The 137334-nt window shown below is 35.8% G+C and overlaps 9 protein-coding genes and 1 pseudogene across 10 annotated transcripts; 1 reads left to right on the plus strand and 9 right to left on the minus strand.

Moving 5' to 3' along the window:
* Positions 1 to 12234: 12234 nt before the first annotated feature.
* Positions 12235 to 13179, minus strand: LOC311606806 (olfactory receptor 5D16; the record flags this gene model as incomplete). The annotated part of the gene is made up of 1 exon (XM_084798217.1): positions 12235 to 13179. The coding sequence occupies one exon, from the start codon at positions 13177 to 13179 to the stop codon at positions 12235 to 12237; it is 945 nt and encodes a 314-aa protein (XP_084654343.1).
* Positions 13180 to 18566: 5387 nt separating this feature from the next.
* On the minus strand, positions 18567 to 19557 carry LOC311606789 (olfactory receptor 5L2-like; the record flags this gene model as incomplete). The annotated part of the gene is made up of 1 exon (XM_084798201.1): positions 18567 to 19557. The coding sequence occupies one exon, from the start codon at positions 19555 to 19557 to the stop codon at positions 18595 to 18597; it is 963 nt and encodes a 320-aa protein (XP_084654327.1). The 3' UTR covers positions 18567 to 18594.
* Positions 19558 to 28635: 9078 nt separating this feature from the next.
* LOC311607375 (olfactory receptor 5L1-like) lies at positions 28636 to 29583 on the minus strand (the record flags this gene model as incomplete). Its single annotated transcript, XM_084799027.1, has 1 exon — positions 28636 to 29583. The coding sequence occupies one exon, from the start codon at positions 29581 to 29583 to the stop codon at positions 28636 to 28638; it is 948 nt and encodes a 315-aa protein (XP_084655153.1).
* A 7402-nt stretch (positions 29584 to 36985) lies between these two features.
* LOC311607376 (olfactory receptor 5D18-like) lies at positions 36986 to 37930 on the minus strand (the record flags this gene model as incomplete). The annotated part of the gene is made up of 1 exon (XM_084799028.1): positions 36986 to 37930. One exon carries the CDS (start codon positions 37928 to 37930, stop codon positions 36986 to 36988), a length of 945 nt encoding a protein of 314 aa, XP_084655154.1.
* Positions 37931 to 43898: 5968 nt separating this feature from the next.
* Positions 43899 to 44811, plus strand: LOC311607377 (olfactory receptor 5D18-like; annotated as a pseudogene). Its single transcript has one exon. The product of its transcript is annotated as an olfactory receptor 5D18-like (transcript).
* A 7433-nt stretch (positions 44812 to 52244) lies between these two features.
* Positions 52245 to 53186, minus strand: LOC311606822 (olfactory receptor 5D18; the record flags this gene model as incomplete). Its single annotated transcript, XM_084798231.1, has 1 exon — positions 52245 to 53186. The coding sequence occupies one exon, from the start codon at positions 53184 to 53186 to the stop codon at positions 52245 to 52247; it is 942 nt and encodes a 313-aa protein (XP_084654357.1).
* Positions 53187 to 60362: 7176 nt separating this feature from the next.
* LOC311607378 (uncharacterized protein) lies at positions 60363 to 105954 on the minus strand (the record flags this gene model as incomplete). Its single annotated transcript, XM_084799029.1, has 2 exons — positions 60363 to 61344; positions 105008 to 105954. 2 exons carry the CDS (start codon positions 105952 to 105954, stop codon positions 60363 to 60365), a joined length of 1929 nt encoding a protein of 642 aa, XP_084655155.1.
* On the minus strand, positions 76011 to 76991 carry LOC311606784 (olfactory receptor 1165-like; the record flags this gene model as incomplete). The annotated part of the gene is made up of 1 exon (XM_084798197.1): positions 76011 to 76991. One exon carries the CDS (start codon positions 76989 to 76991, stop codon positions 76011 to 76013), a length of 981 nt encoding a protein of 326 aa, XP_084654323.1.
* Positions 88142 to 89092, minus strand: LOC311606796 (olfactory receptor 1165; the record flags this gene model as incomplete). Its single annotated transcript, XM_084798208.1, has 1 exon — positions 88142 to 89092. One exon carries the CDS (start codon positions 89090 to 89092, stop codon positions 88142 to 88144), a length of 951 nt encoding a protein of 316 aa, XP_084654334.1.
* A 22356-nt stretch (positions 105955 to 128310) lies between the features above and the next one.
* On the minus strand, positions 128311 to 129261 carry LOC311607379 (olfactory receptor 1165-like; the record flags this gene model as incomplete). The annotated part of the gene is made up of 1 exon (XM_084799030.1): positions 128311 to 129261. The coding sequence occupies one exon, from the start codon at positions 129259 to 129261 to the stop codon at positions 128311 to 128313; it is 951 nt and encodes a 316-aa protein (XP_084655156.1).
* Positions 129262 to 137334: the final 8073 nt, after the last annotated feature.

Here is a 137334-nt window from a genome sequence, read left to right on the forward strand (position 1 = left end):
CAAATTATGAACTATATAGAAAACTTAATAATACTTGCTAGCCCACTGATTCATGTAACCCCAATTTTTCAGGACATTTGTTGAAGGAAAACAAACTATGAATGTAATAAATTGAATTTCTAGCCACCCAAAGCTACAAGTCTTCATTCAGTAAATCCATGTACTTTGAAATATTTTGCTTCAGTTTCATTTATGGTTAGAAGATAGAGAATAGGAGAATAATTTTATTTGGAAATTCAGTTATTTATCAAATATACAATAGTGACAGATGGAAAAACAGAATCAGGTCATAAAAAGTGTAGTGGTAGAGAAAGTAAAATACTATGTGAATTAGTTGTACCTGATTTAGTCAGTTTGCACATACTCTTTTATTAATCTTTCTTATCAGTAGCAAATGATTAAAAATGTTGTTAGAAATATGAAAGTTCAAATAAATTTTAGAGTTCTCAAAGAAATGATAATAAACCAAAACATACAAATAAGAAAGTCATCTTAGTTTACTATGATTCATGGTGTGTATGTCATGAGATTACTTCAGTGTGCCAATTTGTCTCTTTAATCATATCTAGTAAATGTGAACTAAAGGGAGGGAAATTTTTACAAAAGCATTATGGGTGCTAATAGGTTATAGTCTGCTAAGAAAATCATCAAATTCAAGCCAGGTTAAGAGTATGAAAAAGGTAGATTTACTTGGAAATCAGTGCTTATTGTTAAGTTCAGCAGTCTCAGGGGATGAGGCCAGAGGAATTAACACTAAGATTATGGCAAACAGGGTTTTTAAGAATTATAGGTGAAGCAAAATCATGTGTCTGTTACATGCTGGACCTGGGGAGGTAGTGGCTCTAGATGAGGGGCCTGGGGCAGTCCTCAAGAATGCCAGGAAGACTTTCCTGGAGAGGCTGGATTGAAGAGGGAGAGTGGGATTTACTGGCTCCAGGCAAGGTCATAATGTCCTGCCACACAGGGCATCTTGCTCTGTCTTTATCTAGCTTTAGTCTAACTGTTGACTCACAGCAAGGTCACTCCATCTCTATCTGTCTTTAGTCTAACTGCTGACTCACAACAGGGTCAGCTAGTTTCTGGTAAAAGGGAAGCTTTGGGAAAGACAGAGACTTAAAGGTGCAGACTTGGACAAGATGGCTGAATATTGACCATATGGCCTATTGTCTCCAGCAGGTACTAGCCAAGGACAATACATGCAGTTTACATTGAACCTCTACCCAGATCTAGCCAGTAGACAGGACATTCTCCACAGCTGAGTGGTGAGTGGTGACTGACTAAAAGAATGGATGTGATTAGTGGACCCATCATTCTCCTGCATACAAGAAACACACCTCAGGAACTAAGATAGACAGTATCTCAGAATAAAAGGATAGAAAAAGATTTTCCAAACAAATGGACTTAAGAATCCAGCTGGATAGCCATTCTAATATCTAATGAAATAGACATTATGCCAAAATTAATTAAAAGATATTGGGGGGCAATACATACTCATCAAATGAAAAATAAACAAAAACAACACCTTAATTCTGAATTTATGCCCCAAACATACATTCATAAATGAAACCACATATGCAAACCTACACATAAATAAGGGGAAACTTCAATCCCCCTCCCCTTTTCACCAATGGACAGGTCATCCAGAAAGAAACTAAAAAGAATAATGATGAAACTAATAGACATTATAAATCAAATGGACATAACAGATATCTACATAAATTTCACCCAAACAAAAAATAATATACCTCATAGAACCTTCTTCAAATCTGACCATATACTTGGTCACAAAGCAAACCTCAGAAGATACAAGAAGATTGAAATAACCCCTTATTTATTATCAGCCCACCACAGAGTAAAGATAGAACTCAACAACAGAAACAACAGAAAGCCCACTAACTCATGGAAACTGATCAACTCCTTACTCAGTTACCACTAGATATGGATGAAATAAAGAAAGTAAAGACTATCTAGAATTCAGTGAAATTAAGTGAGAATGGATACAAAAACAGGACCTATCATTCTGCTGCCTATGAGAAACACACCTCATCAATAAAGATAGGCATTACCTGAGTTAAAAATTGAGAAAATGTGTTCCAAGCAAACAGACCCAAGAAGCAAGCTGGAAAAGTCATCATCATACTCATCAAAGGAAAAACACACCAAGATGACATCTCAATCCTGAACACCTATGCTCCGAATACAGGAGCACCCACATTCTTAAAAGAAATGTTACTGAAGCTTAAATCACACATGGAATGCCACTCATTAGTAGTCGGAGTCTTCAATTCCCCACTAGCACCAATAGACTGACCAGGAAGACAGAATCTAAATGGAGAAACAATGAAAGTAATAGACCTCATGAATCAAATGTTATCTACAGAACATTTCACTCAAACACAAAAAAAATATACATTCTTGTCAGTAACTCATGGAACCCTCTCAAAATTTACCACGTACTTGGCCACAAAGCAAACCTCAACAGTTAAAAGAAGATCAAAATAACCCCTTGCACCTCATCATACCACCATGGATTAATGCTGGAACTCAACAACAACAAAAACAGCAGAAAGCCTACACACTCATGAAAACTGAAAAACTCTCTACTTAATGAAGTGTGGGTCAGAGACAAAATAATAGATATTAAAGACTTCATATAATTCAATGTAAATGAAGACACAACACATCCAAATTCATGGGAAAGTTCTAAGAGGAAAGGTCATAGCATTAAGGACCGTTGTAAAGGAATTGGACATATCCTATATTAGCAACTTAAGAGCATACCTGAAATCTCTAGAACAAAAAGAAACAGACACATTTGAGATGAGTGAACAGCTGAAAATAATCAATCACAGAGCTGAAATCAATAAATTAGAAACAAAAAGAACCTCAAAAAATTAATGGATTCAATAGCTGGTTCCTTGAAAAAATCAGCAAGATGACAAACCGTTAGCCAAAATAACTAAATTGCAGATGGAGAGTACTCAAATCAACAAAATCAGAAATGAAAAGGGAGAGATAACAACAGACACCAAGAAAATGTAAAGTAGCATTAGGTGTTACTTCAAAAGCCTATATGCCACAAAATTTGAAGACCTAAATGAAATGGACATTCTCTTGATAGCTACTAATTACCAAAATTGAATAATGATCAGGTAAGCAAATTATATAGTCATATATTCCTGCAGAAATAGAAATAGTCATCAAAAGTCTCCTAACCAAAAAGGGCCCATAGCTAGATAGATTCAGTACAGAATTCTACCAGATATTTAAAGAAGATTTAATACCAATTCACTTCAAAATATTCCACAAAATAGAATCAGAAGGAACATTACCAAACTTATTCTATGAGACCACAGTCACCTTGATATCTAGCCCACAAAAAGACCCAACAAAGAAAGAGAATTTCTGATTAATTTCTCTTATGAACATTGATGCAAAAATACTCAATAAAATACTCACAAGCCAAATCCAAGAACACATCAAAAATATCATTTATCAAGACCAAGTAGGCTTTATTCCAGATGTGCAAGTATTCATCAATATATAGAAATCCATCAATATAATCCATCATATAAACAAACTGAAAGAAAAAAACTACATGATAATCTCCTTAGATACTGAAAAAGTGTTTGACAAAATCCAACCCCAACTCGTGTTAAAAAGTCTTGGTGAGATCAGGAATAAGAAGCATATACATAAACATAGTAAAGGTAGTATACAGCAAGCTTATAGCCAACATCAAGCTAAATGGAGAAAAACTTAAATCAATTCTACTGAAATCAGGGGCAATATGAGGCTATCCACTCTCTCTGTGTCTTCAATATAGTACTTGAAGTCCTAGCTAGAGCAAGATGAAAACTAAGGGAGATCAATGGAATACAAATTGGAAAGGAAGAAGTCAAAGTATCATTATTCCAGGATATATGATAGTATACATGTGACTCCAAATATTCTACCAAGGAACTCTTACAACTGATAAACACTTTCAGTAACATGGTTGGATATAGTCAACTAAAAACAGTCAATAGCCCTCTGTATAAAAATGAAAAACAGGCTGAGAAAGAAATTAGGAAAACTGCACCTTTCACAATAGCCACCAAAAAATGGTTTAATTCTAACCAAGCAAGTGAAGGAGTTAAATGACAAAGACTTCATTTCTCTGAAGAAATAAATTGAAGAAGATATCATAAGATGGAAAGATTTCCCATGCTCCTAGGTCAGGAAGATCAACATAATAAAAATAGCCATCTTAACAAAAACAATCTACAGAGTCAACACAATCCCTATCAAAATCCTCCACAATCCCTTACAGACCTTGAAAATCAATTCTCAATTACATATGGAAAAACAAAAAACCCAAAATATCTAAAACAATCTTGTACAATAAAAGATCTTTTTGGTAGAATCTCCAGCCCTGATAATAAGCAGTACTATAGGGCAACAGTGATTGTAACTGAGTGGTAAATATGATGCTTGACCAATGGAATCAAATTGAAGAATAAGAAATATCTCCTCACAACTATAAACAGTTGATTTTTTATGAAGAAGCTAAGACCATACAATGAAAATGATATTGTATTTTCAACAAACGCTGCTGGACGAACCGGATGTCTACATGGAGAAAAATGCAAATAGATCCATATTTATCACCCTTCATGAAACTCAAGTCTAAGTGGATTAAAGACCTAAACATAAAACTAGAGACACCAAACATGTTAGAAGAAAAAGTGGGGAAGATCCTTGAACTCATTGGTGCAGGAGACAACTTCCTGAACAGAACACAAACAGCCCAGGCTCTAAGGTCAACAGTTAATAAATGGGATCTCATGAGACTGAGAAGCTTTTATAGGGCAATGAACACTGTCAAAAGAACAAATCAACAGCCTACAGAGTGAGAAAGGGTTATTATTCAAAATATAAAGAAACTAAAAAATTAAATACCACCAAACCAAATAACTCAATTAAAAATGGGGTACAAAGCTAAACAGAGAATTCTCAACAGATGAATACTGAATGACTGTGAAGCCTTTAAAGAAATTATTAATGTCCTTAGTCATCAGGAAATGAAAATCAAATGACTTTGTGATTCTATCTTACACCTGTCAGAATGGCTAAACTAAAAACTCAAGTAACAGCACATTCTGGCAAGGAGAAAGGGGAACATTCTTCTATTGCTGAAAGGATTGCACACTTGAACAACCACTTTGGAAATCAATCTGGTGCTTTCTTAGAAAATTTGGAATATGCTACCCCAAGGCTCAGCTATACCACTCTTGGGTATATACCAGAAAGATGTTCCACCATACAACAAGGACATTTGCTCAACTTTGCTTATAACAGCCTTATTCATAGTAGCTGGAATCTGGAAACAGACATCCCTCAAGAGAAGAACGGATAAAGAAACTGTGGTACACTTACACAATGGAATACTGCTCAGCTATCAAAAACAAGGAAATCTTGAATGTCGCGTCCTCCCGCCGGCAGGAACGACACAGACACCAGGATTCTTCTCAATCGTGCTTTATTGGGAGCATCCTTTGAAGCTGAAGCGAAAGACCCCCAATGCCTGCGAGCACGCTACTTAAATACTGTCTGGATGTGGCGTGTCAATGTCTCATTGGTTACATTCGGATGCCTCATTAGCATGTCCCATTAGCATGCCCGCATTAGCACGCCCGCAGATGAGAGGCTGTGTTGGAGTACTTCATTTGCATACCCCTGTCAGGAGGGGTGCGTTGAGAGGGCTTATGTCTGCGCATGTGCGGGAACTGTAGCAACTGTAACAGTTTGTAACAGTTGCCACCAAGTAACGGTCACTGCCATTATCGGGTGTGGCCGCGCCTTACACTTGAAACTTGCAGGCAAATGGATAGAACAAGAAAAGAATATTCTGAGTGAGGTAACCCAGACTCAGAAAGACATCCATCATATATCCTCATTCATAAGTAGGTATTAACCCAATATCGATGTCCCTTAAGAGACTCTGCTGTCGATGCCACCCCCGTCCAGTAGGAAAGACGCCAACACAGGGAACTCTTCTTGCCACAGTTTATTCAGGATCCTGGACTACCGGAGTGACCCCGGGAAAAGCTCCCACAGAACCTTTATAGTGTGCCTGGTCCTATCAGAAACTTCCACATTGTCGCTCTTGGTTGGTGCGTTTGGATCACGCCACCTCACACTATGTCTTGTTCAAATCACGCCACCTCACGCTATGCCTTCAGGCATGCGCATAAGGGGCTTGCTCACTGTGCATGCGCAAAAAGGGACGCATTGCGCTGGGGAAGCAGCAGGGGGCACTGCTATCTGTGGCTCTCCACACTCTGCCCAGCAGGGGATCCGGCCAGAAACTAGAACTTGAAGCTGCACTCTGGGTGAAGCATTGAGAGTTGTATGGAAGAGTTGGTGGGGCTTTTTGAAAGACCTGAAGGGGTCTAGAGTTCCATAGGGAGACCACCAAGGCCAGTGGATATGGACCCAGGGGGGCTCATACAAACTGATGCATCAGCCAAGGAAATGCATGCAGAGTACCTAGACCCCTTGTTCACATGTAGCTGATGAACAGCTCATTCTCCATGTGCTTTGTGAGGGTGAGAGAGGATACAGCCTGTGACATGAACTCTGGAGCCTGAGATCTGATCACTGTCCCTTGGTGGAGCAGCCTTGGAGGCACACAGAAGAATGAGATGCCGACTACCCTGATGAGACCTGATACACTGCGAACAGATGGTTAGGACGGAGCCTTCCCCTCCATCAGAGGTCTAGGAGAGAAGAAGAAGGAGGGAGAGTGAGAACTGGAAAAAAGTGAAGTAATAACAATCAGGATATTATATGAATAAATTATAATAAATGAATAAAATTTTAAAACAGGGCACAGAATTAAACAGAATTCTCAACAACTGAATCCCAAATGGCTAAGAAGTGCTTGAAGAAATGCTCAACATTTTTAGTCATCCAGAAAATACAAATCAAAAGAACTCTCTCACTGCTTAGAATGGCTGAGATTTAAAAAAAAAAAAAAACAACTTGAGGGACAGCACATGCTGTCAAGGGTGTGTACTCTTCCATTGCTAGTGGGAGTGCAAACTCTTGTACAACCACTTTGGTGCTTTCTCAGAAAATTGGGAATAACTCTATCTCAAGACCAAATTATAACACTACTAGGTATATACACAAAAGTTGGTCTACCATGCATAAAGAATACTTGCTCAAGCATATTCTTAACACCTTTATTTGGAATAGCCAGAATCTTGAAATAACCTAAATCTCCCTTAACCAAAGGAAGAATGGATAAAGAAACTTGTACATTTACACAGTGGAATACTACTTAGTTATTAAGAACAAAGAACCCATGTAATTTACAGGCAAATGGATGGAATTAGAAAAGATTATCCTTAATGAAGCAACTCAGACCTAGAAGAAACATGTGGTATGTACTCACTTATAAGTAGATTTCAGCCATATACTACAGAATAAATGTTACAATGCACAGACCCAAAGAAGAAATGTAACAAGGAAGATCCAAGGGAAGATACTCCAATCTCACCCAGAAATGGAAATAGAAAAGATAGTGTTAGTGGCTGAAGAGAGGGAACAATGAAGGAGAAGGAATGCAGAGAAATAAGAGGGTGAAGATCAGGTTTGGGGATGATGGGGGTAGAAAGACAGAAGGCTTGCAGAGAAAAGAGAAACTGTGAGCAGGAGCATCTCTGTGACAAGCTGGAGACCTAAATCAGGGTAGGCTTCCGGGAGGCTATGAGGGGCAGTCTAGCAGAGACTCCTAGTAGCAGGGACCACAGTGACTAAAGAACATACCCTCTAACCGGACAAGATTCCTTGTAGAGGGAGGGGAACATAACCTACCAACAAAAACTTCAACAAAAATTCATCTGTCTACAAGATGTGCAGGGACAAAGACAGAGTAGATAGAACAGAGATTAAGACAATGCCCAACCAATACTGGGGCCATTCCAAGACCCACCCAATGGGAGAGAGCCAACCCCTGACACTATAAAGCATTGGGCTATGTGTAGAGAGTCTTGTTTAAAATTGCAGGAAAGGAGAAAAGGACCTAAAGGTGACACTAGCTCCACAAGAAAACCAACAAAGCCAACTAACCATGGGCCATAGGAGCTTGCTGTGACTGAAGTGCCAAGCGAGGACCATGCATCGACTGAACTTAGGCACCATACACAGATTTAGCCAATGGTCAGCTCAGTCTTCATGTGGGTCCTCTAGGAAGGGGAGTCAGTGCTGTCTTTGGCATGGACTCTGTTGCCAGCTTTTTGATCTCTTTCCCTTGATAGGACTGCCTTGACAGAGCAGAGGAGAAAAGGATGTGCTCAGTCTTGATATGACTTGCTGAGCTGAGATGAATGGGAAGGGGACGGCTCCCATTTTCTGAGCAACAGGAGAGGGCAGAAGGGGAGAGGAAGAGAGATTAGGACTGAGAAGAGAGTACAGATGAAGCTACCATCAGGTTGTAAATAATTAATTATCTAAATAAACAATTAAAAATATTATAATCACAAAAAATAGGCAAATGGAAGTGAAAGGCCCTATTATTGGAGCAAGCTCCGAGTTACATTATATGTGCCCCCAAATGGACAAAACCAAATTGATTAACCGCAGTTTCATATTTTTGAAATTATTCACCTAAATCTTAGAATTTTACTCCCTAAAAATGTTGTTTAGACTATCAAGACAGATGTGATTTACAAGATATGCTGAACTGACCTTTCCATCACAGAATTCTGAAAGAAACCAAAGTAGACACAAATACCAGAACTTTGTGACTCCTGCCTGTTCACTTCAATAGTTAACTTTCTTTTTCACTCTTAAATTTTATATGTAGTATTTTCCCCACACTTACAGGAGAGGGATCAATAGAATTCTAGCAATAAGATGTCATCAGTGACTCTGTATTATAAATTAAGATATTAAGCATATTTCTAGGTTTCAGTTACTTTCATTCTGGTGTATCTTTGAAGACTTAAGCATAGTACTATATAGGGAATGGTAGATTTGAAGTTTTTAAAAATATTTTATTAATTTATTCATATTATATCTCAATTGTTATCTCGTCCCTTGTATTCTCCCATTCCTCCCTCTGTCCCGCTTCACCCCTATTCCCATCCCCTATGTCTGTGACTGAAGGGGACCTCCTCCCCCTGTATATGCTCATAGGGTATCAAGTCTCTTCTTGGTGACCTGTTATCCTTCCTCTGAGTACCACCAGGCCTCCCCATCCAGGGGACGTGGTCAAAAATGGGGCACCAGAGTTTGTATAAAAGTCAGACCTCCCTCTCCACTCAACAGTGGAGAGTGTCCTGTCCATCGGCTAGATCTGGGTAGGGGTTCGAAGTTTACTGCCTATATTTTCCTTGGCTGGTGCCATAGTTTGAGCAAGACTCCAGGACCCAGATCTGCCCATCATAATGTTCTTCTTGTAGATTTCCAGGACCTTCTGGATCCTTCTATTTCCCCATTCTCCCATGCTTCTCTCACCAAAAGTCCCAATAGGATATCCTCCCATATGACTCATTTTCCTGGTAAGTAAAGTCGTTCATGGGACCTGCTCCTTGGGCTAGTGTCTCGATATAAGTGTGTATATACCACGTGACTCTTTTTGCTTCTGAGTGAAATCATTCATTATGATAATTTCTAGTTCAATCCATTTGTCCACAAATTTCGGGAATTCCTTGTTTTTAATAGTTGAATAGTATTCCATTGTGTAAATATACCACAGTTTCTTTATCCATTCTTGTAGTGAGGGATACTTTGGCTGTTTCCATGATCTGGCTATTACGAATAAGGCAGCTATGAACATGGTTGAGCATATGTCCCTGTTGTATGGTAGAGCATCTTCTGAGTATATTCCAAGGAGTGGAATAGCTGGGTCTTCAGGAAGCCCTATTCCCATTTTTCTGAGAAAGCACCAGATAGCTTTCCAAAGTGGTTGTACTAGTTTGCATTCCCACCAGCAATGAAGAAGTATTCCTCTCTCTCCACATCCTCACCAGTATGTGGTGTCACTTGAATTTTTTATCAGAAATAATTTATAACCAATTTCTTTAACTTTCCTGATGTTTTGTCTATGCTGTGTATTAATTGTTTCAATTACTCACTAGCTTTGGTTTTAGTAGTTTTTTGCTATATTATATCACAGAATTTTAGGATTAATTAGTAAATATTTCTGAAAAGTAATTTTCTTGACATTTGACAAAAATTTTGTTGAATCAACAGATAAATTCAAAGATATTTACTATTATAATTATATTGAGTTTTCAATTCATGAACATAATAGAGTGTTTCCAATTTTGATGCAATGCAAATATGAGTCCTTTCTCAGGGCTCTTAATCTCATAAATAAAAGAATTTAACAATAAACTTAAACAGAATCTCATGAACAAATGTCCAGGGCAGAAAGAGACAGAGAGACAGAGAGACAGAGAGACAGAGAGACAGAGAGAAGAAGAAAAAGAAGGAGGAGGAGGAGAAAGAGGAAGAGGAGGAGAAGAAGAAAGAGGGGGAAGTGGGGTGGGGGGAGAAATCTGACAGGTAAGCTGTAATTCCCTGGACAAGGAAAATGTCTTTCAAGTCAGCATCTACATCAGGTGCTCACCCAGAAAGAAACTACAGACAGAGGGAGCTCTAGAAAAAAGGTAAGGAAGCCTAACAACCTACCTAAGTTTTGATGAGCATCAGAAGAAAAAAAAAAGCAGAGAGAAGGGAGGGTCTATGATCTGAATGTAAGTGAACCAAAAATAAGTAAGTAAATTAAGAAAGAAAGAAAGAGAGAAAGAAAGAAAGACAGAAAGACTCATATGACAGCACATACTGGTGAGGATATGGAGCAAGGGGAGCACTCCTCCATTGTTGGTTAGAGCGCAAACAGAAGCCTAACACAGCTTCTCTGAGAGGTTTCAACAAGTAGCTGATGGAAACAGAAGCAGAGCCACACAGAAAAACACTAGACAGAGCTTGGAGAATCCTATGGAAGAGATGGGGGAATGATTGGGGGAGCTGGAGGGGGCAAGCACTTCACAAGAAGACCAACAGAAGCAACTAACCTGGGCTCAAGGGATCACACAGAGACTGAAGCACCATTCAAAGAGGATGGACGGACTGGTATGAGGCCCCCTGCACATATGTAGCAGATATGCAGCCTCATCTTCATGTGTCCACTACTGGAGCAGGGGCCCTCTCTTACTCTGGTGGCTACCTAGACCGGCCTCAGTGGGAGAAGGTTCACATAGTCTTGCAGTGACTTAATGTGTCAGGGTGGTTTGGTAGTCATGGAAACCCTCCCCCTTCTCTGAGTAGAAGCAAAGGGGATAATGGGGGAAAAGTGTGTGTGAGGAGGGAACTGGAAGAAAAGAAGGGAAAGTTGTGATTAGACAAATAAATAAATAATGGAGAAAATGAATATGTTTAATCAGCTATACTGAGACCCTTTTCAGAAGTAATTGATATAAAAAGAGCATCTTATTATCATGTACATTTCTTGGAACAAAATATAATATGTCTTTTATTATGATCCAGAGAAATATCTCAAATAAATTATTGAATTATTGATGTAATAACACATAATTACTTCCTGAATATCGCTGGAATGCCTGAATGAAATGTCACTATTTCACACGCTGTGACAGGCTACTATTTTGTTTGTCTTTAAATGCTTGTTATTCTTTAAAGTAGAGGGTAAAACAATGTGAAAGTATGAAGCAATTATTCCTAATTTCCCATATGTATTTGGAAGAAACTCTCATGAGAAACATTACTATGATATTATTCAATACCACTGGATTTGGAGGGCCTGAGAAGTTGAAACCATCTTCCCTGACTTTCATTTATTTAACTATATCCACAGTGTGTAAATGTAAGTCATTTAGCACTCCTGTCTTACTTGTATAAAGGATAAATGTTTGGCAGTGTAGCCTGGTGCCACATGTATATAACAGATCACATATGTCTTACACATTTTTATTTATTACACAGACTCATTCTGTATACTAAACCACACTACACATTAAATATAAACATTGAAGTTAAGGTCAAAAAAATTTTTACAGTATATCCTGGCCAAATACAGTATCATCTCCTGGTAGTAAAATGGTTATTTCACTGGAAAACTCTGCTTGAAATTTTTTAAATGAATTTTATCACAGTCCATTCATTCCCAACCAAACACATTTTTCAATAGCACAGTTAACTGTATGCTGAGGCTTAGAGTCACTGAGAAAAATATCTTACACTCAATATTTTACTGACTGTGTCTTTGACATCTTTATTTCTGAGACTGTAGATCAAGGGGTTCAGCATGGGGATCACCACTGTGTAAAACAAGGAGGCCACTTTGACAGTGTGCCTGGAGTTCTTGGAGTTGGGCACACAGTACAGGAATAGTATGGTCCCATGGAAGATGGTGATGGCTGTCATGTGAGAAGCACAGGTGGAGAAGACTTTGCGATGCCCACTAGATGAACTCATCTTCAGGGCAGTGATAATAATAAACAAATATGACGTGAGAATGATGAGCAGTGTGCTGATCTCGTTGAAAGTGGCAACAATAAAAAGAAGTAGCTGGCTGAGATGAGAATCAGAGCAAGAGAGGGCTATCAGGGATGACAGTTCACAGAAGAAGTGATTGATTGTGTTGAACCCCTGGAAAGATAACTTTAAAGCAGAACAGGTGAGTGTCAAGGAGCACAGCACTCCCCACGCATATGACCCAAACACCAGCAGGGCACAGAGCCTCTGGGACATGACAACTGTGTAAAGCAGGGGGTTGCAGACAGCCACAAAGCGGTCATAAGCCATCACAGCAAACAGAATTAGTTCAGTCACTACAAATGTACAAAACAAAAAGAATTGCATTATACATCCTGAAAATGAAATGGTCCTGTCTTCTACAACAAGGTTCACCAGCATCTTGGGAGCAATGATGGAAGAATAGCAGAAATCCGCAAAGGAGAGGTGGCTGAGGAAGAAGTACATGGGGGTGTGCAGTTTGGGGTTAATCTTGATGATCATCATCATGCCCAGATTACCTACCACACTGAAGCTGTATATTGCCAGAAACAACAAGAAGAGGGGAACCTGCAGTTCAGGGTAATCTGAGAAGCCCAAGAGGGTAAATGTGACCTCAGAAGTTAGATTTATGTCTGCCAGAAACATGATTCCTTCTGGTGAGATCTGAAAATAGATCTTGGAAATAGATTAAATAAAATGGGGAAAATGGTTCACACACATAAAGCATTCCTCACGAACTGCTAGCAAGTTTAAGGACTACACCAAATACATAACTTTTGTGATTTTGAGATATTGAAATATCAAGACAAATTAACAAGAGATTCAGAAATTAAATTACTAGTATGTGATGAATGATTACATGACTCAAATAATGTTCTTAAAATGATTTAAAATCATTAGTTAACAAATATAATTAACTGAAGAAACCAATAAAAGCATGATCAAACATGAAGCATTGAAATCTTACTGAAATCTCAATCTCTCCTAAAAATTAACTAAAATTTATTTTAATGGTTCTGAACTTTCCAATGGAATATGGAAATATCACTTTTAACAACTTTGTAATAATATTTGTGCATGCTTTGCTATCACAAAGCAATCTGTGTCATTTGCAATCACATTGCTATTAATATTGTTTGTACTAAGTATCTTATCTATCAAATTCAATGATTACCTTCCCTTTTTTTAAAAACTATTATCCTTCTTTATTCTTCGATTATCTTTCCTTTTAATGTAAAATAAGTTATCCTTTGTGCTGCTTTTTTTCTGTTACTGAGCAAAGTGAAGCTTGACAAAACTTGTTCAACAGGAAAAAACAAAAAAGCAAACAAACAAAAAACAACAGATTACTGTTTTCCCCTTTCAGTTAAATGGTCATTTACATTACAGAATGAGATTTCTGCATGTGAAATGATAAAATGCAGTTTTTACAAAGAATTATTTTAATTGTTTTGATTTTCTTTTAGACCACCTCTAATTATTATATGTAATATAATCTTTACATTGTAATCTATGGAATTTAGTCAACTTAATATGCTGATGTCTTTTAAGATAATCTGAATATCTACACTGACCTAAATACACAGAGGGAAACAGGAAATATTCCTTTCTAGGAATACTAGCTCACAAACAGTAAGAATGGTTTGTCATTTTTATGCATTTCTTTCTCTCTGTAAATCACCTAGATTATTCATTCAATCCCTTTCTTCATTTAAAGAAAATGAGTCTCTTAAAGTCTTTCTTCTTTTTGTTTTCCCAGAATATGTACTTTACTTATTTTGACTCAACAATGTAAATGTCTATCTGAACTACAAACTCTTCTAAACTTTCACTTACATAAGGAGATGTACACTCTTGAAAACACTCATGTCCTCTCTTTCTCCAAATAAACGCATGCAACCAAACAAGGTCCTTTCAACCAAACTTTCAACAAAGACTACCTTCTGGTTTCTGGATATTCAGATGCAAATGCCCGTAGTATTCAAATGTTCTCCTAAATTACTTTTCTAATGAAATACCAATTTTTTTTTAAAGCCATGGTATGATCTACATAACTCACATGAAAAATATTACCAATATTTCCTCAGACCTGTGGCTAAACCTGCTGGTGGTAAGTGCAGTTCCCCGTTACCTCTGTAAAGAGAATTTATTTGACAAAGATACTATCATTATGCCAACTGCCATCCCCTGACATTATAGTCTAGAAATAATTGCTTGTCTTATTCTCTTGGGACTTTAGAACAAGCAATTAAAGTTAAATACTATTTTCTGATGTAATTTCTGTTTCATGGAAATCTTGAAGCATCTTTGAAAGTATTTCTTGTGATTGTAGGTTTGTAAATGTCATATGCAACTTTATTTTCAATTCCATAGTCCTCAATCACTAATCTTATACATTTTTGATTAGTGAAAATTTATGACATGGACATGAATTTTAGATACTGCAAACCTATTCTTGAATTTCCACATCTGTGGTCTTTACAGTGTTAAACTGTTTCCTTACTAAAATAGAGAATGGTTTTATTTTACCTCAAATCTACTGGCGAATTAGCTATATATGTGCCAAAGGTATTAGAAAAAGTATTTCTTCATAATTATTGAAAAGATAAATAAAAGAGCATACATGCATCAGTCAATCTTTTCTCCCAGTCCTCCAAAGAAGATAAATGTAACTAAAAATCTATATATTAGGACAAGATTTCCAGCAAAAACAAAAACAAACAACACAAAAACACTGCTATTCAAGTTAGATCCAGCTATATTCTTCTGATTTATGTTTCCTAGGTATACAGTGTGTTTAGCACAAAAAACTTATGTTCTTACATCTGAGAGGCAAATAAAGGCAAAAACAAAACAAAACAAAACAATATTGTCTTGATATGAGAGCCAATTGAACGACTCTGACCAAGAACTCAGATCAAGACTGCATATACCTGTTTTGTTTGTTTGCTTGTTTGTTTGTTTATTTAGTTAGATAGGTTTTAGTGGAAAGCATTGTCAGCCCAAGTGACACAACACATACATATACATAGATATTATATGGTAGTTTTAGGTAAACATAAAATAATATGATTTCTTTGTGCTTTATAAAGTATCCTTAAAGTTATTTGTCCCTCATTCCTCCCTCTACTTTTGAATTGGCCTCCTATGGTCCTCAGTTAGAGGCTCTTCCTTTTTTTCTATTCCTGCTTCCTATTGCCTGTGTTTGACTTTTTCTCTACCCACTCCTCTCTCATAGCCTTTTCTTAGAAATATTGGTTTATATAATCACTCCAGATTTTATAGTCACATATGAAAATTTGGAGCTTGGGCTACAGTTGTGAAAGAATGGAAAGATATCCTAAAGGTGCAATAGTGACACTCCTTATCCTAAAGGTGTGATAGTGACACTCCTTATCCTAAAGGTGTGATAGTGACACTCCTTATCCTAAAGGTGTGATAGTGCCACTCCTTATCCTAAAGGTGTGATAGTGCCACTCCTTATCCTAAAGGTGTGATAGTGACACTCCTTATCCTAAAGGTGTGATAGTGACACACTCCTTGTCCTAAAGGTGTGATAGTGACATTCCTTATCCTAAAGGTACAATAGTGACACTCCTTGTCCTAAAGGTGTAATAGTGACACTCCTTATTCTAAAGGTGTAATAGTGACACTCCTTATCCTAAAGGTGTAATAGTGACACTCCTTATCCTAAAGGTTTAATAGTGACACTCCTATCATGGTGTTAAACAGGACAACTGAACTTAATTTCTGTCACACCAGAGGGAAATTATGATTGGTAATGGATGACTGGCCAACTACCTGGGATAATTGATTTGAACAGGAGTTAGAGGCATAGAAAGTGCTGAATGTAGGAAAAGGAAGGGGAAAGATGATGTAGTTGTATTGCAAATAAGGTAAAGATTATATACTTATATGTATAATACATTTAAGTAAACATAAAATAATATTCTTCTCTACTTTTTAAAATATTATTAGTTATATAATGGTCCTTCCTTTTCATAACTTATTACCCAAGAGCACTGAGCTAACAAGACTCTTTACATTCCATATCACATCTCTGCTAAATTTAAATTTTTTCATACTTATTATATATACCTTAGTTGATGTATAAACTAAGGTACAATAAATAAGTGAATACTATAGTAATCAAAGTATTCAATTTGAAAATCTAAGTAATTTTATATTGCATATATAATCATGTTCTTAAAAATAGCCCATAAAGATTTTTCTATCACTCATTTCCAACTTTACACCTTTCTATCCTTCAAGTTTTCATTAACTATATATTTATAGAACATGTCATAAGAATATGTACTTTACTATTTTCTTATTCAAATACCAAAAATTTGTTTGTATTGACTTTCTTTGAAATATTTCTAACTCCAAACCAAGTTTATTCTTATTTATTCTTTGTAATTTCTATGAATTGGTCATTATTTAGTTTGAGATTTTATCTGTGAATATGATTTCATGGCTTTCTTTCCAAGTAATGTGAGTTCATTACAATTATGAAGAACTTCTCCTATCAGTAGTATTAGCATAACACTTGTTTTAATTTGTGTTCATGAAATATATATTGTTATCTTCAATATGAGTATATTCCTTTTAGCATATTAGAATATTATTAATAAAAATTTACTCAGAGTGATAGTTGACCTAAAACCTGTGTTAGGCAATATATCAAGTCATATTTCATATCTTTCCTGGCTTGGTTTGCACTGCATGAAAGACAAAACCTATGCTTTCCTAAGAATGGGAAAGTCTTGTTTTAGTAATAAAAATAAAGGGCAAAATATATGAAAATATCAAAGCAAGTATTGTTTTCCTTCCTGATTTTTTGAAATAAGCATTGGCATTTAAATCTCATATTTAATCTATCCTGACATATTTTATCAATTATAGCAACCAGTATGTATATGTGTACATGTATACAATAACATATATTTGTATATGTAATATTGCTATATAATAAATTAGCTCTAAAACTTTCTATGCCATTCTTTAATGAGTAAATTTTTATTTTTGTGTCTAGGTACAAATCTGTGCATATTCATTATCAAAATCAAATGAAGAGCCATGAGGATTACAGAAATTACCAATATTAACAGAGGACACTGACTGAAATTTATTAACTTATAGAGTTAAAATCAGTACCAAAACAACAAGTTTCACTTTCTTAAATTTAATCCAACTGCTTTTCTAACATGAGATGCCAAAATAAACATTTTACTCGAACAAGTAAACATAAAGTGGAAATTGATATAAATCATAAGATTGTAAGAGTGAAACATGAATCAAGATAAAGAAAGGATGAGGTAGCTATAAAGAGTGATGAATGAATGTTTTATAAAGGTCAAATGCACATGCAAAAATACTAACAGAGACTGGAAATGCATTTAGAGTTGAAAGGCACGTTTCATTCTCACTGCATTAAGGAAATATTATGAATAACTGAGTAGTAGTAAGTCATAAATGTAGACACCAATAAGACAAGACATTTATAGTAAGCTCAATACAGAGAAATACAAAGGCAAAATAACACAAAATCTTGTAAATAAAAATGGATTCAAAGCATTTTGAGTATAACATGTAATTAATATTTTCTGGATTCTTTTGAATAAGTGTTTTTCCTGCTTTCATTTTTTCAAACTAGATACTAAATGAAGTTCTGAAAACAATATAGAGATTCAAATACCAAAAAGTAAAGGAATCACCAAAAACTACTTGACAATGTGTTGTTATTTGTTGTAAAATTTCAGGACGTCAACTTTTAAGTGGATCATGAATTTCACAAATTATACTACAATAAAAGTTTACAATAATAAAAAGTTTCTTGTTCCATATTATAGCTCATACCACCTTAAAATACTACAAAAATGAAGAACAACACATAAGAACAATCTTTGAAAACCCTCAACCCTACTTTTGCAAATCGAGAACACACAGAGATAAGGGAATACTAAGATTCACTAATAAATTTCCATGTGTAATAGCTATTCTTTTCTATGGTCCATTCTGCTCATCTATTTGTCAATACATGGGAATCAATATGAATCCCTAAGTTTTGCTTTTTAAAAAATCTAGTAAGGAATTCTTTTTGGAACCTAAAACTTTTCTAAGAGCCTCCTTCACGTCCTTATTCCTCAGACTGTAGATCAGGGGGTTCAGCATGGGAATCACCACAGTGTAGAAAACTGTAGTCACTTTATCAACATCTAGACTACTGCCAGAGTTGGGCTGACAATAAATAAAAAGGATCGTCCCGTGGAACACAAGGATGACTGTGAGATGGGAGGCACAAGTGGAAAAGGCTTTGCGTCTCCCCTCTGCGGAGCGCATCTTCAAGATGATGACGAGGATAAACAAGTAGGAGGTGAAGATGATTACAATAGTGAGAATCTCATTGAAATTGACAATGATGAACAAGAATAACTCATTCTTGGTAACGTCAGAGCAAGCAAGACTTAAGAGAGGAGGCAGATCACAGAAGAAGTGATTCATCACATTTGAATTAAATGATGAGATCTCAAGGGCTAAGCACAAGTGAATCAGAGAGCACACTGAGGCATAGAGGTAGCAGCAAGACACCAGTGCTACACGGAGCTTTGGGGACATGATGGTCATGTATAGTAGTGGGTTACAAATGGCCACAAAGCGGTCATAGGCCATTACAGCTAATAGGAAAACCTCAGTGACAGCAAAAGCACAAAACAAATAAAATTGTACCATGCATCCCAGGTAAGAAATAACATTTTCCTTGTTAATGATATCAATGAACACTTTTGGCACAATGACAGAGAAGTAACAGAAATCTACAAAAGACAGGTGGCTGAGGAAAAAGTACATAGGAGTGTGAAGTTGGGAGCTGACCTTAATCAATACAGTCATGCCCAAGTTTGCTATGACTGTCACTCCGTAAATGAGAAGAAACACTAGGAAGAGAAAGAATGCCAGCTCAGGGACATCAGAAAAGCCAAGAAGAACAAACTCTGCCACAGAGGTGCAGTTTTCCTCACCCATGACTGCTACTTGGCAGTTTCGAAAACAGCCCTGTGCTGTAAAGGGGGAAAAATAAGAGATTTATGTTAACTGCAGAACAATATAGCATTGATATCAAAAACATATGGAGAAGAAGAAAAACACAATTATAAAAATTTCAAAATATTGGGTAGTTTAGATTCATACTAAAACAAGTGTCAATACACACCTCTCATACATGCTAATATAAGCCATGAGCATATAAATTACAGTTAAGCAAATCTCTGAGGTAGTTGGTGTGATTTGTCTGAAATGTGTCCAAAGTTGTAATTTGATGTATCATGGGATTTAATCTAATCATTGAAAACTTTATTAAAAATAAGACCTGGAGGTATATTTTGGTTATGTCATATATACAATTGTACTACTTTAACTGAATCAAATAGTATGAAACTAGGAGTGCATTACCTACAATTGCATCTTGAGGCACTATAAAAATTTCATTTGAAACCAATATCTTGGAAAGATCCTAAAATTTAATATATTAAAATTGGAAGTAAAATTCAGAAGGATAAATATAGTCGAGTTCTAAAATGAGTTAGATATATGATCCATTTTTTGGGAAAAATGTATTCAAAATCTTATTGTGAAAAAGTTAAAACTTAAATGCTAAATTACTCTAAATAAAGGTTTTAAGTTCAGTATTTCATCAAGTCTAACCATATTAAAATTATAGAAAAAATTACAAAATTATATTGGAGTATTTCTTGGAATATTATTACAAACTGTCAAACAGACATTAAATTATGATTCATTGTTACATATAAGTTGGAAATTTAACATTTTTTCTAACTAGAACTTAGACATGATTAATTCTATAAAAGTTAGAATGTGCAAGAAAATAAATATAGTTTTACATAATAACGCATATAAAATATATTTTGTATATAATACATAATATATACCATATGTATTAAATTATAATTTCTTAAATTAAGAAAAAAGTAAGTGAAACCTTCTCCAGATTTCCTAAGTATTGTGTTGGAGAAGATGACTGACCTAAGATATCATGATAGAGAAAACACAATCTCCTAATGAAGTTATTTTATTCTCTTACTTTCTGAAACAAAATAAAATGGAAACAATGGATAATTTTTTCATTACTGCAAAGAAATCTGAGGTAAACTATACAAAAAGCAAAAAAGGCCTAGCAATATTTTCATCTTGAACTAATTTTAAAGAAATAGAAAGCAATTCAGGTCATGTAGTATTAATTTTTTCATCAACTGATAAAAAAAGAAAGAAAAATTAGAGGCAGAGACAGAAACAGAGACAAAGAGGAAGGAAGAAAGGAATGGGTGAGAAGGAAGGAAGGAAGGAAGGAAGGGAAGAAGGAAGGAAGGGAAGAAGGAAGGAAGGAAGGAAGGAAGGAAGGAAGGAAGGAAGGAAGAAAGGAATGAGTGAGAAGGAAGGAAGGAAGGAAGGAAGAAAGGAATGAGTGAGAAGGAAGGAAGGAAGGAAGGAAGGAAGGAATGAGTGAGAAGGAAGGAAGGAAGGAATAGAGGAAAGGACAACAATATACTAAATTGAACAGGAAAACAGCCTAAAAGACCTCAACCATACACCATGAACTATAAACAACTGAGTAAAACTGAAAGTGCAAAAGATTCTCTTCACCAGAGAAAAGCTCAAAAATTGGCTATATGATGGCAAATGGTCAGCCCTGAAAAATACATGTATAATACTGTGTTGACTGAACGGGTTACATTTAAAAATATATATGCATATATATAAACATATATGTATGTAATAACAGTAAAAAAAATAGGCCATGGAAGTAGAGTTGGTAGAGGTATAGGAGAGGATGTAAAGGAAGTAAAAGAAGGGAGAAATGTTGCAATTAAATTATAACCCCTCAAACAAAACTAGAAAAATATGTTAAAACTTACATTATAAAGTTTTCTTAATCATGCAAAAAGAAGAGTGAGTAAAGAAAAGAAATGGCAATGAAAAAAAAATATTAAGAAAATTTTGTTGTAATGTAGGCAAATCTTGCAAGTCAGGTTTACATCTCCTAATCTGATAACATAGAAGCCAATTTATGATAAATCCAAAGTAAACTGAATGCAAATGCTTATCTCTGTTCACAACCAAGAACTGACCATATGACTAGTGCGTAAATTCAATCCTTTTGTATCTCAAAATGAAGCTCATAAGCGCATAGTCTGTCATAAGTTAGAGATTTCATGAAGTTGGTAGAAGAGAGGAGAGAAAGAGACCAAGAGTAACACACACACACACACACACACACACACACAATCACACAAGAACAGACAGACAGACAGACAGACAGACAGACAAAAAGGGAACGAGAACAGGATATCTTACATCTTTAGTCTCAAATTTTCATGTTCAAAATGTTTGATATTAGAAGGAATTATTCTCATTTGTCATCACCCGTGTCAGAAAACACCAAGCAACATTTTCATGGCAATTCTAAAGTTTAAGGGTTTTCATATGCCATCTCCATTAGAAGACAGAAACATTAAATGTATTTTAAAAATAACTTTACTTGAAAAAAATATGGTCATCTCCAATTTTAAGTAGTTAGAGCCTTCTGCTTCTGAACTAATCTGAGATGTTTATCATCAGCAGAGAGTTTATCCTGCAAATTGAGCTCTAGGGAAAAGGATCCCTTATGTAAAACACAGACTAATTTCTATGCCATAAGAATGTTAATAAACTTGAACTATATATGTATTTCCTCTCTGTGGAACATCATCAGAAATTTGTTTATAAACCACCAAGATTTACATAGCTGTTGCACAATAATAATAATAGTAGTAGTAGTAGTAGTAATAGTAATAGTAACGCTAAATAATGTAAAGTGCATGTGAAAATACATCATTTGTACTGATTTTTGCTCTTATAAATACTAAATAGCATTCCTTTAATGAAAGATAATCTCAAATAAAGGGTTAAAATAATAATGAGCTGCTCTTATGTCTACACCTATTAAACCTTCAAATAAGTCCCTTACTTGTTTCCTCGATGAAAATTTGCTTGACAATTTCTGAAAATCTCATCAACAAAACTGAACTTTTTTATAGTGAAAAAAAATCTCTAATTTTCTGAAGAATCCAAGTGACCTAAAGATTTACCTTATAAACAGGGTACCTATTTAATGAGTGTCATGCCTGATGATGTGATGAAATCTAAGTTTCCATAGGAAAGGGTTTAGATGCAATTTCAGAGGCCTCCTAAACCCTTATAAAGACATTTTTGACTGATAAACTCTTGAGAAACACTAACAGTTAGGTATGTTTTTTTATTTGCCTAAGTACCTCTTTCTGCCAAGCTCCTTAATTCTGTGTTGAAACTTTTACTAGATAAATCTAACCCTGCTTCATACTGACACATTATACAGTTCTTTTCTGCAGGGAAGTCAAGGCTCCCAGCATTACCAGAGAGTAGGTCTCTGAGAGCTATCTTAGGCAGCTAGAGAGAACGATGTGACACTGGGGCTCCTGCCACATTGCTGTAGCGAAGAACCAAACAAGCTCCATGTTCTCATTATAAGAAGAACGTCGTTGTGCATGCTGGACAGGTAGGTGTATAGCTCAAAGATGCTAACTGAAAATAGAATGTATGCAATCAAAACATCAGAATTCTCCCCTATATATGTATAACTATTATGTGTATATCAAAAATACTCAGTTCCCACATAATAGAATAAACTGTCCCAAGTGATCAGCCCTCAACACATATGTACATTGCAATCAACATTAAGTTGGCCCAGAAAGTAACATATACATGCATATGTGCATGCACACGTACACATACACACATACACACACACACACACACACACACACACACACACACACACACACACAAAATTAGATAGAAAACTATTTAAAAACCAAAACATACTATGTTTCATACTTGCATGGTTAGGGATGCTGACATTCTTGTATCAAGTGTGTGAGCCATAATGCAGATTTCACTGGTGTTTTTTATAAAAATTTTTGTCATGGTTTTATGAAATATTTTAGCTCACAACAGGACCACTCTAAAATGAGATAAACTGGCTAATATTAATAGATATTTAGCTTCTTCTAAAATTTATATGAACATTATTTCACTTAAATTTCATCACAGCCAACCAAAATATATAACTTTTTTTTTTTTTTGGTTGTTTGGAGACAGGGTTTCTCTGTGTAGCCTTGGCTATTTTAGGCTCACTTTGTAGACCAGGCTGGCCTCGAACTCACAGCAATCTGCCTGCCTCTGCCTTCTGAGTGCTGGCATTAAAGGCGTGCGCCACCACGCCTGGCTATATTATTGTCTTTATGCTAGTCCTTAAGAGAAAAATGGAAGCAAATCAGTGGAAAAAAACAAAATAAGTTGCTAGAAAAGGCAAGATGTTGGCTTGTGATCTTCCTGTCTGCTTAACTCTGTGGATAAAGACACAAGCTCAGAAAGATGTCAGCACCGTGTTCCCCCTTCTATAGAGCTATAAGGCCTCAGATAGCACCATGCCAAGCATCTGCTTTCTTTGACCGCTCTGCCTCTAGAATACCAATCTAGGCCTCTATGTTCTATTTTCTGTGTACTGCTAGATAGTTGTAGTGTCTTCTCAAGATATCCATGCACAAAAAGCCAGGTCAAGCAAAGTAACTTTTAATATAAAAGCATTTTTAAAACACATCTATGGGGGACATTGAGAAGTTTACCAAGTTGTTGTAAAGTGAATTGTGTCCAGGTATAAAATATTGTTAGGGATAATAAGGCAGGTCTTAAAATGTCAGCATTGTTCTCAGGAATGTTTTAAACTTTTAATAAAATAAATAAAACCATAGATACTACTATTTAATTTGGAAATGTTCATTTGATGATCATCTTGTAAACATCAATTTAAAATATATAAGAAAGCCAGAAACACAAACGATAATTTGAATTGTTAATTTAAAAATGTTACAAATTTGAGAAGAAACTTGAATGAAGCAGTATATATTGTTTCTGTATTTCTCTAAGTTTTCAAAAATTTTAAAGTATTTATATAATATGTATTTCAAAGCATGGATAAAATTCATATATAAAATTGAATGATATTACCAAATTATGTCATTTCTTCTTCTTGGTCATAGGGTGAATTATTTTTAATCATATTGCTAATCCTTATTAAAAACCATTAACATTCTGTGGAAATAGAATCATTGTGCTTGTGTAGACCTTTTAAAAATTGTAGAAAATATCCCTGCAGGTTAAATTTTGCATTTTATTTTTTAAAACTGTGAAAAAACTTCTCTAAGTCTCTAAATTTATGATTTTGTAGGAGTAATTATCTCATATAAGTCAATTAAGTTGATTGTATAAGTTGGAATGGTTTATAGACAAAATATTTCTTTATTATTTTTTGGCCAATTACATTCTTTGAAAGCATTATTTTAAGCCAACACAAAAATATAAATATAAACATAAATGTCAAATCTGAAACCTTACTGTTGAGTGTTTTATGCCTTCCTTCCATCTCCTTCAAGGCTTTATTCATTACCCAGTGCACCAGGATCATTTGCCTTATGGAGATTCATCTTGTTTACTACAACTCAGGAAGATATAAGGCTAGTTAATATTTGGACTTACAGAGAAAGCAGTATTTATATGAAAATTTCTTCATCTGGATTATAAAGGCTGCCCTACTCTTTTCCTCACACATGCTTTATGACTGTAACCAAACATCAGATGAACTTAGAGAAATAGAGAAATAAACTTTATGCTGTTTGCTCAGACATTAAGGGAACAACAGCACACTCTTACTGAGGTGAAAACAGGTACAATGTCTCTCCTGCATTCCTGTACTAAAATCCAGTAAGAAGCTGACTGAGTTTCCTTTGGCTCTCTTAGAGAGTCTTCAATTCATCGGGCTGTGATGGTTTATGCAAAGGCCTGCCAGGAGCATCCTCCATGGGCTTTCTTCCAGACCAGGGAAAATTAAATCAGAGAGAGATTTTTAAAAATCTCTCCCTTTGCACTGGAGAGATGGCTCAGAGGTTAAGAGCACTGGCTGCCCCATACAAAGGTCCTGAGTTCAATTTCCAGCAACCACATGATGGCTCACAACCACCTAGTATGAGATCTGGTATGCTCGTCTTCTGGACTGTAGGTGTTATGTGCAGGCAAAATATTGTATACATAATAAATAATCCTTTTAAAAAATATCTCCCTTTTAAAATTGAAAACACATTCATTTCTTGTGTAGTAGATCCTGATCTCAGTTTCCCCTTGCTCTGTTCCTCCCAGATCCCTCAAATCCCCACCTTCCCCAGATACACTCCCCTTCATTTCCTCTCCAGGAAAGAGCAGGCCTCCGAGAGACCACAGCCAAACAGGACAAAATAATGAGATAGGACAAGACACCAATAGGGGAAAAAGAATTTCAAGAGCAAATAGAACAAGCAGAGCTTGGTGGAATGGTCAGCCAGTGACTGGCCCAAGTTAAGACCCACCAAATGTGAAAGAGCAAACCCCTGGCACTATTAGTGAAGCTCTGGTATGCTTACAGACGGGAGCTTAGCATAACTGTCTTCTGAGAGGCTCATCCAGCAGCTAATGGAATCAGATGAAGAGACCACCAGGCAAACAGTAGAGGCTCGGGAAGTTTTATGAAGAGTGGGTGGAACGAAGAGGGAGACAGAGGGGTCAGAGACACCACAGGAATTCCTACAGAGTAAACAAACCTGGTCCCATAGGGAATCAGAGACAGAACCACCAACCAAAGACCATGCATTGGCTTGACCTAGGCCCTCTACACACATACAGAAGATGTACAGCTTGGTCTTCATGTGGCTGCCCTAACAGGTGGAGCTGGAACTGTCTCTGACTCTGTTGCCTGTCTTTGGATCCCTTTCTCCTAACTGAGAGACTTTGTGTAACCTCAGTAGGAGAAGATGTGCTTAGTCCTTCTGTGCCAGGGTTGGGTAGTACCCATGGGGGCCTCCCCTCTCCTCAGAGAAAGGGAAGGGGAGTGGGGGAATTCTGGTGGAAGGTAGGACTGGAAGTGGAGGAGGGGATCTGCAATCAATATGTAAAGTGAATAAATAATTAGTGGATAAAATTAATACATCCTAGAAGAGAATGGCATAGAAAGATGAGGAATGCAGGCTATTCTATAACAGAATTTGAAAACCAGGTCTGGGTCTGCACCAAGTCCTCTATGCATACATTATGTCTGTTAGCTTGGTACTTTGTGGGACTCTTAAAAGTGAGACGTGGTTTTTCTCTGACTCAATGACAGTTTTAAAGTATATATTATTATACAACAATTCACAATATGTATAATATGGAAAAAATTTAGGTGTCTGACATCAAAGGAACAAATAAATATGATTTGTTATATACAGTGAAATTCATGTAAAAGTTAGTCCATTTGTAAGAAAACTCACATAATCATATTAAGATAATTAATTGAGTCTCAAAGAGACATATATTGTATATTTGTGTGTTATGTGGTTCCTAGAGTTTATAGGTACATGTGAAAAACTTAAAAAGTTAAGAAATAAAAAAATGGTAACAAAGGAAAATCAGATTCAAGCCTTCCTGAAATCAAGTTCCTTTTTTTCTAACATTGTAGATATAAGGAGAGAGGCTTCTATTAGCATCTGATGCACTTTACAAACTGAAGCAGATCATAAGGGCATAATTCATCAAAAAGTTGATGGCACAAATAAAACAAAAAACGATTGTTAAGAAACACAAAAATTTTGCAAATGAAGTATATTACATCCTGATAAAAAATGTGTGAGCTCCACTATGGGCTATGGATACACTTTGAAGGGTAAAACACTGTCTCCAGTTTGAAGCCCACTGATGAGTCATATGCTCCCGTAGATAGTCTAAAATCCATGATCACACAGATAGCCCCGACTGAACTTCATGTGTCACAAACAAAACAAAACAAAAATAAACAAAATGAATTTTAAAAAATCATTAACATGGCAAAGAGACATGCAGGTAAAAGGAAGCATAATGGATGAGAGACTCAAGGCATGGGTTGACAGTAATGAGATAGTGGTGTGTACATAAATGTAATCATCATAGTACAATTTTAATAAAATGGAAAGTATATATGTGTATATAAACAAGGAGCATGATTAAAGGTGACTATAAGTATTTCATCAGTAGCAAAAGTAGTATAAGAATAGAATTAAATATAAAGCGAGAAAGAGAGAGTTCTTCAGTCCCCAATGACTGTTCTTAATATACAGAAAAAAGAAACTAAAACGGTCTATTTTCTAGGAATTCAAAGTTTCTTATGCATGTTTTATGCTTTTTAATGGGGAGGTTGAGCTGGACCCATATCTATGATGGGTTTCTGGTCTTCCTGAGGACTTAAGTTCAATTATAAGGCCTCCCATCAAATGGCTTATACGAGACTGAAACTCCAGCTCCAGAAAACTCAACACTCATTGATCTTCTGTGGATACTGCATTAACATGCAAAGATCACACATTGACACACTCACATCATATAACTAGCAATATAATTTCCATAATTCAATATTACTAAAGTGTTTTCTTAAACAATTACATATGATCCAATATTTTTAAGGCAATGACTACTGTGGCAGCATTACAACAGTAAAACTAAAATACGTAAGTAGCCTGGAATAGCAAAATAAATAAATAAAATCCTGAGCAAATATTCATGGTATTCTCCCTGTGTACATACATGTTAATGTCATGATTTCCATTGTGAATTATAAACATTCTGTTTTGAAATAAATAATAATCTCCATTATGGTTACAGAAATGATTTAGAAACTTTGCAAAATCCTACTTTTTAGATTTGGGAAGACCTTATACAAAACACAATATATTTGGCTGGGTAGGTCATGAATCATAATTTTAAAATGTAAATCAAATGATGAAATCACCTTTTAATTTTGAAATATTTTAAATGCTATGGTTTCACATTTAGGAATCACAATACTGAAAAACAGAAAAAGATGTCACTCAGAACTGCCATGATCCTTACTTCTTTTTCCTGCCAAATATTGACCCGTCTATTACCCTCTCTGCCAGCATATACATTTGATTCTGGATTCCAACAAAGCAATATTCATTGGGAATATATCTTAGAGCTCACAACTTTCCTCAGAGCACCTTTTACGTCCTTGTTTCTGAGGCTGTAGATCAAAGGATTCAGCATGGGAATAACTACAGTGTAGAACACTGTAGCCACTTTGTCAGCATCCCCATTGTTGTCCGAAGTGGAAGAACAATAAATGGAAAGGATTGTCCCGTGGAAGACAATGATGGTTGTGAGATGAGAGGCACAAGTAGAAAAGGCTTTGCGTCTCCCTTCCACAGAGCGCATCCTCAGGATGGTTACGAGGATAAACAAGTAGGAGGTCACGATGGTCACAATGCTAAAGCTCTCATTAAAGGTGGCTACAACAAAGAGCAGCACTTTATTAACAGTGACATCAGAGCAAGCAAGACTTAAGAGAGGAGGCAGATCACAGAAGAAGTGGTTGATCACATTTGATTTAAATGATGAGATCTGAAGAGCTAAGCACAAGTGAATCAGGGAGCACACTGATGCACAGAGGTAGCAGCCAGACACCAGTACCATACAGAGCTCTGGAGACATTATAGCCAAATACAGTAGTGGGTTACAAATGGCTACAAAGCGGTCATAGGCCATCACAGCCAGGAGGAAGACTTCAGTGACCACACATGTGCAAAACAAGTAGAATTGGACCATGCATTCCAGGAATGATATGGCTTTGTTCTTTTCGAAGATGTTAGCCAGCATTTTAGGCACAATAGTGGAGGAGTAGCAGAAATCCACAAATGACAGGTGGCTGAGGAAAAAGTACATGGGCGTGTGAAGCTGAGAGCTGACCTGAATCAGCACAGTCATGCCTAGGTTGGCTAAGACAGTGACTCCATAAATGAGAAGAAACACCAAGGACAGAAAAACACTCAACTCAGGGACATCGGAAAATCCCAGGAGGATGAATCGTGCCACAGTGGTGCAGTTTCCCTCAACTACCTGCTCCATTTAAGTATTGGTTGAGAAGAAGATAACTACATATTCTTTATTTTGTGGTGTAAAATGTTGTTTGAATTCTCCTAAAAAAAGATTCTGGATGCAGTGGTGTGGTGAATATCTGTAAAGATATAATAAAATGTTCATGTGAAATTTAGAATTGACTAAAGACTTGACAATCAAAGTACCTTTTTTCTTTTTTTTTTTCTTTTTACAAGATATATTCCTTTTTATTATGAGTAAGAAGCCCGTGGTTCAATTCAAAACTCACAACAAAATTAAATTCTGCTCATAGTACCTGGTTGTTTCAATAGGTTTTTATCATACTTGCAAGCCTGGCCTTCCATTACACAGAAACAGCATAAAGTGTTTTTCATTTAGTTACATAATTGAGCTCTCAAATTCAACTTCCATTCACCAAGAATTCTCATCAGTCAAGATTCTAAATATTAGGACCCTAGGAAATGACATCTAAGTCCCAGAGGAATTTACATGACTGATGGAAGGAGTTATATACCCCTCTGAAGTGTTTTAAAGGAAAGAAAAGGAATAGTTTCTGTCTTTTCATTTACCTCTATGCAATACTCACACTGGTTTGGTTAATTTTACTGTTTCATTCCAGCCATTGTTCAGAGAAAAAGTACTCTTGAGTGGTACCTCCAATTGCCTATGCAGAGCTTTTCAGCTTTTTAAAAACAAATATATTGCTTTGAATTGGTTGGGGAAACTAATCAAGGATGTTGACAAACTATCATTCAGACAATTGGCTACTGATAATTGTGAATGTTTTAAAGTGTTAAAATTTACTTGTGGACAAATGGATTGAGCTAGAAATGATCATAATGAGTGAGTTAAGAAGCAGAAAGACTCAAATGGTATATACTCACTTATATCTGCACATTAGCCCAAGAGGCATGTCCCACGAAAGCCTTCACTTACCAGGAAACTGAGACAGAGGGGAGGACATTCTAGTGGGACTCTAGATGAGAGAAGCATGGGAGAAAGGCAAAGTAGAAGGATCCAGAGGGTCCTAGAAGCCTACAAGTAGAACATTATGATAAGCAGATTTGGGCACAGGGGTCCCGCTCAAACTAAGGCACCAGCCAAGGACAATACAGGCGGTAAACCTTAAACCCCTACCCAGATCTAGCCAATGGACAGAACACTCTCCACAGTAGAGTGGAGAGTGGGATATGACTTTCTCACATACTCTGGTGCCTCACCTTTGACCATGTCCCCTGGAGGGGGAGACCTGGTGGCACTCAGAGGAAGGACAGCAGGTTACCAAGAAGAGACTTGATACCCTATGAACATATACAGGGGGAGGTAATCCCCCTCAGGAACAGTCATAGGGGAGGGGAATAAGGGGAAAATGGGAGGGAGGGAAGAATGGGAGGATACAAGGGATGGGATAATCATTGAGATGTAACAAGAATAAATTAATAAAGTAAAAAAAAATTAAAAAAATTTACAAATCAAGTGGTAAATTAAGGGTGATTAAAAAATCATAAGAAGACTACTTCACTTAAATTTATAAATTTGTATAATTTAATGACACAAAATATGAGAGTAAATGGAAGTGAAAATGAATATAGAGTGACTATTATACACATAAACAGCATGCTTTGCTCATTAAATCATATGATGTAATAAGAATTTATAACAACCAGATTCTAAAGCAAGTTTACATGTGGCAGTTGTGAAGAAATTTTGGATAATTTAAAATTCTAGAGAGCCCCTTATTTACCCACTTTCCATGACTCTTGATAGAAACAACCATGAGGCACGAAGCAGAGGCACCAAGCAGGTATTTGTGGGGTGAAGAATACATAGAACATCACAAATATGCTTTCCTCAATTTATCAACTGATTTCAAAGACTTGAAGATATATTCATTAATATGTACCATTTTCAACAAATGTCACTGTTCAAATCTGAAGATGTTCATTCCCAAATGTACAAGAAAAGTGAGTAATTTGTCTCTCACTGAGTTCAAAAGAAAACATAAATTTGAAAATGGTTGACCATTACCAGAATTAAAGATGAAAACCTATCTTGCTCATTGCTTCCCAAGCACTGCTTCTTTATGAGAGAGCCATAAGATACAGGAGGATAATTGTCAGTTCCCGAAGATACTTTCCTCTATCAAAATAGAGACGGAGTCTGGTGATACCTCATGGGAAGGCTGCTGATCTCCCCACTGTACTGACATTTAACACTAAGTACATTACACAAACAAAATATGACCTAGATTACACTGTGCCTGTTACCACATCTGAGAAACTTATATAAGAGGGACATATCAGACTTCTTATATCAAAACTGAAGTAAATCCTCTCTGCCTTTTCAAACATGGTTTCTTTGTCCATGTTCTTACATAGACAGTACTAAGGTTGTTTACTGGCACTCCCAGAGTTGGGGCAACTGTGAGGAAAATCTCCACACAGCCTCTACCACATGTGTGGATGAAGTCAGCATGAGCAAGAACAAAATTAAGCTAGCACCAAGCATCAACGGCTGTTCAGTTCACATCATTTCCTTCTTAGATCACTAACTGTACTATGTCCTTCTGCAGACTAAATTGATAACACATCCTGCCCAGATTGTCCCTTAACAAATAAAGAATATATTCTCCTACATGAACTCTCTTGTCATGTTATGTACTAGCCCATACTCTAGAAGAAAGGCATAAAACACACGGTAGCAAAAGTTTACAAACCCTTTATGAGTGCAGTAATATTATTTCATAGGGAAAATAATTCAAATTTTCAGCTCTCAGAAACTATTATTTTGATGTATTCCACAAAAAAGAAATGTAGTTATACATATCCAACTAATGCACCTTTGAGACAAACATTGCATGCCTCCCCTGCTCGTTCAGATGTCACTATAGAAAATGCCACAGTCTTTATGTGGGAGTGCGTATCCCTGACACTTATGATTCTAAGCTTCTGAAAGCAGGCACCAATCTCTGCGGGACATCAATGTAATAGCAGAAAAAATAATCCCCCTTGAGATTCAATTATTAGTATAATGATATACAAAATGGAAAAATAAATAGATGTGTTTCATTGTATCTTAAGGTAACATAATTAAAGTTTCTTGATGAACAATGTATGCTAAAACTAAACAATACTTCCATGTAGTATGTGAATAGATCACATAAGACGTGTTTTTCTTGCTTTAACAGTCCACTAGAGACACCGTAAAGAGTCAGAAGCCAACACAGAGTTCCCTCAAATGACAAAAAGAAGTGATAGTGAATATACTAAATCCTTTCTGCACCCCAATCATAAACTAAGAATGGCTCTGGTCATAGTGCAACATTATAAAACCAAAGGAGGTCAGCATTACTATGTCACCTTTACAAATGAGGGGACTGAAACTAAACTAAGCTAAATCTAAACTAGAAACTTGATTTCTGTCAGAAGCAGTTGTATTCATCTTTTTGTTTCTAAATACATATAACAATGGAAACAGGGTAGCTGCTAAAGGAATACTGAGAGAGCAGACTCCAAGTGCATTGATGGAAACCATGACACTGGCACACCTCATGACTTCTTCTAACATCTGGTCTTTTCCTAAATATGCAATGTTAACTTCAAATATGTATGTTCGAAGCAAGCGTCTGTATTTATAGATGCACTAAAGTGTTCAAATTTTGTATTAGTGTAATTAGACTCAAATAATGTTTCCAATTCTTAATAGTCTGTAATTTCCTAAAATTAATGAAAATTTTTAAGTTTTAAGAAGTTTTTCAAGGTGCTCTCTTATAGTCTGTATTGTGATACATCTTTTTGCTTATTCTCTAGGCACACAGGGTTCTCTTTATGTACATCTCCTATGCCAACCACTCCAATGAGAAAAACAAGAGCAAATATGAAAACCTAAAGCATGAGGACCACTTGAGTTTTTCCCATGATACCTGACTTTTTTTCTCTTTAATCAAGACAATTCAAATTGTTAATTCATTTTATATAAAAATAAACATATATTATTCATAACTTAGTCTGTGGAAGATTGTATTGAAATCAGAATTAATGTAGTGGAGAGACATGAATTACCCTCCCATTTGTTTTTAGTTGATATTAGAAATATTATCACATTATCCATGCTTTTTGAAGAACAGAGTCCCACAACAGCAAATGGAAGAGCACCTATGGAGGCTAGACATAGACACTATGGTGTACAACATCCTAGCATGTGTCTAACATAAAAGTTTTTTGGGTCTCCACTTATCTTAGACCTAAAGATATGAAAAGTATTTTAGGTCTTTATTTTTTTTAATGCTTGGTATTTAATTTGTAACAGTTACATATAAGCTCACTATGAACATGTCACTTTATTATATTTTTATATGGGTTTTCTTTTTTATAGTGTTTATTTTTTGGACCAGTGTGGATTTAATGAATAATGAGAATTAATATTTCAGACATGTTATACCTACCTCTTCCTTATTTCTTCATTACTAACCCTTAGGTATGTTATTGTATACATTTCTTACAAGTACTGAACCAATTTTGATTCATTGTTAGGTATACTTCAGAGTGTACTTGTGTATTCATATACCTTGGGAATTAACTCATTCTTTTTTTAAAATCTTGGATTTACTCCAAGATGCTACACTAGATTTACTTTTATGTCTTTTTGTTGTCTCTTGGGCATAGCAACTGCATAGGCTGTGTTTATGTTTTATATTAGTATGTGTAATTATCATACAAAGTAGTTTTTGTTGTGTTATTATATATAGATATGTTACTATTACTGATTTCATTCCTTTAACCTTTTTGTGTACAATGGTCTACAACATTTGTTCCCTTCTTCCCTGCAATACCCCTCTTTTGATAATTATGTAGTATATATTTTAGTATATCCATTTGATTCTGTTTCTGCCTACTTAAGATTTCTTTATCTTATCACATTTTCCCTTTATAGGTTTATTCACAAATATAAATTTTGCAATCCAGGGCTCCCAGGTGAGAGAAAACATCCAATGTTTGTATTTCTGACTTATTAACATGATCCTCAATTCTATTTACCTTCCTACAAAGAACATAATTCCATTCTTTATGTTGAATGAAATTTCATTCTCCATATGTGTCACATGGCACATATATATATATATATATATATATATATATATATAGTGTATATATATACACTAATCTGTTGGTAGACATCTATGATGATTCGTGAACCTGTTGTTGAGAGCAGTGCATCAATAAACATGCAAATACAAGCATGTCTATTGTAGGATAGAGTCATTTGGGTATTTGCCTAGATGTGGGTGAAGTCAAAAAGAGTGGAATGAGGGAAACTCTGTTTAGAATGTATTGTATTAGAGAAGAATCTACATTTCAATTTTTTAAAATGTGAGTTGAATCGTTGGCATTTAAGAATACTAACAGGGAGCCAGGTGTGGTGGCACATGCCTGTAATTCCAACAGTCAGGGAGTTAATAGAAGGCAAATCACTGTGAATATAAGGGTACCCTGATCTACAACATGAGTCCAGGACAGCTAAGGCTACACAGAGAAACCTTGTCTCAAAAAAGAAAAAACAAACAAACAAACAAAAAGAGCACCAAAATGGGGGGTTTTATTTCCACTTTTTATTATTTTCTGTTCTGATTGGATTTTTGTTTGTTTATATTTTCTTTCTTTATATTACATCATTGAGTTTCTGGATTATTTGTTTGATTGGTGAAATAATTGAAACAAGATGTTCAGATCCCATGACGTAGAGAAGGCTGGTCGCTACTTATAATGATTAGCCAAATATCTTCAAGGCAAATAAGAACATAGAATAATTATAAACAAGTAAGGAAAAGATACTGTGATGCTCATTTTTTGGCTGTTTACTGAATTATAGCAATTAAAAGGCAGGAAGCATGAAGACACATTCACAGACACTTCTGTATAAAATGTGATCTTTACTCCAAGTATAATAAAAATGAACTTAAACTGTTTTCTTTTACTTATGTGAAAACTGAGTAAACATGTGTTCATATAAGAGAAGACACTAACAGCAGACAAAAGAGATATTCACTCAAGTGAAGCATGATAAATTTATTGTTGTTACTTAGTTAACCATAGTTGAGGAATGAACTCAAAGCAAGCCATGTCACTGAAAAGCTCTCCTGTGCATGAAGAAATATCACTGGAATTTCTCTAGATACAGGGGCCTGAACATGGAGATCACAATTGTGTAAAACTCAAAGCCCATGTTGTGCATCTGAAATTCTTAGAGTTACACACGTGAAAGAGGGAAAAAATGGCGCAGTGGAAGATGGTAATCTAGACATTGGCTGTCTGCATTGGCTGAATTGAGGTGGCTTGACCACTCAGGGAGTCCCTTCTTTGAATCAATTAATTGTTGTTGTTGACAACCCTGGGGAGGCATCTTCTGATTACAGTTTTCTGTGTCTTGTATAAATATTTGTATAAAGCAAAAGGTAGGCAGGACCACAGAACACCTGATATGGAATTTTGAATTTGTTTTTATGTAATATAGCAGGTTGTAAATTTTGATTGAGTCTATCATAGACTTTCTCGCAACTTCAGATGATATTAAGTAAAACACACTGAGAATATGTTATTTAAATGACTGTTATTGCCAAGTACATACACATACATATGTAATTATATAACAATAAGATCATATTAGCTCTCAAAACATTTTTGTATTACTGATACAATATCAATACTTTTATATGCCTTATTTTATGTATCTCTTTTGTCTTGAGTAAAATCTGTTTCTCAATGAGTGTTGTATACCAAACGTACATATTCTCTTTACAAGACCAATTTGTAATTATACATATTTTTGTGAAAGCATCCTCTCTCATAGTTTAATCAATTACAACATTGCCTGCTGCAAAAATCTTTATAGAAGAAGTTATTTTCTGCATCATGCAATATTCAGGATCATCTTTGCCATATTATTGAGTATCTGCATCTTTGAAGGCTGGCATTAGAGCATTAGTTCTCACATTAACGATGATTTCCATTTTATGTGAGAATGAAAACATTCTAATGTTTTTAAAGATATCCCTGTGTCCTAAATATCTGACAAGAGTAGAAGATAGAATATTTATTGGATTATACAAGTATTTTCAGATGAAAAATATTTAATCATGTAATAATTTTTCAAACTATTTAATATGACCCAAGTTGGGGTGAAATGTAAAAGTAAATGAAATTATTGAATTTTTTCACAAGCTAAAAGAACTAAATTTTGATTTTCCAAACTGAACCCATTAATTTATCCATGCATATTAACTCAACTAATTTAAAAGTATGTTTAAGATTATACATGACAGCAGTTAATGAATACATAAAATACCACAAAATAATGTAATGTCCAATGTGAAAATTATTTGACTCTAAATATCTGACAATTTTAATTATGTCTCTTACTTAATAACACATGGGATCATAGTCATTATTTTTCTGACTGTGTCTTGGACATCCTTATTTCTCAGACTATAGATCAGGGGGTTCAGCATGGGTATCACCACTGTGTAAAACACAGAGCCCACTTTCACTGTGAGTCTGGAGTTCTTAGAGTTTGGCACACAAAAAAGGAACAAAATGGTACCATGAAAGATGGTGATGGCTGCCAGGTGGGATGCACAAGTGGAGAAAGCCTTCTGACATGCACTGGCTGAGCGCATCTTGAGGACAGTAACAACAATGAACAGGTAAGACAATAGGATGATGAACAGTGTGCTGACAGAATTAAATGTGGCAAAAACAAACAACAGGAGTTGGATGATAAGAGTATCAGAGGAAGAGAGAGCTATCAGTGAAGAGAATTCACAGAAGAAGTGATCAATTCTATTGACGCCATAAAAAGATAATTGTACAAGAGAACATGTCAGTGTCAAAGAGCAAGTGAGTCCCCATGCATATGATCCCAAGACAAGTGTGACACAGAGTTTCTGGGACATGACTACTGAATACAGCAGAGGGTTGCAGATGGCCACAAACCGGTCATAAGCCATAACCACTAATAGAAAGGCCTCAGTTACCACAAAGATACAAAATAACAAGTATTGTATTATACATTCTATAAATGAAATACTTCTGTCTTTAACAACAAGGTTCACCAGCATCTTGGGAGCAATGATGGAGGAATAGCAGAAATCCACAAAGGAGAGGTGGCTGAGGAAGAAGTACATGGGGGTGTGCAGTTTGGGGTTCACTCTGATTATGAGGATCATGCCAATATTCCCTACCACAGTGATGCTGTAGATGGTGAGAAACACCAAGAAGAGAGGGACTTTCAGTTCTGGGTAATCTGAGAAGCCCAAGAGGGTGAATATTGTTCCATTATTGTTTCTTTCTGAAAGCAGCATCATTTGTTTATAAGAGTATGATGATTAGTCCTGAAAATGAGAAAAATTAATAGAAAGATGTTACCTAGGAATCACTTATTCACTTATGAAGCCTAGAGGATGAGGCAAAGTCTGTCTCTCCTCATCTGTGTAATTGTTTCATTAGATAAAGGACAGGGAATTTATAAGAAGGATCAGGGCACAAACTCATGAAATTACCATATTTAAAATTTCTTCTTAAAAATATACTGAACTAAAAGGCAAGTTATTGACTTTTTATACTTCTTATTATAGGATGGTTTTATACTTATACTAAATTAGTTAATTTTTTCCTTACATACTATAAGTTTCTAAAGGATAGCACTGATGTTAACAAAATGACTGGTTATCTTAAACTGATATTCAATAATTCAAACTGTAAACTTCAGAACTGTTTTTGTCATTCTAAATGACTTGTGTTGTACTTCTTTTCTTAGATTTTGTGCTACTTGATTCTTTGCTCTGTGACTCAGTGCATTTTAAAATTAGTTGCATGCTAAATATTTTTCTGTTAATATGCTTTTTCCTTCAGATAGTTATAATTATTAATCATTCCACATAGAAAAATTATATGGAGCAGAGAGAGCTGTTGTATTTTACTTCTTTATATTAGTTGTAAGATTCAAGGCAGAAAAATTTGACTTTATCACTAACATATAGATAGAGACTCACCTACATATTTATATATATACCTTTGATCTTCATAAAAAATTCTTGGAAGAGAAATTTGGTTTCTCACTAGCATACAAATGGGGACCCACCTATGTATTCACATGAAAACTTCAATACCTCTGATCCTCATACATGTAGCCATATATGCAGTTCCTCGTATCTGACAGATTCAAGGTCTAGGCCAAAGACAATGATCCTCCTATTGACTCCTCATTAATGATCATCTTAGTGAGTTTTAGAAAGTATTCTTGAACAATTGAGTTGTAATCTGAATAAATTAATAAAATTTTTTAAAAGAAAGTATTCTTGGGGTAAAACTGTGGTAAACAGAGTGTTTATGCTGGGAAACCTGTTTCTCTATTTAGACCATTGTCATGCTCCCTCCAAAACACTCAATATTGTCATTCTGTCCCTCAATTATTTGAGAAAAAGAAAAACAAAAAAATACAAATTAATATTGCATTATATGGGAATTACTATAACATAGATTAGTAATTGATAATAATAACATAAAAGTTGTTCATTATATTATTTCCCTACAAGTCAAACCTCAGGTACTTCTACACTCAGAAAATGTATCTCTGTACTTTCTGATAATAGTCTTTTATTACATGAAACAGGATATAATTTCACAGAACCCATTAAGAAAGATGTCAAAATGCATACAAAAGTAAGTCATTCATCTATCCTTTACCTCTTATGTTCATGAATCACTTGGGCTACTTGTCTTGTTTCTTTGATATCTGGTCATTTTGCTCTGTAAACATATAAACTTTTAAATACATTTTTACATTAACACATATATGGAATGTTCAGTGTGCATGATTCAGCTAAAGATGATTCCCTGCTCTTTGTTTGAGCAGGTGAAAGATATCTGTATTTCTTTATGAGTAAGTTTGGACTGTATTAAAAAACTATAATATAAATTTTTATCCATGCCATGTGAAAACATGGCATAATAACTCCTGAGAATTCTATAGCCAACAATATTTTTTTCATGTCTCAGAGCTGTTTCCATGTAGAGGATTCAGCAATTTATGTTACCTGTTTTGTTATTTTTCTTAGTTTCTTTATGTCTGAAGTCAAGATTTTCAGGTGGTCTCCCCTGGTCAAAACTAATCTTTATTAATTTTGATTTAATCTATAGCTCTTATTCTTCTGATGAAGCAAAGGCAAAACCTCTCCTCCAACACAACTGGCTGTTCTTTGTTTTCAAGACAGACTTACTTTCTTTTTGAATAGTTACAGCCTTGGTGACGTACAAGCCTTTGGGGCAACCTAATCTCATTCTCTTGAGATCGTGAAATAGTCAATGGAAATTAATCACCTCATTTGATGTAACATTTTAAGTCATAAATTGGAATGCTTGATGTCACAATTATGTTAACTTTTGGGAACAAATAGCTTTAAGGCTTAGTCTTTTGGGGCTGAAGAGATGGCTCAGAGGTTAAAAGCACTGTCTGCTCTTTCAGAGGTCCTGAGTTCAATTCCCAGAAACCATATGGTGTCTCATAACCACCTATAATGAGATCTGGTGCCCTCTTCTGGTAGGCAGGCACACATGCAAACAGATAAATAAATCTTTTTTTTTTTTAAGACAGTCTTTTGTTTTAAAGTTTATATCACAATTTGTACTCTGGTTTTTATAATTTCTCCTAATTTATTAACATTAAATTATATTTTATTAGTAGTAATTTATATTTATTTTTATTTATATATATGCTTTATCTTCATTCATGTCAATGCATCAAATCTCTACAATTCACAAAAAGCCAGAAAAGGATGTTATACTCTCTGGTGAAATGGTAACAGATGGTTGTTACCCACTATGTGGCTTAAGGGAACTATTCCTAGTTGCACAACTATGTTTAATAAAATGGGACAGTTATAAAATGAAAAATAAATCATGAAAGCAGTGTACCAGGGGATGTAGTTGAGGGGGTATATATGCTTTAATATATTTCATGAAATTCTCAAATAATTAATAATTATTAAATAATTTTTACTGTTATATTTGTCATGAATCTATTTTGATTTCTCCGAATTTACTTACTTTTTAAAGATTTATTTATGTATAGAGTATTCTGCCTGTATTTGTGCCTGCACACCAGAAGAGGGCACCAGACTTCATTAAAAATGGTTGTGAGCCACCATGTGCTTTCTGGGAATTGAACTCAGGACATTTGGAAGACAAGCCAATGCTCTTAACCTCTGAGCCATCTCTCCTGCCCATGAATTTACTTATTTTATCCCCTCTGTATTATGCTTTGAAAAGTCTTGTGTTATTTACAGTTTTTTTTCATTAAAGTGTTTATCTTACCCATATCTTGGTTATTTACACATTGATGTTCCTTTCTACTCATTTTGAGTTTTTTCTTTTATATTTTAGTTCCCTGAGTCACATCATCAAAAAGTTTGAAATGTGCTTATTGATGTAGAAATTTCCCTTTTTATTGATGTTTTCTCTGTTCTATATGCTGGTATTTTTAATTTTATATCCATGTGTTTCATGGGACTGTTTAATTTTTTATTTAAATGCAGATAATTTATGAGATTTTGTTCATATCCATATATTTTGTAAAATTTCTGAAACTATCTTACTGATTTCTTTATCATTTTGGCCATAAGAGACCTATATTATGATTTTGTAATTATAGTGGATTTATATTTTCTTGCTAGCTACTATTTTGTCTGTTCAGTGTACCTGTGAAAATAAAGAACACTCCCCTATATTCAAATAAAATTTAAACATCTGAAAACATAGTTTAGTTTGTAGTATTTTTCACCTCAGAAAGAAGTTATAAATTTAAATTCAAACTTCACAAAGTGACCTGGCACTAAGAACAACCACTCTAAATTCCAGAATCAGTGAAGAGTTAATAATAACTCTATTCTTTTGTTGTGTGAAAATAACAATACTATTAAAACATGTGTGGCACGATTTAAAAAAGAAGTATTCATATACAGATATGATAGAAAATATGGAGAATTCTCTATAGACAAGTAATTAAGAAGAAAATATACAATGTAAAAGTCTCATTATAGCTATATATATAGCAAAACTATAATTAGTGTTTGAAAAAATCTGATTTTACCTACGTATTGCATATGCTCATGATTTGTCAAACTTAGACCCCATGATGAATAGATTTTAAAACATGTTTATACATACAACTGACTATTATTTGTTTGTAAAATGTGACAATCTTTTGTTTTCAGTTATGTGGATAGAATGGAGACATTATGATGAAACCATCTGGGCACTGAAGGAAAAGGCTGCATGTAACTTGAGCTTGCGCAGGCTGAAGGAAGACAAGGTTTAGAGAAAGGGTATTCGATAAATACAGGTAGGGAGATACTTGGGAGAATTTACTATTAGTGCTGACTAGCAAAGCAGGAAAGTTATTGGCAGCATCAGTTAATAACTATACTTAATCACTTGCGCAGACTGTCTTGTATTGTTTTCAGTTTTAGAAATATGTTTGCATTTAGTATAACTATCACTTACCTTGCTTCTCACTGTATCTGTATATGAGTACTGAATGCCACACAATGTCTCATAAAACATGTAAGTTAAGACTCAACTAAAATATCTGTGATCTTAAAAATATTACATCATCTTAAAGTTACTAATTGTAATTGTTTATGTTAATGTCTCAAAAGATTAGCAAAATTTAGTCTCCAGGGCTTGTGTCTCCAAGGCTGGAGGCATAAATTCAAGAATGTGTATATCACTTCCACTTACAGAGATTCAACCTTGGCCTACAAAACTTTTGCCTCAAGGCTGCAAAAGGAAGGTAGATATTAGTTTTGATCAGAAAAATAAGTTGGGATGAAAATCCTAACTCATTTTGATATATGGTGTCATTGAGCAAGATGTAATATTCCCATATTTTATTACAATATTCCTGAATGTGAGAGTTCTCATCATCTTAACTCAATGTTTTATCTTGATGCTTTAGTCCAATATATCTGTGTTATACTATTCTCATAATATTTGATAGTTTAAGGTCTCTATGGTGTTTCATAAATGAAGGTATGATCATTTAAAATAATTATGCTAATATCTTGACAAAAGAAACTAATAAGAATATGATGCTTGTGAAATTAATGAGGAGCTTTGAATCTAAGTATCAGGACACCAGACATAGGTATATAAATTTATCTATATCTCACCATCAATGGAATGATTCTTGTATTAAAAATACACATTTTGTGTTTGTATATGTGTATTTGTGAATGTATGCATATGTGGAGGGGCATGTTTTGAGTGTCCCTGTGTCTGTGTTTCAATATTTCTGTCTCTCTATTTTTCAGTCTCTTTGTGTCTCTGTCTCACTATTTCTGCCTCTGTCTCTCTTACTCTGTGTGTGTGTGTGTGTGTGTGTGTGTGTGTACTCACATGTGTATAGAGACCACAGGTTAGTTTCAGAAATGTTGTTTAGAACCATCCTCCATGGTTTGAAGATCAGAAGGCTACAGTGGTTAGCCAGCAAGTCACATAGATCAACCTACGTCCGTCTCGCCACTGCAGTGGATGCAAGTTCATCTTATCATGTGCAGCTATTTTAACCTGAGTTATTGGAATCCAGGATCATTAGGAAAGTACTCTTTAGACTGATTCTGTCTTCCCTGATCTATGAAATATAATATTTTTATATTCTATTCTATGGTTTTATTCCTTAGGCCATATAAAAAAATAATGAATATATTCCCCATAAAAAATTATTAAGACTGTTTTTATTGTTTTCCCAGTGTCATGTTTGCAATTTTTGTGGATTTATATACATATGTGTGTGTGTGTGTGTGTGTGTACATATAAAATATAAATCATGATTATATGTCATAAATTATTTTTAACATTTGAAATTGTTGTTTTAAATATAGGGTAAGGAAAGATTTATTATATAGGCTACTAATATATATATAAATATACAATGAAAATGAGAGGATAATGTATTAGCTATGAAATTATAAAATGAACTTGAGATGAGATAATACAATTCCATGTTCTAAAACAACAAGCATTAAACTTACACTATAGCTTGCAATTCAACACAGTAACTTTACTGTCCTTAAGAAACTGTAAAATGGTTTAGGATTTCTAAATGTGTGATCTGTAGTTTCTCTGGACTGCCAAAACCCAGATTATAATTCAAAGAGTAATTTGCTTTTATAACATTGTGAGGTTATATGGGCAAAAAGCGGGGTCTCAGATCCCTCATTTACAGTTTTATTAATTTTTAGAATAAATTCTGTATACTGGAGAAGAGAAGCCATGGTGCTGACATATGGAAATACCAGCGGAGCCATCTTCACCCTCTTGGGCTTCTCAGATTACCCAGAACTGAAAGTCCCTCTCTTCTTGGTGTTTCTCACCATCTACAGCATCACTGTGGTAGGGAATATTGGCATGATCCTCATAATCAGAGTGAACCCCAAACTGCACACCCCCATGTACTTCTTCCTCAGCCACCTCTCCTTTGTGGATTTCTGCTATTCCTCCACCATTGCTCCCAAGTTGCTTGTAAACCTTGTTGAAAAAGACAGAACCATTTCATATGTAGAATGTATAACACAATACATTTTCTTTGCTATCTTTGTGGTAACTGAATCAATTTTATTAGTGGTTATGGCCTATGACCAGTTTGTGGCCATCTGCAGACCCCTCCTCTACACAGTAATCATGTCCCATAAACTCTGCATCAATCTAGTGGTGGGATCATATACATGGGGACTCACATGCTCTTTGACAATGACATGTTCTGTTGTCCAGTTATCTTTTTCTGGGTTCAACACAATTGATCATTTCTTCTGTGAGTTCTCCTCACTTCTAGCCCTCTCATGCTCTGATACTCTGGTTGACCAAATACTTCTGTTCTCACTTTCCACTGTGAATGCTGTTCATCATACTCCTGTCGTATGTGTTCATCCTTGTCTCCATACTCAAGATTAAATCAGCCAAGGGGCGCCACAAGGCTTTCTCTACATGTGCTTCACACCTGACTACCATCACCATCTTCTATGGCACGATCCTGTTTCTGTACTCTCTGCCTAACTCAGAGAACTCCCAGCTCACACTCAAAGTGGCCTCTTTGTTTTATACACTGGTGATACCCATGCTCAACCCTCTGATTTACAGTCTGAGGAATAAAGATGTGAAGGATACAGTCAGAAAAATAATGTGTTAAATGTATAACTTTCCCCCATTTATCTTTTTGAGAACTTTGACCCTGGCACAAGTAAAGGAGTTTTAGAGAGTTTAAATATAAGATCACATTAAAATTAATTATTTTCTTTAAGTAAACAGAAATGGACTTGTTTTTAAAGAGAGTTCCCAGTTCTCTGTATTAAAATTTCCATGCCCAGAATTGAAATAATTTATAATTTACCATCACGTGGTAAATATTAAAAATATCTATCATGAAGGATACTTTATATGATATAATAGTTATCGCCACTATCCCCTTCTATAGAATACATCATATATCTGAGATTCTCAAAAAACATATGCTTATTTGATGTAAATTTAAACTGAATAATGAACAGATTTTCATTGAATAGTAATCAGTAAAGTAATACAAAAGCATTTTTGGATTTGTTGTTGGAAGGAATCTCTTTGATATTTTATGTACAAGTTCCAGAGAGACAAAATCCCAGCATTGTAGAAGGAAGGCAGAAACATAAGTCTACCATTAACCACATAACTAACTAATTAGCATTGGATAGCTTCTATGGAATGGATGGTGGTTGTTGGTGGTGCTGCTGTCTTTATTTGTTTTGTTTTTAATAATGTGGTTCCCTGTTATTCTTACCACACAGCAGAGCTACCCCACACCAATACCACCTGGGCAACACAATCTGGACATTATGGAGAAAACCAAATTCAAACTTGGGGGGAAGGTATGAGAAAGGTTGAGATAACTGATGGCTAAAAGAAAAGACAAGAGAAATTTCATAATATCCTGAGGCCAATGAGTTTTTGAAATATAGTCATTTGTGCTTTAAGTAAACAAGTATCTTCTATGAACAGAGGTTAATAGTATATGAGTGAAGTAACTGCCTGCTGTGAAATAATGAATAAAATTAATACTTTCAAGAAGATTGACAAATTAGACTTCAGAAGCATATTTAAGTTAAAAGTATTTTTTATTTATTTAATTATTTTGTTCATATTCCAGCTCAATTGTTATCCCATCATTTCTATCTTCCTGTTCCTCCATCCTTCACACTTTCATCCTATTCCCCTCCCCTAGGTCCAGGACTGAGAGAGACCTCTTCCCTCACTTTATGGTCATAGAGTATCAAGTCTCATATTGTTATCCTGCTTATTCTTTCTCTGAGTGCCACCAGGCTTCCCCACCAAGAGGAGCTCATCAAATATGTGGCAAAAGAATTCATATCAGATTTAGTTTCCTCTCTCCACATAATTGTGGAGAATGACCTGACTATTGGTGAGATCAGAGTAAGGGTTCGATGTTTACTGCTTGTATTGTCCTTGGTTAGTGCAATAGTTTGAGCAGACTCCCCTGGGCCCTGATCCACCCATTATGATGTTCTTCTTGTACATTTCTAAGGCATTCTGGATCCTTCTATTTCCCCATCTCCTATAATTCTCTTATCTAGAGTCCCATTTGGGTGTCCTCACATCTATCCCAATCTCCTGGTAAGTGAAGACTTTCATCGGACATGCCCTTTGGGCTAGTATCCAATTATAAGTGAATATATACCATGTGAGTCTTTCTGCTTCTGGGTTAACTCACTCAGATTGATCGTTTTTAGTCTATCCATTTGTCCACAAATTTTGGGATTTCCTTGTTTTTAATAGCTTAGTATTATTCCATAGTGTAAATGTACCACAGTTTCTTTACCCATTCTTCAACTGAGGGACATTTAGGCTGTTTCCAGGATCTGCCTAATACAAAATCAGTTAGAAGAAAAAGTGGGGAAGAGCCTGGAACACATTGGCACAGGAGACAACTTCCTAGAGAACACCAACAGTCCAGGCCTTAAGGTCAACGATTAATAAATGGGACCTCAAGAGGCTGAGAAGTTTCTATATGTCAGAATACATTGTCAACAGAACAAAGCAACAGCCTACAGACTGGGGAAGATCTTCACCAATCCTACATCTGACAAAGGTCTAATATCCAAAATATATAAAGGACTCAAGAAATTAAACACCAGCAAACCAAATAACCAAATTGAGAAATGGAGCTCAAAATTAAACAGAGAATTCTCAACAGAGGAATATTGAATGGCTGAGAAACACTTAAAAAGAAATGCTCAACATCTTTAGTCATCAGAGAAATGCAAATCAAAATGACTTTGAGATTCCATCTTACACCCATCAGAATGGCTAAGATGAAAAATTCAGTTGATACCACATGCTGGTGAGGTTGTGGGGAAAGAGGACCACTTCTTCATTGCTGATGGGAATACAAACTTCTACAATCACTTTGAAAATCTATCTGGTGCTTTCTCAGAAAACTGGGACTACGGCTTCCTCAAGACCCAGCTATGCCACTCCTTAGAATATACCCAGAAAATGCTCCACCACACAACAAGAACGTATGCTCAACTGTGTTCATAGCAGCCTTATTCCTAAAATTATTTTCATTCTTTCAAAATCAGTAATGAAAAACATAGTTGATGTATTTTTGAATTTTTTTTAAATTTGAGATTATACAATTCCCCCATCAAAATAACAAAAATCTTCTCTTGGCAACAAGGGAGGTAATTGCAGAAACCACAAGCAATTAAATTGCAGAGTTTTGAAAGCTCAGTACCAATAGATATATCTACAAAACAGTCTTAAATGTAAGATTTAGGTAACACTGAAGAAGAGAGATAGAAAAGCAGGGGGAAGGAGAAAAGGACCAACAGAGCCAACTAACCAGGCACCAGAGGGGCTTGCTGAGAATGAAGCTCCACTCAAGGATCATGCATTGACTGGACCTAGGCCCCCTACACAGATGTAACCAATGAGCATTTCAGGCTTCATGTGGGTCCTCTAACAAAGAGAGCAAAGGCTGTCTCTGACATGGACTCTGCTCTCAGATTTTTGATCACTTCCCTCTGGTGAGACTGCCTTACCAAGACACAGGGGAAGAGGTCACACTCAGTCTTGATGGGGCTTGTTGAGCTGGGGTAGGTGGGAATGGTGCCTCCCCTTTTCTGAGGAACAGTAGAGGGGGATGGGAAGAGAGAGAGAGGGTGGGACTGGAAAGAGATATGGGATGGGACTACAACTAGGATGTAAAGTGAAAAAAATAAATTAATTAATATTTAAAAAGAGGTGCAGAAAGATTACAAGAGACAGGGGATCAGGCAGTTGCTATAAGATAGTGTCTCCTATGAACTTCAGAAGCCATGCCCATTATGTCTCACCAACACAATTTCCCATATATGAAGACTGAGTTTTAGAGATCCATTTCAGGAAAAAAAAGTTATATTCAGAAGATAAAAGTCATAAATGAAATCATGAGGTAAGAATGCAGTACTGGGTTCAAAATCTAATAGATATTTACTGAGCAGAGTTGTTAGGACTTTCAGATGTTTTTGTTCCTCTGTTGTGTGTATGAGCTTTGTGATTCATGAATGTGGATGACCTGAGTAGAAACTTGTGTTAGATGATTTCATTATCATAAATATACTTTGAGTAGTTGTTACAACCAATGGTAGACACTAAAGTTCTCTAAAGGATTGCCTGTACTTTCATATATGCCTACCTAGCCTGTATTAAAGTATACCAGTCTATTTATATGATGTCAGAAATATTATAACCACCAGAATAATGTCTTCTTGAATTTTTTGTAAATATGAGTCTTTGTGCAAATAATTTTAAGTTATCTTAAATGAAAAATAAGTTTACTGCAATCTTAAATATTGTAAACATATTACCTACAGAATGTTAATCAAAAAAGGAAAAGAAAACAGAATAGCCATCTTTTCCTGTTTTCCATGGGTTATAACAATACCAGATTTTACCTCTTTGGGTCACTTGGTTGATCTCTTTCAACTAGAAAAGTGCACCCACTATGAATGTGTATGATTTTAATGGTGATTGGTCTGAATGAGCAAATACATTTCCATATGTTTTGAAAAATGGAAAATGAACAAGTATAAAACCTAGAATATGACTTTACAAAAGCTCAATAAAGCTTTTATTTGATCAAGTTATTTTGTACACATGCTAGTTATTAAAATGTATATTTGATATACACTTTAAATAAATGATAAGCAGATTCTCATTGTGTATTCGTTGGTAAAGTAACATGAAACCATTTTTGCAATTGGTTGTCTGAGGGAATCCCTTTTCTATTGTATGTATTTCTGTTTTACCGTTTTTAATTTTCTCCTTTACAATGTTTCATTTGGAAAAAATTTAACTTTTAAGGACAAGACTAGCTTTTAGCTTTAACACACAATCTGTGTTTACTTCTGTTCTTCTTGGAGAATTGTGGTGATATTTTGACATAGACAACAAAACTAAATGTGCAAGAGAATAGCTTTTACTCTGACACCCAAGAAATGACCATTTTGCTCTCAAATTCTAAGAGATCAGTGACTTATAGCAAACCTGTCAGTGAGCTGGTAGAGCATTTGTTCTTCTGAGTGTGGATAACTATAGTTTATAGGATGCTCTCCAGTTCAGTCTGTCTCATAAATTGCACATTTTGTTTATTCTTATGGATGTCAAGTGTTCTACTGTGGATCTCTTGATGTGTCCTGGGATCATTGACCCAGAATATGATAACTCTGATGACAGATATGATGGCTTCATTAGGAGCATGTGCTCTACATTAGGTTCTGGATAATATAATACACTTTTTTAATTTCACCACTTTTGTTTTGTTTTGTTTTTGGACTTATTTTGAGATGGAATTTCATTATGTAGCTCAACATGGTCTCAAATTAAAAAACCTCCTGCTCCAACCTTCCAAGTTCTGGTACTAAGAACACATGTCAATAACCTTTAACTTTATTTTTATTCTTGTTTTGGAGAAACTTGCTCATCTTTTCCCATAATAGTTGTACAATTATTTCCTTAATAATTGTGCAAACCTTTCTATTTACCCACGATTCTCAACATTCCCTGTTTTTTTTTTTTTGTTCTTTGTTTGTTTTTCCTTTTTGACAACCATTCTAATTGTAGTGAGGTGATCTCTCTCCCACAATGAATCAATTTCCATTTCTATGGTGATGAATTTTGATGTTTTTTTTTAAATTGTCCCTAGTATGTGACTTGCCTCTTGTGTGGCACGTCTATGGTTTTTCTGGCCATGTGAAGGTATTTTTGTTTTGTCTTGTTTTCAATTAGTTTAGTTTTGTTGCTGAGATTTTGAAGTTCACTGTATATAGTGGATTTAAAGCTTGTCTTCTTAGCTTAGTTTACAAATGATCTCTCTGTTCTGTAACAGACATTTCTGGGGAAACAATGCATACCTAGGTTACTCAGCCCAGGAAGGAAACCCAGTATAGAGCAAAGGCATAGAATGCTCCAATGTAAACTAGGAGTGTGAATATAATCTTACTTGTTGAATCACTAAACAGAGTTGGGTATAGTAACAGGGATGATTAGGAAGTATCTTCATCACTGAGAGGCCCAAGCCAGTGCAGATGAAGATTCATGAAAATTGCTACACCAGCTAGTAGCTCACTCTGCAGTTTCCAGAACCCAGACATGGTATATACTCACTTATAAGTGGATATTAGCCAAATAATACAGGATAACTGCACTACAGTACACAGACATAAAGAAACTAAACAACAAGGAGGACCCTAGGGAGAATGCTTAATTCTCATTCAGAAGGACAAATAGAATAGACATCTGAAGCAGTTGAAGAGAAGAAACGAGAAGGGAGCCTACAATATGTGTCCTCTGAAAGACTCCACTCAGCAGGAGATCCAAGCAGATATTGAGGTACACAGCCAAACTTCGGGTGGAGCATAAGGAGTCTTATGGAAGAGATGACTAATAGAGGGACCTGGAGTGGTCAGCGGCTCCACAAGGAGACCAATGGAACCAACCTATCTGAGCTGAGGACAGGGTGCTACAGAAACTGAAACATCAACCAAGGACCATGTTGTGGACCTAAATCCACTGCTCTGATGTAGTAGATAGGCACCCCAGTCTCTCTGTGGGTCCTATACTCTGTAGGGAGTAGAAACTACTTCTGACATGGACTATGGCCCCCACATGGTGATCATGTCCACCTGGCAGGGCAGCCTTGTCAGTCCACAGAGGAAAAGGATACAGGCAGTCTACATAGGCAGAGATCAGATTTTAGGAGAGGAGGGCTTCCTCTTCTGAGGACTAGGGAAGGGAGGGAGGGCATATGAGGGAGGAAAGGTGAGGTGGTGAGGCTACAAGGGAGGGGATTACAATCAGGTTGTAAAGTGAACAAATTAAAATTTAAAAAAAGAATATACTTAGGATTTTTCAGTCTTCTATCCAAACAACTGTTTACATTTCTCTACAAAGTTTGAAAAGTTCTTCTAGAATCTTAAAAGACACTGATTTCACTGGTATATAATATTTTATTTACTATTTGCATCTCATGAATTACTGCCTCCATTTTGAAAGGGATATTTCAAATCAGAAGAAACCATGTACAACATTATCCTAATCTAGAAGCTGTCGTTTTGAGTATGTCCTTTAATATACAGAGGCAGTGTTGTGTGAGCTACTCCAAATATGAAAAGGACATTCAGCTCTTGCACTCACAGCAGGGTTAGTTATTGGCATAAGACCCATACAAGATTAAAATAATTAACAATAAGCATGGATGTAGTAAAGGCACATGAAATCTCCTAAGTGGCAAGCTATTAGAGGTTAATGTCTCCTGGGAAAGGAAGAGTAATTCTTCTTCAAGAATATGGTTCCTGGTCCATTGGTCATGCTGAAGTTGGATAGCACTCATCCATGAAAGAATAAGAATACTAATTTAGCTCATTGGTCTTTTAAAAGGAAGGAGGAAGCCTGAAGTTGTGAAAGTGATATTTTGGGGTATGCTAGGATGAGTTACAGGTGGGCTTTGGACTGAATATTGTCAAAATAGACTGATATTTTATAGGAAATTTTCTATTAATAACTAACAAATATTTTAATGAGTAGTGTTTTGACATAACATATGAAATTAATTTATTCAGCTTTTTAAATATTATTTTTTACTCTTTATCCCTACATCTGTAGAGATTTTAACATATTATCTGTTGATTCGTGTGTGGGTGTGTGATAAATTGTATGTATCACCTAAAACTTCTGCTATTATTTCAGAGTGAGTGAATTAAAAACCCTACAAGGTTGTTTTAAGACCAGAAATATTTTATTAGTAATTGTGTTCACATACTAAGTGAGGTAACAAGTAATCAAGAAATCAAAAAGCCTAATAAAGTATGTTATTAAATAACAAACGTCAACCTATGGCAGTAAAAGAACAGAACTTGAATTTTTCACAATAAAAAGACAAAAGATAACTTTATTGTATTGGAAATAAACTCAATTTACAATCCATTGTGCACTGTGAATGATATTAATTTTAATTAATTTTAATAGAATCCATTAAATCATCCTTTATAGACTTTACACAATAGGCAATCACAATTGACAAAAATTTATTTAAGAAGAAAAGACTTTACTATCTATTATTTTCTTTACTGTGTCCTTAACATCCTTATTTCTCAGACTATAGATTAAGGGATTCAGCATTGGAATCACGACTGTGTAAAACACGGAGGCCACTTTGACAGTGTGCCTGGAGTTCTTGGAGTTGGGCACACAGTACAGGAATAGTATGGTCCCATGGAAGATGGTGATGGCTGTCAGATGGGAAGCACAGGTGGAGAAGGCTTTGCGACGTCCACTGGCTGAACGCATCTTCAGAATGGTAACAACAATGAGGACGTAAGACAAAAGAATGATAAGGAGTGTGCTGACCTCATTAAATGTGGCAAAGATGAAAAGCAACAGTTGGCTGACAGAAGTGTCAGAGCAGGAAAGTGAAAGAAGAGAGGAGAACTCACAGAAAAAGTGGTTGATTGTGTTGAAAGGAAGAAAAGACAAATTCAAAGCAGAGCAGGTCAGTATCAAGGAGCATACTACACCCCAAGCATAGGATCCCAACACCAGCATGGCACAAAGTCTTTGGGACACGGCTACTGTGTAAAGTAGAGGGTTGCAGATGGCTACAAACCTGTCATAAGCCATCACTCCTAATAAAAAAGATTCAGTTACCACAAAAGTACAGAAAAAAAAGAATTGCACCAAGCATCCTACAAATGATATGGTTCTGTCTATTATAACTAAATTTACCAGCATCTTGGGAGCAATGATGGAGGAATAGCAGAAATCCACAAAGGAGAGGTGGCTGAGGAAGAAGTACATGGGGGTGTGCAGTTTGGGGTTCACTCTGATTATGAGGATCATGCCAATATTCCCTACCACAGTGATGCTGTAGATGGTGAGAAACACCAAGAAGAGAGGGACTTTCAGTTCTGGGTAATCTGAGAAGCCCAAGAGGGTGAAGATGGCTCCGCTGTTATTTCCATCTGACAGAGACATGGCTTCCGTTGGCAAGAATCTAGAAGACCTATAAGCAAAAATAGACTGAGAAGGGACACCCAGTTTGTTTCATGCTCTTCACAAAGCTTGCAGGAAAACATAATAGCTACACATACTATAATGTACCTAAAATAAAATATAGACATTGTTCACAATATAAATATATAACTACTATAAAGATTTTAAAGTTAATGGATTATTGAACAGTATTGTAGCCTCTCAAATAAAAGATCATTATGATAACTAAATTAAATTGAATGATATGAATAGACTTGGGGCAATTTGAAATCAAATACTTACGTATAACTTTCAGTTGTATTGGATTATTTTAAGTTCATTTTAGATAAGCCTAAGACTTTAAATAAGACTAAGACTGACTATATCAGACTTTTTATCAATAATAAAAAACAGAAATATATAAAGAAATTAAGTTATGCATTTTGAGTTATAATATTTGAAACTCCTACAGTTCTGACCTTGAACTATGATCATTTTATTATTTTATTTTCTTAGTATTTTAGCATACTTTCTCTCACTCAAATAAACAAATTCTTATTTTTTTAGAAAGTACATCATTATTTACGTTATTATTTCTAGTTAATAATATCACATTTTAGCTTAGGAATAGTAAACCTATTACATATAGGATGATTCTAGTTCCCTCATGAACCAAATCTCAGCTTTCTGATGACACACTGATAAAGAGTAAGTTATACCTCTGTCTGGAGCTCTTAGTCTCATTGTCCTACCTATGTACTCATGACGAAAACACCAGGCTATAACGATTCCTTCAGAACTGCAGGTTAGCATTTTTCTTGATTAAAACTCATATATTAGACTGTTGAATAAATTAGAGATTCTAATACCATGTAATGAAGCCCAGGGAGATTATTTTGTTGCAGTAAAATATTGGAAGACAGCTTTTAGATTAAACCCAGGTGAGAGATCCAGGACGCATTTACCATAAATAGCTATGGTCTAGCAGACTCTCTATGAAGTCTATAGCTCTCACCCCACTCTCTTTTTGTACGCATTTATCTCACCCTCTACTTTCTTGCGTGCTTATGTCTGTGCCACCATGTTATTTAATGTGTCCCCCAGTCTGCTCATGTTCTCTTTGTGTTACCTGTGATGTCGATGGATTATCACTTTTACTTAGTAGTACAATATAAAGATATTTGATGATAAAGAAAATAAGCACTGTATACAGGACAATCACTATATTTCACTTCTTGATGCAAAACGTAGCTCTTATGCTACTGTGCAGAAATTGATTTCTCTTTTACCCTTAGTAAATGTTATTTTTGGTCACATGATAGTTTGTAGATATCCCTTTAAGAAAGATGTAGAAATATAGGCAAGTATAAGACATTCAGTGGCCTTGCTTCAAAATGCATAATTTTTGTCATTGGAGACAATGTATTTCAATAATAAAACTGGACTCAATATGTTGTTGTTGTTGATTTTAATGAATAATTTCTTTCTTTAGTGTTTTTACCATAATTTTATTTGATTGGTTAGAAGTATCACAAGTTATTTTTATATTATTTGAAGTTATTGTGAAAGGTGTTGTTTCCCTGATTTCTTTTTCAGCGCATTCGCTATTTGTATACAGGAGGGCTACTGATTGTTGTAAGTTAATATTGTATCTAACTATATGCTGAAAGTGTGTATCATCTGTAAGTTTCCCAGTGGAATTTTTGGGGTCCCTTAATACATTATCTTATCCAGTTCAAATAAAGATCATTTAACTTCTTCCTCTTTTATTTTTATTCCCTTGGTCTTTTTCAGTTGTCTTATTGCTCTAACTAAGACCTCATGTACTATATTTAATAGGTATGACAACAGTGGGAAAATTGTCGTGTTCTTAATTTTAGTTGAATTGCTTTGAGCTTCTCTTCATTTAAATAAATGTTGGCTATGGATTAAATATAAGCTTCCTTTATTATGTTACGGTATGCCCTTTGTATCCCTAATCTCTTCAGGGCCTTTATTACTAAGAGGCATTAAATTTGTCAAAGGCCTTTTCTGTATCCAACTCTATTCTTAACATCTGTTCTTAATATCTTACTTATTTGTTCAAAGGAATTCACATTTCTGTGAATTATTCACATAATGGCTCTTGTATCTCTATTATTATCTGATTTTTATAAAAATCTGGTGAAGACATCTCTCTTTTATAAATTATCCCTTGTTATATTAATTTTATGCTTTATAATCAATGGTACCATTCTCTTTGTGTTTATTACTTACAATATTTATTTTATCTTACACACATGTCTGAGCTATCTTCTTTAATTATCCTTTTGAATACTATAATAATGAGAACCTTAAATTCTGAGATATCCTTTTTCCCACCTGATGCATCAACTTTCATTTCATTCTCAAGGTACTTACCTGAGCCAGAACCCCCTAAAGCAGAGCTTCACAGAAAGAGTGTACTCGGCGATATGGGCTCAGTCACACAATCTTTAAAGACTGTTCTGCTCATGAAGGTTGAGTCTCCATTGGTATTAATGTATACAGTTATAAAATCGACTTGCTAAGGACAAAGGCAGGGCTTCTCCTATGGGGAGTGGCAGGTGGATTCTTGTATTTATTGTTACACTCTTGGAGACCGGAACCTTAGAGACTATTTATTGCTATATTCTCTAGAGATCAAAAAATAAAAAATTAAAATTAATTATTTCAAACTGATGCAATTATAGAAGAAAATTAGAACATCATTGGGGAAAGTTCATAAATATGGTATAATATGAATATATAATAGCTCATATTATTCCACAACCAAAGAATGACTTTATTACATTTCTTCTAGTATGACATATTAATATATTGTAGAAATCAACATTATTATACAGTAGTTTAATCTTTTTGCAAGGCATGATTTTCTCTTTCCAGAGTACACTGACTTTTTCTGGGGTATATGAATGTTCTGAGCTCAAATCATCATGGTTCATTAAAGATTAAAAAAAAAAAAAACTTTATCTGCTCCCTTTTGTTCCAGAGCTTTCAGGTGAGCAGTTAAGTTGCTAGTATGGGATCTCTCCAGTTTCTTTATAAAGGCACTTAATGCTATGAACTTTCCTCTTAGCACTGCTTTCATTGTGTCCCATAAGTTTGGGTATGTTGTGCCTTCAGTTTCATTGAATTCTAGGAAGTTTTTATTTCTCTTTTTATTTTGTCCCTTACCCAGATTTCATTGAACAGGGAGTTGTTCAGTTTCCATGAGTCTGTAGTCTTTTGGTTGTTTCTTTTGTTGTTATGTTCCACCTTTAACCCATGGTTGTCTGATAAGATACAAAGAATTATTTCGATTTTCTTGTACCTGTTAAGGTTTGTTTTATGACCAAGTACATGGTCAATTTTGGAAAAGGTTCCTTGAGGTGATGAAAAGAAGGTGTATTCTTTTGTGTTTGGGTGAAATATTCTGTAGATATATGTTAGGTCCAATTGATTAATGATGTCTACTACTTTCCTCGAATCCATATGTAAAAAGTAATTCTTGAGGTACACATGGATCATATTCTGAGAAAGCTGGTGAGTGACAAAATCATAGGTCCTAGTGGTGGGTGTACTGGTTGCCGTAAATGGTCAAAATTGTCAAACTGCCTTAAAATTTATGTTTATACATATAATTATGTTTTTGTTCTACACCATGCTGAGAGAATTGGCAGTTACAGCAGCTAAATCAAAGAGAACCACTTTTCTATGGCAATTTGGCCAATTGTAGGTGTCTCATTCCCTGGTGGATGAGGCTATGCCCCTTATGTTTCCTGTGTTAATACTAATTTATCTCAATGACCTGTTAACAATAATTTTTAAAGATAAAAACTTCTGATGGAGAAATTTTGTTAAGGCCTGTAGGAATGAAAAGGAGGTAATAGGAAACATAATATCAAAACACATTGTGTACATGTACAAAATTTTTAGAGGCTAAATAAAATATTATGTTAAAAAAGAATGCCTGTCATACAGGCTAGCAACTTTGCATTATGTGGGTATACTATGTACTTCCTAATAGTTTGCAAGACTGTTACAAGCATAATCCTAGATGACATTAGTTATGGAAATAATAATTATGAAACTACACCTGGGCATACAGAATTTTTCAAAGCTATCTTTATGGTAGTAGTAAGTTTGTATTAGTATAATAAAACTGCTGAACAATAATTTAAAATTTTATTTTTTAGTTCAGTTTGTTCCTTATCAATTTTATACTTTTACACATTGAATTTTTATCATTTCCTCTCCATTTCACTCTGTCTCATTTCACCTTCTTTTCTACTGAAAATTTTCTCCTTACTGAACTTTCTTAAGAAACTGTAGATAGTGGCTTCAGTTTTCTGATCCAACAATTCTGTGATAGTCCTGGGAAACAAGTATGTCAAATATTCACTCTGCTTGGGAAACTCAGGGCACTCAGAAGGACAACTTCTGGACTTCTGATCCCATTAATTGGGGTTGCTTAAAACACGACTGTGCTTCTTTATTTTCTTTTTTCTGTCAATCCATTTGTTCATATTGCTACCATAGACAGTTCATGAAAATGTAACCTTTTTTTTTTCAAGACAACTGGACATCTCCTTGACTAATGACTCAATGGTAAAGATCATGTGTTGGTTTTTCCTTAGCACCTGGATTAAGGTTCCACAACTTACACAATGGCCCATAACCTGTACTTTCTATCAACTTCCTCATTCATCAGGAATGCACACAGTACACATGTAAGCAAAGCATTCATACATACAAAATGAAATAATAAAGGAAGCATTTGACTTTTCCTTCCACAGTTGAGTGGAGAGTGGGGTCTGACTTTCACATGTACTCTGGTGTCTCATATTTGACCAAGTCCCCTGAATGGGGAGACCTGGTAGCACTCAGAGGAAGGATAGCAGGCTACCAAGAAGAGACTTGATACCCTATGAGCATATAAAGGGTGAGGAAGTCCCCCTCAGGCACAGTCATAGGGGAGGGGAGTAAGGGGAAAGTGGGAGGAAAGGAGGAATGGGAGGATACAAGGGAGGGGATAACCATTGAGATGTAATATGAATAAATTAATAAAATTTAAAAAAAGAAATTACAAAAAATAAAGGAAGCATTTGAATACATATACCAATATTTAAACATTTAAACATTTTCCTGTTTCATTACTACTCGACAGCAACAGAAATTTTATTCAATTATCTTCTTATTGAATTTCGTTTACTTTGTTGTTTTTATAATGTCTCTGTAAGTTTGTTACTTTGGCTTTGTGATTAATTACTAGGATTGTGACTCTTGAATATAAGAGAGGCATTATGAATTTAATGTTGCTAGTCATTCAAAGAGTCTCTGTAATTAGTAGATATTGCTATCTTACTGCTAAAATGTATTCAAATGTCTTTTTCCACATTATTGTACCTAAAGGTATTGTCTAGTTATTATTCTATTGCCATGACAAAAGACTATGGCCAAGATAACTTATAAAAGAAAGTGTTTACTGGGGGCAACCAATTTTAGAAGGTTAGAGCTCATAAACACCATGGCAGAGAGACAGGCCTGGTATAAGAGAAGTAGCTGAAAGTTGACATTTAATATGTAAGCAGAGGGCAGAGGGGGAGAGAGAGAGAGACAGAGTGAGAGACAGAGACAGAGACAGACAGACAGAGACAGACAGAGACAGAGACAGAGAGACAGTCAGACAGAGAGAGACTTGAGGTGGTCTAAGCTTTTGAAACCTCAAGCCCACAGTGTCACACCTCCTTCAGCAAGCCACACCTCCTAATCCTTCCCAAACTGTTCTACTTACTGGGGGCTAAGGATTCAAACACACGGGCCTATGAGGGCTCTTTGTGTTCAAGCTGCCACAGCTGTGTCATTAAAATATGGGTTTCCAACCATTCTTACACATAAATGGTAATACAGATATATTTTATTCAATTTATATTAGAAGAAACACCTTATTTTAGTTTTCCTATAACCTAAATATATCTTATATCAATTATTATGTAAATAACATTTACAGAGTTTATTCTGTTATTCACTCTTTCCATGAAGTATAAAGTTTAAACTTTAGCACTCAGTCTTTGAGAAATAAATATTATACAAGATATTTTCCTCATATGACTATTTCTTCCAAAGTGATGATATTTAAAATAGAAACTTTATAATTTATATTAATTTTGTAGCTATGCCTTAATTTTCAATTTTATTTTAATTCATGGAAACTTTACTACCAGATATTTAGGTTATTCACTCAGTCATATGAGCAATGAAATATAAATATTGAAATATGGTCTGCAATGTTTCTGGGTAATTTTTAGTGTTATTTGTATGAATTACTATGCATAATGCTTCTAGATATTTTGATAACCAATTATTCTGGGAATGAAATTTTTGCCCAATAACATCCAGGTGCTAACTACAAATCATAAAATGATTCGAACATTTTCCTTTCTGAAACATGAATTTGTCTATGCTCATTAACACTCAGTGTCTAATAACTGCCTTATATAAGAGGAAGTAGATACTTAAATCAAAGTTAATTTTTATTTGAAGTCATGTCAGCCAATCCTTGATCATTTTCTAAGGTGTTTGCGTCATTTTTCTACCAAGGATATATATGTATCAATTTGATGCTAGACTCTCAACACAAGATGACTATCCAGTTCAATGTTCTCTAAACATACCAGTTGTGAGAAGCAAGGGATGATTATACGATGTAAAGATACTCCCTTGTGTTTGAATAACGTGGTTTATTGGCTAGCCTATATTAGCAATGACATTAGAGCCAGAAGCTCACTGTGGTGTATACAACAAAACCAGACAAGTTTTTTGAATTAATTACTGCCATTATTTCAGAAACTATGTTCTCCATACAATATAGCCTGCTATGCTTTGTAACATTTTATAATAATAATTCTATAATATATAATAGTCATTATCCTCATCATTACTATTATTATAGGTTTCAAATAAATATTATGTATCCAAAATATTTTGCGCTTTCTCCAGATACTAAACATGCATGGTTTCATCTACTGAGCTGAGTTTATCAGTCTAGGCATCATAAGAATCTATAGAATGCATGCAAATGTGTGCCAAAGTATAGAATTCATGCAAATGTGTGCCAAAGAAGCTAGACGCAGCCATTGTTCTCCTTGCACACTTGTGTGGAAGACACTTTAAGATGGTTCAGTGAAGTGGAACCTTTGTGCCCACTAATTTCTGAAAAGCCTCCTTCACATCTTTGTTTCTCAGGCTGTAGATCAGAGGGTTCAACATGGGGTTGACAACTGTGTAAAAGACAGAAGCCACTTTGACCACCTGCCTAGAGTTTTTGGAGTTAGGAACACAGTACAGGGAAAGTATGGTGCCATGAAATATGGTGATGGCAGTCAGGTGGGAGGCACAGGTAGAGAAGGCTTTGTGACGTCCGCTAGCAGATTTGATCTTCAGTACCGTCACAAAAATGAACACGTAAGAAGTGAGAATGATCAGTAGTGTACTCACTTCATTAAAGGTTGCAAAACAAAAGAGTAGCAGGCTGGGGATGTGTATATCAGAACTAGAGACAGCAATGAGGGCAGTATATTCGCAGAAAAAGTGGTTGATCACATTAAATCCTGAGAACTTCAGCTGGAGAGCAAAGCAGAGGAGAATGAAGGTGGCAAATGTGCCCCACATATATGATCCCATCACAAGCAGGATGCACAGCCTCTGTGACATGGCCACAGTATACAGCAAGGGATTACAGATGGCCACAAAGCGATCATAGGCCATCACTGCTAGCAAGTAAGACTCAGTCACCACTGCCACGCAGGACAGGAAGTACTGCAACATGCAGCTGAAGTAGAGAATAGTTTTATCAGCCAGGACCAAATTCTCAAGCAGCTTGGGTGTGATGATGGTTGAGTAGCAGAAGTCAACAAAGGAAAGGTGGCTAAGGAAGTAGTACATGGGAGTGTGGAACTTGGGGTCGATTTTGATGAGCACAATCATCCCAAGGTTTCCCACTACAGTGATGATATACATGAAAAGAAAGATCAGGAAAAGTGGTATCTGAAGCTCAGGGTAGTCCGTGAAGCCCAAAAGGGCAAAGATAATCTCCACACTCACATTTCCTTCTGTTGGCACCATAACTCCTGTCAGTGGACAATTGATGCTCAAGAGTCTCCTGTTTAATACAAAAATTATACAAGAAATACAAAATATTTCTCAAATAACAATATGAAATGACATTCTAGTTTGATTATTTGCACAAATACAATAAATGAGATTTTATTTTATTCCAAGAAATAAAATTAGAGAAATCTAAGAGAAAAGATGTAACAGTACCATTTGGCTACGTTTTATATTACAATATCACCGAGGCCTAGGCAGACTCAGAAGGTTAGTGCTTTCTTTGTTAGTTGGTTGCCGAAGGCTGAGACAAAACAAAAACAAACAAACAAACAAAAATATCTATATGTATTCACTTCTCTCCTGAATATTGTTGTGTCTGTATTAATGATTTAACATAGAAAGAAAAATCAAAGAGATCTTAGTTACAATGCCAGCAAAACAACATTTTCACAGTAGCAAAAGAAAGCTGAAACTTACTTGCTACAAAAAGAGTCACCGTGCTCCTGGTGCTCTGTGCACAGAAAAGAGCAGGAGAGAAGATCTTTTATGTTTACTTGACATCCCTAGGGACTCAAACTCTAGAGAAAATCCAAGACAGGCCTCAGAGCAGCTAATTAAGATGAATACCAGATATCATCTTGAGGAATCTTTAATAATGAGACTTTCCTTGAAATGACAAAGACGATGCAGTGCCATGATGTTGACTCTCAGGCACTATTAGCACATAATGAAGACATCCTCTATCACTGGCATTATCATAACACCCAAATGCTGGCTCATCTACTGATAAGCTCAGTGGACCTCTTTAGATTTTAGAAAAATTATAAAGAAATTTAAGGCAATAATTTAATCTTGGTTTTGGAAAGCAATCCAACAAGTTGTGAGTTATGTGTAGGACACAAAGCAAAAGAAAATTCTCTGACATTTCCAGTGTACCAAGCATGCCATAGTTTTATTTTATCCTTATAACATAGCATTCATAACATTTTCTAAGGAACATTTGGTAGGATAAAGGTTGTTTGAATCTTGCGTAGACCACACAACTGTTTATTGAAAAGATCTTCAGAACTTTCAAGGAATACAACAAAATTCTTTGAAGATAACTTCTTTTTTCTTCTTCTTCTTTGGTTTTTTGAAACAGCAGGGTTTCTCTGTATAGCCCTGGCTGTCCTTGACTTGCTTTGTAGACTTCACTGGCCACCTCGAGCTCATAGAGATCCGCCAGCCTATGCCTCCCAAGTGATGGGAATAAAGGCATGCACCACCATGCTGGGCAATTTTTAATTTTTTTCAGTCAAGCTTCTTTCCTTTTTATTAAAATAGCTTTCCCCCTCACACAATGTACCCTAACTATGGCTTTATTTTCATCTACTATTCCCAGTTCCTCTTCATCTCCCCTTCCATCTGTATCTGCCCCCTCTCTTTCTTTCATTAGAAATCAAACACATTTATAAAGGATAAAATTAAAATATAAGATAAAACAGTGAAATAGCATAACCCGAATAAAGGAAAAGGACTCAAGAAAAGACACAAGAAATAGATAAAGATACAGAGTTCCACTCATTCACACACTCAGGAATCCTACAACAACAAACCATAATATATATGCAAAGAGCTTGTAAGTTTTCTAAAAAGAGAAAGATAATGTAAAATTTAAAAAAAAGTTTTAAAAAGTGTTCACATGACAATTTGAGATAAGGAACTTCCAAGGATGTCCTTAAATGCATTTTCTGTTAAGCATCTACTACTGGGCACATGGCCTTCATTCAAAAGTACTTTGCTTCACTAGTGAGTCTCCATTGGAGAAAATGAAATTTTATTTTACAAGTGGTTATCAATTTCAGATAGCTTCTATGTTTGGGATGAGGGCATTTCCCCCTTCTCTTTCCTCCCTCCAGACCTTCCTATATGCCCTTTTGCTGTCTATCAAATTCAAAGCCACTTTTTCTTTTTCTTTTTTCCACTTTTTTATTATTTATTAATTTATTTATATTACATCACAATTGTTATCCTATCTCTTGTATGCTCCCATTCCTCCCTCCCTTCCGCTTTCACCCCATTCTCCTCCCCTATGACTGTGACTGAGGGAGACCTATTTCCACTCTATATAATTATAGGATATCAAGTCCCTTCTTGGTAGCCTGCTATCCTTTCCCTGAGTGCCACCAGACTTCCCCATCAAGGGGACGTGGTCAAATATGGGGCTCCAGAGTTCCTGTGAAAGTCAGTCCCCAGTCTTCACTCAACTGTGGAGAATGTCCTGTCCACTGGCTAGATCTGGGTAGGGATTTGAAGTTTGCTGCAAGTATTGTGCTTGGTTGGTGCCATAGATTGAGCAGAACCCCTGGGCCCAGATCTGCCCATCATAATATTCTTCTTGTAGGTTTCTGGAACCATCTGGATCCTTCTATTTCCCCATTCTCCCATACTTCTCTCACCTAACCCTGTGGTACATTTGCACTATATAATACTACTCAGCTATTAAAACAAGTAATTTCCCAAATTTGTGGAAAAAAAATGGATTGAACTAGAAATGATCATAATGACTGAGTTAACCCAGAAGCAGAAAGACTCAAATGGTATATACTCACTTATAACAGGACACTAGTGCAAGGGGCATGTCCCATGAAAGTCTTCACCTACCAGGCAAGTGAGGTAGATGTGAGGACATCCTGTTGGATCTCAAAGCCTCTTTTTCCTTACTCGATGTTTATGCCTATTTGTATAAGTTCAAGCCTGAGTTCATAAACACTACCTGCTCAAGTAACTACCTGTTACTTGTATGTATGAGGGTTGCAAGTTAAGCTGCTACTTAGTATCAATTACTCAGTTTTAGAAGTGTGTAGTAAAATGTCAGAGACTGCATAGACACTTGATATTGAAGAACACAGCACTTAACCAGCGTACTCTCTGCCACCTTAGCATCATCTTTCTCTGACAAGGGAAATGTGATGATTCAGAAGAGGAGGTACCTAGGTAACCTAGAGCCATTATTCTCCTTCTTCAAACACTAATCAAAAAATATAAAAGCCATTGAGATTCAAAGGTCGGGGTGTGTGTGTATGTGTGTGTGTGTTTCTTGAGAAGACATTGTGTCAGCTAATTCATCCTGCAAGATGAGCATCAATGGGAGCTTTGGCTCTGGTTGTCAACATATTTGTTGCAGACAGTAAGAGAGCCTACGTGAAAACAGCAAGCTAGCAAAGAATACACAGATTGGGAAAGAGTTTTAGGTACTTTCTTATCAAATAGTTAAAATAGATATGTTCAAATTAAATTATGAAAAATCTCTTTATGGAATGAATTGCAATGTGCATAATTAATGTAAAGTCAGACCCATATACTTTGAGATGAGTTTGTGGCTACAGATGTAAACACTTGAAGTGAGCAGCATATGCATATTTATGTGTGTATAGACATACATAGATCCAATACATAATCATGGAAACCACTTGGCATTACTAAATTATAGGTAACTAAGATACGGTGTTTCAAAATTCAGATAAAAAATGTCTTTTCTCGCTTTAATTTGGTATGTTAATCTAAATATACAAATATATATTTGCTGTGCTGTAAGTATAGGATTATGGTTAATATGCTTCAACATTTTAATGACATATAGGTCTGGTAATAGAAATCATGAATAAAATGTAGTCAGTTCTACAATATATTATTTTTTTACCCATTAAATAGTATCAGTTAGCATGTAAAGCAATTGTTACATATTGTAGCCATGTACAATTAACAGGCCACTATTTTAATTTTTTATTATATGGTATGGGCTTGTTCCTAAATAAACCAGTGCTTTTATTATTCAAGTATTTTTACAACAAAATTAGGCATAAATTCAGGGAGCACATAACAATACTCTTTTTTTTTATTTAGTTTTTAATCACAATCTTAAACTTAACACTGCAATCCATCTGGACTTGGAGGAGAATGAGGAAAATATGGAACCCAAAGAACTTCAGTGAGAGTAGAGATTACAAGATACTACAAGATGGGGTGGGAGTGCTCTCCTGAGCTACAGAGGGAGTGGTCTGGTGCATAAGATGCCTTCATGTTGAAAAAAATGAGAGTTGTCCACAGTTGGAAATGGTAAGCTTCTTGCTGGTCTTGCCATTCCTGGACCCAAAGTGCTTCATGGCTTCCATGATGCTCATGGCTTCTTTCACCTTCCCAAAGACCACATGCCTGCTACACAGCCATTCAGTCTTGGGCAATGCAGACAAAAACTGGGAACCATTTGTGTTTGGTCCAGTGTTTGCCATGAACAAGATGCCAGGACCTGTATGCTTCAGGATAAAGTTCTCATCCTCAAATATCGCCCCCTAGATGGACCTGCCATCAGTGCCATTATGGCATGTGAAGTCACCACCCTGGCATAAGAATCCTAGAATAATTCAGTGAAAGGATGACCCCTAATATCCAAATCCTTTCTTTCCAGTGCTCAGAGTACAAAAGGTTCCAGCTGTCTTTGGAACATTGTCTCCAAACAGCTTGAAGGAGATGCAACCCAAAGGTTCACCATCTGCCAAGATGTCAAAGAACATGGTGGGGTTGACCATGGCTGCATCAAGCAGCGGCAGGGGACAGAGGCATCTACAAAGCTAACAGTGCTCTTTTATCTATTTTCTTATTAAGTATAATGCTGTTTTCATGAGCTACAATAACCTGATCATTCAAAAGAAGAGAAGTAAAGTTTCAGTGATTGCAAAAATACTTAAAGTAGCACTTAGTAAAGTTATCTTAGAAGAATGAGGTTGTTGAATACAACTTTGGTGAGCCCATGATGATCTTACCCATCACTGATAAGCTAAATCCACTTACTTTGAAAATTCTCATGTGAAATTTTAGTTTAGACTATAAAATAACTAAAATAATAGCCAAATATGGCAATGGATTGTTCAAGATTTTGATACTTTCAGTCAAATCTTTCTCTGATTCATCACTTTGTCACAAATTAGATGGTACTGTTTGGATTAAAGGAGTGTACTAAAGGCATATCTATATTCCATACAAGGCATATCTATATTCCATAAAAGGCATATCTGTATTCCATACAAGGCATATCTATATTCCATACAAGGCATATCTGTATACCTTACAAGGCATATCTGTATTCCGTACAAGGCATATCTGTATTCCGTACAAGGCATATCTGTATTCTGTACAAGGCATATCTGTATTCCATACAAGGCATATCTGTATTCCGTACAAGGCATATCTGTATTCCGTACAAGGCATATCTATATTCCGTACAAGGCATATCTGTATTCCATACAAGGCATATCTATATTCCGTACGAGGGGTTAAAGGTGTGTTGTGTGGGCACATTTCAGCAAGATCATACGCCTAGAAGTTCTTTGACTAATGTCAGAGCATTCATGTTCTTAAATAAAAATTTCTCTATACCTCAAACTCATCGTTTCTAAGCTGCACATTCTTTCTCTACAATACTCTCATAGTAACAGTCAAAAACCTAAGTGAAACAACCTTCCACTTAGTCCAAGAACTTCACTCTATAAGTATCCTAAATCTTAAAGATGCTTCATCCTCAATAAAGCTGGATGTCCACCCCCAAAATCTTGCCTACACATATATGGATCCTATATTTCCTCTGCCCAATAATTGTTGAACATCCACTGACAACTGTGTCTCATAAATTTATTAACTTTTCAAACATCCTCAAACAAAAACCACCTAAAAGATTTCTACACATTTCTATCACACACACACACACACACACACACACACACACACACACACACACACAAAATTTTCATAACCATGGTCTTATTTGGGTCAAGGTCATCCAACAAACTCTATCCTTACCTTCACTGTTACCTCCCTCAATGTCTCTCACTTTCTTTGTGCCTCTCTTCAACACCCTCCATTAGCCACCATCTCCCTCTGTGTTGATACCACAGTTGCCAGTGCCCCTCCGCCACTACTGAGCACTCATCCTCTTGAGAATCTAAGCCTCACTTTGAGAAACAAAGCCAGGCTTTCTTGGCATTTCTACGCCAACCACACTAATCAGTTACAAACCATTCCTCTCACCATTTTCCAAGAGCCTCCATGACCCTCCATGTTTCTAAAACATCTCAATTTCACAACCCACCTGAGCATCCCAGGAAAGACTATTTGGATGCAACCAAAGTCTCTCAAATTGTATTCTCCCCAACAGAGTCAAACCCTGCTTTCAAATAGCATTTGTTCTCCAATTGACGTTATACAAGCAATTCACATTTTCCTGACTCCTCTCAAGAACTATCAAATAGATTTCATGTAAGTTTGCCTAAGTTTTCCTGCCTCTTGTCTATTCCTAAGGATGCGATCTCTCTTCCTTTCTCCAGGCTCTCCAGATTGCCATGATCTTGGGACTGTTCTTCCAAACTATCATGAAAATGAACCTAAAAGTTTAAAGTGTTCATCTAACATAAAAATTTTCTAAACTCTTTAACTTTACCCATGTCACTGTTTTTTTTTTTCTTTTTATGACCTTGGAATCTGCTTGGATGAATACAGAATTTCTTTAGACTATTTTCAGTTGTTGTGTGGTGTCTAAATAGTGATGTATTTGTGTACTCAGACACACATAATATTTTGTACCAATACAAATATTTCACAAACTAACAATACTTACAGAATCTAATTTTTTAGGTACCAGGTTGGTATGTCTAGGAGCCAAAATTTGTACACTATCCTTCTCCTATAAAGAGAAGGAAAGATATCTGTAGTCATAAGAATTTTCTTTTTTTTTTCATTTTGTGTGTGTGTGTGTGTGTGTGTGTGTGTGTGTGTGTGTGTGTGTAGTAATATGTGGAAATATAATTTGAGGTTAGGAATCATCCGCAGTTGCTCTTAGACTTCATTTATTGATTACAGAGGGTTTTACAGCCAAAACCTGAGCTCAAAAACATGGCAATTTTACTGAGCAGCTTGTTCTGTTTGAGCGTCCCTTGAACAGACTGGAGTTACAGGTCAGCTATGATGAATCACCAGCACTTCACTGGACTCTTGAGATTAAAATTGGTCCTCATGATTCTGAGGCAAACACTTAAAACAATGAATGTCCCTACCCCACTGAACACACACACACACACACACACACACACACACACACACACACACACACACACACACCAGTTGACAGTTATGGGAAGGTTATAATTTAGCTGGGTTGCTTTGGTTGCACACCTCTCTACTATCTGTCGGAACCCACACTCTACTTTATTGAGGAAACTTCTAGCTCATTGACAAACTTTGTCTTAAGTGATATAAAGTGAGTTACTAAAAATTAGTGTTTTAAATTATTTCTGATATTTGTATTTATGAAGTATGATTGCAACTTACATTGTAACCTTCTTTACATATTATCTTGCTTGTTTTCTAAAATACACACAGTATTTTAGTAAATACTTTAACATAGAATGATATTTTCTTGGAGAACATTTCATTATCAGCTTTAACATATCAGAGGTTTATTACATATTTTAAGGTTACATTGATAATTGGAGATAGGTGTCCACCATTGCCTAGATTAAAATTTTCTCCATAGTACCTGTAAATTCCTAAAAAAATTAACAATTTAGTATAATAAAACTTTCCAATATTCTAAATCAATTGTAGCAAAGATCACCTGTAATTTATACCTAACACTAGATTGACATTATAATTTCATGAGAAAAGAGTAATTCTTTGCAAGAAATAGTTAGAGTAATTATAGAAAAAAAAGTGATACACAAACTAAGTCTCTAAGAAAACCATAGGAATTCTGAATTACCCAGGAAAAGAACAAGTCTATGTGGGAACCAGGCCCGACTGGGCTGCCGGCCTGGCTTGCTGTTTCATGTCCTGTTTCTAGCAGCTTCCATGTCTGTGTTCATCTTGGTTAGCTAGTCATGTTTACTGCTCTGAGAACGCGCCCCTCCCTTCCTGGAGACTTTTCCTCCTGTGTGCAATCACCTCTTGAGGGATTTCACCTGGGAGGAGGATTCCTGTTTGGCTGCCTATAAGAAGGCTCTTTGGAACTCTGGAAAAGAAAAAAACACTGCCATGGCGGCTGCTGCTGCGGCTGCTGCTCTCTTAAGACGAAGGACCCGCTGTGTTATTGTGTGCATGTGTGTGCATGAGTTAAATCCGCAGTCCCTCGCCCTCGACTTGGTACCAGGGTGGCGCGGGCGCCACAAGTCTAAATAATATTTAAGTTAGTTTTTTAAACTTCAGTATAAGAAACACATGAGGCTTTATACAGAATTTGTAGTCTAACATGTATGTAACCTGTAATATCCTCATCAAACATTTAAACTATGGATACATTATTCATTTGTTGTCTGTATAAGAATGGAGATATGAGCTCTGCACTAGCTATGTTTGTATTGCTGTGACCAAACACGATACCAAAGACTCATAAGATGTCCATGCCGGCAGGCATCTGTTGTGGAGTCTCCAGGTATCTGACAGACACTTTGGGGCTCCAAAGGGCCATGCAGTGATGAAAAGAGGCCTGAAGAACCATGAATAACCTGTAAAAACGCCAGAACAGCAAAGATAAAAAGGCAAATGTGATGGGAATATTCATTTTAAAAGTAGACTCACGAAATTGGAAAAAAAAACTGAAGGAACAAAGCCACAAGTGGCAAATCTGCACCTTTTACCACTGGATCTTAGCCAATAGACTTCAAACTTAAAGGTCAGCAGGCTGGAGGCCCTGCAGGAAAAACCACTCCAATACTGATTAGGAAGGGCCCTAGGCCTGACAGCCAGCTACCAGCTGGTACAGGCTGGGGCTCATGCTGACTACCCTGCCAGAAGACAGAAAGCCCAGGGTAGCTCTCCACAGCCTAAAAGCACAGTAGTAGTGCCTGGCAGCCTGTACCAGAGAGAGGGTGATATACAGCTTCCTGGAGCTCGTGAGAAACATGTCATTGCTGAATAGGGGCAGCCCCATCATGAAGCTACCACTGCTGCAACCTGTGCTGCAAGACCACGAGTGCAGGCCAGCAGCACTGCCCATGCCTCCAAGCACAAGGGCCAATACTGTCAAGCCTGGCTGAAGGCACAATGATGTCCACGGTCCTGGCTACTACTGAGTGCCAGGTTTGTGTGGTCTCACTGCAGCAGGGGCCAGTTTGGATGTCCATAGCCAGTTACCACCAGAGGGCATTTAGATTTCCAAAGTCTGTCCTGCCCACAGAGACCATTCTAAGTCCTATAGCACATGCTAAAGTTGGAGACCATGTGAAAGTCCATATTTCACGTCCCTGATGATAGTAAAAGTGAAGAAAGCTACTTTTGAAGACTCACAGTTGAAACAGAGGGACATAGAAAGCCTATCTGACAACCCCTACCCCATCCTTCCAAAAAGTAACAGCCTAGACAGAAAGCCATTAGAATTTTTTTTTAATTTTTGATAAAGATATTGAAGTGTAGCTCTCCACAACTTATGGCTTCTTGTTGGTGCTTTAGTCATGTGGTACAATAGAAGAAAGAGACTCCTGGATGAAATCAGGCTTAGCAGCCACAGGGGGAAATAGTCTCTCTGGACTGAACCCCGAACAGCTTTGCAGAAACATGTTTATTGATAGTTACACAGGAGTTATTTTTAAGTAAAACAAGTTCCCATACAAACCCATATCTAATTTGTGTGTTTGTAAAGGAACACCTCACCTTGCAATTCCAGCTCTTATTGTGCTACTGTCTGCAGTACTCAGCAATGCAAGATGATCGTGGTTTGCTAGGACTTTCTTCCAACTAAAATTATGCAAAGGCTATAAAACGCCTTCAGAAAAGCAACTCTACTAATCACAGAAAACAATAACTTTTTCTAGAACGAATTTTTCAAGGTCTAAAAATGACTAATTCATTCTGTTCTTTACACCAGATACAATGACTCTACTAAGTTTTCTACTACAATGTCTGATGAGTTGTTGGTAGGAAGGGCTCAATTTTCTTAGTAGTATGTGCGGTCAGAGTTCCTGATGTGAAATATGTTAAATTAAAAAAAAAATCTTATATATACAAAAGCAGAGCCCACAGATTGGGAAAAGAGTTTCACTAACTTGACATCTGATAAAGTGCTAATATCCAAAATATATAAGGAACTCAAGGAGTTAAACACCAAAAAAACAAATAATCCAAACAAAAAATGGGATACAGAGCTAAACACAGAATTCTCAGCAGAGGAATCTTTAATGGCCTAGGAGTGCTTAAAGAAATGCTTAACATTCTTAGTCATTGGGGAAATGCAAATTCAAATGACTTTGAGATTCCATTTTACGCCTACCAGAATGGCTAAGATCAAAGAATCAAGGGGCATGCTGTCAAGGATGTGGAAAAAATGGAACAGTCCTCCATTGCTAGTAGAAGTGCAGACTTGTTCAACCACTTTGGAAATCAATCTGCTGGTTTCTCTGAAAATTATGTATAACTCTCTTAAGACTCAGCTTTACCACTGCTGGGATTATACCCAAAAAATGCTCTACCACACAACAAGGAAATTGTTCAATTATGTTCATAGCAGCTTTATTCATACTAGCCAAAAACTGGAAACAAAGCAGATACCCCTCAAATGAAGAGTAGATAAAGAAACTGGTACATTTACACAATGAAATACTACTCAGCTCTTAAAAACAAAGAAATCATGAAATTTGCAAGCAAATAGGTGAAACTAGAGGAGATCATCCTGGGTGAGGTAACCTAGACCCAAAAGTACACAGGGTCTGTACTCATTTATAAGCAGATATTAACCATATAGTACAGGATGACCGTACCGTACTATGGTTCACAGACCCAAAGAAGCTAAGAAACAAGGAAGATCCAGTGGAGGATACTTGAATCTCACTCAGAATGAGAAATGGAATAGTCAGCAGATGTGATTGAAGAGAGGAAACAGAACAGGGAGCATTGAGTGAATTGAGGGTGGAAGAGGAACAGTCCCTTGGTAATTGGCGGTGGCTTTAAGTTTTTGCTTGTTTTGTTTTTTAATCAAAGCAGAACCAGATCTGTGACACTTCCCACCAAATGGGATCTAGGGCCTCCTGAGATCAGAACAGAGGCCTTCCCCTTCTCAGCACAGATAGACTGGCTTTCTGGAGGAAGTGGACTTCAGACCTGGGTCCAGCAATATCCCGCAAGGGGAAACTGCGTAGCTTGCAATGTCCAGCACTATGAGTTCAAGGTATGATTATCATGTAGAAATAAGGGAAAAAGTTTATGGAAATTTCTGCTGTCACAATACAGGAGGCACAAATGAAGACATCTTTCAGTACAAATTCCAAGCATGCATGTGATGCACTTTGATCAAACCCACACATATTCCCTCCGTTCCTATATCTCCCATAACACTCCATGCCTCTTTCCCTTCAGAACTTCACGTGCAGTTTTAGTGCATTTTGGTGAAATTCTCTATATTGGATTTAATAAAAAAACTCTTTAATTCAATATACTTTGATCATACTCCTTCCCAACTCCTTCTACATCCATCACATATACCTATTCTCTGAGTCCATTCAGTTTATATGTATGTTCATGGGTATAGGGCCATGTACTGGAGCATGCATAGCCCCTCAGGCATTGCATCCCTAAAGAATACTGACCTTTCATGGTCAGCAGTCATCTACCACCTTTGAAATGAAAACTGAAGAATTAGGTAAAATGATCAGCTAGGGCACTCCCACCCCCACTGCGTAGACAAAGTATGCCTTTATCATGAAGAAGTGAGAGTGCAGCAGAGACAACAAAGGATGGCAGACAGCTCCTCCTCGTCAGCACGATTTCTGATTAAAAGATCCAAAGTATTTTCCCGAGACTAAAATCCATCTTCTATTCAGCTCTTATATTTCCTAGAATACATACCTGGAGAGACACAACAACCATGTGGCTCAAGGTGTAACATTCACTAACTGGAAATACGTTTTACATCTTGCATGATTGTAAATATACTTATTTTTATTTACATTTTTCATGCAATGCATTTTGAATTTTGGGAATGGTTAAGATAAACTTTAATTTGTAATAGCAACATAGCTTTTTTAGAGTCTTGATATTAATATCAATATACTTGGTATGTTTTAAAATCATAGAATTATTGATTTTTTAAAAATGTTCTGTTGTCCTCATTAGCAATGTTGCTTCTATACATTCTAAAACTCAGACTTCTATTGCTTATTTTTAAACATCTTTGAAGGCAAAATATAATGCTTCATAGTTTCTTTCGATTTTATGTTCTAATACATTTATTTATTTTCAGAAATTCAATGATTTTTTAAAGAACCTATGTAGTTTCTTTCAGAGTATACTTTCAGATATCTCAAGACATTTAAGGGGTTTTGTTTTCTATCTACATAAATATCACTTTACCACTCAGAATGAAAAAATCTCAGAGGTTCAACCTAATATTCTCAATATACTATTAACCTTCCTAAACAAGAGTCATGAATAAGAACTAAGCTATCTATACTAAGAAAATTTATCCAAGTCCAAATTTAGTTGACTCAGAAAATGAAGGTTGCTTTGGGTATTTCTGATAACATGTAGTTAATGAATCAGCCATAATAACATCAAATCCCTCTCATCCTAATATATGTCTAGGGTTACGAGAGATTCAGAAACTCAGTGCTTATGGTTTTTTGATTGATTGATTGATTGATTGATTGATTGAGCACATGACTTTACATACACGGACAGGTTGTAAAACAAGTATAAAAATTTATTTCAAATAATTTATAAATTATTCAGATATATTTCTAATTTACTAATTACCTTGTGACTCTAGGTACAAGAACTCAGGAGATTTACTTTTAGTTCTTCCTTAACCGTACATAACGTTTTTGAGCTAGATCTGTATTATACATTAGCCTTTGCACAAATCATGTACCAATAAATACACTAAGAAAACAAGTAATTTGTAAGTAATATCACAATGATAATTTTGTTAAAATGGTCACAGAGTTATCTACAGTTAATTAAACAAAGTACTGCTGGAAAATACAGGTTGGGACTTCGTGAATAAACCTAAAAGCTTATAATCTAGAGTACTTTCATTGTCAATTTTTTTTGAGATTATAATATAGTTGCAACACCTAACTCCTAATAATTTTAACTCATACTTTCTTTTTTCTTTTTTTATACTTTATTAATTTATTCATATTATATTTTAATTGTTATCCCCTCCCTTGTATCCTCCCATTCTTCCCTCCCTCCCATTTTCCCCTTATTCCCCTCGCCTATGACTGTGACTGAGTGGGACCTCCTATACTTTCATTGTTTTCTCTCTTCACTGCTGGTTGTCTTTACTTTCTTATTTCTCATCACCACCTGGCACTTTCTGTATATTCTTTCACAATTTCAGGTCATGTTCATTGTAAAATCAGTCAACAATAGTGAAAAGAATATTTTGACATTTCTGTCTTTATTTCCACTATTTTCAGAAACCACTTTGTTAGTCCATGAGATTATATTACAATTACACTTCATGTGTATTTCAACTTTATTTATTCTGTAATTCTTAAATCTCATTGAAACAAAAGTTATATTTAGCATTTCATTAACACCTCTGGAATATGTACTATAACAATGAGGATGCCGTTTCAGTTCTTGAAATGATTCTAAGATCAATAGAAACAGTTTAGCAGGAGAAATGTGTGATCAATAGTTTGGCTCAACATAACAACACCCTGTTCCTTCAATTCATTTCTTTTTCACAAAACACTTTTAAATTTCCCAATGGATTTGGGTATCAGGCTTTGTATTTCTTCTGAGTCATAAAATGTTAACAGTTGAATCATAATCTGTGAGTTAACAGATCAGTTCTGACTCTGCTTTCAACAAACAAGTAGCTTAATATTCAAATGCACATAGCTTGACGACTGAACTTTACTATTTTAGGAGCCTAGACTTGAAACCCTAGTCATCCACAACTGCAAACAGATGGCTTATTGTGATAGCTAGTTAATTATAGGGTATAACAAGCAATTGGTAAACAACTGCTCATTGTTTACATGTAAATAGCCAATGTCTGCATCAAATGCATGTATTACTTCTATATCAATATATTCATTGTTATATTGAAGAATTATGGGTAAAATGATTACAATATGATTTCTACAAAGAAAATAAACTTAAAATAATCTCATCCAGGGTTTATATAAATAACATTAAACAATGACCACCGAATGATTACACTCTGACAAGGCAAACTAGGAGATTAGCATATACTTTACTGTGGCTATTTTCTAACACAGCAAAGAAAATGTTTAATTTATGAAGCTAGAATAAAATGAAGTATATTATACTCTATATCACGAAATTAGTAGTCATATATACATATGTACACAAAGAATATATTCTTTGGTAAACTTTTTGGTATCACTGTGGTTTACTTAGAATTAAATATATTTTTGATTACCTTATTCATTTTTTGCCTGAACATCTATGTACTGATATATATTAAAGTACAGTTAGTAATTATAAAACATATTTTTGAAAAGATTTTTAAATTCCACATTAGTGTAGTAAATTCTGAGAAGGATATAATATTTTTTCTCTACTTCTTATAGTTAATTATTAAAGTATACTAATACTTAATTACTATAGGTATACATAAATTGCCTAATTTCCCAATGAATATCACTCTATTATTGAAAGAAATAGCTACAAATTGTCAGTGAAATATATAAAATATACTTATGAAATAATTAAAAACAAGTTGTTTTATATTGAATGAAAAATACATTTTAGGTAGACTAACTTTCTGACAGTCTCTTTAACATCCTTGTTTCTGAAGCTGTAGATGAGGGGATTCAGCATAGGGATGACCATGCTGTGGAACACAGTGGCTACTTTCACGAGAAGCAGTGAACTTTTAGATTTGAGAATGCCGTAGAGTAGAAGGACAATCCCATGACAGACACCAATAGCCGTGAGGTGTGAGGCACATGTAGAAAATGCCTTTCGGAAGGCCCCCTTAGTGGGAATCTTGATGACTGTGACAACTATGAAAACATAGGAGGTGATGATGATCACCAGGCAGCAAGCCTCATTAAACATAGAAATGACTAGACACGCCATTTGGCTGAAGGAGGTGTCTGAGCAGGATACAGTAAGGAGGGCAGAGAACTCGCAGCAAAAGTGATTGATGACATTTGGTCCACAGTAAGATAGCTGCAAAAGAATATATGTGAGAGTTGAGGAAAACATTATAGCCCATATGTAAGTCATTACTACCAGGATTGAACAGAGCTGATGAGACATAGCCACAGTGTAAAGTAAGGGATTACAAACTGCCACAAACCTGTCATAGGCCATCACTGCTAGCATGAACATTTCTGTAATCACAAATGTACACCCAAGAAAGTACTGTGCCATACACCCTTCAAAGGAGATTGTTTTGTCTTCTATAAGCAAGAGGTCTAACAACTTTGGTGTGATTACAGATGTGTAGCAAAAATTAACAAAGGATAAGTGACTGAGAAAAAAGTACATAGGAGTGTGGAGTTTGGGATTAATCTTGATGATAAAAATCATACCAAGGTTTTCCAATACAGTAACTGTGTACATGATCAAGAATCCCAGGAAGAGGGGCACCTGGAAGTATGGAAATTCTGAAAAGGCCAACAAGATAAAAGAAGACACCTTGCTTAGGTTTCCCTCATTCCACCGTTGACTTCTGTTGAAGGAGATTTCAGAGTCCATACTGAGCAGCAGTGTGCAGCAGAGAAGTGGGTATGATGGACTTCAGGCAGAGCTCCAAGATGACCCTGTGGGATGTCATGCATCAAATATGTATTGATGACTTCTCTTTGATATATTTAGGCTTTATCTCAATCACTGTCTACTTTCTATTTGAACATCTTGTATTTTTTAACTGAATATTTTATGCCTCTCATCTGTAAATTAAAAAACCTCCAATTATTAAAATTATAAGTGATTTACCTATAAATAACAAGACATCCTGAAAGGTTCAATAATAGCACATATATATCATAGAGGTAACAAAAAGCCATGAAATTTGACTTAAGACTCATTCAAAAGCAGGAAATTCATGCTTAGTATGTTAAATTTACCTTGCTGACTATGGATGGTGAATCCTAGAAGAGATTACAGTAACACCAATTCACTGAGACAGTATGATTTCTAATTGCATTCTAAATAATTATCCATATTCCTACAGAAAAAGATAGTTCTCACCCTCAGCAAAGAAGCTTCTTTTTACAGCAGTTGGAGATCATTACAGAAAGCCCAAAGTGGTCAAAATGCAGAAATAACTATTGTGGGTTGTCTATTTAATACATTTAAAATGCAATCCCTGTATCTAAGCCTAAAGCAGTGGTTCTCAACCTTCCTAATTTAATACAATTCCCTCATGTTGTAGTGACTCCAACCATAAAATTGTTTTATTGCTACTTCATAACTGTAATTTTCTATTATTATGAACCATAATATAAATGTCTGATATACAAAGTATCTGATATATGACCCCCAAAGGGGTCATGACAAACAGCTTGAGAACCACTGGTAAGGGAACATGTCAGATGGTATGTGTGTGTGATGGGGGAGAAATTTGTTAGAGTCAGAGGGCCAGGACTGTAAATCTTCTGTTAACAAGACCCTTTTATATGTGGTAAAGGAGCTGTAACCATGAAATCCCAGCAAAGCCTAAAGTATGACAACACCAGTTGACATGCCAACTCGGATGGAGGAGTGAAATTCTCAGAAGACTTTACTCCTACAGAAAGAGCCACTAGCAATTAGAAGTTGCTGAGAGAGAAAGAATCAGTCTTCTCTGGGGACAGGGCCCCTGCTAGGTTAACCACTCCCAAGAGGTCAGTCATAAATAAGTTTGAGGATCACTAAATGATCTCAGCAGATTACATTTATAAACTTGTATAAATGTATATGTAATAATTATAACTAAAGAATAAGAGGCCTTGAATTTGCAAAAGAGTTGGTGACACACAGTGGAATTAGAGAACAGGGAGGGAGAGGAAGAATGATTTAACTACAGTATTCATATATGAAATTCTCAATAAATAAATACAATTAAATTGCTTTTGGCAAGATGGTAGGTAATTCTTATTATGTTATTCCTCTTGATCCATGAGCATGGAAGATCTTTTAATTTTCTGATATCTTCTTCAATTTCTTTCTTCCGAGACTTGAAGTTTTTGTCATACAGGTCTTTCACTTGCTTCATTAGCGTTAAACCAAGATACTTTATATTATTTGTAACGATTGCAAAAAGTGTTGTTTCCTGAATTTTGCACACCATTTTTCTTTGTATACAGAATGTCTACTAATTTTTTTAGTTACTTTGCTGAAGGTGTTTATCAGCTTTAGGATTTACCTGGTAGAATCTTGTGGGTCACTTATGTATACTATCATATCCCCTACCAATAAGTGGATATTAACTATAAAGCATAGGATAACCATGAAATCATGTATAGACCAAACCAAGCCAAGGTGTGTCTAAGGGAAGATGCTTGAACTCATTCAGAACAGTAAATATATAGACATCTGAAGTATAGCAATGGAGGGAGCCGAGTGGGGAGGCAGGGTGGACAACTGGGATGGGGAACAGGTGGGTGTGGAGAGGAGGGCAGCTGAGGGGAAGGAACAGAAAGAGAACAACAATCAGTGAGAGGACATCTCTGAGACAGGGAGGCTCCTGGGAGTCTATGCAGATTACCCTCACTGAAACTCCAAGTAATGATGTTAAGAGAATGGAGTCACCACCTCCTGTAGCCAGGTGGTACTCCCAGTAGAGGAAGCGGGTCACCAACTCACCCATGAAACTTTTGACCCAAAATATGTAGGGGTAAAGATGGAACAGAGAGCGAGGGAATGACACACCAGTGACTGGAGCAGTTGGAGACACACCCAATGGAAGAAGGCTGACCACTGTCACTATTAATGACACTCTGTTATGCTTGCAGACAGGAGTCTAGCATAACTGTCTTCTGAGAGACTTCCTCTGACAGATGATGGAAACTGATGCAGAGACCCGCAGCTCAGGCAGTGCTGTGGAAGAGTCAGAGGAAAAACAGAAGGAGCCATAGGGGTCAATTACACAACAAGAAGATCTATGGACCCTGGACCCTAGGGCACTCACAGAGACTGAACCTTCAACCAAAGAGAATGCATGAACTGAACCTCGACCCCCTACATATATGTAGCAGACATGCAACTTGGTTATCATGTGGGTTCCTTAACAACGGAAGTGGCAGCTGTCTCTGACTCTACTACTGCCTGTTGCTGGGTCCCTTGACCCTAGGTGGGCTGCCTGTCTTTCCACAGTAGGAGAGTGTGCACTAAGCTTAGTCCTGCTGAAACTTAGGTGCCATGGCGTATTTGTGCCCCGTGGGGACTTCCCTTTCTCTGGGAGAAGGGAGAGCAGTTATTGGGAAGAGGGAGATGTGGAAGTGGTATTAGGTTAGAGGAGGGTGGTGGCTGGGTCAGGATATAAAGTGATTAAAAAATAAATTAATGGAAAATACAATTAAAATAATTAATTATATGTGTACATTGAATGTATCTTATTATTCTAAAACTTAGTTTAGTTTTGTTTGTGTTATTTGGTTTGGTATTTTCGAGACAGGGTTTCTCGATGTGTAGCCCTTACTGTCCTGGACTTCTAGACAATTTGAACCTTACTAAAAACATTATAAAATTATATACACCAGCACTGCTAGCCCTGAGAAGCTGAGGCAGGAGGATGATATGAATTTGAGGGAAGCTTGAGCTATTTTTTAAAAAAGTTACAGGTTAGCTTTAGCCTGGAATATACAGTGAGACTATATCTCATGAAAAATATGGATAATAAGAGTATTGTATTTATGCAGAGTAAGTATCCCTGAAGAATAATATAAAATCCATTTATAAAAAGAAACACTGAACATTAGAAGTGAGCTTGAATCTCAGAAATTGCATGATCTCGCTGTATGTATACCTGTAGGTAGTTTATTGTATATATGTGTAATAATATAAATATATATGTAAAAATAAAAAATAAAAAAGAATAAAGAACAAAAATGTAGGAAAAACACACAAACGAAACTATGCAGAGTGTGGGGAAAACATAGTAGTGGTATTATGTAATACAGCCGAATAAAGCTATAACAGAGCATAAAAAAAGAAAGATCAAGAAAAGGACAACAATATATATTCTCAGTTGAAACAAGCACCAGAATAGGTGTAGTGTCAAATTTACTATTTGGAACCTGTTATCTAATTAATAAGGTGTAGCCAATGTAGAAAACTTTCATTGATGCATGAAACAAATCTTTTCTAGGTGTATCTTATAATATTTGAATAAGCCAATTAAAATGTGTTCATGCATGTAAAATGAAATAATGGTTTAGATAAATGAGAAGATTCAAAGAAAATTTCAAATGCAACAGGAATAATGGTAGCATAAAATTTAATTTTTCCAAAGTATAACACTTACTTACTGTTATTGTTATGTGAGCATGATTTGAGAAAAGTGTTTGTGGGGGGTGGGGTCAGACAGCAAAATAAAATCTAATTGTCTTATTGTTGACAGATGTGTTTCTTATAAAAGAATAAGTATTTGGTTCTGTCGTTGTATTCTAGATTAAACAACTGGTGTACAGAGTGGGTGCTACTAAGTAGCATAAAACATTTGATTACTTGTCCTCAGAAAGTTGCAGTTACAGAAAACTGTCATGAAATTTAGGAATTCTTGGGTGGATAGCACAAATAATGTATTTTGTCAATTTTTAATATTGGGTTATTTATTCTATTTAAGGAAGAGTTTTTTCTATGCATTCTTAGAATGAAAACTAGACAGATCTCATAATATTCAGGTTTCAATAAAGAGTGAGAACAGTGTTGGCAGATTCCATATATGACTTATACAGAATTACAAAGGTCATTATCCTCTATGTGTGCTGCTGTGTTTGTCCTAACTCAGCTTTTAAAATTTTAGCTCAGTCCATTTTGTATGAACCCTAAGTTTTGTATCAAATGTTCTTACTCATTCGACTATAAATCTGATAGTAATCATATGCTGTGTCTTCATCTGCTGAATGAAAGGACATGATGAATTTTATTTATTTTATTTTTATATTTTATTAATTTATTCATATTACATCTCAATTGTTATCCCATCCCTTGTATCCTCCCATTCCTCCCTCTTTCCCATTTTCCCCTCCCCTATGACTGTGACTGAGGGGGACCTCTTCCCCCTTTATATGCTCATAGGGTATCAAGTCTCTTCTTGCTAGGCATGATGAATTTTAAAACGAAGTTTGTTTACTTAAAAATAATGCCTTGCTTTGCCAGGGTAAAATGTGGCAACCGTGACTATTACTGTCATTAAATTAGATTGTGGTTCACAAAGTTTAATTTTAAATGCTTCTTGTAATTTGTTTCAATTGACACTGCTTACATAGTCATGTTATTAAATGTGGCCTGGAAACAGATGTGCTAAACATCGTGTTAAAAATTTTAGGATAAACATCAGAATGTGCTCCTTCAGTTTCTAGTAGATGCTTAATAGAAAACAAAAAAACAAACAACAAAAACCAACCTAGACAAACTTTCATCACATGTCCATAGGCCAAGTTTCTAAGTGATGTCTGAGGGAAAATGAATCATGTCTTATATTTATGCTGACACCATTGTACATTGTGCTATTATATCTTTTGTGTCTGTTTAGATCAATTGATAGTCTCCACCCAGGTCTGTCTCTCACTTTAGTTAACATGAAAATTTGCTTCATTTTGTACCCTGCTCCCACCTCTGTAAAACTTATACTACAGCTTTTCAACAAATAGTTCCAAGAAAGTGAAAACAATGAAGCTATGGGTAATTTTTTACCTTCTTTGTGATCTTGGCTTGTCATCAAACTTGGTCAACATTTCCACCTATCAACTCCCTGTGGTTGCCCTACTGTCAGCAGGAAGCAGTCAAATACATTGATTAATTCACACCTTATCCTTTTACAAAAGGCTGAAATGGTGTGTGTGCTCCAGACCCAGGATGAAAGCTCCAGACTCTCCCAACACTCTTCGGTCTCTATCTGGTGCAGGACATGCTGACATACACTGCCCTCTACCCTGAACTTTCAGGACAGCGCTTTTCCTTTCCCTGACCATATCATGTGGACATTCTCTCTCTCTCTCTCTCTCTCTCTCTCTCTCTCTCTCTCTCTCTCTCTCTCTCTCTCTCTCTCTCTCTCTCTCTCTCTCTCTCTCTCTCTCCCCTTGCATGGCAGCCAAAAGCTGCCTCCAGTTAACCTACATTTATATATTTTAACTTACCTTACATAAAACAATCCAACATCCTCATTTTTTCATTATAGGAAAAAGGAATGTTAGGATTCAGCTTCAGTCTACCTGCATCGCCTGCCTCCCAGTGTGCGTGGCGCTACCCAAGCTTGTAACAGGCCAAACCCTCCTCGAGGCTCCCTCTCTTACCTCTTCCTCTTTCTCTTCCTCTTCCCCCCCCCCTCCCTCTGCCAACCACCCTTGTCTCTCTTTTCTCTCAAGGGTACCCCTCCTGTTAGTAATTAGGCAATGGTACAAGCCATCCCAAAGGCCCTGAGGACCGTGGGAAACAGGAAACCTCCGGACCACCCTCAAATACTTCCGGTGTCATCAGAAGCATGTCACCACCACCAGAGGCACGTCACAGCCAGGATCCAGGTCCCTCTAAGTTACCCTGTGCACTTTCTGCGCATGTACCAGGTCATTTATAAAAGGGGCTCACCCCACCCTCGCTCTCTTCTTCCTTGTGTCTCCTCAGAGACCTATATACACGCTCCCAATAAAGCCTCCTACATGGGTCTGCCACATGGTGTGATTTGTATATCTATAACATAGCGATGCCGAGCGCTCCTAACATTTAGTGCCGTGACTCAGATAGGCTCTTCTGGTGGCCACGCTGTGGCAGCGACTCACTGCCCATTCCACCGGAATTCCATTCCAATCTGCCTGTTTGCAGACCCACTTTCCTGCACCTGATAGATATATTACCACATGCAACATCGGCCAAATTGGTGAGTTCCCCTTTTGGTCAGCTTAAATGTTTCTCTGGGTCTGGGAAGACTGATCGTTGATCGTCCAGCCCCTCCCTGGAAGCTCTTGACGCAGATGTACCCCCAACCATCGTCTTTACTGGCTATGGTTGTCCCTTTTCGCTGAGCCCAATGGCCAATTGAGAGCTTTTCCAGTGGGTGAGATTTTTCTTCTTCCAGCACAGTTTCATTCCTTTTCATTTGTATTCGAAATCCCAGTGCTGGATGACCATGACTGCCTTGGGCTATGCCCTTGCTCTCTGACCAGCCTCTGGTACAGATTGCATCATCTCTAAATCAGACTTTGCCCTTGGGGCGCCTAGGACAAGTCACTTACTTCTACTCTCCCCATGGGAGCAGCTCAATAGACCTTATCCCCAACCACACCCCTGCCTGATTTAAAGGCCTCTAAACTTACAAACTTCTGTAACAAAACTTGGCCTCAATATTCCTTAGACAAAGGATCCAAATGGCCACCTAACAGCATGCTAAATCCCAATATTATATATTTATCACCCTGCACAAAACTCAAGTCTAAGTTGATTAAAGACCTCAACATAAATACAGACACACTAAATCTGTTAGAAGAAAATTCAAGAAGATCCTTGAGCTCATTGGCACAAGAGACAACTTCCTGAACAGAATGCAAATAGCTCAGGCTCTAAGAGCAACAATTAATAAATGGGACCTCATGAAACAGAAAAGCTTCTGTAAGACAAAGGACATTGTCAACAGAACAAAATGACAGCTTATAAACTGTGAAGCATCTTTGCTAAGCTTACATCAAGAAAATGCCTAATATTCAGAATATATAAAAAATTCAAGAAATTAAACACCACCAAACCAAATAATCCAATTAAAAACAGGGGTACAGAGCTGAACAGAGAATTGTCAACAGAGGAAATCAATCTAGCACTTTCTCAGAAAATTTGGAATAGTGCTACCACAAGACCCATTATACCACTCCTGGGCACATACCCAAAAGATGCTCCACCATACAACAAGGACGTTTGCTCAGCTGTGTTCATAGCAACTTTATTCTTTTTTATAGATAATTATTTATTATATTTTATTGACAAAATTTTAATATAACACATTCTGATCGCAATTATCCTTCCTGCAACTCCTCCCAGATTCCACTCCGCACACTTCATACCCTCCCACCTCCATGCTATTTCTTTCTTTCTCTCTTTAGAAAACAAAAAGGCAAACAAAAATATATAAAAAGGGCTAATAACACAAAAAAGCATCACACACACACAAAAAAAAACAATAAAAACCAAAACATTGTATCAAAAGACTAGTAAGACCAAAAAAAAAAATGCCTGAACAAAATAATATGAGACAAAAAAAAAGTCTCCAAAAGTACTATTGAGTTCATTCTGTGGTGGACATGGGACTTGCCTGGAAGTCTGCTTTGCATGCCCACTGAGACCCTATAGCAAAAAAACTAAATTTCCCTTTGCAGGTTGTTATAAACTGGCAATGCTTGGCAGAGATGGGAACTTATGTCCACTTCAGCAGCTTTATTCTTAACAGTCAGAATCTGGAAACAACTTAGATGCTCCTCAACTGAAGAATGGATAAACAAACTGTGGTACATTTACACAAGGTAATATTATTCAGCTGTTAAAAACAAGCAAATCTTGACATTTGCAGGTAAATGGATGGGACTAGAAAAATCATCCTGAGTGAGGTAACCCAGACCAAGAAAAATAGGCATGGTATAAAGTCATGTCTAATTGGATATTAGCCCAACATAGATTTCCTCTGAGGGATTCCACCCATCAGGGCATTGTGACAGGTACTAGGACTTGAAGCTGCTCTCTCAAAAGAGAGCTGTGTGGAAGAGAGGAAGGATGGAAGGACCTGGAGTTCCTCGGGAAGACCATCAAGCCTTCACAAACTGATTTACCAAGCAAGGACAATACATGCAGAGAACGTATATCCCCTGTTCAGGAGTAGTCTATAGACAGCTAATTCTCCATGTGGTTGCTACTGAACCTCTGACTTGCACTCTGGTGCCCATGATTTGATCATTGCCTCTTGTTGGGATGGCTTTGCAGGCATACAGAGGAAGGGGATTCAGACTATCCTGATAAGATCTGGTAGGCTGTGGCCAGACAGTGACAGAGGAGGGCCTTTGTCTGAGGGCTAGGGGAGAGCATTAGGGTGGAAGAGCGAGGGAGAGTGTGAACAGGAAGATAAGAGCAAGGGGATATCAATCAAAATATGTGAATAAATTACACATGTGTTTGTGTGTGTGTGTAGAAGGACAGAGGGAAGGAGGAAGGGAGAGAGGGAGAGAGAGAGATACAATCCACAGAGTCAGAAGGGTAAATAAGAAGTACTCAAGGAGGAGACATAGGTATCTCACTGGGAAGAGAAAAGTGATTTTGCTGTTGGACTTGAGACAAGTGGGGATGGGAACAAGAAGAATCAGGTAGAATATGGAACAATGAAGGGCGAGAGTTCTGGGAAAGATGATGAAAAATTGGGGATACTCAGAGGCAAGGTAGACCTACTACAATGAAAACTCCCTGGAATCTCCTTGGGTAACCCTAGCTAAGACTTCTAGGAAGAGGGAATATGGAGCCCAAACAGTCCATGTTCTGTGCCCCGTCAAGTCTTCCAGTAGAGGGACTGGGACACCATCCCAGCCAAAAGATCTTAGACCTGCAATTTTTCCTGTCTGTAAGATGCTCTGGTGCAAATGTTGCACAAAACTCGTGAGAGCGGCCAACCAAAGACTGGTACAACTTGAAATACATGCCACGAAAGGGAGACCTGGCCTGACACTGCCAGGAAGTCCAGCAACCAGAGGGTGGAAAGCTCAGAGACCAAACATGACTGGCCATGAATAAGTAAATAAATAAATAAATAAATAAATGAATAGCAAACAAACAGAAAAATTAGATTATTTTGAATGGTATTTTGCTATGACAGTAGACTGGAGCCTAGCATAATTCTCATTAGAAAGGCTTCATCCAGCAATTTATAGGACCAGATGCAGAGAACCAGTCAAATATTAGGTATAGTTGGGTGATCCCTGGAAGAGGGGAAGGAAGGATTGGAGGAGACAAAGGGGTCAAAGACACCATAAAACCACCTATAGTACAGAGTAATCATTCAACAGTCTGTCTACTCACAGAAGTTAAGTAACAAGGAATGCCCAAGGGAGGACGTTTGAATCCCACTAAGAGGAGGAAATAGAATAATCAGAAGTAGGTGAAGAGTGAGAAGTGGATAAGAGAGGGTGTGGAGAGAAGAAAGAGGGGGTATCAGATATAGGAAAAGTGGGGTGAGAGTTGAGGGGACTGGGAGAGAGAAGGGAAACCAAGGGGCACATCTCTGGGACAATTAGGAGACCTGCAGCAGGGTAGGCTCCAGGGAGAATACGGGGATGGCTCTAGCAGCTGAGAACATGAAAACTGAAGTGGCCACCTCATAGCCAGGTAAGACTTCCAGTGGAGGGAAGGGTACACCAATCCACCCACAAAATCTTTGACCCAAAATTTACCCTGCCTACAAGATATGCAGGGTTAAAGATGGAGCAGATATTGAGGGAATGGCTAATCAATGACTGGCCCCACCTCCAGACCCCCCCATGGGACTGAGCCCACCCCTGCCACTATTAATGATACTCTTTTGTGCTGGCAGACAGGAGCCCAGTATAACTGCCCTCTGAGAGGCTCTAACGAGCAGGGGATCACAACAGATTCTGAGACCCACAACAAGACATTATGAGGCACTGAGGAATCTTGTGGAAGAGTGGGAGAGGATAGTAGGACCAGGAGGGGACAAAAACACAAGAAAAACCAAGTCAACTCACTGAAGCCGATGAAGTCTTCCAAAGACTGAAATATAAACGAACGAGCACGCATGGACTGTACCTAGGCCCTGGACACATATATAACTGGTGGGCAGCTTGATCTTCATGTTGGTCCCCCGGCAAGTGGAGCAGGGGCTGTCTCTGACATGAACTCTGTTGCCTGCTTTTAGATCACTTACCACTAGCTGGTCTGCCTTGTCTGGCATCAGTGGAAAAGGATGCGCTTAATTCTGATGCAATAGATGTGCCGGGGTACACTCCTTTTTTGAGGAGAAGGTGAGGGGAAAGGGGAGCAGAGTGGGAGGGTGGGACCAGGAAGAAAGGAGAGACGGGGCTGCATTTGGGATGTAAAGTGAGTAAATAAATAATTTTATTAGTAAGAAAATAGTCAATGCAGAGAACAACTTGGTCACTTTATGTATTTCACAAGTAAAAAGAGTCACAGAAATTCATCTTTTAACTTTTATGCAAAATTACTTCATAACATATAGTTTGTACTTCAAGATCCTTAATATGGGACAATTGCCTCTCATTTTTGATTATTTTTTATCAATTATATATGCTATGTTCCAACATTGCTGTGAATAAATAGAATACTTTCTTGAAATTGGCATTGTTTCAATACATTTATTTTACTTATTTTATCATGTTGCTACTCAAACATTAGTGGTGTCCTTACTAGCTAATATTTTCAGTGCATGCTTGCTTTAATTAAGACAGTATTTTCATACTGTAAAACAAGATTTTATATAAAATATTACATTAAGATGGAATTTTAGCTATGTATTACCAAAACCACTAATTCAAAAATAGTTACCAGGAATTCAGTTTGTAAAATATCATATATACATGTTTAAGTATTTATATTATATAACTGAAATAAAAGTAATCATAATTTTACTTATTATTAAGGTATAACCACCTTATATAACATAAATATGTATATGTATATAAAAACTAGAGTACATGCTTATATCATGTTGCACGAGAATGAAGTTTTAATCTCATGAGACTTCTGACTGTCCCCTTCACATCTTTGTTCCTAAGGCTGTAAATGAGGGGGTTAAGCATGGGGATCATAACAGTGAAAAGCACGGTTGCCACTTTGACCACGAGCCATGAGTTTTTGGAGTTGGGCACACAGTAGAGAAGGAGAATGATCCCATGGAAGATACTGATGGCAGTCAGATGGGAGGAGCAAGTAGAGAACGCTTTTTGGAGTCCACCCTTAGAAGGCATCTTGACGATTGTGACAACTATAAAGACATAGGAGGCCAGGATGATGAGGAGGCTGCAGGTCTCATTGAATATAGAAATGGCTAAACATATCACTTGGCTGAAGGTGGGGTCAGAGCAGGACAAAGAGAGAATGGCAGAGTACTCACAGCCAAAGTGATTAATGATGTTAGGTCCGCAGTAGGATAGTTGCAAAAGAGAGTACGTTATAGTAGAGGAACAGAGGACACCCCACATATATGTTCCAGCTACAAGGAAACCACAGAGCTTAGGTGACATTGAAACTGTGTAGAGTAGAGGGTTACAAACAGCTACAAACCTGTCATAGGCCATGACTGCTAACATGAACATTTCTGTAATCACAAATGCACAAATAAAAAAAAACTGTGTCATGCATCCTTTAAAAGAGATAGTCCTGTCTTCCACGACCAAGATTTCTAACAGTTTAGGTGTAAATACACTGGAATAACAAATATCCAAAAATGAAAGATGGCTCAGAAAAAAGTACATGGGTGTGTGGAGCTTGGGATTGATCCTTCTGACCAGGATTATGCCCATGTTACCTATCAGAGTAACTGTGTAGATGGTAAAAAACAAGAGAAACAGAGGACCATGTAGGTATGGGTATTCTGAGAAACCAAAAAGTATGAATGTGGTCACAGAACTCTGGTTTTCCAAGTTAAGCACCATGCTCCTTTCCTGAGGAAAACAGAATGAAAGAGAGAGTAGTTTAAATCAGCAAACTGGGACTGTGGTCAGGTAGACTTTAGCGAAGGTCCGTTGGACACAAGAGGTGGTCCGTTCTCACTCATGATTCTACTTCAACAGGAATCTTACTTGTATTCACTTCTGATTGGTCCTATTTTTAGTCATTTTGATCTTCAGTCATGTAGGTTTTTCTTTTAAGTCTAGAATATAGACAGTAGCACCTGAAAAAAACACCGTAACCAAAAACATATTTTATATGTGTATGTGTGCGTGCAACTGCACACATGCACATATGCATGTGTGTATGACCTTTGACTTTTACCTATTAAGTACAATTTTATGACAATAAAGCACATGTTGAAGTCAGAAAACATTAAACGGGATTTCTTTTTGTCATAAAATCATATCAGAAAAATCACTTAAATGCAATACCATTTCATATCATTTAAAATGTAATCAAAATTACTAGATTTGGTCCATCAAGCCAGTTATCATTTATTCACAATGCTTTGTTGTTTTTAATCTATTCTATAAATATTACATTGTTACTTACTTTTTAGATCATATGGATTTTATAATTTTGAGCGGCCTTTGAAGAACTCTAATGGCATTTTTCCTGAATTGAGGTTCCCACCTTCTGACAGGTTAGAAAAGTCAAGCATCTCAGTGGCCCAAAAGTGCTTTAAGAAAAATTTAAAGAAATTTTAAAAGGTTTATAATGGCTTTCTTCTGCTTGCGTAGTACACTCTTCATTAAACAGGGAAGAGCAACTCCCTATTTGCTAGGAACTAAAAATGGGAAAAGACTGGAGAAGAAAATAAATGCTTTCATATTAAGGAAACAAAAATTCTTTCTTCATGTAAACAAGGAAAATTAAAACATATATGTGATTTGTTAGTAAGGACGTTTGTTTTAGTTATTCATGAGGAGTATAAGTTTTAAGCAGTTCACTTGGTTATAACTGGGGGCTGATTCAGAGAATCAAGGTGGAAAATATAAAAATATGATTGTGTATCATGAATGAAAGTGAAAATACAAAGTTTCCTTTTAACTACGTCATTTTATAGCTAAAATGAAATATGTAACTAACCTCAATCTGGTAGTGTGATTAGTGTCACCCTCTGTTACAATAAAGATAGCACACCTCTTGAGATTTTTGTTGACTCATTCTCTTTTACTGATGATTTACATGTCATATCTTTTTGTGTAGGTCAAAGGAATAAATTTATATATTTCTTTTACCTGGGTATGAAAAAATAATCACTTGTATGATCAAATCATACTGCCATAAACATTATGTGATTTTTCTCAACATAAACAAGATGTATTAACAGTTGGTGAGGTCTGAGGTAGAGAAGTGGGTGATAAGTGTAAAATACACTTTAATAATCATTAGGAATATTTCTCCTTTCTTTTAAATTGTATTTAATCACCTACTTACTATGTTTACCTTCTTTTTAATTCTACTTCTCAATACTTTATTGTATATTTTATCTTTATATCAAAGTTCTCACTTCTAGTGGCCTTACTTCAGTTCTTATCAGTAAAATAAGCTGTGTTATTTGTTGTCACCATTAATTTAATTACTAAACTTTGAAACATTAGTGTAGAACATCAGAAGTATGATTAATTATTAGAAATGATACTAGAAAAGGTACGGCAATGAGTAAGTTAAGTTATTCCTAAAGAAAAATCCAATTTGTAGACATATTTCTCTTTAATACTGCATCAAGAAGAAATAGAAAATCTGAACAAAATCAAGTATGAGATTAGATTAGACATAAATAATCTCTCATCATGGAAAGCTCAGGAGAAGATGCATCTACTAAGTTTTTCCTAACAGTTAAAGAACAAAATCAATTTTCTTATGTTATTACAAAATATTGAGGATAGGGAAATATTTCCTCACTCATATTATTGGATCAGCACTCACTGTTTTATTCTCAAAGCCATACACTAACTAAACAGGAAGAATTATATAAGATAGGACTTTTTCTAAATATAGGTAAAAACTCTTATTAAAATGTTTGTAAATTAAATTAAAAGCCACACTGAGTATATCAGTAAGCATAATCAAGTGATATTCCTATCAGAGATGAAAGCAGGACTTAGTGTTAAATTGATAGGCACAAAACAACACAATAGAACACAGGATAAAAAGTATTTCTCAATCCTGATTCAAACTGAAAATGTATCTGATAAAATTTACTGTCTTTTCACATTTGAAATTATGAAAGAATTAAAATTGATATGCAAGGAACATATGCTACCATGTTAAATATCTTATTCAATATAAATAATTAACAGATAACATCATACAGATATAGGTAAGCTTCGGTATTACTCTTTGATATATAACAAGCTAAATATGTCCAATTTCACAATTTTTATTCAACATTCTACTAGAAGACCCAGCCAGAATTATTTAAGAAAGAAAAAGAACAGAGTAAAGATAAATTTGCAAAAGATACTGCAAACAACAACAACAACCACACACTAACAGTCAAATTTTTCATAAAATACAATGGTATTAAATAAGCATAAATATTTAATAGGATTTCCCAAAACTAATATCCACTTGCATGACATAGATATGAAGAAAGAAATTTTATTCTAAAGATATGAAAAGTAAAACAAAGATAATTTTAAATGAAGAGATGAAATAACTAACTCCAAGAATAGAAAGAAATTAAGAAGGAAAAAATAAATGGAAGAAAATCCACTGTTCATAAACTGATAGAGTCATAGTCAAAAATGCATTTCCAACCTAGGATAATCTACAGATTCAGTAAGAATCCTTTTAAATCATCAATAACAAATTCTATAAGAATGAACATTATATCTAACACACAGAATTGGCAAGGGTACCTATACCACTCACAGTAATATTGAGTAGAATGGTAAAGCTGGAGACAAACTCCACAACTTTGAAATATACTACAAAATTCCAGTCATCAATACAGCAAATACATTGCATAGAACAAACCAAGAGATGGAACAAATTAAGTTACTTGAAATAAACTCCAACATTGATAGCTAAATAATTTATTTCAAATTACTAGGACTATGAATGGAATAATGTCAGGCTTATCAATAAATGGTGTGAAGAAAATGATATGTTTACATGCTCAATAATAGAATTAAAACTATGTCTCAACTGCAAAATTAACCTAAATATACTAAATAACTGAATGTAAGAAACAATACATATTTATGTACAAAACACCACTGAAAATATTTTTCATGACAGTGTAGTGAGGAAGGAGTCAAAATACTTCAAAGGTACAAAGAACAAAAAATTATACCCAGATAAATGTCTTAAAAGAAAAAACAAAATGAAATTGTTTGAAAGAAACAATTCCAAAGTAAGTGGAAATTCAGTGTTGAATGTAAGTTAGTGTCTATGATTCAAAAAGAAATTATAAATTCCAACAGGGAAATCAGAAACCAGATTTGAAAATAAACTATATGCATATTTTACGCAATTCTAAAGGGAAGACAAAATGCACAAGTGACAGAGAAAAAATTTCTAACATCATCAAGGAACTTTTAATATAAATTATGTTATAAAGTTTTATATATGTGTGTGTGAGGAAAAACATATATATATATATATGACGTTTTAAGAATGGCTATTATTATTATTATTATTATTATTATTATTATTATTACTATTATTACTATTATTACTATTATTACTACTACTACTACTACAAAGAAAAATGCTGGCAATAGTATAATGAAAAGGATTGTCTTTCCCAGTGATCATGTAGTGATGATAGCTATTACATATTCCAGTAAACATGGGTATTATATAATCCAGTACTCAGACTTCTGAGTTTAGCTAAGGAAATGGAACTAGCCTGTTCATAAGACTCTGTACTTCAATACTTTAATACCATTTACAACAGCCAATGTTTAAACCTAATTAATTACTTGGCTTTTACTAAGTGGATTGTGAAAAAAATGTGAAATACAATTGATACATTTACTGTTTGGCCATAAGAATGACGTTCTATCAGTGACAATAGACTAGAATTGGATTACATATTATTAACTGAAATGCATGAATCTTGATAAGACCAATATAATGTGATATTTTGATTAGAATGGTAGAATGTTCCTTTTTCAACTTAAAGAAGTTGACACTGGAATGGAAGTTGTGAGGAGCAGAAACTAAGAAAGGAGGAGCTTTGACATGATACTAATTTACATTGAGAGAGTAGTGAAAGTTTCTTGTGTGGGTTAACTGTGGATAACAATAACATGTATTTTTTCAAGTTTCAAATGATGCATTTAAATGCATTCATGAGAAGTGAATGCTATTTCAAGAGTTTGATGTTCTATTGCTTATTTAAATAACATATATAAAATATACAGTATTGAACTATAATTTGGCAAAATATTACTATGTATAGTTTTATGTATAAGTTAAAAAATAAATTAAAAAGTAAATAAAATCATAAATGAAATAAATGGTCTTTCCTGATTAGTGCATCTCTAAATCTCCATCAGGGTCTTTATACAGTATCCATCATGATTGAAGAGAATTCTAACATATGATTTTAACTAAAGTATCTTTACATAGAATAATAATATTTTAACTCCTACAAATATTACTCATTAGAGACATTTTTACATGCAGTACTAATGTAGATAATTTGTTTAGTATTGATTTATAGTCTTACAACTTTGTTTTATTGTCATAAAGATGGCTCAGAGATTGAGAGTGTGTGTGGCTACTCTATGAAAGCAGAGTTCATTTCTCTGCACCCACATGAGGCAGCCCATAAGCACCTGTAATTATGGCTCCAGGGAACCTGATGTCCTCCTCTGACCTCCGGTGGCACCTACATACAAGTCATACTCATGCATGCACACACTCACATACACACAGAGAGAAGGGGAGACTGACAAAAATAAAATAAGTCTTCAACTCTGAAACGTATACACCATATGTTCAATATAAACTTCTAGTGTAATAAATTGTTTTCAAGGGTCCATAGCAATATACAGAGGTTCAAAGAAACAAATATATTTCTTGTCTGACCATTGTCCAACAGTGTTGAGTATAAAATTTACTTCATGTGTGTGGGTATATATGTATATAAATATATATGTGTATATATGTGTGTATATATGTATGTATGTGTGTATATATGTATGTATATTGCATTTTACTAAAAGAATGATTGCATATTACTACTATATAAACTGTGAATACAGTAATTGATAAAATAATATAATGTTAAAACCTTATGCTTGGGTGGTGGTCTTTGGAGGCATATGGGTTAAGGAGCTGAGTGGAAGTATTGAGTAGATCAGTAAAATGATACCAGACTTCACCATAGTTTGCTTTGTACCAAAATACATACCTTTAGTGAAATAAGAAGATATTCTTTTTCATTTTATATCCAGTGTTCATTCAATGCTTATTATGAATTCAAACTTGTAAAATGCTAAAGTCAAAATATATCCCAAATATAAAGTATTCAACAAAGGCATTTTCCTATTGTAAATTTTAAATTAAGTCCTTGCTATTTGTTGTAAGTGGTATACACAATATGGTTCAAAATTGAATGGTCCTATATTCTAAGTAAGGCTATCTTTTAATGACAATAGTAAATTTTCACAAACAATTCAATAAAGGACCATTTTATCAAAGTAGTAATGATTTGAGCCATGTATTGGTGCCCTTAATGGGGCCTTGAAACTATACTTTATGCATATTTTATATACCAAGCATCTAAGTGCTCAACATTGGAGACTCAGACCCTGGAGAATTCTAACAGTTTGTTATCACAAACTGAAACAAACATGATTAGAGAGAACTCCCTCATGTCTTATTAAGAGGATGATAATGTCCAAATCATTACTATATTTATATTCATGTCTGAAAAAAATAGCTAAAATACACAACTGTGTATGAGCCTTGTGTTTTTTTTTTTAAATTTTATTCTGGCTTGTTTGCTTTTTTTCTTTACCTGTTTGTCTTCTAAAATGAGAGAGAAAGAAGTTTAGCATTGTGTGTATGGGGATTTGGAGGAAGATCTGGTAGGAGTTGGGGGAAGGAAAACAATGATCAAAATATATTGTATAAAGAAATATTTTATATAACTGTTTTTTAAAAAGATAAACAGTTTATCTTTTCATGGATGTTATACTTCTGGTGATAATGAGAAAATGAAGAAAAGTTTATTGTTATATCCACATTATAACAAATTGATATTTGTAAGAGAACAGCTATGGATTTCACAGTTTCTCTCATTCTTTGCTGTTTTGCATATTGTATATTGCTTAGTATGAAAGTACATAAACAACAAAAAAAGATTTTTGATTCTTAAGAGGAAAAAGAAAACTCTTCAGCATTTTCTATGTTTTGAAAAAATAAGTTCTCAAAATGTGCTACACTCCAAAAATATTATTCTGCAAAAGTTTGCAGAACTGCATACAGGTTTATATAAATGCTATGCCAACAAAACACCATTTCACTGCAGCTTTAACTTATATTTCCCATAACATATGGACATATTATATCTACACAAACTCAGATTGTGCCTTCAACAGAGAATAGAGAAACTGACATGAAAATGATATTGTATTAGAAGTACTTTTAGGAAGGAATGTTGTCACACAGGAAGACAGAACAGATGTTAAAATAATCACTCCATAAATCCATTCTTTTTTTAAAAAATATACTAAATACTTTTTGAAGGACAAAGTATTTCATCTATTAGAATATAGAAATTGTTTTTATCCCCTACTATGTGGAGCCTATCAGAGGACAACTATGCTAGGCTCCTGTCTGCAAAACTATTCTTCTTCTATTTTTTTTTTAAGACAGAATAGTCTTAATAGTAACGGGAGCTGGCTCTTTCCCATGGGGTGGGTCTCAGGTGGGCCAGGCATTGGCTGTATATGTCCTCAACCTCTGTTCTAACTTAATCCCTGCACATTTTGATGCACTTCTAGTGAAGGGAAGGGAGCATCAACCCGCACATGAAATGTTTTACCTCTGCTCTTAGGAATCTTAGCTAGAGTTACATCTGTATCCTCCAAAGAGCCTACCATGTCTTAGGTCTCCAGCTTGTTTCAGTGATGCTTGGGAGAGTTACACCAAGATATTTTATATTGTTGATGGCTATTGTGAAGGGTGTTGTTTCCTTAATTTCTTTCACAGTCCGTTGTTCATTTGCATAAAGGGGACTACTGATTTTTTTGAGTTATTTTTTTTATCTATCCACTTTCATGAAGGTATTCATCAGCTGCAGAAGTTCTCTGGTAGAATTTTGGGGGTCACATACATATACAATCATATCATCTGCAAATAGTGATACTTTTGACTTCTTCCTTTCTAATATGTATCTCCTTATCTCCTCTAATTGTCTTCTTGTACTAGCTAGAACTTCTAGTACTATGTTGAACAGAGGCTAAGAGAGAGGAGAGAGCTGGCCTTGTCCCAGTTGAGAAGAATTCATTTACTTTTCCATTTAATTTGATGCTGACTATGCGCTTACTTCATATTCCCTTTATTATGTTTAGATATGGGTCTTGAATACCTGGTCTCTCCAAGACATTTATCACGAAGGGGGGTTGGATTTTTTTCATATCCTTTTTCATCATCTAACAAGATGGCCAATTTTTTTGCTTTAAGTTTGTTTTTATGGTGGAATAAACTGGTAAAATTTCTTATGTTGATCATCCCTGAATCCCTGGGATGAAGCCTACTTAATCGTGGTAGATGATGTTTTTTTATATGCTCTGGATTTGGTTTGCAAGTATTTTATTGAGTATTTTTTGCATCAATGTTTATAAGGGAGATGCATCTGAGATTTTTTGCTTGCTTGAATCTTTCTGTGGGTTAGGTATTAAGATGGCTGGAGCTTTATAGAATAAGTTTGGCAATGATCCTTCTTTTATTTTGTGGAATAGTTTGAGAAGCATTGATATTAGCTCAACCATCCAACAAGAACATCTACTCAGTTATGTTCATAGAAGCTTTGTTCATAATAGCCAGAATCTAGAAACAACCTAGACGCCCCTGACCTGAAGAATGGATACAAAAATTGTGGTGTCTTTACACAATTGAATAGTACTCAGCTATGAAAAACAATGTAATCATGAAATTCACAGGCAGATGAGGGGAACTAGAAAAGAATATCCTGAGATTACCCAAACTGAGAAAGCCATGAACGGCATATACTTGATTGTAAATGGATATTAGCCCAACATGGATGTCCCAAGAGAGGCTCTACCCAGCAGGGAGTGGGGACAGATGCTTCATTTATGACTGTGAGTGTCCTTGCATTTGAAGCATTGATGTCTAGAATTGAGAGATCATAATGGTAGAGTTTTCCTTTAATGAGTATGAAGTGCTCTTCTCCATCTACTTTGATTAATTTTAGTTGAAAGTCTATTTTGTTAGATATCAAAATAGCTACTTCTGCTTATTTCTTGGGTGTGATTGCTTGGAAACCCTTTTTCCAGCCCTATACTCTTAGGTAATGTCTATCTTGGTGACTGAGGTGTGTTTCCTGTATGCAGAAGAGTAGTGGATCCTGTTTTATTTTTAATTAGGGAATTGTGTCCATTGATATTGAAAGATATTAATAACTAATGGTTGTTGATTCCTGTATTTTTATATTGTTAGTGCTAGTACCATCCTGTGTGCCTCCTTTTTTTTGTTTTTGCTGATGTGAAAGTGTTTATTTCTTGTATATTCTTTTGGTTTTGTTTGTTTGTTTTGTTTTGTTTGGTGTGGTTTGGTTTGGTTTTTTGGAACTTTCCTTCTACTGTCCTCTGTGGGCTGGATTAGAGGAAATACATTATGTAAATTTGGTTTTCTTATGGAATATCTGGTGATGGAAAATTTGCTGGATATAGTAGTCTGGGTGGACACATATGTTCCTGTGTCAGGTCCTAGCCCATGGGGAAAAATTGAATCAGGGGTCACCTGAAAGAGGGAGTGGGGATTGAAAGTAGGATACAGAGACGCGAGAAATAACGAATCAAGTCAGGACATTTCTGATCAAGATTCACTTTATTGCCGACTAGCAGGAACATACATAGGGCAAGGTCAATAGGACCTATTCTTATCTCAGTCACCCTAGCCCCTGGGCAAGAATGCAATAGCCTAAATTGGCTTCCTAGTTCCTTCTGAGTAGTTCCTTCTAAGAACTTTCTAGATCCTCTGGGTGGTTCCAAGTTGATCTCTACTTCTTTCAAAGGTAAAAAGTCCAAGGATAGCCTAGAACACAAGACCTCGTGGTGAGGTAAAGGTCAGCAGCTAGAAGGTCACAGCACACAGCCTAAGCACAGGATTTCTGACATGGCAGAATTTGGCACGAGTCCCCACGTTCTTGTAGGGTCTGCATAATATCTGCCCAAGCCCTTCTGGCTGCTAAAGTTGTTTATAAGTCTGGTAAAGTTCTATTGGGTTTGCCTTTATATGTTACTTGGCCCATATCCATTGTGGTTTTTAATATTCTTTTTTGGTTCTTTACAGCTAGTGTTTTGATAATTATCTGGTGAGAGAGAATTTTCTCTTCTAGTCCAATCTATTTAGTGTTCAATAGGGTTCTCTTACCTTTATAGGCATCTCTTTATTTAGGTTAGGGGAATTTTATTCTACGATTTCATTGAAGATTCTTTCCGAATCCTTTGAGCTTGGACTTTTCTCCTTATTCTATTCCTATCATTTGGTCTTTTCATGGTGTTCCAAAGTTCCTGGATATTCTGTGTTAGAAACATTTTACATTTAGCTTTTTTTTGACCAATGTGTTAATTTCTTCTATTGTATCATCTATCCCTGTTATTTTCAATCTCTTATAGTCTGTTGCTGATGCTTGAGTCTCTAGTTACTGTTCTCTCTCCTGGGTTTTCCATCTCCAGGATGGCCTCACTTTGTGTTTTCTTTATTGTTTCTATTTCAACTTTCCTGTCTTGAAGAGTTTTATTAAATTTATTTTCCTATTTGCTAGTATTTTCCTGTATTTTTAAAGGGATTTACTCATTTCCTTCACCTGTTTAATTGTACTTTCCTGGATTTCTTTGAATGATTTACTTATTTCCTGTTCACAGGCCTCTATAGTCTTCATAAGATTAGAGGTAAGGTTGTTTTCCTACACTTCAGGTGTGCTAGTGTATTGAGAATTTGTTGCAGTAGGATAGCTGGGTTTTGGTGGTGTCACATTGCCCTGGGTTTTGTTGGGTGTATTTGTATGCTGCCTTTTAGCCATGCCATTTTCCCTAATATTAGTATACTTAGATATTCTTGGTAACCCCTGGTAGTCCTTGATAGATGCTGCCTCTGTGATTGCAAGTAGAGTTGGGCCTGGGAACTGGCTCACTGCACTGCTGGTGGTCCCTGTTGGCTGCTGCCGCAAGTAGTCCCTGATGGATGCCACCTCTGGAACTACTGGGCCTGGGAAATCCCACACAGAGGTAACAGGGCCGACTTTACCACTGGCTTGTGCAGGTCATGGGGCAAACCTTACCACTGCTGGTAGTCCCCAGTGACTACTTCCTCCAGAACTTTTTACACCATCTCCTAGGCCTGTTTCCTTTTGCCTGATATTTCTTGTTTCTCTCCTCATGGTCCATTCTATTTCCTTCCTCATTCTCCAATATGAACATTTGTAAGAGCCATTCTCTGAAACTAGAATTAGTGCATTTAAAACATTCATTATCCAATAAACTTGCAATGAATAGAATTTAAAGCAAAGAGAATGTCTTATATACCCATATTGTACTGTCAAATAAAAAGCTTAATCAATAAAATAATATATAAAAAAGAACAAAAACATTCAGGATGTATATTTAGCAATGATATATAGAATAATTATGACATTATAACAAAGTAATAATTCCCAGAAATCTTTACTTTTTGTCCAAGTTACTATATACTTAACTCATGCACACATGTACACATGCAACCAAAGTTATAAGTATGTATAAGACAAAGAAACAGGATATATTTTTAGTTTAAAAACTATGGCATTTAATTTAAAGTAATAATAATAATGAAAAATAATGTGTGAAAATTATTTAAAGTATGAATTTAATTATCCTAATTTTTTTTTATAATAAAGTATATACAATTGTTGATACATGACAACTTCTTCAATAAACACATGGAAGTTTTGGTGTTAATTTTAAATAACATTAAAATCTGTATTACAGCATAAAAAGAGTATTGTGTATACAGAGAGTTATAAAACTAGGCTAGAATATTATAAATATTACTGTTTTACTGACAGCTAAAAGTTAAACAATAATTCTCTGTTTTCACAATGTTTATACTCATTCCATTTTACCCATATTCCAAAGCCTCCTAACCTATGGCATAGGTGCTTAGATCACTTTCTCTTTTTCATAAAGTGTACTACAAAACCCCAGGAAATGCTGCTGCCATTCCCAAATAATCCAAACAGGATAATCCCTCATAGAACACGTTAAGAAGCTAACTTAATAAAGATAATGGGTCTTCACATTAGTTAAAAACAAATCAATGTAACAATACTGAGCACTACTCCATGACCATTGACTTGTGACTCTAACAATCATCATACTCCTTTATTTGGGGCTAAGCCACAGGACTTTAGCTAACTCATAACCTGCAAATAGAGCCCATATTCTTATAGAATAATTTTGATATTTCAAAATATCTACTATTACTCTTTTAAACAGCCAAAGGTTCTTTAAAGAAGGTCACCTAGGCATTTCAGAGGGTAACAGATCAACTTATTCAACTCTGAATTCCAAAGTTCGATAGACACTCATCATTACTTTAGTCAATTCTTGACATAATAATTTGCTCTGGAATGCCTTTTTGTTTTATGTTTGTTTCTTTTTAGGATATAAATAAAACAAATAAAAATTAATATTTCCCCATTTATATATCTATTAATGTAATCACTTTACATCCCAATCCCTGTGCCTTCCCTCCTCTCCACTCAGTGCAATCCCCTCCCCCACTCCCTTCCCCCTATCCTCTATGCCATCCTCCTTTTCCACCCTCTCCTTCCTCTTAGAGAAGGGCCCCAATTGGTACCAATCCACTCTGGTATCTCAAGTCATTTCAGGACTAAGCACACCATCTCCATCCTGGGAGTGACAAGACAGCCCAGGGAGGGGAAAGTGGCACACCATTAGGTAGCAGATTCAGAGGCAGGCCCTATTCTTATTGTTCAGGCACCTACATGATGACCAAGCATCACATTTGCTACATATGTGTAGGTGGTCTAGGTTCTGCCCATGCAAGCTCTTTGGTTAGTGATACAAATCTGGTGGCTGAATAACATCTTTGCGTTGTGCTAGAATCAATATGTTTGTTGATATATTGTCATTGTAAGGGTGAAATTGAGTAAAATATGATTTAAATATAAAATAGTACCAATTAAGTTTTCAATTAACAGTACCTGAGCAATAAGTGTTTGGGCACCAGTGGCAAAAGCTGGAGGAGAGTCTTGAATTTGTGAAACATGCACAATAGACGTCTTATGACACATTGAAAGAAAATACATTTCATAACAAATATAATTTGGCAACAACAGAGTCTGGACACTACAAGAAATACCTATTCCTTGACATTTAAGTTATAAGTTGAGCTAAAAAATATATGGAATTTTATTTTTTAATTGAAAAAATTGTGTTCAGACAATATTCTTCCTACCCCTTTATACTCCTCCAATTGTAAACAAATGGTTCCCACCTCCCCACCTACTGAACTCCACACCCTTCTGTTCTCTATCTTTCTCTCCTTAAAAAAGAAACAAAGAAACAAATGATTGAGTCACCTCGCCATCTCAGGATATATTTACTATATACTTGTCTCCAGTATTTGTCAATGCCAATGTTCCCAAATCTGGAATAAATGTCTTTAAAAATATTTGTTTCATACTAAATATGTTTAGCATGGAAATTTTATATATAAATCTGACTTTCTACTCTAAATTAGAGTTACTCAGACAATTTCAAGAATCCCAAACTCCTCCAATTTTTAAAGAAACCTGAAAGTGAAAAATCTATGCCAACCGTAAAAAAGGCTGGAGCCTGTTACATGTCAATAAAGACAAATTATACAAAAAATAAATTGAAGGTGGATCAGGGTAATGATGGGGTAAAATATGATACAGAAAAAACAGAGGCCTTTCTAAGTATCACATTTGAATAAATATATTACTACATTTCATCAGAATTCAATTTTCAAATATTTGTAATTTAAAAACTCTTAATAAAAATACTGTGACAAGATTATGTATGTTTCATTTGTGACTTAAAGATTAATCTACTAAATTTTTGGTTGTTGTTGACTTTTTGTTTTTGTTTTTGTTATGTGTTGTATTGTTTTGTTTTATTCTTTGAAATAGGATTTTTCTGTGTAGCTCTGGATGCTTTATAGATCAGGCTGGCCTCTAATTCACAGAGACCCTCCTGTATGTCTGTGAAGTGCTGGGATTAAAGGCATATTTGGCCATGTCCCCCGGAAGGGGAGACCTGGTGGCACTCAGAGGAAGGATAGCAGGTTACCAAGAAGAGCCTTGATACCCTATGAGCATATACAGGGGGAGGAAGTCCCCCTCAGTCACAGTCATAGGGGAGGGGAGTAAGGGGAAAATGGGAGGGAGGGAAGAATGGGAGGTTACAAGGGATGAGATAACCATTGAGATGTAACAAGAATAAATTAATAATAATTTTTTTTAAAAAACCTGTGTTAAAAAACAAATAAATAAAGGTATGTGCTATCACCACCCAGATACTGAACTTTTAATAAATGATTGTCTCAAAAATAAATAAAATAGGTAGCTGTACAACTTGAGCATGATATTTATGACTTAACTTCTTTCTCTAGGTTAATAAAATTTTCTCGTGTAATTGGATAAATCATCTCTTGAACTAAGACTAGAGTTTACAACAGGTAATTTTATTCTTATGTTTCTGACAGTATTATTGTTTTACACTTTTCCTTTTTTCTAAAATTCATTGCTTATCTTACACTGTGTGTTGATCATAATTTTCACAGTGTTTTTATTGTAAAATTAATTTTGACCATATTTTCAGAATTTCTGTTTGGCTGTTTACAGAATTTATATTTAATTTTGACTTATCCTTTATATTTTAAAATTGTCTTCTGTTCACTATTTTTCATTGATGAAAAACTTAATTACTATATGCATAATTAATTATTATATATTATTAATGTCTAAAAAATTCATTCTTCTAATGATATAATTAAGGTGTCATGGTGTGTATATGGAGACCTAAATACACTAAATGGCTTTGATAGTAGAATCACAGGCAAAACAACAACAAAAACCAGAATGTTAATCAATATGGTAATAAATAGAAACAAGCTAAATTTACTTGAAAAAAAACTTATCTCTACAACTGTATTTTGTTATTTTGTTTTCATTGTTATTCTCTCCCCAAGATGTGGTATCCAACAGTAGCATCCTGTGTTTGCGACTTATTCCAGAGTATTTAGTCATTTGCAAAAGTAAGACACTTATAACACATAGAGCAGATTTCATTACCTTAATTCTTTTTTTTTTTTTGAGAAAATTATTTTTTTTATTTTTTTCTCCTTTATTAATTTATTCTTGTTACATCTCAATGGTTATCCCATCCCTTGTATCCTCCCATTCTTCCCTCCCTCCCATTTTCCCCTTATTCCCTTCCCCTATGACTGTTCCTGCGGGGGATTCTTACAGTGTTAAAATGTTAAATGTATTTTGGAATTAAATAGAAAATGTTTTACATTAACTGTCATCTTTTGGTTATTGCTAAGAATGAGAGGAATGCCCTCAGTAATCAATAATCTACTGTTAATATACTGGTAATCAATCAGACAGTGCCAATGCACAACTTAATCCCAGCACTTGGAAGGCAGAGGAGGATGCATCACTCAGAGCTCAAAGCCAACCTGTTCAACAAAGTAATAGATAATAGATATGTACCAGTGAGGCTGAGAAATAGGTTAACGTTAAACCTTGAGAATATGATTACAATGGCAGCTCTAAAGAAAGGGTAATGAAGATGAGCTCTACTTTAGTGATGTAAATTCTGTTGCTGAAAGAAATGGTTTAAAAAGGATAAAGAAATAATGTTTTTCTTGTTGGTCAATCAATGAAGTAGATTCATACATGATTTATTGCAGAGTAAGAGACTCAGGGAGAGAATGCACAATCTAAGATGCAATTTACTAATATTGTCTTGTGTTGCTGATCAATTGATTTAAATGCTACTACAAGAAAATAAAACAATTAATAAATATCACTTTTGTCCCAACATTTATCAGCTTGAAACATACTATATTGTTATCTAGAATTCATGAGACATATAGGCTATAGTTTGGGCTTATCATCTGCTTTTCAAATTTGAGATTGTCTTTTCATAATATAAACATGATTTCTTTACAGGATGAAATACAGTATTAAGTCAAAAGAAAAGGTTTCACAATACAGCACTGAGACAAATTGTGGGTTATGACAACTAGAGTGTGGATTTATTATGGATAAGTATCATCTGTACATAAAGAATTCTTGTAAAGCTAATTGCATATTAAAAATAATGTTAGTAATGTATTACACATATGCTGTTCTTCATCCTAACATCCATAGTAGAGAAAATTTTAAACATTTCCTTTCCTGTAATTGATTACATGTATTTGGTCAAATTGCACTATATTTAGAAAAATGTATGTTTATCTGTACTCAGAAAATGATACCACAGTGTCTCTCTCCTTCCAGTCTTTCTGTCTCCCTATGTCTCTGTCTCTTTTGTCTCCGTGTAAATGTCTCTCTCTGTCTCTCCGTGTGTCTCCCTCTGTCTCTCCATGATACACACACACACACACACACACACACACACACACACACACACACACCACATAATCACGTCAAGGGAGAGTGCAGTTTGGAGCTGATAAGTCTCCTAACTGCCTCCTTCACATCTTTATTCCGAAGGCTGTAGATAAGGGGGTTCAGCATGGGAATCATGACTGTATAAAGAGCAGTGGCCACTTTGACAAAAATCCGAGAGCTGCTTGAGTTGGGAACACAATATAGGAGAAGAATGATCCCATGGAAGATTGTGATGGCAGTCAGGTGGGAAGTACAGGTGGAGAAGGCTTTGCGTAGTCCGCCTTTGGACGGCATCTTAATGATTGTGACAACTATGAACACATATGAGGCTAAAGTGATCAGGACACTAGAAGACTCACTAAATATAGAAATGACTAAGCATGTCATTTGGCTAATGGAGGAGTCAGAGCAGGACACAGAGATGACAGCAGAGTACTCACAGCCAAAGTGATTGATGATGCCATATTCACAATAGGATAGCTGCAAAAGAGTACATATGAGTATCACAGCACACAGTCCACCCAACGTGTAAGTCCCAGCTACTAGTAGAGCACAGAACTTATGAGGCATCACAACAGTGTAAAGCAGGGGATTACACACAGCCACAAACCTGTCATAGGCCATCACTGCTAACATGAACATTTCTGTAATCACAAATGTACAAATAAAGAAGAATTGTGTCATGCATCCTTTGAAAGAAATGGTTCTGTCTTCCATAACCAAGATCTGCAACAGTTTGGGTGTAAATACACTAGAATAGCATATATCCAAAAATGAAAGATGGCTGAGGAAAAAGTACATAGGTGTGTGAAGTTTGGTATTGATCCTTATAACCACAAGTATGCCCAGGTTGCCCATCAGTGTCACTGAGTAGATGGTCAAGAAGAGGAGGAAGAGGGGTATTTGGAGCTGTGGGTACTCTGAGAAGCCCACCAAGATGAATGTGGTCACAGAACTCTGGTTCATCGCTTCATATGCCATTGCCTTTCAGATTATAAAAAGGTAAAAGGATTAAAAATGAAACTGAACATAACTTGAGAGAGTGGAGCAGCAGAAACTCAGGTGAGGCTCATTATAAAACACGATGTCAGAAATCAAATTCCATTCATGTTCTGCCTCACTTTAGGTTCTTATGTGGTCAGTCAGTGATTAGCGACTTGGGGCAATGTCCTTTGTTCTCCACTATTGTATTTTCCTCATCTGGAATTAAAATGACTCCTCAGTATCATTCAATGAGAACAATCATTTAATGTTTATATGCATACGTAACTTATACACACATTGATTTGCTGTTAGAGTACTTCATGACAGATTACCATTATATGACACGAGAGACATATAAATACCCAGCTTATGGCTACAAATGACAAATGTAGGACACTAAGTGGAAAGATATTGGAACAGTCTTAAATTTTTCACATTTGTTACCTGTTTTCATTACTCATTCATTCTATTCATAGCACATTATATTATAGAAACAAAAAGAAAAACTTTAGCCTAAAAAGTGTAAGAATATGTTTTTAATAAAAATGCATCATATTTAACTTGAAACAATTGAAAATGCTTTAGTCATATGGCCCACTTAAGAGCATGCTGTGAGAGAAAATGAGTCATTTGCAAGGTTAGATAATGTGACTGTTTTATGTATGCATTCCCAAAATTATTAGAAAATAATTACAATTTTTTATGTTGGGTATGGAAAAAACTGAAACAACGTTTGGTCTTGTCTGCAACAATAACTAATTTCATTAATGCCAGTTACTACTGTTTTAAAGAGTAGACCATCCTCTATTCCATTATGCTGCCAATGGCACTGGAGTCTTACTGGACTTCTGTGAACGTGATTCAGTGAGTCACAAGTATTGACAAAAAATGTCTTATCTATGAACTTCGATTACTCCCACTGTCCTACAACTACAAAATTTGAAAAGTGTCCATTAATATTCAGCTACCACTACAGATAATTTTGATAAAACCATTATACCTATATATGGTCTACAATAGTGAATGCAGAAAGATGATCCAGAATACTTACAACACATGCTACTTAAATGACCTAAGTACAGTTTTTTTTTTAATCTCAAAACAAGACCTACAAGATTTAAAGTCAAAGGATTCCTCACAATTTCACGATCCCTGTATTCTCTCATCATTAGCAAAAGTTCCACTATTTCTCTCAATAATTGAACTCCTTATACCTAAATGCCTCTTTTTTAATATTGTAACTACATAATCCCCAAAATTGACTACAATATTTCATTTTAAATTTGCATTTATACCATGGAATATTCCATTTCTTATTGTTATTATTAATTTTATTTATAATGTTTGTATTCTAAAAGTCTTATGTTTCATTTTGAAACTCACAGAATAATTAGAATTTCCATATATTTTCATGCATTTCAAGACACAATGCCTAATCTTCCTTTTAACTAAAGGGATAGCTTTACACTTGTTCTTGTGCGTTTGATATCTCCTTCACGTCTTCATTCTCCTTTCTATTTATTTTTGTGAACTTATTTTCTTACACTTGATAATCAACATCTTGAAATATATAAATATCATTCTTCAAGTACCATCAGATCTGCATATATTGAATTAGGATAGGTGCAAGACAAGTGTGTAGACACCTGTACTCCTGCACTCAGGATTATGATGTAGGAAATTCTTGCATTTAAGGCATCATGTGCAAATAGTGAGGATATCTCAATACAATAATAAAAGATAAAAGCATAATTAGCTTCACTTTTTCCTTCAATTAAATACATTTCCATTTTGTTTACATACTGCATTTTCATTTCCTATTTCTTTATTGAAAGTATGTTGCCTCATTACATTTCTAAGGAATTATTTAAATAGTTTAAGTATGATGACAGCATTATAAAAAGTACCCAAGGCCTGAAAATAGCATAAATTATAAGTCTTATAGAATCGGTTTTATAATAATAAATAATTAGAAAAGCTTTAGCTGTCCATGCTCTAGGTAAATATTTCGTAGCATTTTCTAGAAACAAGAACAGTAAAAGGTATAATAAAAATAAGAAAAGTATAATCAAGGCTTCTAAAATAGTCATTGCTGAAATAATACTACAATGGTAAATTTTTGTACCTAACTGGGATGTTCTTTGAAGTTGATTACAGCGGATAACAAAGAACCTCACCAGATGACTACAGGGAATAAACCATGTTAGCCATTATAGCATTTAAAAATGAAACAAAGAGGGGCTGGAGAGATGGCTCAGCGGTTGGGAGCACTGACTGTTCTTCCAGAGGTCCCAGGTTAAATTCCCAGCACCCACATGCCAGCTCACAAGTGTCTGTAACTCCAAAATCTGACACCCACAGACATACAATGCAAATTAAATAAAAATGAATAAATTAAAAATGAAACAACAAAGGCCTGTAAAGTTATATTTTGTCTCGTTTTAGATCTAGGGTCAAAATTCACATTGGAGTTTATATTGTTGCTTTCTTCAATTCCACTATTGTGTCAACAGTTTCCATTGCTTTTCAGTTACTATTTAGTACTTAGTGATTATCCTGCTTACTGACACAGCTGTTGCACAGTACTCCACAATCAACAACCTACAAATCAAATAACAAACACAGTGTGTCTTCTGTTATTCTACTCTTTCTCAGCCATTACCAACTACATATCATTGTGATTAAGGGTCCTTTGTTCTTTTCTTATGGACTAGTCTGCATTTTATTTACTTATAAATATATTAATTTGCTCAATTTTAAACAAGTTTTTAAGATACACAAATTTATAATACTTTGCAAGACTCCAATGAATAACGGAAAAAGCACATAAACAAATTACTTTGTTCATTTGCATTAGTATTTTACTTGCTTAAAACAAAAACAACGTTTCACTATGTAGAAGTAAATTGATTTCAATTTACTATGTAGACCAAGCTAGCTTTAAACTTGTAGAGATTCACATCTGCCTCTGCTTACCAAGTGCTTGGATAAAAGGTCTGCATAAATAATATAAAAAGAGGCCATGATTTTGAAAAATATGACTTCCTCAAGACCCAGCTATTCCACTCCTTGGAATATACCCAGAAGATGCTCCAGCACACAATAAGAAAATTTTCTCAACCATGTTCATAGCAGCCTTATTCATAATAGCCAGAACATGGAAACAGCCTAAGTGTCTCTCAATAGAAGAATGGATAAAGAAACTGTGGTACATATACACTATGGAATACTATTCAGCTATTAAAAACAAGGAATTCCCGAAATTTGTGGATAAATGGATTGAGCTAGAAATGATCATAATGAGTGAGTTAACCCAGAAGCAGAAAGACTCAAATGGTATATACTCACTTATATCTGCATATTAGCCCAAGGGGCATGTCCCACGAAAGCCTTCACTTACCAGGAAACTGAGACAGAGGGGAGGACATTCTAGTGGGACTCTAGATGAGAGAAGCATGGGAGAATGGCAAAGTAGAAGGATCCAGAGGGTCCTAGAAGCCTACAAGTAGAACATTATGATAGGCAGATTTGGGCTCAGGGGTCCCGCTCAAACTAAGGCACCAGCCAAGGACAATACAGGCGGTAAACCTTAAACCCCTACCCAGATCTAGTCAATGGACAGAACACTCTCCACAGTAGAGTGGAGAGTGGGATATTACTTTATCACATACTCTGGTGCCACACCTTTGACCATGTTCCCTGGAGGGGGAGACCTGGTGGCACTCAGAGGAAGGATAGCAGGTTACCAAGAAGAGACTTGATATCCTATGAACATATACAGGGGGAGGTAATCCCCCTCGGGAACAGTCATAGGGGAGGGGAATAAGGGGAAAATGGGAGGGAGGGAAGAATGGGAGGATACAAGGGATGGGATAACCATTGAGATGTAACAAGAATAAATTAATAAAGGAGAACAAAACAAAACAAAACAAAAGAAAGTGTTTGGAGAAAAGAAAGTGAAAAATAACATGAAATAAATGTAAAAATTGAAAAATATTTTAAAAGGCAACCACAGTGGTTCTTAATGGTAGTTTTATATTGTCTATGAAAAATAATTTAAATGGTTTATATTATGTTACTGACAACCTTTATACATTACTTTGTCTGCATCAATTCCAGTATTTTTAACTACAGTTCCATTTTTCTTTTTTAATATTTTATTAATTTATTCTCATTACATCTCAATTGTTAGAGTTCCATTTTTATTTACAACTATTTTACTTCATCTAATATAACCTGCCTTATATATTGTGCTATTTTAAGTGGACATGTTTTGTGTGTTTTATTATGTGCATCTGAATCCATTAAAGACAGGAGGATAATCTTCCAGGTAGCTATAAGTTTAAAACTTCTACAAATTGACATAAGCAGCAAGGAAACATTTTTAAATTCTGTACAGTGGTGAAAGGAACAAAAAACTTCAAGTTTAGCACACAAATATCTATCATTAAATGAAATAAGACTGTATCGATCTTTCTCAGCTCACGTAGGTTTAACATTAGCAAAGGTATGTATGGACTGTTCGTATATCCTTTAAGATTGAAAACATACACATCTTTAAAGCAACTTACCAAAATAAAGTCTTCCTTGTATCCATTTTTGATAATGTTTTTATATAATTAATAAGCCACATACAGTATACCTCAAAAATTAAAATTCTTAATAATTCTCCCAAATTACAATTGCAATTAATCAGTAAAATACAACCTAATACACTATACAAATGCTACTATTTTAGCAGTTGGAAACAATTTGTAAAGAACAAAGAGGAGTTATGAATAAGAAAGAAACCTGAATATTTATTTCATTATATTGTTGATTATTTAATTGTAACTGCTTGACACTAGGGACATGGACCCTGAGGTACCCTGATAGCTTGTTGTCAGAAAACATGTAGAAGTAATTAAGTGAAATCTCTCCTCTGTTACTAACAATATATTGAATTACCTTTCAATAATCATTATTAGGCTATCTCATGACTTAATAAATGCTAACCCCGAATAGATGATATATCTGAAAAAGCAAGTCAATAATAAATATATGATAACATTTATTCTAATATATCAACCTAATTAAATTTATATGGTTTTACATTGTATGAAAGCTTGTACCTAATTTAGGAGTAGACATGATTTTTTTTACTTTTATTTTTTATTAATTCATTCATATTACATCTTAATAGTTATCCCATGCCTTGTATCCTCCCATTCCTCGCTTCCTCACACTTTCCTCCAACTCCCCTCCCCTATGACTGTGACTGAGGAGGACCTACTCCCTCTATATATGCTCATAGGATATCAAGTCTCTTCTTGGTAGCCTGCTATTTATATAAAAACATGGATCTTTATTTTACCAAAGATATATAGGTGAAAATTTTTATACAAAATATTTATTCAACTCCAGCTTTGCTGGTTTAAAAAGCATTGACTATTACAATCATTCTGTAAATCCATTTATGCTTATCAGAACAAAAATTAAGATACAATAGTTATATATTAAATGCACATATTGTTATCCTTACATGGAGACCTGATGATTAAAAGTCAAGAGACAGATTACAGTCAGGAAAACAGATATGCTAGCACCAAAGGCTTGTATACTCTTGCCATTGCTCCAAATCCAGTCCACCACTCTCAACACTAACACTGCAACAGAGTACCTATAACCACCTCCTCCCACCTAACAGTGGTGGATCCCACAGACCTTCCTCACCAAACCTTTTCCCAGCCTCTGTAGCTTTGTCCCTATGTCAAATTCTACCAGGCATTCCCATTTAACACACAGGACATCCCAGCCAGAGAAGCAGGTAGGTTAACTGCAGGTTTTTACCACTCCCTCTGTTTGCCCAAGTTAATCCCTTAGTCTCATCCCAAGCTCTGCAGCAAAGCATCTGCTGCAACCTCCCTTCCCTATTGCAGCCATGTCCAGTGCATGACACAGACATTCTCTTAACTTCCTTTCCCCTCCTTTTTGCTTTGCCTTCAGCAGCATCAAGCACTCCCTGGGAACTCACAAGCCATTCTGACCATGGGGGTAAATAGGCTAACTGCACATCTTTACCTCCCCCTCCACTTCTCCAAGCCCAATCCCCTATTCTCATCCCCACATAAGTGGTAGACCTGCTGTCATGACCTTCCTCAATCTTTGCCCCCATATTTAGAGGGCTAAAAATGAAGTTTCTAGTGTGACACCCTGATTTTTCTTGTGAAGCCCTTTCACCAGGCCTTTGAGTCCTTAAGGGCATCTTCATGCTTCAGTCTCAGGTTACAAGACCCAGGAAAACATTTTACCTGGAATTATCAGTGCCAACACCTATCAGCACATAGAATGACAATTTTCCCAATACAATATGCTTAGACATCAGCATAAAACAATACCAATAATGATCAGGACAATGTGTCTCCACTAGACATAGGTCAGTTTCCCCAGAAACTGTATCATAGCAGTCAATGAATATCACAATATGCTTGAAGGGCAAATAAAAGACCTTAAAACAACTTTTATGTATATGGTAGAGATTCATAAGGAGAAAACAAATAAATCCCTTAAATAAATCAATGAAAACATAATTAAACTGTGGGAAAAATGAATAAAGTCACTCACTATCTGAAAGTGGAAATAAAATCAATTAATAAGACCCAAACTGAGGGAAATCGGCACATAAAAATGTTAGGAACTCAAACTGGAACCAAAGAATCTAGCTATACCAATAGAATATAAGAGATGGAAGACATAATCTCAGCCACTGAAGACCTGATAGAAGAAATAGATACCTCAGTTAAAGAAAATAACAACTCTAAAAATACCACTAGTGCAAAAGATCCAGGAAACTAAGGACATCATGACCAGTCTGAATCTAAGAATAATAAGAACAGAGGAAGGAGAAGAGACACAGGTAAAAGGCACAGAAAATATTTTCAGCATATTCATAGAAGGAAAGTTCCCTTATCTAAATGAGGAGATCTCTATCAAAGCACAAGAAGAAGCCTACCAAACACCAAATAGAGTGGACCAGAAAATAAAGTCCCTTGGGCAATCAAGATATTAAACATACAAATAAAGAATATTAAAAGCTGCACAGGCAAAACACCAAGTAACAGATAAAGCAGACTTTTTAAAATTACATTTGATTTTTCAGTGGCAAAATATAAAGCCAGGAGCACCTGGACAGATGGCCTAAATACTCTATGAGAAGACAAACACAAGTCCAGATTGCTATATCCAGGCTTACCAAAGGTGTTAGTAAACAAAATAATGTAAAGAGGTTAACCACATCCAAGAAAAAAATGAATAAATAATTCCAGACCAGCAAACCAACAAACAAAAACAAAACAAAACAAAACAACAACAACAACAACAACAACAACAACAAAAAACCAGAACTCCAACTCATCAACTTTCCCCAGAAAAATAAAATAAGAGAAATGGACAATCATTTGGTTATTTATACCTTTTAGCATAGACACTTTCACTTTCCCAGTAGACACAAACTAATAGAATGTGTGTGAAAAGAGTACCAATCCTTCTGCTGCAACCAAGAAACATACTTTTAGATCAAGGAAAGACATAATCTCAGAGTAAATTGTTGAAAAACATATTCCAAGCCAATGGACATAAGAAAAACCTGGTGTAGCCAGTTTAATGTCTAAAAACTTCAAACAATAACTAATCAAAAGAGATAGAGAAGAATCCTGCATACTCATCAAAGGAAAATCTCACCAAGAGGACATTTCAATTCATCACATTTATGTCTCAAACACAAGAATATCCAAATATGTAAAAGGAATGTTTCCATAGCTTAAATCACATGTTGATACACTAGGTCTAATGGTGGGAGACATTAATACCCCACCAATAGATAAGTCAACCAGAGAAAAGTTAAACTGAGAAATGAAGTTAACAAATATCATAAATGAAATGGACCTAACAAATATGCACAGAACATTTCACCTAAACATGAAAGAATTGAACTAAGTCTCAACACCTGGTGTTACTTCCTCTGAAACTGACCACATACTTAAACTCAAGTCATAGGAGAAAGAAATTGAAGAATGTATCAGAAGATGGAAAGATCTCCCATGCTCATGGATTGGTGGATTAACAGAGTTAACAATGGCCATACTTCCAAAAGGAATCTAAAGTCTCCATACAACCCTACCTTCAACAAATAGTATTGCTTAAATTGGATGGCTACATGAAGAAGGATCCAAATAGATCTGTACTAATTACCATGAGCAAACTTCAACTCCAAATCCATCAAAGACAGCATAAAACCAAATGCCCTGATGCTAGTAGAAGAGAAAGTGGAGAATAGCCTTGAACTTGTTAATATTGGAAAGGCTTTATGAACAGAACACCGTAAGCACAGAAACTACCATCAACAGCTAATATATAGGACCTCATAAGACTGGGAAGCTTCTGCATGACAGAGAACATTGTCATTCAGACAAAGTTATAGCCTACAGAACTGGAAAGATTTTCATCAACTACAGACCCAATAAGGGGCTAATATTGAAAATATATGAGTAACTCAGGAACAAGATATCAAAACCAATAACTCAATTAAAATTGTGGCACATACCTAAACAGAGAACTCTGTTTACACCATTTTAACACCTATCAGATGTCTGAGATCAATAACAAAAGTGCTGTCACTCATGCTGGCAAGGATGTGGACTAACAACACTCATGCTTCGCTGGTGGAGTACAAACTTGAACAGCCACTATGGAAATCAGTGTGTTGGTCACTAAGAATGATGAGAATTGATTACCACAAGATCCAGCTCTACTGCTCTTGGGCATATACCCAAAGAGCACTTCATCTTCCCACAAGGTCATTTGCCCAATGCACACCAGGGCTTTATATATATATATATATATAGCCAGAAATTGGAAACAACCTAGATGTCCTTCTCCAGAAGAATGGATAACGAAAATATACATTTACACATCTGGATATTTCTCAGCAGTTAAAAAACAAATGACATCATGAAATTATCAGGCAAATGGATGTAATTAGAAAAATATTATCCTTAATTAGGTAACTGAGACCCAGAAATATAAATATTGTATACATTAAATTATATAGATATATTAACCAGTATATGTGGGCAATGTTTCCACAAAGCTTGTGGGTGTATGTATAGCTTTTAATTTAGTACTTTTATGGAATCTCTGGTATGTGAGTGAATAGATCTCTAATTCTTGTATTTTCCTTTGGGTTCCTTTTCTCTATTTTCTTGCCTTGTCCAACTTTGATGTACTGGTTTTTATCTTATAATATTTTATTTATTGTGTTTTGTTTTCATCTATTATAAGCTGATTATTCTCTAATGAAAGACAAAAAGGGAGTGGACTTGGCTAGGAAAAGAAGTAAGGAGGAACGAGGAGAAGAGAAGAATGAGAAGCTGTAATCAGGACATACTGTGTGAGAAGAGAATCGATTTTCAATAAAAGAGGGAGAAAAAGATAATAAAAAACATGTTGCTTAAGGCTGGATGGAGACACATAAAAGAATGTGAAGCTCAGCTAAAATAAAAAATCTTCCCCACTGAATATTTACATTCATATGGGTAGTTTTTTGTTACTTTCAGCCTTGGTTGGAACAGCTCTGTTTGCAGTTGTCATGATTGTTAAACAGAATCATCTCAGTACAAATACATGAGAATATAAAGCCATTGAGTGCACAGCCCTAAACTGGGACCCAAGTATTAGGAAATATCACATAAAAATGTTTGACTCACAAGAAGGGAAGAAATATTGTGAAATAATGACTTCTGGATAGAAGGTGATTACATGCAGTGTCAACACTTGTTCCTGGAAAGAGTGATGCTTTACTCCACTAGGAGGAGCTTTGGTTAGCTAATGTATTCTGGGAGAGGAGGAGTCATTTCTCCCCTCACATAGACACTGCAAAGTTTCCTATGCTCTGATAAATATACTTCCCCAATGATCATTCATGAAACTCTTATTAAAGTTGGCGAATCATATAAAAAAAAATCCTGATAGTAGTAAGGACTTAGTTGGAAGGAAAACAGTGTTCATGGGGGTAGAGAAAGATATGAGTGACTACTGTGACCAATGTACATTATTTCTTTTAAAAATTTTATGATAATTTATTCAGATCACATCCTGACTAATTGTTGTCCATCACTTGTATCTTCCCATTCCCATCCTCCCTCCCTCTTCTGCCTATTCCCCTCCCCTAGATCTCTGACAGAAGGGGACCTCCTCAGCCACCACGTGACAGCAGCCTATCAGGTCTCATCTGGATAGCCTGCATGCCAATCCTCTGTGTGCCTGCAGGGATTCCCCACCAAGGGAAAATGATCAATTCAGGGGCACCAGAGTTCATGTCTGAGGCAGTCCCTGATTCCCCCAAAACTGTGGAGAATGAGATGTCCCTCAACTGAAGAATGAATAAAGATTCTCTGGTACATTTACACAATGGAATACTTCTCAGCTATTAAAAACAATAAAATATTGAAAGTAGGCTATTCCTATAAGCCTGCATGGAAATGCCAAAGAATAAAACATTTAAAAGATGGAAAATCACTCTTCATTTGTAGAATCACAATTTAGTATTCACACACATTTTATATACTTTCTTTATGTTTGTTTGTTTATTCATTTTGTAGGCACCAGTGATCCAAAGTTGGATCCTCATCCTGTACAGCAAGCCCTTAAGCCATTAGTTATAGCTGAAGCACCTTACTTGGATTTTTATTTAAAAATTATAAACTATGTAATAATCTGTGCCATCTCTACCTTGACTTTCTCAACCATAGGCTTCTACTTAGTTGAAATTAGTTCTATTTTTCATCCTATATTCTCTCTCTTTTACTCACTCAAAGAGATGAGTGTCCCATGATGACAGTGATTTGCAAGGAATATTTTTACTAAAACTCTTTGAGAAGTTCATACAATGGAACCCATACATGACACGGCCAAAGTGGCCAAATATCTTAGACTACAAAAGCCATAGGACTAAAGAAAACACAATACTATTATACGTTTTCATGTGCGTGTGTGTGTGTGTTTTTATTTTTTCCTTTATTAATTTATTCTTGTTACATCTCAATGGTTATCCCATCCCTTGTGTCCTCCCATTCTTCCCTCCCTCCTCTTTTCCCCTTATTCCCCTCCCCTATGACTGTTCCTGAGGGGGATTACCTCCCCCTGTATATGTTCATAGGATATCAAGTCTCTTCTTGGTAACCTGCTGTCCTTCCTCTGAGTGCCACCAGGTCTCCCCCTCCAGGGAACATGGTCAAAGGTGTGGCACCAGAGTATGTGATAAAGTAATATCCCACTCTCCACTCTACTGTGGAGAATGTTCTGTCCATTGTCTAGATCTGGGTAGGGGTTTAAGGTTTACCGCCTGTATTGTCCTTGGCTGGTGCCTTAGTTTGAGCGGGACCCCTGAGCCCAAATCTGCCTATCATAATGTTCTACTTGTAGGCTTCTAGGACCCTCTGGATCCTTCTACTTTGCCATTCTCCCATGCTTCTCTCATCTAGAGTCCCACTAGAATGTCCTCCCCTCTGTCTCAGTTTCCTGGTAAGTGAAGGCTTTCGTGGGACATGCCCCTTGGGCTAATATGCAGATATAAGTGAGTATATACCATTTGAGTCTTTCTGCTTCTGGGTTAACTCACTCATTATGATCATTTCTAGCTCAATCCATTTATCCACAAATTTCGGGAATTCCTTGTTTTTAATAGCTGAATAGTATTCCATAGTGTATATGTACCACAGTTTCTTTATCCATTCTTCTATTGAGAGACACTTAGGCTGTTTCCATGTTCTGGCTATTATGAATAAGGCTGCTATGAACATGGTTGAGCAAATTTTCTTGTTGTGTGCTGGAGCATCTTCTGAGTATATTCCAAGGAGTGGAATAGCTGGGTCTTGAGGAAGCCCTTTTCCCATTTTTCTGAGATAGCACCAGATAGATTTCCAAAGTGGTTGTACTAGTTTGCAATCCCACCAGCAATGAAGGAGTGTTCCTCTCTCCCCACATCCCCGCCAGCCTGTGGTGTCGCTTGAATTTTTTATCTTAACCATTCTGATGGGTGTAAGATGGAATCTCAGAGTGGTTTTGATTTGCATTTTCATGATGATTAAGGAGGTTGAGCATTTCTTTAAGTGTTTCTCAGCCATTTGATTTTCCTCTGTGGAGAATTCTCTGTTTAGTTCCAAGCCCCATTTCTCAATTGGGTTATTTGGTTTGGTGGTGTTTAATTTCTTGAGTTCTTTATATATTTTGGATATTAGACCTTTGTCAGAAGTAGGGTTGGTGAAGATCTTTTCCCAGTCTGTAGGCTGGCATTTTGTTCTCTTCACAGTGTCTCCTGCCTTACAGAAGCTTCTCAGCCTCATGAGGTCCCATTTATTAATTGTTGACATTAATGTCTGGGCTGTTGGTGTTCTGTTCAGGAAGTTGTCTCCTGTGCCAATATGTTCCAGGCTCTTCCCCACTTTTTCTTCTAAGTGACTTAGTGTCTCTGGTTTTATGTTGAGGTCTTTAATCCACTTGGATTTGAGTTTCGTACAGGGTGACAAATATGGGTCCAGTTGCATTTTTTTACACATAGACATCCAGTTAGACCAGCACCATTTGTTGAAGATGCTGTCTTTTTTCCATTGAATGGATTTGGCTTCTTTGTCGAAAATCAAGTGACCATATGTGTGTGGATTCATATCTGGGTCTTCGATTCAATTCCACTGATCAACCAGCCTGTTGCTGTGCCAGTACCATGCTGTTTTAATTACTATTGCTTTATAGTACAGTTTGAGATCAGGTATGGAGACTCCTCCGGAGCACCTTTTATTGTACAAGATTGTTTTAGCTATTCTGGGTTTTTTGTTTTTCCATATGAAGTTCTGAATTGAACTTTCAATGTCTTTAAAAAATTGTGTAGGTATTTTGATAGGGATTGCATTGAATCTGTAGATTGCTTTTGGTAGGATGGCCATTTTTACTATGTTAATTCTCCTGATCCATGAGCAAGGAAGATCCTTCCATCTTCTCATGTCATCTTCAATCTCTTTCTTTAGAGTTTTGAAATTTTTTTCAAACAAGTACTTCACTTGCTTAGTTAGAGTAACTCCTAAGTATTTTATATTGCTTATGGCTAATGTGAAGGGTGTAGTTTTTCTAATTTCTTCCTCTAGTATTTATTTCATTCTGAATCATAATCTTAAATTCTTTATTGTTTTATTACTAACTGCCAATGATCCAGTTTTGAGACATATTTCATAAATAATGAAATTTACAGATTTTGAAAGCAATTACCAACTTTATTTTTCCATTGTTTAAATTCTATCTTTACTTCTTTCTACTTCCAGAGCATTCATTACATCTATATGAAACCTTTATGAAACCTATATGAAACCTTTAGCGAGCACTATACTTTATTACTTCCACTCAACCTTAGAAAGCTGTAAAATACCTTCTGATACTTTGGGATTCATTGGTTTATTTTTATATAAAATATATTAAATATTTATTTGTATATATTATGACTTATATTTTTATTTGCTTATAACATCAGATACAAAGGGTGTTATATTATCCAAGGCCTTTGTTGTTGTCTGTTGAAACAACTGTCAAATTGTAATGCCTGAATGAACAACTACTGAGTTCATGGGCCTTTCTGTAGATAGACTGTCATTGTTAAAATATCTGGACCACAGTGCATAAGCCATTCTAATATATTCACTTTATTTATACAAATACACACACGCACATGCGCGCGCACACACACACACACACACACACACACACACACACACACACACACACATATATATATATGCGAGGAGGCTAATCAATCCAGAAGAAACAGAAGGGATGAAGAATAAATAGCGCTTAAGATTTCTAAACACTGAAAATGAATCTTATTTTGTATTTACATAAATCTATGTATAATTATACACACACATACACACTCACACACACACTCACACACACATATGCCATTCATGAGAAAACTCCATCTGAGTTGTTGGTCAGGGCAATCTAGGAGGCCTCCCAAGGCAATATAAGCTATTTCTGTTTCCTCTAAAGGTTGAAATAAGTCACTGATTCATATAAACACACTGTACACTTAAGACTTAGGACTTGGATGATTGTAGTTGGATCTGATCTAAATGCCTTCTCTCTAAGAACAAGATTTCAGAATACCCTAATCTGCTATGTAATCTGTAAGGGAGAAACGCATATAAAACTCCTGCCCAGCTGAGATACCTATTTCCCCAACAATGACCAGAACAGTGTAAGAATGATGTAGTATCTACATTTATATCTTGGCAATAACACTGGCTACTGGATAGACGTAAGTTCTTTCACCATTATGGAAATCATGCCTTAAAGTGGAAACCTAGCCAACCATTGATGGTTAGTGAGATCGTGGGTCTCAGAGAAGAAACTACTAATGTCAACTTTTAAAAATTTTTTATAATTTGTTCAATTTACATCCCAACTGTAGCCCTCTCTTGTCCACTCCGGATCCCACCCTCCGTTCCTTGGCTCCTTCCCCCACCCCTCCTCCTCTAGTTTTCAGAAAGGTGGAGCCCTCCTCCCATAACATCTGACCTCAGCCTATCAAGTCTCATCAGGACTGCCTGTATCTTCTTCCTCAGTGCCCTGGCAAGGCTGCCCCACCAGGGAGACATGATCACCATGTGGGGGTCAGAGACCATGTCAGAAGTAGTGCCTACTCCCTATATTATGGGATCCACAAGGATACTGTGCTGCCTATCAACTACATCTGAGCAGAGGGTCTAGGTCCTCACCAGGCATGGTTCTTGGTTGGTGCATCATCTCTGCATCACCCCCTCCTCTACTTGGATTTCTTGGCTCCATTGGTCTCCTTGTGGAGTAATAAAAATGGTATGGTACCAGCAAAGAAACATACAGATAGGTGAATGGAATCAAATCAAAGTCCCAGAAATAAACCCACACACCTAAGGACACTTGATTTTGACAAAGAAGCCAAAACTATACAATAGAAACAAGACAGCATCTTCAACAAATAGTGCTGGTCTAACTGGATATCTATTTGTAGAAAAGTCAAATAAGACCCTTATTTATCACCCTGCAGAAAACTAAAGTCCAAATGGTTTAAAGATTAACATAAAACCAGACACACTAAATCTGTTAGAAGAAAAAGTGGGCAAGAGTAGAGAACTCATTGGCACAGGAGACAACTTCCTGAATAGAATGCCAATAGCTCAGGTTCTAGTGTCAACAATTAATAAATGGGACATGCTGAAATTGAAAAGCTTCTGTAAGGCTAAGGACACTGTCAACAGAACAAAACAATAGCTTACAGCCTGGGAAAAGATCTTCACCAACCCTACATCTGACTGAGATCTGATATTCAAAATATAAAAAGAACTCAAGAAATTAAATACTAATGCCACTTTTTAAAAAAAGTAACACTAGTAATTGCATTCTCAATACTTATGTTCATGCTAACATATAAGTGTACTTCTTTTAGCTAATTAAAGAAGTACCTTAGCACCATACAAAATTGTTACATGGGTGGTGCTCTGCTCCAGGGTGTGCATCTATAACACAACTCAAACAGCTAAGGTTCTAGAATCATAGTGAAAAAAGGAAAAGAGTTATAAGAGACAGAGCACTAGGGTAGCTATTTTAAGATTGCTTCTTCACAGTGTGCTTGCTTAAATGTCCTGAATAACGGCAACACCAATTGGCATACCACAGCGAATAAAAAACCCTCACAGGACTCCAATCAAGATTAAAGTTATAGGTAATAAAAGGCTACCGCAAGAGAGAAAATCAGTCTTCCCTAGAGATAAGACTTCTACATATTTCTCCATTCTCTTCCCTAAAATGTTTATACAGAGAATCTACATTAAATTGATGCATCCAGTTGCACTTATTTGCCTATTTGAAAAAAAATATAGTATCAATTAATGACTAAGATGTGATGAATTTGAAAGGAAATTGGGGTGTGGGGCACAAAGTTAAAGGTTTAAACCACTTTATTAATACAAATAAAAATTAACAAAAGGGGAAATTCTTTTTATTACAATTTTTATTATTAAATATTTTTACACAGACATTTTTATTATTACACATATATACAATAAAAACCTATAGCAAGAAGAACCATGAAACAATCAGGACTTACATATATATTACATAGTGATTTGGCTATTTGTATTTGGCAGCTTTAATGAAAACATCTTTCCTATCTTGTTGAGTCTAAAATTCTGAATGTAAATTATTATCTATCATATCTCATCTTTATCAACTTAAAATATCTATCAAGACCTAAAAAACTCTTAACTCCTAAAAATCTAAGCTTAATTGTAAAAGTAAGCTATCTACTCTTCAACTTCATCAGAGACTTGAGAAGGAATAAAATTAATTACCTGAGTATGCAGGGAGTACAGGTTAGCAGCTTCCCAAATGAGATGATAGTGACAGTTTGCTACCTGAACAGTCACCCAAAACTCTCTATGACCTTGGAGCGTCATGCACAGCCTCTGGCTCAATATATCTGACAGACATATTTGTGAGGCAGGAACTATTGAGACCTTGCATACCCTGTTTTGGCAGCGTTTGTCTGTCAACTTTGCCTGCATCCGATCTTGCCATTTTAAAGTAGAATTCTGTCTGTGATAGAAATGAGAACATTTTTCCCAACTCCTTATGGAAATGTGAAAAAACCCTCACATCCATGCTAATGAAGACAATTAGAAGTGATCCCCCTGACAAACTTAGCTGCAGTGAACCCTGTCCCATTCTAGCCCCACAACTTAACCTTCATTCCCAGAGGCTTGCAATCACCCAGCAAAGGCAGGGAGACCCCTAAACGCCGGGCCCATGTCTGCTGTGTGCCCCTGAGCAAAGCCTAGCAGCAGGGAGCTATGCCTTGTCCATTGTGTGCTCCATCTCTCAGATCTACTTGCATTCTCAGAGGCAATCGGCTATCAGGGACTACCAGCTCAGCCTCCATGCCCAGAGGCCTGCAGCAACCAAGGACAAAAGGAGGCCTTTGCCCATCAAAGACCTCGAGAGATAAACTAAATTTTTCTCCCTGGTGCTTCAATATCTGGCCCACAACTCAGCCTATATTACCTGATGCTTGCCAGTGAAAGAGACAACCACAGCTAAAGACCAACAAAGCAGTGCAAACAAGAGCCAGGGAAATATAGTACCCGCAGAACCCAGCTATCATAGTACAAAAGGCCCAAGATATCATAACACTGCTTAAGTATGAGAAAATGACTTTGAATCCAATCTTATGAAGATGATAGAGGCCTGTAAAACAGAAATAAATAAATCTCTTAAAGAAATACAGAAAAGCACAATTAAACATGGGAAAGGAAATGAATAAAACAGTTAAACATCTGAAAATGCAAGTAGGAACAATAAAGAAAACAGAAACTCAGGGAGTCCTGGATATGGAAGACATTGGGAAGACAACAAGAACAACAGACATAAATATCAGCAAGAGAATACAGGAGATTCAGAAGAAAGAATCTCAGGCATAGAAGATAGGATAGAAGAAAATGTTAAATCTAAAAAAATTCCTGACACAAAACATCCAGGAAATCTGGGATACTATGAAAGGACTAAAGATGAGAAAATTATGAATAAAAGTAGAATAAAAGAATCCCAGATCCAGGGACCAGAAAAATATTTTCAACAAAACTATAGGAGAAAATTTCCAGAACCTAAAATAAAAGATGTTTTATAAACATACAAGAAGCATATAGAACAACAATTAGATTGGAGAAGAAAAGAAATCCTCCTACCACATAATAATCAAAACAAGAAACCTACAGAACAAAGAAAAATATTAAAAGCTGCAAGAGAAAGAGGACAAATAAGTTATGAAGTCCTACCAGAATTGTACTCAACATATCAGCAGAGACTCTAAAAGCTAGAAAGGCGTGGTCAGATATCTTGCAGCCTTTAAGAGACCACAGACGCCAATCTCTATACCCAGCAAGACTCTCAATCACCAAAGATGAAGAAAATAAGATATTCTGAGACAAAACTAAATTTAAGCAATATCTATCCACAAATCAAGCCCTATAGAAAATACTAGAAGGAAAACCCCAACTCATGGTGGTTAACAGTATCAAAAAAAATATAGAAAATAATTAATTCCATAAGAGTAAAAATAAAAGGAGGGAAACACACACATACTAACAACTCAACATCAGAATAACAGGAACTACCAATCATTGGTCATTAATATCTGTCACCATCAATGGAGTCAATTTTCTAATAAAAAGATAGGCAAAGTGAATAGATGTGAAAACAGGATCCATCATTGTGCTGCATACAAGAAATACAACTCAGCAACAAAGATAGAGATTACCTTAGTGCAAAGGGTTGGTTAAAGGTTTTCCAAGCAACATACCCAAGAAGCAAGCTGAAGTAGCCATTCTAATATTTAATAAAATAGACTTTCAACCATAATTAATTAAAATAGAATGGTAAAGAACACTTCATACTAATCAAAAGAAAAATTCACCAAGAAGATGTCTCAGTCCTGAACATCTATGCCCAAACATTGCTAAATCTTAAATCACATATCTAATTCCACACATCAATAATAGGAGACTCCAACACCCCTCTGTCACCAATGTACATGTCATCAAGACAAAGACTAAACAGAAAGAATGGAACTAACTGATGTGTGTATTAAATGGACCTAACATATATCAACAGAACAATCAAACCAAAACAAAAGAATCTGGCTTCTTCTCAACACCTCATGGAACCTTCTTCAAAATTGACTCAGAGATTCCATTTTAACTTATCAGAATAGCTAAGCTAAAAACTCAGTGACAGCGCATGCTGGCGAGAACGTGGAGAAAGGGGAACACTCCTCCATTGCTGGCAGGAATGTAAATATATGCAACCACTTTGGAAATCAATCTGGAGCTTTCTCAGAAAATTGTGAATAGATCTACCTCAAGACCCAGCTATACCACTTTGGGCATATAAGCAAAAGATGTTCTACCACATGACAAAGGCACTTGCTCATCTTTACTCACAATCTCCAGAAATTGGAAACAACCTAGATATCGCTCAAACAAATAATGGATAAAGATAATGTGGTACATTTACACAATGGAATACTACTCAGCTATTAAAAACAAAGACATCATGCAATTTACAGGGAAATGGATGGAATTGGAAATAATCATCGTGGGTGAGGTAAAGCAGATCCAGAAAGACATGCTTGGTACTCATTTATAAGTGCATATTAACAATAAAGCATATTCTAGGTGGTCAGGTCTTATAGTAGTAGGAGGGGAACAGCAGTCCACCTAAGAAACCTTCAACCTTAGGTTTGCTATGCCTGCAGGACCTGCAGAGATAAGGATGGAGTGGAGATTGAGGGAATATCTAACTGATGCCTGGCCCAATTTGGAATCATCCTGTGGGAGAGATCCAGCCCCTGACACCATTAATGATACTCTGTTATGTTTCCAGTCAGGAGCCTAGCATAACTGCACTCCCAGAGGCCCCACCTAGCAGCTGATCTGCATGTATAGTGAATAAATAAATTTAAAAAGAAAATAGATATTTTGATCACATAATACATCCTGATCATGATATCCTGTCCCTCTACTATTCCCATTCCTTCCCCACATTCCCTCCCATGCAGATCTATCCCCTTTCTGTCTTTCATTTGTAAACAAAAATGCTTCTAAGGTATAATAATAAAACAGCCAAATATAACAACATAAACCAAAACCTAAAGTATCAGAGTAGATCAAAGCCAAACGGGAGAAAAGCACAGAGAAAGCACAAGAATCAGAGACCCACTGGTTTGCACACTCAGGAATCTAATAAAAACAAAGGACTTAGAGAAGATCCACGCAGGCTCTGTGCATGCTGCTTCAGTCTCTGTGAGTCCATATGAGCTTTTATCAAATTGACCTAGAGTCTTGTTTTCTTGGTGTAGATACCGGCTCTTACACTCACTCTGCCTCATTTTCTTCAGAGTTCCCTGAGCCAGGAAAGATTTGATGGCGACATTGCATTCAGGGCTGCGTATTCCAGGGCCTCTCAGTCTCTGCACAATGTCTGGCTATAGGTCTCTGGATTTGTTCCCATCCACTGCACGAGGAAGCTTTTCTGATGCTGGCTTTCTGAATCACTGATGAATGACTACAGCAGAAGGTCATCAGGACTCATTTTATTAACATCTTAAAAAAATTATAACAGCAGTATATTTGTTTTACCCCAGGTTGTCAGGCCACCTAGTCTCAGATTCCCGGTCACCCACTCAAATCAGAATTGGTTGGTTTCTCCCACAAGCTTTGAGCCACACCATTGCACTTGTATACCTTGCAGGTAGGACACAATTGTAGTTCAAATGATTTGTAACAGGGTTGTTGTTTATGTTTCTTTTCTGGGCAGCACTCAGAGGGCATTGTAATCCTTAACCAACGTGAACCAAACACAAGGACACACACATTTATAAAAGAAACACTACTACAGCTTAAACCACATATTGACCCTCACAGACTGGTAGTGAGAGGCTTTCGTGTCCTCCCTTAAAGAAACAGGTAGAACATCTGCTACCAGTATATTCTCGGATATATGGTCTTCACCAGAGCACGGTCAATTTATCAAGCATTGCAAACTAAATGGAAAGTGAATGTTTCTCTCTCTCAGAACATGGATTTTTAAAAAATTTATAGATGGTATAGAAGAATAAGGCAAATGGAACGACTTTTTAAGGAGATTCGTTCACATCAGAAGTGTAATGAAAATCTATTGAAAAAAATTAGTCTTCAAAAATCAAGTCAAGACATGTCATATTTCCAAGCAAACAAAACTGATCATTTGGATTAATGACTTTAAATAAAACTGAAAAAAAATGAAAGAGGTTTAAGTATCAGCATCATGAAAAGTTTTAGAGGCTGGAGAGATGACTCAGTGATTACGAGCACTGCCTGAGTTCAGTTCCCAGCAACCACATGGTGGCTCACAACCATCTATAGTGAGATCTGGTGCCCTCTTTTGGCCTGCAGGCGTACATGCAGGCAAAACAGTGTATACTAAATACATACATACATACATACATACATACATACATACATACATCTTTTTTAAAAAAGAAAAGTTTTAGTACAAACAAGCTCAAATTGTAAATAATATGGTTTATTGAAATAAACTCATAGGAGTTTAGACAGTAATAAATAATTTGCCATTGAATAAGCAGCTAAGTAGATACCTTTGTTGTTAACTGACGCTTTAAAAAACTAGGAAATGTAGCTGGGCTTGGTGGCACATGCCTATAATCCCAGCACTCAGGAGGCAGAGGCAGGTGGATCGCTGTGAGTTCGAGGCCAGCCTGGTCTACAAAGTGGGTCCAGGACAGCCAAGGCTACACAGAGAAACCCTGTCTCGGAAAAAAAGAAAAAAAAAACAAACTAGGGAAAGTAAATGATCAATGGTACATTTTAAAAGTAAAAACTCTTGCGTATAATCAGAATATGGGAAGCTTCAATCAAATAGAATCGTTTAATACTTAAACAATTGAAAGCAAGAGAGTGGTTCTTCCCCAAGGAACAACACAACAACAATTTGTTGGCATGTACCAAATTCATTTCCTGAAACATACATACAAGTACAATTTAAAACTGAAGTACTATGTTCAGGAATACACACATATGTCCATGTATGTATGCAGTGATGATTAGTGAAAAATCAGGCCAGGACTTAATGAGAGTGGGAAGAGGTGCATGGGAGAACGTGAAGGCAGAAATGGGAAAGGAAAAACAGAGTGATAATATCAAAAGTATAACAAAGCAAAATGAGATGAGTGGTGTGCATGGGTAGTAGTAAGCATTTAAACATGTGCTTTCCTTATACAAAGTATTTTCATAAAACAAATCTAAGTCTAAATTATTAATTCAGATTAAATTCAATAGGAAATATCCATTTAACAGAGCCTTTCCAGTAAAAAGTAACAGTTAATTGTGAGGACTTGAATGTGCATGCCATAAAAGAGAGTAAAGTCAACTTCAGGAAAAGCATAGGTACATAGTTCTAAAGAGAGACTTTCTTTCTTTTTCATCCTTACTTCCTTGTGCTAATTGTAGAGATTTTGAAATGCTATCTATTCTTTAACAGCTCAATGGGACTAAATCAGAGTGTAAATCATTTGTGTGAAACTATAAAAAAGCCAAGCTGAATGCTCCAACTCACAACTCAGTGTTGGATTAAAAACAACCACATAGGTACCGAAAACTATATGCCATTGATAGAACATATGAAAAAGAAGTTTATTTAGAATATGAATAAACACATATTAAATTAAAATGCATTTTAATGGTATTATATTGACCAAGAGGGAAGTATTGAGCTGATGAGCCTCTTGACTGTCTCTTTCACATCTCTGTTCCTTAGGCTGTAGATGAGGGGGTTCAACATGGGGATCAAGACTGTATAGAGCACTGTTGCTACTTTGACCAGGAGCTGTGAGCTGTTTGCATTGGGTACACAGTAGAGAAGGAGAATAATCCCATGGAAGATGCTGATGGCAGTCAAGTGGGAAGTGCAAGTGGAGAAGGCTTTCCGGAGTCCTCCCTTAGAAGGCATCTTGATGATTGTTATCACTATGAAGACATAGGAAGCCATGGTGATAAGAAGGCTACTACCCTCACTTAATATGGAAATGACTAAGCATGCCAACTGGCTGAAGGAGGAGTCAGAGCAGGACACAGATATGATGGCAGAATACTCACAGCCAAAGTGATTGATGATGCCAGGCCTACAATAAGACAGCTCTAAGAGTGTGTATGTGATTATCACAGCACAGAGACCGCCCCACATGTAACTTCCAGCTACTAGGAGAGCACACAATTGATAAGACATAGCAACAGTGTAGAGTAGAGGGTTACAAACAGCCACAAACCTGTCATAGGCCATAACTGCTAACATGAACATCTCTGTAATTACACAAGCACAGCCAAAGAAAAACTGGGTCATGCAACCTTTTAAAGAGATAGTTCTATGATCCACAACCAAGATTTCCAATAATTTCGGTGTAAATACACTAGAATAACATATATCCAAAAATGAAAGATGGCTCAAAAAAAAGTACATGGGTGTATGAAGTTTAGTGTTGACCCTTCTGACCACAATTATGCCTGCGTTGCCTACCAGGGTGACTGTGTAAACGGCCAGGACCACAAAGAAGAGTGGCAGCTGGAGGCCCGGGTATTCTGAGAAGCCCACCAGAATAAATGTGGTCACAGAACTCTGATTTGTCATTGCGTATACCATGAGTTGCCAGTTAAAAAATGAAGAGCATCAAAAGAAAGAAAGAAATGGAGTGAGTATTACTTGACAGGGTGGAATGGTAGGAGGCTACATGAAGCTTGACATAACAACCAAAGCAGAGGCGATGATCTTGTGTTCAGTAGTGCTCTGCGTCAGTTTAGATTTTTTCCCTCAAACTTCATATGACTCTGCAAGTTAGATCTGTTCTTTCATCCCACAATTTTCTCATCTGTAATAAAAATAATTAACCATATAAAGTGCATATAATTTCTTCATGATTATTACTCATATTTGGAATGTTTCAGAATAGAAGATAATTGCAGTCAGTGAGTTTAGTGCTTTATGTTCTGAGAAGATTCAGGAAAGTTAAAATTCTGTGTGTGTGTATGTGTGTGTGTGTGTGTGTGTGTGTGTACAAAATAAGAACTGATCATAAAATCTTTCAAAAAACATGATTATTTATAATAAATTTTGTTTGTTTTTGTTTAACTACTGATTCAAGCTATGTCCTTGGGAGTACTAGACAAGAATGTGACAATATACCTAATTAGCCTTTTTTACTTTTCAAACACTTTTGAGACAAATTACAAGCTGACTGGAGCTATTTTGTTAGCCTCTGTATTTACACCAGTATCAAAGAACACTGACAGAGTTTCAAACCAAATGACTGTTAATTATTTTTACAGTTTTTACTTTCATTTTCATTAGTACTATTTTTTCTCATTCTTTTTTACTTGAAGCTCCTCTGCTAACTTCTATAATCCTTTCATTTTGTCATTGAAAATAATCATTACACTAATCATGAAAATTAATTTCATATTTACCTATGTAACATACACAGGCCTTTAGTATTACTAGTAAATGTAGTTTTATTGCTTTCACAGAATAGTTAAAAACATATCAAATAGTGGCAGGGCCTCAACATAATATTATATTCATCTCTGAGAATTCTCTACATACATATATGTTAATAAAATCCTTCCTTTACTCCGTCTCCAGTTCTTCACAGATCTGTTGCATCATTTTACCCTCTCAAATTCAAGACTTTAAAAAACTATTATAATATTATGTGTTCTGAGCTAAAGTAAATATTAAATCTGTATCCAATACATTAGGGGAAAAAACTACCAGGGCAACAAAAACATGAATTAGGGAACCTGCTCTGAATTTGTGATTTGTCATATAATGTTAAGTAAGAATGTATGGTAGTTTGAACTTATTCATTTCATTGGTCTACAAAGTCTCTTCATAAATTACTCACAAGACAGTTCATTGTCTCACATTAAGAATTTTTAGATGTATTGGAGATTGTCGATTTATTGTTATATTGTAAATCCAGATTCTTTCTTCTCTTAATTCCTGACCGCATATTGTCTTGTATGCTATTTTATTGAATCTTCAAAAATCTTGCATTAATTTATGACTCCCTATATACATAGAATTCTTCACTAAAATTCCAGTTTCAAAAGTTATCCTAAATATTTGTGATCATCCCATCTCTCTACATACCACTAAGATTTAGGCAATATGTTGGGGTTTTTTTTATTGTTGTTGTTTTGCTTCACTGGCTTCATCAACACTGAAATTGGTTATTTTATCACTACTCTTTTTAAAAATAACTTATTCACATTACACCCTCATTGTAATCCACTTACTCTTATCTTCCTGTTCCAACTCTCTCTCTCACTTTTTATGTCAATGGAAAATAGTATTTTGTCAACCAAGCATGCTGGTTCATACCTGTAATTCCAACACTTGAGGAGACAGAGGGAGGTGGTTCTTTGTGAGTTTAACGCCAACCTTCTCTATAGAGTGAGTTCCAGGATAGCCAGGGCTACAAGAAAACCATGTCTTGTAAAAGCAGAAACCCAAAACAAAACAGCAATGAGAACAACAACAACAAAACTCAAACCAAAAACTTCAAAAACAAAACAAAAACATTTTATCACCTCACTGTAGAATTTTAAGATACACACACACACACAAACACACACACACACACACACACACACACACACACACACACACACACACACACACACACCCTCTACTTAGTTAAAAATATATATAGTAGGAGATGAGAATTGTCCTACTTATGCAATGAGCAAGGTACTCAGGACTTTTAAGCAAGAAAATAATGAGTAATGGATTCTCAGGGCTGGACTGAGTTACTTTGTAGCACTTTGCCTCAAAACAACTTTAGGCAAATCTACATGAGTACAGAACCTGAAATATAATGTTAATAAAATAATTTTATTAAAATAATCAAAGTATTCTTTGTAACTAATTAACTTCAATACTTAAATTACAGCTGGTATTACTACATGGAATATATCAACTAAGCCACTGTTTATAACACTAAAAGTAGAAATAAAAACACTTATACACACACACACACTATATATATATACTAACTGTTCTTAATTTTATCACTAAGATTCACTTTTGAACTCCGAAGACAACTGTTTTCTTATCCAGAACTTTGAGCTAATTCACTTGAAGTTCCCCAGGGCTTTCATTTGCTATCAGAGAGAATTGGGCTGATCTTACCAGTATCTCAGTTTGTGGCTATTGTGGCATAAATCAGGATGATTGAAAAATACAGAGGAAAGTGTACAAATGTCCTTCCATCTCCATCCCTTATATTCATAGAAGTTATTTTAAAAAATCCTTCTTACTTTGTCAAATTATAATTAAATTGCTATTTAAATACAATACAAGAATTTATGAAATTTGAAAATTTTATTATAAAATTTATCAAACTAAATGTTCTAAATGGAATTTTTTAAAGCTCCCAGGAGTCATAATTATTTTTTCAAGACTTATTTTTTCTAATGCTGTACAATCACTTCATTTTTCCTTCATTTTTTATATTTTCTTTTAATTATGATTTTAATATGATTTCTCACAAAATGTTGTTTTCCAATATTTTCCACTACTTTATTTTCCTTGAAATTGTAGTTTCTTAATATCTGAAATTCATTGTATATTTTACTTTGCTATGTGTACATTCACATGTATGTTGACCCTCCTATACCTGAATTAATCAAATTTCATGTTGTCACACTTATAGTTAACATTTAATTTTAAAGCCTTTATATCAGTAATAGCAATAAATAAATGGTTCAAACAAAAAAGGGTCTTGCTGGGAAGGAAGGACATAGGACTCAGCATCTGAATATGTATTATGTAATCAAATGAGTCAACATCAGTCTTTCAACTCACATTTATATCTATCATCCCTTGATTTCTAAGGATTTTCATATACCTTCTTGAAGATTCAAAATGTGGAAGCAATTCATCAAAAGTAAGATTTTCTTGATTCCATTCGAATTTATGTCATTTTTCTTATTAATAAACATTAACATTTTTCAAAATGAAAATGTTTTCAGTTCTTCAAATAAAAACATGAACTAAATCTTGTAAAGTGAGATTAAGTAAAGGAGGTAGCCATCAAATTAATTTGAAAGAAACATACAAACGTATTGAAGAATATACTGGCTTTTAATGAGTACTAAAGTGGCATATTTATTATGAACCAACTCATTGACCTTGGGGACACATACCCTAGAGAATCTGCATCAGGACTGACTTGGACTACAAATATTTAATCAGAAGAAACTTCATCTTTTCTTTTTAGAATACGTCCCTTTCCTGGTAATTACTGTGTTCCACTTTAGGTCTCACACACAGAGGTTATCTCAGCAAGGTTTATACTTCAGAAAAGTATTAAATAAATGATTGTATGACACATCTAATTCAATACACCATGACTTGTTATACTAGCTAAGGTTTCTATGCTCAGGGGATTGTCCCATATTATGTATGTATGGGAACATACTAACTGAGAAAATTAATGGTTTATAATAAAATGTGTGGAGGCGGGAATGTGTATGTACATTTTAGGGTGCAATAAGATGTAAATTTAATCTTTTTTAAATGTTTACACTTAGGAAATTCTTAATTATAAAGAAAACTTTAAGAGAGATTATAGCTCTTGAGTGCATGTGACCTTTGCAAGTATATTTGCCCGATAAATTCAACAAAGACAATTAAAGTATATTTTTCAGAAGGTGTGAAATGCTATTAATCATAGAAAAATGGGGAAATAAATCTGTGCATGAAATTTATGGTTTACTACTACAAGTATAAATGGAGAAAAGAGATAATAATGCAGACACATTAGAACATATTTTTGAAAAGATATTTTATGACCCAAGAGGCTACAGTGTTACTCTAGAAGCATATACAATTCTAATTATAATTGCTTTTATTTATTTTAAAGTAAATGTTGAAAGGATTTTTGCAAGAAGATAAGAATGCCAAATTGTGTTAAAAAGAAATGGTAAGAAGTGGGATTTAAATATGAACAAGAGAAGATAAAAGTTTGATAATGTGATCAAAACATATTATACATGAGTCAAAGTATATAAACCCAATTCTATGTAAAATGCATGCTAATAAAACACTAAATACAAGTAGCTTCATTTCAAAACTTGATACTGAAATACATAGCTAACTTTTACATAGTACAATGCCCAGCAGCTGATAGAAACAGAGACAAAACACACAGCCAAATATTGGACAGAGCTCAGGGAGTCCCATATAAGAACTGGGGGAAAGATTGAGCGAGCCATAGGTGTCATGGACTCCACAAGAAGACATACAAAGTCAACTAACCTGGAGGTCATGGGGGCTCAGGAAGACTGAACCACCAACTAAAGATGATTCAGGGACTTGTCCTATGTCCCCTGCACATATGTAGCAGATGCACAGCTTCGTCCTCATGTGGGTCCCCCAACAACTGTAGCAGGAGTTCCATTCTGGATCCTGTTCCCCTAACTGGGCTGCTTTGTCTAGACTCAGTGGGAGAGGATGCACCTAGTCCTGCAGTGACTTATGCTTCAGGATGGGTTTGTAGCCAGGAGGCACCTCCCCTTTCTCTGAGGACAAGAGGGAAGAGTGAGGGGAGGGGCAGGTGAGGGGGCTTGCAATCAGGATATAAAGTGAATAAACAAATAAAACTTAAAATAAAATAAAAAGTACGACACATCCTTAATTATTCCTATATTATATCTGAATTTTAAGAATCTTATCGTATATTCCCAAACATACATTAATTAATATATTTTGTTGAAACAGTACAATAACAATTTTATTTTTGCCTTTGGAAATTTTCATGTCTATCTACATACTGATATTTGGGCATTTTCGACCGTTCAATCTACTCTCATCACCTGCCCATCTCTATTCTAATTTGCTTTTCTATAGTGTTTAAAACACCACCACCAAACAACTTGGTTAGGGAAAGGGTCAAGCTTACACTTCTACTTCATAGCCCATCACTCAAGGACATCAAGACTTGAACTCAAGCAGTAACCTGCAGACAAAGAGTCAAGTGGACGCTAAAGAGAAATGCTGCTTACTTAATTGACAGCCTGACCTAACCCACTGTGTACTGGGCCCTGCAACATCAACCAGGAGATGCTGCTTGGCCAGTCTAGTGAAACCAATTCTTCTAGGGAGGTTTCCTCTCCAAAGGTGACTAATGGTCTCTTCCGTGTGTCTAGTTGACAAAATCTAACCAGCACTGCTGCTGAAAACCTTCTCAGTAAACCAACTCCTACTTTAAGTTCTCACTTGCTGAGCATAATTACCTCTGCTTGCATGGGTATGCCTAAACTAGATTTTAGTGGATCATGGGCATGTTAGCAGTTACACTGCTGAAGGAAATGACATACTTTCATTAGTTTCCCAAAATTGTCCATAACATACCTCCCTCATAAATAATGAAAGAGTTAAGGTTCAGGTCTTGTGCTGGTCTCCCACAAATAACCAGAGATGCAGTGTGTTCATAAGTAAAAATTCAATGTTATGTCCCAAAGGAATAGTTTCACAGCATTCTCTCTAAGTCTCTCACTCTGCCTTCTTTCCATCTCTTCTTCCTCAATGTGCCTTGAGCTTCAGGAGGGAAGGTGTTATGTTTAGTGATTAAACACTCCACAGTGACAAACATCCTCTCCATTTAAATAAAGACTCAGGTTCTGCAATGACTGTTGCCAACTACACAGACTCTTCACTGTTAATCACAGAGAGAAGAACTAATCTATGGGCATGAAGACAGGTGGTCAGAAGAGAATAGAACATAATGTCTCTGTAGTCAAAACAACAGGGCTGAAATCTGTGGTTTATAACCTGGCCAACCACAGGCTTCAGATATGGTTTACAGTATTCAGCATGAGTTCCCTTCTGTGAAGCAGGATTTAAATACAAAGGGAACATGCTTGGTTAACCTCATATAAACCGTGTTTGTGCCGTACTAGCGTGCATATCTTATGATTAACATCATTGTACTACTTCATACGGTTCCCAGGTATGTAGGAGTGCTGATGACCACTCTCCTAGTCAGCTTAGATAGAGCTTTCCAGCATTCTGAACTCTAACCAGCAATGTAGAAAGTGCTAATAAAAGATTGTTCACTTTCTCATTGTCCTATAATCTACAGCTGTGGTATCTTTAGCAATAGCATCCTAAGATGGATTTCTGGTGGAAACTGATAGGTGTACTATTGAGGTGGTCCTCCATGACCACCAATTCTGAGAGGGGAGTTCCACATGATCCTGAGATTTGCATTTAATAACGATTGTCTTCTGACAGTCTTGTTATTTAGGCATGTGGATATGATTTTATACATCTTTTTTCACTAAATCAAAGATTTTTATTAATGTCCTAAAAACATATTAAATGGAATATTTCCATAGAAAATTTCTGGCATTCTTAGTTTGGTAAACCCCAGCTCCACACTTTGCTTCCCCAAACCATTCCATCTTTCTAGTCTGATATTCCTTCTTGCTACTTTCATGCCATATATGTTATGCTCTCCCCACTACCATTAAGCCTCTTTCATCTCGCCTTTTCTAGTTACTTATTTTTCATGTCTTAGCCTTGACAGGCACTCCGATTTTTAAAACTAGTCTGCACATTGGAAGAAAGAAGAGACCTGCCTACACTAGAGAATACATACTAGTTATTCATCTGGCAGCAATGATTTCTTGTAATATGCGTTTCTTATTTCCACCAACTTTTTTCTATTCACAATACTAGTTATATTTGCAGATGAGTGAAATTCTGTTGTATATATTTAACACAGTTTCCTTATCTTTAAATGGACTGTTGGACATCTAGAGATGCTCCATACTCTGCCTCGTTGAGCTAGAGAAGCAATGAGAATGGACGAGTTAAGCTTTCTGTAGGGGGATATAGGGTATTCAGACTACACTCACAAGTGGCATATCTGGCTCATAAAAAGTTATATTTTTAACATTACCTCAAAATTCCACACTGAAATCTGCAAAATTGCATATATGTTCTTCAGTACTGAATAAGTGTTCCTTTTCCCCAGTATTCACATAAGCATTGATTGTCATTTGGTTTTTGAATTAATGATTTGGGCTGGAGTGAGACGGAATCTAAGAATTTTTCATCTTTATTTGATATGTAAGAGTGTTGAATATGTTGAAAAATTACTAATCAGTATCTCCTATGGCCTTTTGATAACTCGCCACTGGGATATTTGTTTCAATTCATTTTATATTCTAAATATTAATACTCTGATACGGATACATTAGTCACAGACTAATGTTAGGGCTTTAAGTGTGGATCCATCTGTCAACAGAGGACAACAGGCAGTGAGGGACACAGCTATCTTAATTCATTACTGTGGAGTGGTCTCAAAACCATTTAATATTTTCTTTTGTTTGTAATAATAGACCTTAATATGGGGTATATGAATGATATTTAATTTAATAGATTGAAATAATATAAAATATAATGAAATTCAGTAGAATTAGTTGGTAAACGTAATATCAGTAGCAAATGCAGAAAATCTGATGGAAAGGTTTAACATTCAATAAGAACAATCCAAAGATGAAAGCATTCAAATATATGTCAATCACTTAAAATTTTTGGTAAAATATTTGAACATTCTCAATTCTATGTTATATACTACAAAGTTATGATATTATCAATAAAGCATTAACTTTTAAAAAGAAAATATTTTATTAACATCAAATCAGT

The sequence above is a fragment of the Acomys minous genome (assembly GCF_964271855.1).
Source record: "Acomys minous genome assembly, chromosome: 10".
Classification (NCBI taxonomy): Eukaryota; Metazoa; Chordata; class Mammalia; order Rodentia; family Muridae; genus Acomys; species Acomys minous.